The sequence below is a fragment of the Lepidochelys olivacea genome (genome assembly GCF_965140295.1).
Source record: "Lepidochelys olivacea isolate rLepOli2 genome assembly, chromosome: 8".
Classification (NCBI taxonomy): domain Eukaryota; kingdom Metazoa; phylum Chordata; order Testudines; family Cheloniidae; genus Lepidochelys; species Lepidochelys olivacea.
This window is the reverse complement of record NC_140418.1, coordinates 80,461,329-80,605,507: the sequence shown is the minus strand read 5'-3', so window position 1 is coordinate 80,605,507 and position 144,179 is coordinate 80,461,329. Positions and strand designations below refer to the sequence as shown.

General features: G+C 40.7%; 2 long non-coding RNA genes across 3 annotated transcripts; both read right to left on the bottom strand.

Annotated features, from left to right (window-relative positions):
• Positions 1-7,198: 7,198 nt before the first annotated feature.
• LOC311525306 lies at positions 7,199-22,731 on the bottom strand. Of its 2 annotated transcripts, XR_014712744.1 has the most exons (7): positions 22,634-22,731; positions 20,799-20,909; positions 18,930-19,108; positions 17,192-17,268; positions 8,884-8,977; positions 8,626-8,799; positions 7,199-7,810 (listed from the first exon to the last, which is right to left on the bottom strand). It is a non-coding gene; the product is annotated as an uncharacterized lncRNA (long non-coding RNA). The 2 variants fall into 2 exon arrangements; XR_014712745.1 differs by lacking the exons at positions 18,930-19,108; positions 22,634-22,731 and having other exon boundaries at positions 20,799-21,595.
• Positions 22,732-29,971: 7,240 nt separating this feature from the next.
• LOC311525307 lies at positions 29,972-96,311 on the bottom strand. Its single transcript, XR_014712746.1, has 3 exons — positions 96,179-96,311; positions 62,638-62,762; positions 29,972-30,144 (listed from the first exon to the last, which is right to left on the bottom strand). It is a non-coding gene; the product is annotated as an uncharacterized lncRNA (long non-coding RNA).
• Positions 96,312-144,179: the final 47,868 nt, after the last annotated feature.

The window sequence follows — 144,179 nt, the reverse complement described above, 5'->3', positions numbered from 1 at the left end:
TATTTAAAATTTAGATTTGGCACCTGTCAAAAAACAAAAAAACTACTATTGGATATTATAATGAAGCAGCTAATAATTGCTAAATTTCAACCAATTACGCAGAATGACAGACAATGCTTTCAAACTGGAACTTTATGTCAGGATCACAGAGCAAAAGCAAAAGCACTGCAACTTAACATTTTTGGCATGGTAGATTTTATTTTGATTAGCCATGCAAAATGGATTGTCCCAGATAACTTGTAAACACTGACAATATGATTTTTGCCCCTCAAAGTACTGTCAAAAACTTTCGCATGGGTCCCAGTAATACAAGTCTCAGTTACAGGCCCTGTTTGACAGACTAGGACACAGAAAGCTGTCAACCTAAGAGTAGACCAGAGATGATTGTTAAGGGGATTTGGTACTTTGTGTATTTTGCCTAATAGAGGATCCTGTGCTCAGCATTTCCTGAAGCAAGAGAAGACAGATGAAATCTCTGGGCACTTCATTGCTGCTGCCTCTCAAAGATTTCCTGTCAAAATGGGCCTATAAGGGGAGAAAGGTTTTCAATAACATTTTTTTTTTACCTGGCAGGATTACCACTCTTGCTATGAAAAGAATTTGAAGGGGCTGTCTGGGTAAAAAACACTGCTGCCAAACTACCACATCTAGTTGTGTTTAAAAATAAAAAGCGATGTGACTTACAACATCGTAGCGTATTCTATAAAACCAGTTTTGATTGACACTTTATCCATATTTTATATAGTGCTTTCCCTCCTCCCATCACATGGAGCAAGTGACCTTGCTATTAGTGTGTTTGCAACTTAAACAAGGAAAGCATATTTCTTGTCAGCTACATTAGGGATACATTTTCAACATAGAGTGTGCACTGCACACTCAACAGAAAGGGCACAATTTCTGAAACCCGAACCTTTTATGTCAGCCTTTCAGAGGGTGGCACCGATGCAAATTTCAGTTGCATAGGAATAAAGGTGACAATAAAGATGGTTGCCCTTTGCAGTAACAGTTCCAAACAAAAAAAAATGTTGTACATGACTGGAAATCTAAAATACACCTTGGAATTGAATCTTGGGCACAGGGCATGAGTGAATTGGCTGCATTAGAAAGAGCTGCACATATGAGAGCTGGAGCAAGGAAGTGAAGTTTAAGAATTATTTTAAAAATATTTATTTTTTTGCCTTGTCATTATTTTAAAAATGCCACTATTGAAAACTTATTAAGAATTGGGCCAACTGGCTTTGGGAAAAATAAGACAACTTCCCTACCTTTACTTGCTTTTGGAACTTGAAGCTTGAATCTAAGTAACTTAAGGGTTTTTAAATGTTTAATTAACTTGTTTTCATTACAGAATATATGGGGATAGTAAATTAAGGGACATAGTTGGCATCTTAATACTTGGAGGAAGTGTAAAAGAGATGAGATTTGAGCTGCATTTTAAAATGGGAGGGAAAATCTCGGATGTGGAAGGGAGGAAGCTTTTCCAGGTAGGTGGAGGAATGGAAGTTAAGGATTGACTTCCAGCTGAGGACAGTGTGGAATGAGGATTGAGCTAAAATACAATGCAGGAGAGAGGGTATGGTACTAGAAGCAGGGATTGAGACCAGGGAAGTTAAAAGATTGACAGTGAGTCTGTGGAGACCACTTTAAGACTGAGGCAAGAATTTTTTTAGTCACTCGCTATAGGAGACAATGAGAAAGCTGGGATGTCTTTCAGAATAGCAATGATGTGTTTGCATATACAAGCAACATTCTAAACGGGCTGAATTATGAATACAAGTGACTCTGAAAGACCATAGAAGAATCAAGAATGTGCAGCATGGACTAGCATTTTGGCATTGTTAAAAATCAAGGTTCAGTAGTAGTGGCCACTGGCTACACAGTTCACATGTGATAGAAGATAGACTTGCAAAGCAAAGCACTGTGAAATGCTACAGAGAGAGAGAGCCTGGGGTTGAGGATAGGCACAAAAGCAAAGGCAAAAAGGAGATCAGAGCTAAGACAGGAGATGAGTAAGCTAGAGACATGCTTGAGGGTCCTCCCTGCTACATCTGCAAGAAGATATGCATTAAGGCAATAAGTATACAAACAGTACATAACTTTAGAAAAAGAGCCTCTACTAAAACATTACAGAGGTAACAAGAAACCCCCCATAACAGTAGGTTTAAGTAGAACAAAATTCCTGGATACAGTAAAACAAAGAAAAGACTTACCATTTATTGCTTCTTCCAGCAAATACTCTGAAAAACATGGCTATTGCACAGGTTAGCAATAACTATTTCTCTATTTTAAAATGTAACCATGTAATTAAAACAACCAACCAACCAAAAAACTATGCAAGTCCATCATCTGGGTACTGCGGTTTAGGAGAAAACTTAGGATTCACACCTCTCAGGCTACAGCTGTTTCAGAGCCTGGGACGAGATCTACAGGCCCCATACTGAACCAGGGCTGGGAGTAAAGCAATACTGGGCTAGGCAGGCCTCGTCCTCAACAGGTGCAGGGCATGTTCCCAGAGGAGGAACAGTTTAAAAAGACAGAAAAAGGGGGGAAATGAACTGCATTGTGGCACCAGGAAGCAAGTCTGATGCAGAGTGTTGTGCTAGGAGTGGCAAAAGCTTTGTGAGGGCTGATCTAACAGGAGTGACTTGGATTCCCCTCCCCTTCTTTGGAAGTTGATAGCCCTAAGAGTGAATAGGACACTGAAGGATACATTCAGTCAACTACAGTGCAACAAAAAACCTGCAGCACCAAGACTCAATGCCCAGGTCAATTGACTTGGGCTTGGGCTGCAGGGCTAAAAATGGCAGTGTAGATGTTCAGGCTTGGGCTGGAGCACAGGCTTTGAGACCCTCTTCCCCTGCAGGGTCTCAGTGCCTGGGCTCCAGTCTGAGCCCAAACATCTGCACTGCAATTTTTAGCCCTGCAGCCTGAGCCCTGTGAGCCTCAGCCAGCTGACCCAGGCCACTTATGGCCATTCCAGAGGTCTCTTATTGCACTGTAGACATACCCTAAGAGAACAAGGAGAGTTTCATAAGCTCCTAACCATGCCCCAAACTGAGGAGCTCCAGACTGGCAGGAAGTGAGCAAGGGGAAAACCTTATTTGGGGTAGCTCAGTAACTGGGATGGACACTGATAAACCCCTAGGGCCCTGGTGGGAGTGGGTTTGCCCCTCCTTCTCCTCCTGTGTGGGAGCAATTAGAGCACACAGGGGAGACTGAGGCTGCAGCTGAGGCCCCCTCTGGGATGACTAGGCTGGCAGAACTAGTAAGGACACAACCTGGCCACTGGACCCTCCAACTAGAAGAATCCATTGCATGGAACTTTTCTTTAACACCACATCTGAACTTGTATATGCTTAGAGTATAAACATATTCACATAAGAAATATTTGCATATTAGTATTATAACATTTTTAAATAGCACATAAATAAGGGGAGACAGAGAGCTGCTAATACTTCAGCTGAGCAACCAGCTCTGCTCTTGCAGCTGATTTTCCTTCAAGCAAACCTTGTGTAGTTCACCTGCAAGGAGTCCCAGTTTCATGAACAAGAGGATGTTTCCCAGATTAGGAAGACAAGGAAGGAAGGCTGAGCCCCATAGAGCCAGGGGCCATTATTTGGTGGGGAATGATTTTAGAGAAGGCAGTGACAGGGGAAATATCCCAGATGTGCTCCCCTTCCATGTCATTCTGCTCCTTTATTGGCCCCCAGAGAAGTATTTTCTCTCAACAGAGAAACGTCTCTGGAAGATATACCACCAGCCTTTCTGGGATGAAACTTCATATGAGGTCAAGGACAAGGACTACCTGCTGGCAAACTACTGGAGGTTCCCCAGACAGTGATACTATTAAATTAATAGAGCTGGGTGTCTCTGAGATGCAGACAGCCTCACCTACCACTCTCTCCTTCTGCCTGACACCACGACATCGAGGCCTGGAATGAGAAGGGGAGACTTAGATCTGAAGCTCTTCAAGGCCTGAAGAAGTCAGCTCTGCTCTTGTGGCACTTTCTCTGACCAGCAACCCTCCTGTAATTTGTCACTGGAAAGTCTCAATCAGATAGAAAGTGGGGTTGTGGAAGTAGGGCATGAATAAATCGGAGAACAGGTTTCTTCTTGTAGGATATGAAGGGAGCAGAGCAGAAAAGACAAGAAAAAGGTGAGGAATTCCCCTCCCCAGTCTTCCTTTCTTCTCCAACCTCATATTGTGACTACTCAAAATTCACTAGCCAAACATTTTTGTTAAAAATGGAGTTAAGGCTCTGCTGCATTTCACTGTGTTTTACAAGCTAACAAATAAAACCAAAACCAATCTCCAGACCCACAGGACGGGGTGATTGGACCTATATTCTTCATGTATGTCAAAGCCAAAAAAAAAAAAGGGGGGGGAGTCAATGAAAAAAACACAACTGTTTTTACTTGACGACATGATTATATACAAAGTTATATGAAAATGCTAGCTCCACTGTGGCTCACTTTTAAAACCAACATTAAAAATCACCAAAACCAAAAAGACATTTTGTATTTCTTTCAAAAAATAATAGTCTTTAGGAAGTGGAGACACCAGCTTTTTGATTCAATCTACCTTTATCAAGACTGTATGTGAATTCCAACCAATTTTATACTTAATAAACATCCCCCTCTCTGGGACTGACATCATCCTGGGAGCTCTCACAATTAACACTCTCTCTAGTTGACAAAATTCTTCTTTCAGCAGCTATTAGCACCATCCCATTATCTTTAGTTAAACATATTCCCAGATAATCCTTTCTATTTTCTACATTTATACAATGAGATATAGCAATCACATAAAACCCATCATACTATCAAAGGTCAAAGTCCAAGTTAGCATGCATCTTTCCTCCTGAGGCCTAATCCCTAATTTTATTAGCCACAGAGAAAGGGGAAACTGTTACAGAGAAATGCAAGATGTCAGGTCACAAGTAACTCATGAATGCTATCCTCTGAATCTGTAAATATGTAATTTTCTTCTTTTTCAATAGTGACATTGTTGAAGATTATCTCCTGGAGGCTCATTAAAGTTGTACCCATTTAGACACTCAAAGGCCCATGCAGTTTTCATGGTAGTCTTCTGAATTAATGATCTTCCCAAATACAAATTATAAGCAGTGTCACCAGCTTGATATAAAAAATGGTTACTTACCTAGACATTAACTCTTATTTTTCAAGATGTATTGTGCACATATATATTGTACTGCAAGCATATGTACACTCAGTCCACTTGAGTCAGAGCGTATGCACCCAGAGCCCTTGAGTTAGAGATTTTTGCCAGCAATACCACTAGGCAGCACATGTGCTCCTGCTCTCCTCATATTCTCAGGTGAGGGCATAACAGGGACATGTCTGCTGCCTTTCCTTCACACCACTGAATGTAACATCCAAAGTAGCAGAGGAGATGGGAAGGTCATGGAACGTATATGTGTACAACAGATCTCAAAGAAGTTACTGTACAGGTAAGTGATTGTATACATATACATTCCACTGTAGGTGATTCAACAGCAGTTCCCTTACAGGTGGAGGGACTTTGGACCATCTGAACAGAGATTGCAACACCAACTTAACAAAGTTGGCATCACCACCACAGTTTTGACTAATGGTGTAATCAGTGGAAAAAGTATGCACAGGCAACCATATATCACTGCCTTGCAGATCCCAGCTACTAGAATGTTGCTTAGAAAAGCTGATGAAGTGGTCTGAGCCCAGGTGGAGAGAGCCATTATTCTCAGCAGAGGAGAGACTTTAACAAGATGGTAGCAGAGCTTAATGCTGTTGAAAATCCAATGTGAGATTTGCTAACAGGACATTGATTGGCCTTTAACTCTCTCAGCGTAGGCTACAAAAACATCTGGGAGAACTCCTGAAAGACCTGGTGTACTCCAGATAGAATGCATAAATGTCTGTTCTACAAACATCCAAGGTATGAGGAGTTTCTTCATCTTTAGGATGGGGTTTTGGGAAAAATGCTGGCAAATTAATAGTTTGGTTCAGATGGAAAGATTACACTACCTTACGCAAAAATTTATGTTATTTATACAAATACAAATAACAATAACAATTATAAATTTAAATAACAAGGTAATTAACAGTCCTGGGTGCCCAGAGAATGGTCACAGCAGGTTCTCTTGCACTAGCTCTGCCTGCACTCATAGAGAAGTGGCCATCCTCATCATGAGATCCTGACAGACTTTGAAATCCTCTGGTCAGTAGTGGAGGGGACTCTGGAGTGATGGCTTCATCTGGTGAAGATGAAGAAATATGAATAGGACATCTAAGTGTTCCTCAACTAATTCTCTCCCCTCTACAGAATCCAGCACCGTGAGTAGAGGGATGTTAGCAGGATCCTGAGTAGCGGTTTCTCCCCTGGAAGAGGAGACTTCCTCCTAGAGAGCGACCATGAACAAGGTCTCTCAGAGCACCCTAAGGTAATGGAGGGTATTGCACAGTCTGAGGACATGGGTGCACAGCAACACATATAATGGACACAGGAGCGGGGGGGGGTCTTCTACAAACTTGAGAAAAGGCCATACATGATAGCAGCAAAAAACAGGCTTGTGTCAGTTAAATAATCTCTTCATCAACTTTCTAAGAAGCACACAGAAATCTTAAAATAAGATTTTTTTAAAAGGATCTGTTCTGAACTGGGTGGATGATCAGCACCAAACTTAACAATGGCCTGTGAATTTCCAACTTGAAAGTATCCTCCTATTTCATTTTGGCTAAATCATTTTGTGACAAGTTCCCCTTGGGGTGGCACCTGGAACTGGGTTACCACTGAGCCCTCTGACCCACTAGACGGGACTCCCTCTCACACTGTGCTGCTGTGACAAGTTGTAGACCCACTCCCAGTCCTCCACTTCCTCCAGCATTCACACAGGTAAGGACACATCCAGCTGCAGTTACATGCAGGCTCTCTGACCAGCCACTGCATAAACCACAGCCAAAATAATCGCCATCTTCCCAGCCTAGGACCCTCGTCTGGAGTATGAACCCAAAATTATACCGTCTTGCGCTGCACTGGGAACTGTATAGCGTAAGCTCCTAGAGGTCGCCCCTTCCTCAATATGGAGTGGAAATGCAACAGCCCCCTGAGCTAAGATCCCCAAGCACTTCACTCCAAATTTACTGGTTTAGATTAAAACAAAGTTTATTAATTACAAAAAGACAGATTTTAAGTGATTATAAGAGATAGCAAAGAGATCAAAGCAGATCACCTAGTAAATAAACAAAAACACAAACTAAGCTTAAGATACTTGAAAGGTAGGATATGAATTAGCAAATTCTCACCCTGGCTGATGATACAAGCAGGTTTCAGATTCTTAAGGCACAAGCTACACTTGTTTTGCAGCTTGGGATCCCCACATTTTCATACATAGGCTAGAAAACCCTTTAGCCTGGGTCCAGAACTTCCCCCAGTTCAGTCTTTGTTCCTCAGGTGTTTTCAGGATTCCTCTTGTGTGGGGAGTGAAGAACAACAAATGATGTCACTCCCTGCCTTATACAGCTTTACCATATGGCGGAAACCCTTTGTCCCAAACTCAATTTGTGGAAAAATACAGACATCCCAGGATGGAGTCCAGAGTCATGTGGCCTGGTCACAGGCCCTTGCAAACTTTGCTGAGTCATAGCAGTCATTACTTACAGGCGGTCTGGAACGTTCACAGGAATGTTAAGTTCTTCCATGGTCTATTGTCTTTGCAGATGCGCTATCAGCACTGTCTGACTTCTTCATTGTTGTACCTGAAAGGCTAGTTGTGGGTGTCACAATTGAACTACAGATACATAGTCAATATGCCTAAATTTAGATACAAAAATGATACATGCATACAAATAGGATAATCATATTCAGCAAATCATAACTTTTCCAATGACACCACACGTGACCCGTCTCGTACAAAATGCATCATAATATCACTATGAAGAATATGGAGTGCAGTGTCACACATATGATCCCAGGTTGACAGAGACCACCATGACCTCTCTTTAAACTTTTATGATCTATGGAAGAGTTTCTCTCAGATTCTAAATATTGTTATAGAATGTCCACTACCATCACAGAAGAGGAAACAGATGGCCTTTATGTACAGCTTAAAGAAGTAGTCCCCAAACTGTGGGGCACGCACCCTAGTGGGGCATGGAGGAATGTTCAGAGGGGCACAACGGGGCCCGGGTCAGTCTCCACAGGGGGCAGGGAGGGCGCATCGCCCCACCCCACTCTGCCCACAGCTCAGCTCCAGCCCTGCCCCAGTTCTGGCTGCAGGTCTACCACCAGTCTCAGCCCTGCTCCTGGCCCCAGCTCCTGGCCCCACCCCCAGCTGCGGCCCCAGCCGCAGCCCTGGCCTCGGCCCCCTGCCCCTGCTCTGCTCCCAGCCTCAAATTCCTACCCTGACTCTGGCCCCGGTTCCACTCCCAGCCCCAGTTCCCAACCACAGCTCTCGGGGAAGCACGGACAGGGTCCATTATGAGTTGGGGGGGGGGTGGGGGGAAGCGCAACAGAAAAAGTTTTGGGACCACTGCCCTAAAGGGCCAACTCCTCAAGTCCAGATGAACTTCACTTTGCACAGGACCCAGCCTGGGGTGGGGAAGGAAAGAAAAGCAGTTGTACGTCACCTTTATGCCTTGGAGATATGTCACTGGGAGCAGGTTCAGCTTCTGGTGTAAGTTACAGCAGTTCTAACTTGCACTCTTGTTGCAATGGCCGCCAAGGGCTACTCAGGCAGCTGCTGATTGGTGAAGTATAGAGATGTTCCAGCCTTCCCCTCTTCACCCAGCCACAAAGCTATACTGTGGGAGAGAAGAAACAAGATGGGGACAATGCAGGCTGGATACCACCAGCCCTGTGCTACCTGGACATTCCCCTATACTCACATTTTGGCTAATCCAGTTTTGCAGCTTTGCACTGGCTGCCTGTCAAAAGCAGCTGTAGTGAGTGGCAGGTTCTGCCTAAAATGTTTTGTGCTGTCTGAACAGATAGTAGAAAGATCACATATTAATGTACATGATTTCAATGGGGCTGTATAAGTCAATACAGATACAGTACTGTGTGCACAGCTGACATTTGATTTTAAAGAAAAAAAACACTTTCTCTACTTACGGAATCACGCTTGGCAAACATCTTGTGATGTGGATTGCAGCAGAATGGGACCCAGGAAACTTTAGTTGTGCTCTTGACTCAGCCACTGACTGACTCCCTTTGTGACTATGGGCAAATCCCTTAACTTCTAAGTATTACTTTTATGGCTCTGTTTTTCTTACTTATTTGACTTGCCTGAGCATCACTGACATCAGCGAAGTGCTAGGAACAAAATTAGTGATTTTGTGATTCCAGAAACCAATCAGGACACTTTCAGAGTAAGGTCCTGCTCAATATGAGTAGGAGAGGCAGAGTGTGACTGTAGCAACTAAGCCTCTGAGCAAAAATTGATTTTTCTGAAACATAGTGGTGGGGTTGCACTGTTCATTTAGACCAAATCCTTAGTCACCCACTAACACCATCCATCTTCCTTTCCATCTTCAGACAGAATCATCTTTCTCCTTTGTGAATCTGTGAGCAACGCTTAAGTTTGAAATCACAACTCAGTATTCTGGACATGATTGTGTTGTCACAAATGCTGAACATTCCTGAAAATGATGTGGCTGGAGTAACAGACTGATTGTACATAAATAAAGCTTCTATTTGACGCCAATATCTTGGTCACCATAAATAATGGAACAGTTATAAAGAGAAAAAACAACATTAGTGGGTTCTCAGATACTACAACGAGGAGGACCATGTAAGTTCTTGGGTAGAGTGTGGCAATACCTCTTTAATACATTGCTAAATTCACACATTTAGCAAGGTTTTTATTTTAATAAAAATATATCAAAGGAGAGCCTGCCTGCCAGGTGGCTTTTTCTAGACTTGCAAATAGATAAAGTCCTGATATTAAGCAGTCATTTTCATTAGTCTTTAAATGTCCCCATAAACAATGAGATTATGGAAGAGAGAGGCAGCTAAAAAGATTGATGATGTAGAATTAGTCAAGTCTGCCATCTCAAGCCAGCATTGGCTGAGGATGCCGCTGCTGCCCTGTCAAATTCTTCAGTAATTGTAGATTCTCACATTCAGTACAACAGAACTGAGTTTTCTAGTTAATGGTCTAAAGCAACATTAAACGATTTGTATTTATTCAATCTTCCTGTGTGGTCACCTCCTCCCACACTGGAGAGTATAATTAGGAAAATGCTACATTGCATGTCTTGAATAGTGAATGTAGTTGATTGTTAATCATTATATTTACATAGTTTATATGAAAAATATTTAAATTCATGAACACTCTAACTTTTCTTTGCCATACCATTAAAACTTGAAAAGTGCCTCAACGTATAATACCATATCGGTAGCTTGTTGATTTTTTTTCTGTGAGAAAATTGTTGGACAACAAAATTCCAGGTGTAAAGAAACTTTTAGTTTAAAAAGAGGGATATTCTTTTTTGTGACCATTTTGCAGGGGGGATATAGATATACAGTTGTAAACTGACAGAGAAGTACATTCACATTAACAAATAAGCTGTAATATATTACAGAATATTGGAAAAATCTGTCTTATGGAGCCTATTTTGCAGAATGAATTGTGAAGTATATTTTATCTGTATTTTACACCAGTGTAATATTGATTTCCTACAAAAATACACTAGATAAAAGATTTATGTGATGCATAGGAAATCTCATTTGAGCAACAAACAGTAACTGCTCATATCTGCAGGAAGAACAATGGCAAAATCAGAAATGTTTCACATATTTTGATAATTAAAAAAACATTTGAGAACGTTGTTAATTTTTTAACAAAAATCAGGCACTCGAGAGCACCAAATGATTAATAATGTAAGAAGTAATTTGTCTTTGCTAATGAAGTCAGTGGTAAAAATTGTATCATGGCAATTTGTATGAGTGGATATTTCCAAATAGATTAACAAAAGACTGAAAGAGGAAAAAAAAATAGTGAAACAGAGTTTGAGATAATAGTTTTTAAGAAGTTTCTGGTAACAATGATTACTTTAAAAACAGCGGCCAAGATTTTCCAAAATGACTAGTGCTTTTGGGCAACTTGGTTCATGGGTGCCCAGTTAGAGACACCTTAAGGACTAATTTTCAGAAGGTAAGTACTCAGTATTTTCTGAAAATGAAGCCCCTTTAGAGGTCTCGGCTGAGTCTCTCAAAATTGAGGCACCCAAATCACTAATCACTTGACAAAACACTGACTAATAAGAGTAGCTTGATTCTGATGACAATGGTGCCTCTTAGGCATGTGAAATGGATGACTATGTAAAGTCAGCTTCAGAAACAGAAGCCTGTCTATCCTCGTCACTAGAAAATACATACACAATGCTGTCAGCCCCAAGCATTCACAAATCATGTGTCAGAAACCAAAACTCCTGAGATTTTCTTTAAAATAATGGGATTTTAAAAAATAACTTTTGGATCCTTTCCCCCCTGCCCTTTGGTTTCTGAGCATTTAGAGTTCACATACTCTACCTTTCCTCCACAACCATGAGGGCTAGAAACCTATTCATTTTTAAATGAAAGATGAAATTCTCACTTATTTATATGACTCATGAAGCTAGGGCTATCAAGGAGGAGAGGGGAGGGGAGAGGATGACCAAATGCTTTAAATCTTGAAACTTCATCAAGAGTTAGTTACACTACTGTTAAAACCTGGCCCATTTCCCACCTCTGGATCCAAGTCCTGTACCCCATGTCCTCCTGGGTCTGGGTAGTGACTGATCACTGTTCCTAGGTCTCAGTGTCTCTTTTGCAGTCCCAAGGTGTAGACCCCATGTCTGGCACCCTATTTGGGCAGTGGAACCCCTTGGAACCAATACCTCAGCCCTCCCAAGTCCCCAGTTGCTTGGATGTTTACCCCCAGGAGTATACCTGGCTGTGGAAGGGACAATCATAGGTTAGTAATGCCAGGAATATAGGTTTAGCAAAGGAATTTCTTAACTACAGAGACTCTTGTGGGGAGGGATAGCTCAATGTTTGAGCATTGGCCTGCTAAACCCAGGGTTGTGAGTTCAATACTCGAGGGGCCATTTAGGGATCTGGGGCAAAAATTGGGGATTGGTCCTGCTTTGAGCAGGGGGTTGGACTAGATGACCTCCTGAGATCCCTTTCAACCCTGATATTCTATGATTCTTACTCTTGAAAGCACTGAAGAGTTACAAAGCCTTGAAGAATAACAAACAGTCCTAACCACAACCTCCCTGATCTGAGCTCACCCACTCCTGTGAGTCCTGCGTTTGGTCAGAGTCCGTTAGTCAGGCAGCCTTTCCTGCTTTCTGGCTCTGGTTGTTTTCCGTCTAGTGTTGGTTGGTCCCATGACTCACAACCCCCTTCTTCCAACAAACAAAAATAACCTTCTCTCCTCTTTACTCAGCTAGAGAAATTACAGCTCTCCCAGCCCCGCACCGGGGATTTCAGCCACCTCCTCCCAGAGAGGTTTCTGTGTAGAGAGAGTCCATTCAAAGTCAATGGTCCTTGCCAGCTGCAAAACCATCCTTTTGTAGGAAAGAGTCATTCAACATTGATGGCTTGTGAGCTCTCTAGGATGTGCTGAACCCTCTACCATGAGCTCAGTATCCAGAATACACTGGCCCTGTCAGGGCTAGACTCGTTTGTTTCACTCACGGAACAAGAGTTAGCACACAAAACAGAAAAGCCAATACAAAATGAAGTTCACCATTTGACACAGACTGCAGTCACAACTGTAATGTTGCCAACACTTGTAAATTTATTGCAAGTCTCACAATTCTGCCCTCTTCTCCAGGAGCTCTTGTGAGGCTATAAGGCATGCCTGTCCTCATATGGACTTTGAAGCAGGTGTCTGGACTCATCTCCCTCCCACTTCCAGCAGCCATCTGCCCTCCCCTCCATGGCCCATATAAGTACTTGCTTCCCTAATCCCTTCCTCCCCTGAGTGCCCTTATCCCACCAGACCCCTTGAGTCCTGCCCCCTCCCACTGTCTCAGCCTTCGCTGCTCCTCAGCCCCAGATGGTACTTCCTACCAAGCCCGTCCCCAACCACTGGCTCAAGCCCTCCCTATTTCTGATTATTTACAGCTCCTACTTCCCAACCTGACCCCTTCCCTCTTCACCCATCCCTCCCAGTTACTTGGCCCCTTCCTTGCCCTCCCTCCCACTAACCCCACTCTCCATTCCTAGCCCTGGCAGGTATCGTATATCCTCCACCCCATCCCCACCTCCTCCCAGTAATCTGGATCTCCTCTCTCTCATTGTCTCAGTGTTCACCACTCCCCAGCCCCAGCAGCTATCCACCACCCAGTCACTTTTCTCACTGTGTTGCCTAAAAGGAACTGGATGCCCTGAGCTCTTCCTGCTCCTGGTGTCTACAGCCACTTGCTCTCCCCACCCCCAGAGCTTCTGCCCTCCCATCCCACAAACTCCCCACTGCCACAAACTGCTTCTTCCACCCTACTCACCCTCAGAGTCTTCTTGGGGGAATCTCATGGTCTTGATTCCCCCCACTACTCCACAAGCTTCTCGGGGTGACTGGCTGGCTTGCTCCCCCATCTTTCTTTGTGGGACTGACAAGAGGGCCCACTGTCCTCCCCAATCTGATGAGATGCCACTGTCAGTGATAGGGACCAGCCTTCAGTCTCCTTCCTCATGCAAGCAGAGATCAATTGGGGGGAATCCCTTCTCGCTCTGGGAGTGGGGAGATAAAAATGGTAATTCTTCCTCCGTCTTTCTCCCTGCCTTGTGGGATTGGGAGGTGTTGTGGTTCAAATACAAGACAGAACAAGGCTTTAAGCAAGCAAGCAGGCTGGTCTGCCAACGGCTGGTCTGCCTGTCAGCTTTTCCACCCTCTCCTTTATTTCTCTCTCTCCCCCCGTGCATTACATACTCTAACAGATAAAAGGAATACACTGGCTTTGTTTAACATTCTTATTTACCAATTTCTATCTACCGCATTCCTTGCTCTCGGGCCTTGAGCCCAGTCCTGGGAGGCTTCCCACGGTTCATGTCATCTGGGCGAGATTCCATGGTTCATGCCCTTGAGAGGAGCTGTGTGTGCACAGGTCCAGCACAACACTCCGGGTGTGCCCTGAATGTTGCCAAGTGCATGAACCTTGTATGAATCCTACAGGGAGGTATGGCTGAGCCCCACTGCCCCTTCCCACCTTACCCCACTGTCTGGGGGGGTATATGTAAATTGTTACAGGGAGACATTTCAATATACCCTCTCGGTAATACCCTCTGCCTCACAAGCAGTTGCATGGAGTAGCATTGTCCTGATTGCTCACCTGCAGCAGCAGCATCCTCTCAACCCCTCTGCCTGAAAATCTGCCCTTCCCCATGCCTTCCTCTCCTGCCATGGCTGCCCCTCCTTCTGCTGATCAGGAGTAAGGGAGAGCTAAGGTCTGACTCCTACATCTTCCTCTACATTCCCCAATCCTGACAAAGGGCTTCCTGCAGCAGAGCACTAGGATCTGGGGTAGTAGCAGGACCCACAAGAAGGTAAGGGGGTCTGAACTGATTATTGTGGGGGAGAGGGTGGCAGTAGCAACCGACTTGTGGGGCAAATGAAGTTTTGTGCAGTTCCATGTGTGATGTTCCTTCTCTGTGAGAAAGTCTCTAATGTCCCTCACACTGTCTCTCTCCCCCCCTTCACCCCGTGCAGTGGCAGCAAAGAACCATGGAGGGGAGATTAGTGACATTTTTACTTTATAAAGAAACCTCACACATGGAGCCATGGACACTCTGGCAGCTAGGGGAACAAGTGGTCACCAGGGCCTGGGGAGGGCAAGAGCTAGAAAGCAAGTCCTACAGGCACCTGCTCCAAATCTGCATAAAGGCAAGAGCCCTTCATTATTGCCAGAGCAACTGCAGCAGGGGCCAAAATCTTTTACTTGTAGTAAATATGCCAGATTGACAAGCACAGTATGGCCATAGACTCATTGGGAATAGGCTGGGGAAATAAAATATCGGAAAACAGACTGAGAACCATGATTTTTAAAGAGGGTCATTATTTTTTCAGGTCTGACTCACGAATTTTGAGCTCATCGGGCAGGCGATACTGCAACTACGTACTAAGACTAAGTATATTTTAAACAGACAGAAACCATAACAGATAATGAAGCATACATTTCCCAGCACGTACAGTATGTGATCATCCTCACAAAGGCCTGCCAAGTGCCAGGCATCTTACATGACACTCATACACAGATTCCTGCTGTCTCTCATTCCCTAAGCCCTGCTGTAATGTCACACATCCAGCAGGGCTGCAGGGAGGCAGAAAGCTTTGCCCTACAATTACTCATTCCCACCACTGGAGCAACTGTGACACTTGCTAAACAGCTGGCCAAGCTGTCTCTCCTCCTCCCATCGCGCTGCGCCTCTTCATGGATCAGGAAGGAGAAGCAGCCAGCATTGAGAAGTAGGGAAGGAGAAGGTAGTAGCTGTGACCAGTAGTGACACAATGTGAAGGCCTTCTAATGCTCCCCACTGCTGGCGAGCTCTCCCAGACTCATCACCCGATCCCACTACCACCTCACCCTTCCCCAAATCCATTAAAACCTTATGCTCCGTAATTATGCAGCTGCAGAATTTGCAGCTATACCCATGATGTATTGTGCTCCAGAATCTAAATTTTCATTACAAAAACCAAAAAAAAAAACCACACACAACATCCCCCCTCCCTCCCGTGCCCTATGATTGCAAAGATAACCTTGAACCAAGATAAACCAAGAGTAATGCCAGGTCTACACTAAAAAGTTAGGTCGACCCAGCTACATCACTCAGGGTTGTGAAAAATCCACACCCCTGAGAGATGTTGTTAAGATGACCTAACTCCTTGTGAAGACAGAGCTGTCAACCTAGCTACCTCCATTTGGGTTGGTGGATTAACTACAGCCATGGGAAAAACTGCAGCATTTCTAGTGATATAGCCTAATTGATGCAGTGTTGTCTTTTCTAACCATAGCTCTGAGAGGTGCTAACCGCTGCCAGTCAGCGAAATGACTTCTTAATTTTGAAAATTAATGACACTTCAGTGTCATTACTGGTATCTATTTCACTGCTGATCATTTTCACAGAAATGTCCAGTTAATCTGTTTATCCCACAATCCAGAAAAAATAACACAGGCGCTACAGTACTTTGTTATTACTCTTCTACTTAGTTCAATAACACCCTCCCTCCCCAGTTATTCATTTATCTTTGGCTGCTGCAGAATTTCTATGATGTTGCTGGAAAATTCCAGAGACTGTGCAACAAACAATTTTAGTCCATCTTGTTTGAATATAAAATTGAGCTTTGCACATAAAAAGCACTAAGGACACTGCAGTAGGAAAAACACTTATGTAAAAGTAGTACTTTAAGGATGTTTAATAAGTCCAACAAGATTATCTATTTAAGGCACAGTGTACTCAGAATAAAGTACAACTGCTGGGAGTGAAAGGGTGGATCACTCAACCGATTTTGGCTTTGTTTTAATGTCACCCAGTGGGAACTTTTACCATTAGTAAACAAAACTTTTCTGGAGTAATAATGGCAAAATTATTTCACATTCATTAAAAGGAATATCGGTCCTGATTCTGAGATTTTAAAATTAATTTTTAACAAACAGTAATGTTTTCACATTTAATTTAAAATTTGCAGTTATAGAAGTGAAAAACCCTATTGAAAGGTGCATAGTGTACAATCATGCCCCCCAAATGAAACTCATCGGTGATTCAGTATTTGAGACAGATCAGCCACTAAAATACAAGCAGCCCCTGGGTACTACTAAATTATCTACCAATTCAATACGTCAGCTGGCTGAGGAACACCAGTTCTGAACATGGGCACTTAGATCACGCATTGGGGCACTCAAATGGGTACTTAAGTGCGTAGTATGAGCAGTTACGCATCTGAGAACCCATATGAGTACACTCATGTACGGCACAGACATCCACTTTTGGAACATCTCCGCTATATACTTCTACTAAATGCTTCTTTCCGGAAAACTAAAGCATCTATTCCTGCGTTAGAGCGCCAAATGCCCCTTAATATCCTCCCAGTGGTCAGAGCAACCTACATTTTTCAAAAGTTGTTAATCCAATCTTTAGTTTTATGACTGCTACACACAACTATATGCTTTTTAAAGGGGTGGGATCCTTCAGAGATTGTAAACATACCTGTGAAGTACCTCAATCCATGGATGAGGTATATATTAAGATTCCTTTGGTGTTAAGCAGTAAAAAGCGTGGCAACCCTGTGCAATAGATAAAATATTATTAGTAAACTGCACTTCGGGAATTCTGCATGCAGTATATAGCATAGTTTTGTTAACTGACCCCTTTAAAGCTTTAAAAGCCAAAATTTTCAGCAATATTCTTGCAATGAGCTCATTAGAAGTAAAATGGCAGACTTGAAACCATTTCTAAGTTGATATGTTTTGCCCGTGATATCTCCCAGAAATAGAGAGTACATACTAATCCAGTGCCTCATGCAAAATCAATTATTTTTTAGTTCAGGATCCTCAGTCACTGAAACAGGATATTACTTTATGTCCTGAACAATACCTTGTTCTAGTTTCTAAGGAAACCAGTAGCAAAACTAAGTTTACAATGATGCATCCTGAAGAAATTGACTACAATGTCAGTCTCCGGGGTATCATTACAAAGTGCTATTTGCATTTAAATTTCTATAACCCTTAAGCAACTGAATTGTTTGTTTATAAGTACAGATATGATCTATCAGGTATCTGGGTGCTGTCCCCCCCACTCAAGTTAGCAATATATTGGCATTTAACAATTCCATATCTGAAATACCATTTTTATATTTTTATTTTATAATTTTGTTTCCATACACAGTGAGACTGCTATTCAAGCCTCGATGCATAACATGTGCTTCATTAATGAAAGTTGCTCATTTTGTTGCACACGTGGTAGCAACTAGGCTAAGTGATGTTGCTGTGTGTTACAAAGAACAAGATTCTACAAAAACAATATCTATTTTGCACGCAGGGCTTTGGGAGTCTTGGGCTAGGCAGTGTGGTTACATGCTCCTAGGGGAAGTCAAGGAAAACCCCAGATTTTTCTTGACAGACACTCGCCTCTTTTGTCAAAAAGAGGCAACAAATATTCTGATGAGTTACTGATGCTTTTATAGTTGAAAACTCTCCTGACAAACTACTCCACTGACCAAAAATGACAAGGCCCTGACATCCTGCTTCTGCCTTCAGAATATATAGAACTGTTGTAAAAGCTGTTCACATAGGATGCAATCATAAAAAACAAAGACTCAGGGGCTATTTTTCCCCCTAGTGAAATCAACCTCGATTTATCATCTAGCAGTAACCTCTTTCCAACTACTTTCCTTTTCACTGTTGTTTTAAGACTTTACACTTTTAAATTTGTAATTATTTTTTGCCAAAAAAATCTAAAAGCTCTAAATTTATTCTGTATTTAGTGAAATAGAACCTACCAAACAGGATTAAAAAGAAGCTTCTTCTAAACAAAATCACCTTTATGACTAAGTGGTCATACTCAGAAACACAGAACCCGAATAGAAGAGGCCAGATTTCTGCTCTGAATTGCAGTAAGGCAGTTGCAAATGCAGCCTTCCACAATAAAACAAATGTAATTAAGTAACGTTCTACCCATGGCAGGTACAGTCGTTGATTTAGATCAGAGTTTTTAGCAGAATATTATTTTAGCAAAGTAATTGTGAGCCAGTCTTTTTCCTTAAACATTTCTCCTTTATTCCACTCTGCTCACTCTTCCATACCAACTGTTAGGATATAGATATTTAGGCCTGTTGGTAAAGGCCAAACTCCAAGAATTTAGGTGTATTCTTACCACTTAGCTAGTTATAGAGGTATAAAAGAAAGAATCAAAATCACTGTCTGCCAGTGTAAGGGCCTTCTCTTACTGTGACAGTCTGAGGTCCTGTTCTTAGGCTAAGGCCTTTGGCTAAGCAGCAGAGGCAGACGTAGCTGCGAAGCAAACGGTCACATCCTCACCAGTCACACTGAAATAAGTTGCTCTTGGGCTGTTAGGAATACAATCCTGTCCTGATAATGCCTATCGCCTCCAGAGAAAGGGAAGTGCCTAGAAGATGTAAAAGGAAACTTAGTTTGATAGCACCCTGTCTGGCAAGAACTCACTTATCAATAGCTGGGATGTGAAATCCTCATTTCTGTGTTGTTCTATCACTGTAGTCCCCATTTCCCTATTGTTTGTCTGTATAATCTCTGTCTGGTTCTGTGATTGTTTCTGTCTGCTGTATAATTAATTTTGCTGGGTGTAAACTAATTGAGGTGGTGGGATATAAATTGGTTAAATAATCATGTTACAAAATGTTAGGATTGGTTAGTTAAATTTCAGGAAAATGATTGGTTACGGTATAGCTAAGCAGAACTCAAGTTTTACTATATAGTCTGCAGTCAATCAGGAAGTAAGGGGGGAATGGGAGTGGGGAAATTGGAATCATGTTTTGCTAAGGGGGGAAATGGGAACACAGGTAAGGCTCTGTGGTGTCAGAGCTGGGAAGGGGGACACTAAGGAAGGAAACTGGAAATATGCTTGCTGGAAGTTCACCCCACTAAACATCGAATTCACCTTTGGACTTTGGGTATTGTTGCTTCTCTGTTCATGCAAGAAGGACCAGGGAAGTAAGCGGGTGAAGGAATAAGCCCCTTAACATGTATGATAAATGCATTGCTTCTGCAAAGTACAAAATTATAAACCCGGGAGAGAGAAAGAATTCTTCTAAGTATCTGCAAACTCAAGTATACTGCCAGCTGATTCTCTGTAAGATTTCCTGTACTTTTCATCAATATGCCTTAAGCCTGACCGGGAAGATCCCCTTCAACTGATCGAAGCAAGTAATTAAGTCTCTGTGCTCATTACAACCTGTGCAATCTCATGAACAAAGAGTGCCCTTTGAGCCAAACAGCTTGGTGGTTTTATGACAAAAACTTTTGTAATGTAAGGTTAACAATTAGAGTCAGGCAGAATGTTCTTCTCATGGGGCTTGACACTCACTGAAGTGCTACAATCACCAAACTCATTTGAAAGAAGACTGGTTTAAAACCAGTTTCTGGGAGGCAGATGGCTTTTTGATTCACCAGCTTAGTCATCTAGCCTTTCTGTTTCCCCTTTCAACTCTCACTATGCTCAGACTCCACCCTTAGGATGTGCACCGGGAATATTTGCTGTTTGTCAGCATGCATATAATAAAACTTAAATTTAGGGCTGTATTTGGACAATAGGGGGCACATGTGCATATGCCAGTCTCAACCAGTCTAACAAACCCTGGGGTTAGTGGAATCTGAAGCTGGTTCTGGATTTTGTGGCTGGCCCATATCACTATAATGGGATGAAATGCTGGATCTGAACTCTCCAGACTTTGAGGTCCATGAGGGGTGGACGGAACATGGAAGGTGTAATGGTTTGAAATCCAAACGTTATAGCTTGTGCTTGTCTCTATATCCCACATGAGCAGCAGTCAGGTTGCCTAAAGATGCCCTGGCCTTATCTTACATTGTGCAAACGGTCAGATCACACACAAATCTGCTGGGTCCCTGAGTGTTAATGCCCCCCAGTGTTCCAGTCACAGAAAGCCAGCATGTAGCCTAGAGGAGGCCAGAATCAAGGTGGAAAACTTGTACCCATGCTGTATCTCTGCTTGCATGTTTTGCGGCATTGACTATACACCACTGGTAGCCAGAATCTGGCACTAAAATTGCATTGTAAGGGGAAAATGAAAGGTTTTTTTTTGTTTGTTTTTTAAACTTACCAAGACCTGAGCTCAGGCCCTGTGTGTTCCTCTTGCAAGAAGCATACCTCCTTCTGTGCTACTTCAGGTGTCAGTTAGGTCACAATCTCTCCTTGGGTAGCAGACTTAAGTCTTTGAAGGCAAATGAAAAAGGAACATATTTGAAGCAGTTTTATTTTAAACTTTTCTTTCTCAATTATTTTTGGCAGTGAAAGAATAGTATAGTAGGATGAAATAATCAATGGCTGTGTGGGGTAGGAATGTATGGTAGAACCAGGTTAATTGGACAGAGGCAGAAAATGGGGAGTTAGAGCAGAGGAAGCCAAAAGGAGCAGAAAGGCTGGTGATTGGGAAAATTGGAGAGGAATGAATGGCGTGCAAGAAGACCCAGTAAGGAGACTTGTTGACACATGTTGAACAAATACAACTATGCAGACAACCAGAGGGGCAGTGCAAAGTGCATCCGACAGATATGAAGCAGAAGTGTGGCTGGGGCACAGAGACAGGGAGCCAAACAGGAAAAGCAGTTAAAGAGTTAGCCATGATGACTAGTCCGTGTGATCAAAGGGTTTGAGTGCTCTTGGAGGGTTGAAAAGAAGGGTTACCTGCCAGTAATAACGGTCCTTTGAGAGCATTCCCACTGCATACTCACACTTGTGAGATGAAAAGGAGTACTTGTGGCACCTTAGAGACTAACCAATTTATTTGAGCATGAGCTTTCATGAGCTACAGCTCACTTCATTGGATGCATGCCGTGGAAACTGCAGCAGACTTTATTTATACACAGAGAATATGAAAAAATACCTCCTCCCACCCCACTGTCCTGCTGGTAATAGCTTATCTAAAGTGATCATCAGGTGGGCCATTTCCAGCACAAATCCAGGTTTTCTCACCCTCCACCCCCCCACACAAATTCACTCTCCTGCTGGTGATAGCCCATCCAAAGCTCATGCTCAAATAAATTGGTTAGTCTCTAAGGTGCCACAAGTACTCCTTTTCTTTTTGCGAATACAGACTAACATGGCTGTTACTCTGAAACTTGTGAGATGCACACCCTGGCACTGCTGAGCTTTGGAAATCTAGAAAAGTAATGTAGTCCCAACTGATATGAGAGGTTTCAGAGTAACAGCCGTGTTAGTCTGTATTCGCAAAAAGAAAAGGAGTACTTGTGGCACCTTAGAGACTAACCAATTTATTTGAGCATGAGCTTTCGTGAGCTACAGCTCACTTCATCACTGATATGAGTACCTCCTTATGGTTAGAAGTCCCCAATGGCTTCAATTCCGCTAAACCCATGTCCACCAAAGGACAGAATTCTGAGGCAGAGGGAACATTGGATGGGGATATCAGCACTTTTTCAGAATTACAATTGATTCTTTTTCAAAGTGGCCTGTGCATATTCCTATATGTGTGTGTCTAATCAGCGGTACAGCCCACAGGAAGGTGTGATGAGGAGTTAATGAACCAAGGACTGAAAAACAGCCCTTTTAAAATGAGCATCAGATCTAGATGCGAAGATGAGAGAGTAGTGCTCTATGTTCTGAGTAAAAGCTAATTTTAACACAGAGATCTATGGCAGGACAGCACCACCTCTAAAACAGCATGTCTACCATTAACTGCTTCACAGACCACTTGTGATGGTCTTGAGGGCTGTGACAACTTGTCTGCCATTATATTTTCTTTAGCTGCAAGGTGCATTATTCAGTGTGCCAAACAGTTGCTCTGAGCATCTCTGGTGGGAAGTGATTGCTCAGTGGAAGCACCCCTTGCTAACGGAAGAAGAACATTGCTCCTTTGCTGTCCATCAGCTTTATGTACCATTTTAAAAAAAATAAAACATTTTGGTTAACCTTTACCAACACAAAAAAGAAAGTTAAAGGTCTGCTTTGATTTTTGTCAGAAGACAGGTTTGTTCAGTCCATATTTATCCTCATTCAGCTGCTTTGGCAGCAGAGCCACATTTCTTCAACTGGAAAAAAAAAAGAAATAGAGTTAAATTAATATTGGATTTAAGGTCGGGTCACTCCTTGCAATATTAACACATATTCTAAGGGATTTACAAAGATTTGCTCTCGGCTAAAACACAAAACATAGGCAGAGAGCACATTTTGGGGGGCATGAAACTTGAAGCTAATCTGTTTGGTTTTGAGCTAAATATTCCTAAAATATAAATCAGGAGATTAAATATATTTTATTACACCACTGTAATTGGGATTAGTATACATTTGTATAACAACAAAACAAGCATTTAAAATTAATGTAGAGGAAAGCTGTAGGTAGGAGGGCTTTTTAAAAATACTGTAAGTATGTAGTAGATGCCTACTATAATGCTTGATTTTTAATATAGAGATTGTGTGTGTATTATAATTTTAAACAGTGATCTGTACAATTATTACATCTTAAAATCAATAAAGAATTAAAATTCAAATGCTTTTAAAAGACATTTTGCAAGTCATTAGTCTCTAATTTGAACCAGACACTTTGTCTTTAAAACAAACAAATTTAAGACTTAGGAGCAATTTCATTTAACTAAATAGTCATTCTACACAAGAGGCACATAATAAGCACCCAACAAACTAACATTTTTCAGTATGAGCTCTTTCTTCCAGTGCTTAAAAGGCATATTTTAATGTTAGAAATAAATTTGAACTTATAAATGAAAAGTTACCCTATAATAATAGTCAATCTATTATTATTTTGTTAGAAAGTTTTGCTGAATTTCACAAAATATTCAGATATATAGAAAGGACACATCCATAACGTCAAACAAACAAACAAACAACCCCACCAACCAAATGAAATATAAGAAATAAAAGAAAGATGTGGATACCCACAAAAAACATTTAAAAGAATGTTGAGTGTGTGAATAAAATCAAGAAAATTTGCAGTTAAGGGTGAAACGTGCCATATGTTCTCCAATGCTTGGGCATAAGGAGAGCACTCCTTTTACTTCTGTTTTAATGCCCCTCCTCCATGATGCCTAGAAATAAAGAACATATGGTATATTTTCCTTTACTGTAAATAATTGGGGTGGTGGTGGTGATTTGAAAGATGGATTACTATTTTGTAAGTGTTTAGTTTGCTGGGTCCAGCAGCTGACCTTATCAATTCATTGCATTACCTTGACAAAAGTATCAGACATGTAATGGTCTGATTCAATGTGCAGCTGAACGCCTCCTGAGAGGTGCTGAGCCCCCACAACTACTCGTGAGTTAAGTGGGAGTTGAGGCTCCTCTGTCTCACACAGGATGAAGCTTTATTTTAGGAACTAAAGGCCACATATTGCCCTGAATTGCCACATGAAATTCCCATTGACTTTGACTCGCACGTGTACAACTATCATTAAAGTATATAGGAGATACTGTTTGGCAGTTCTATACTCTCTAGGCACGTTGAGCTGATTTCATTTGCCTGCCAGGTCATAAGCAAAATAGAAACAGTAGCAAAGTCATATTGTCCTTAATACTGATATCTAATGGGTCAGGGTAGCATGGGCAGGTGTTATTTTGTAACTTTGGCATCTACTCAGGCCAGTCTACTGCAACACCTGGTATTACTGCCAGTCTAAAGGGCACAAATTTCATTACATCACAAAAAGCTACTTCAACTACTGAGCCTCAACATACAGTCAGGCTTAAGCTCCCTCTGCAACCAGTCATTTCAATTTTTCACTCTTTTATCTGTATGTGTTTTATATCTCGACAAAGTCTCATCTTTCCAGGCTACTGAGATAGGATAATTCTCTGTAACAAAGCCCAACAGAATGAAAAAGAGAACACTCCAGAAGACAATGGTTACTGCCACAGTGGTTGCACTGGGTTCGAATCTCATCCGGTAGGCAGATGCTGCTGGTAGTTCAGTGCCATAGACATAAATTGCCAGAATATACGAAGACAGTGAATAGGTGTTAGGAACTATGGCGATGGATGCTGTTATAAGACCCAAGGCGGAGACAAAGAACATGAATTAGAGAACTCTAAAGATGGGGGATGTGTTCAGGAATCCTCTAAAAGGCCGGATTTTTTTTTAAACAGAGAACTGTGTTGGTGGTCTATCAGAAACGTAATTGGCATCCTATATAGTCATGAAATACAATTATCCAAATTCTGAGGTGATGTAATGAGTTGTAAGGCAGTTATAGCTGCTTTAGTAGAAATGGGACAGTTGTTGCAGGAAAACAATTAACGGGAGGATATACTTAAAGGACAGTAGTGGAGGGAGGGGAAATAGACTAAATATGTTCAAAGTTGATATAGTGCCCAAAAGCATGCATGTGATTTTATACTTATATAAGATGACAATGAGATTTGGAAGGAGACAGAGAGATGATGAGGTGGAGAAATCCAGAACAGCAGCTCCATATGGCAGAAGCCAAAGAGATTGTTTTTAACACCAAAAGTGCAAAGATTGCATGAAGGAAAGAGGCATTGTATGATCAAAGCAAAAGAATCATAGGAAAGGGAAGGCTGAAGCAAGACTATGGAGAGTTTTAAAAACAAGACTGTTTTAAATAAATACAAAATGAAACCTCTGGATGCTCAACACAGCTGTCTTAATTGTATGTCACAACTGAGCCATCTCTAGGACATATCACCACTGGTGCTTAACTGAATAAAATGGAAAGAGAGCATACTAAAAAAAGAAGGAAAAAGAAGAAATATTCCACTGCACAGCGTAAAGGCCTCTTTCTATTTTTCACTCCTCTTTTTATCTCCTCCCCTTCTATTTCTGTAGCTGGTGTGATTCCTCTTCCTGTTTCTGCTGCAGGAATAATACCGAATTACTGCTTCTTTAGCAACAGCACTTCTTTAGAGTTTCCATTTATGGGTCTCCTTGCAATGGGTTGGTATTCAATACATCCATCTCCACTACAAAATTCAAGTTCAGAACTGCAAAACAAAATTGTTAAAAAGGTTTTTAAACTGCTCCCTAACAATGAGATAATCATTCAAGAGAACTGAGGTAATCATTACAAGCAAGCGATCCTTGCCAAAGACTGAATTAAATTAGTTCTGGAAAGACAACCATAGCGCTGAAGCCTGCATCCTGTTAAGAATATACAAAAGGAAAATGCCTCACACTTATTTTTGCATACGTTTTTCCACTGCCTAACTGGGCAGTAGGAGTGAGATAACTCATACCCAATTGTTCTTGCAAGCCACAAGTGTAAAGAGAGAAGGGAATTGTTAACAAGCTAATATTAGTCCAGTAACGTGTTTCGATAATTTTATTTCTATCAGTTGGATGGATGTCACAAATTCTCTTGTAGCAAATTTGCTCTTCTTTTTGCCACAAAGATTAGCCACAATCTGTGATGCTAGTACTTTGCTGGAACGAATAGTAGAGGAGCTTCACTGCTGTGTTATTATCTGGGATCTATTATGTTTTACATTTTTCAAAAATCTTTAAGCTAGATCTTTGACATTCAACTGCCTATAAAGACATACACCGCCCGATGAGAAGCTTTGATGTGCATTTTGAGGATTAAATAATCTAGATGGAAGGCAATGTGTTTCCAGCCAAGAAGAAAACTATGGAGGAAATTTTGCCTCCTGCTGTTTAGCACTGCTGGCAGTCAATACCTTTCAGCTTACCCTCTAAATTTGATTTCATACATATTTACAGACTCTTTTTCCTCTTACTACTAATTCTTTTGAGACCAAATTAAGAACAAAGATAGCAGGGACAGGCTTCATCAAACAAAAATGTAAATATGCTGCATCTCATTTGTGGATGAAGAAGCTTTATTTAAATATTTTCTCAAATAGAATATCCTTGCTGTGTCATTATTGCTTGCAACTGGAAAAGTAATAGCCCACAAGTCAGAACAACATATTGAGGCTTAAGTAAATTTATTCATTCTGATAATGTAATCTGGGGGGAGAGGTTAAACCAGAATTTTCTGCTTCTTCAGACAGGGAAAACATATTGATGATAATTCCATATCAGTTCATCAAGACAAACTTTATTATAATACATACAAATTAATGTACAACCATTACTTACTGTAGTTACTGTATTGTGAGATAGTTCAAGAGCAAAATTTCACCTACAGTAACATTTCTATAATTTAGAGGGGAAAGTTTTCTTGATTCATCTTTCACTTGCAATGCCATTCTTCCACTGCAGAAAAATAGGACTTACAATATTTTTGGCTCTGCTGCAGTAGAGCCTGTTGTTAATAATCAATAACCAAATAACTGATAACCAATAATTGATAAAAATGTTAACTGTAATTACATGTTTAGTGGCTCTCTTGAATCCCAATTACTTCACTAATAACAAGCCTCGGATAAGTTAGCTTTGTTTGGATATATCAATTTAACAGTTAGTAAAGACAGCACATACACAGAGAAGCATACAGTTACAACAGCTGCGGAAGACATCCCCTGTTGTTCACTGAGAGCCTGCCTCCAGTCTGCAAATCATCTCACTTCCCCTAGGTTTTAGGGGCAATTATAGGCTTGTTACACTTACTGTGTATCATTTTAGTCTTTTTCTATTTCCTCTTTTTGAATATACACTTCTTATTTTAGGCTGTTTCCAAGGTTCCCTGTTCCATTGCAACTGTCTCAACAACTGTTGGTTAGCCATATACCCTTTTTGGATAATTTCATTCTTTATACATCTTGCAGTTAGTACATTATGAAATAGATATCTTAAAACAGCCTACAATATAGGTTAAGGGTTACTGAGCAGTAAAATTCCATTCTTCATTAGACTTCTTTATCATAACTCCAAACTACCCAGGGAGTCTTGCTCCTAGGCAAACGTTAAAACCTTTCTTGGCCTACCTTAAGTGTCAACAGCAGTGGGTGCACAAATTACCAACAAATCTTATGCAGAGAACTTGTAAAGACAGAAGCATGAGCAGTCAGGCTAAGTGACCAGAATCAGAAGCCAGGAACCAGAGCCAGGGGTTAGAGCTGGAGGAGGACTTGGGAGTCACGCCAAGGTTCAAAGACAGAGCCTGAATCAGGAGATGAGTCAGCGGTCAAGCCAGAGCCAGAGTAAGGGTGGAGGAGCAGGGACCTGGAGCAAGGCCGAAAGCAGACGCCAGAAGCGGAGGATCTGGGATAAGAAGGGCAGGGACAAAAAGAGGCTGGGAGGCAGGAACCAGGAATAGGCAGGAAGACATGGCTCAGGAGTCAGGCAAGTCAAGTTTCAAAATAACAGACAGCCAGGGATCCACCCAATTGCTCAGACAACTTCCTGTGCCTCCTTGTGAATTACATAGTGAATCCAAGCCAAATGGTGGGGCTGGACATCTCTCCCAGTCAGTAGCTTCATGAACAGAGTCCTTGATGAGCTAGAACTCCTGGTAGCCTCCTTCTCTACAGGTTCTGGTGGGCTGCTGCACGGTGGCTGTGTTCTAAGCACTGGAGGAGGACCCATGGGACCAGGTTCAAGACCCATAATCCTTCACAGAGTTATGAAGACATAAATGAAGTTGAATACACAAAGAAGTAACTAAAGAAAACAGAACAACAGTGACTTCTTGTACATGCTATAAAACACAGAAGAAAATAATTTAAATGAAAAAGAAGAAAGTGGTAGGGGAAGATTTTTCTTCTAGTTTTTAAATGCAAAATTCAAAATCCAAAATCAGTACTGAAAATTATTTTTTTAAAACATTTATTGTGTTTCTCCAAAGTGACACTAAAGCACACAAGAAATGTCTTCTATTTTACTAAAACCCACGAATAGTAACTAACTAAAATTTCAGTTGGATGGACTTTGCATAGACAGATACTCATTATTTGAAATATATGGCAGCATGCAGGGAACAAGGATGAAATCCTGGCCCCACTGAAGTCAATGCAAGTTCTGCCAATTACTTCAGTGGAGTGAGTGTAACAATCTTGGAGTTCATTAAATAACAAACCAGTGAATGAGAAAGGAATAAAACTTGAATAAAACAAAGTGGAGAGCATCTCTCTGGTAAAATAGTTGCTCTCACTACGAGATCATACTGAACCTGACGATGAGGCACTCTTTAGGAAATATCATGACCTGTTTCAAGGGTTGGGTTACTTTCAGGGTTAACATAGCATTCAGATAAACAAGCAAGTCTCTCCAGTTAACCATACATGAAGAAAGGTGCCATTTACACTCCGTGGTAAACTCAAGGCAGAGCCTGCAAGGATGGAAGCAATGCAAGTAATACAAAAAAATGAGGAGCTAGCAGAATGGGTGAGCTCCCTAGTCGTTGTGGAGAAAAATAACAGCGAACTACACGGATGTTTAGATCCCAGAAACGTCAACAAGGCTATAAAAAGAGAACATTTCAAACTACCAACCAAAAATGAGATTATGGCTCAATTTACAAATGCTCAATATTTCAGTAAATTGGATGCATCCTCAGGTTTTGGGCAGCGAAAATTAACTAAAGAAAGCACAAAGCTATGCACTTCTAATACTCGATTTGGAAGATACAGATTCATATGCTTACTCTTTGGCATAGCTTCAGCATACATATGATCTATCAGCATATTAATGGTGTTGACACCTCAATGAATGACGTCACCATCTGGGGCTCAACAAAAAAGGAACACGATTGTAGACTTTGGGAAGTCCTGGATGCAACTAGAGCTGCAAACCTCAAACTAAAAGAGGGGAAAATGTCTTTAAGGGGTTAGAGAACTGACTTTTATTGGGGACATCATTTCCAGTGAAGGTGTAAAACCTAAGAGGAAGATTTCAGCCACTGAAATGATGCCATGTCCCCAGTCAAAGAAAGATGTCCAACAATTCCCGGGAATGGTTAATTATCTTGGAAAATGCATACCCAATCTATCTACCAAAGCAGCAGCTTTGAGAAAACTCCTACAGAATAAAAATTAATGGTATTAGGGTGCAGAACAGGAGGATTCATGGGAAGGTTTAAAACAACAACTGATACAAGAACCAGTGTTGAAATTCTATGTACCAGGAAGGCCTATTAAAATTTCAGCAGATGCTTCACAGTCTGGGTTAGGTGCAGAGATTTTACAGAAGCATGAGGATTGGATGCATATGCCACTGGTTCCCAACAAATGACTGACTGAGGCAGAAACCAGATACACACAGATCAAGAAGGAGAGATTCAATCAGTATATTTATGGACAGACAGTGGAAGTTAAAACAGACCACAAACCCCTGATAGTATTATTTAGCAAACCGCTAAATGACTGTACCTTAAGGATTCAAAGAATGATGATAAAGCTGCAAAAGTATGACTTGGTTATGACCTATACACCCAGTAAATTCATGTTCACTGCTGATGCACTTTCCAGAGAAGTGGCTCCCACGAAACCAGAGAAGACTTCAGAGACAGAGATGCAAGCCTATGTAGGTTCGATTGCAAATTCCCATAGCTAACAGGAAACTGTAACAAATAAGAGAGGAGAGGTTACCAGCACATCACACTCAAGTGAGTCTTTGCTGCTCATTTTCCTCAAATAACTTTCTCCAGGCAGGTTAGCAAGTCTCTGAGACAGTCTTTCAGGATGTTTAATCTCCTACTCTGATCTTCTCAGTATCAGCCTTTCTTTAGAGTCTAAGTTGTTCTCTTGTTCCTTGACAGTGAGGATTTCACCCCTAGTGTTTTAAATATGCTGAGTTCCCTTCATCTTCTTTAGCAGACATCCTTTTCTGCCCAGCTTCCATTCAATGAGAAACAATGGACATTGTTTTCTGTAACTGAATGCTCTGAGATTTCTTCCTTAGTTATCACTTTGGCAAAAAGAAAAGGAGTACTTGTGGCACCTTAGAGACTAACCAATTTATTTGAGCATAAGCTTTGGCAAAGACTACTAATTGTTTATATAGTCATATACACTATCCTAACATACCTCTGAATGTATATTAATAATAGTACAAATGTTGTTATAAACAAACACTACAAGCTTTACAACTCAATGACTCAACATTTCAAAATGTATGATAAAGAACATATTTTCAAACGACGAGTTTTTAATAAAGTTCAAGTACATAACAGTGATATACAAAAATATATTATCGTTGGAAAGATTTACTGAATGCTTGTCTTGCATGGTGCAGTTAAATCAGCAAGTCTGGCCTCTATGCTCCTTTCTATTTTATCTAGAAGATCGAATATGACAGACCAGAGGGACATGGAAGGAGAGGAACAGAAATTCTGTGGTATATTCCCTCCTCCCAGGACCCTGTGGAAAACTCTATCTGAGCTCTAGGATCAAGGCACTGCACACGTTTGGGATTGATGCTAGAGCTAGAATGCTGTGGAGCAGCTTTACTGCATGCTTCCCTGCATAGCTTACATGCTTACATGCTTTCCCTGCTTACATGCTTCCCTGCATAGCTGATCAGATACTAGCTCAGATTCTCTAGACCTGATGAGGAGCACTCAGCACAAGTTCAGTGGAACTTTAAGCTGCCTTTGCATCTCCTTGATCCTGGGGCTAACTAGTCAACCACCAGCATAGATTAGATACCAGGAGCTGTTGCATAGCAGTATATGAGTCAGATTCAAGAACACCCCAGCCCCACCCCTGTGCCAGCAGCCGGAAAGGTGTGCTACTAAGCCACTATACCAACATTATGCAACCTGACAATCCCCTATGCAGGGGAAATCCTTCAGTGGCTGGATCAACTGGCTTTAGAATACAAAACAGGCACTATGCAATGGAGAACTGAAGCCACTCTGTCTGCACTAGTGTTAACAATGCAACAAGCAATATTAACTTCTACTGGACTTTCCACAAAAAAGAGATCCACTTCCTGGACACTACGGTGTTAATAAGCAATGGCCGCATAAACACCACCCTATACCGGAAACCTACTGACCGCTATTCCTACCTACATGCCTCCAGCTTTCATCCAGACCACACCACACGATCCATTGTCTACAGCCAAGCTCTACGATACAACTGCATTTGCTCCAAACCCTCAGACAGAGACAAACACCTACAAGATCTCTATCAAGCATTCTTACAACTACAATACCCACCTGCTGAAGTGAAGAAACAGATTGACAGAGCCAGAAGAGTATCCAGAAGTCACCTACTACAGGACAGGCCCAACAAAGATAATAACAGAACGCCACTAGCCATCACCTCCAGCCCCCAACTAAAATCTCTCCAATGCATCATCAAGGATCTACAACCTATCCTGAAGGACGGACCCATCACTCTCACAGATCTTGAGAGACAGGCCAGTCCTTGCTTACAGACAACCCCCCCAACCTGCAGCAAACACTCACCAGCAACCACACACCACACAACAGAACCACTAACCCAGGAACCTATCCTTGCAACAAAGCCCGTTGCCAACTGTGTCCACATATCTATTCAGGGGACACCATCATAGGGCCTAATCACATCAGCCACACTATCAGAGGCTCATTCACCTGCACATCTACCAATGTGATATATGCCATCATGTGCCAGCAATGCCTCTCTGCCACATACATTGGTCAGACTGGACAGTCTCTACGTAAAAGAATAAATGGACACAAATCCGACATCAAGAATTATAACATTCAAAAACCAGTTGGAGAACACTTCAATCTCTCTGGTCACTCGATTACAGACCTAAAAGTGGCAATTCTTCAACAAAAAGACTTCAAAAACAGACTCCAATGAGAGACTGCTGAATTGGAATTAATTTGCAAACTGGATACAATTAACTTAGGCTTGAACAGAGACTGGGAGTGGATGGGTCATTACACAAAGTAAAATTATTTCCCCATGTTTATCCCCCCCCCCACTCCCCACTGTTCCTCAGACGTTCTTGTCAACTGCTGGAAGTGGCCCACCTTGATTATCACTACAAAAGGTTCCTCCCACCCCCGCTCCACTCTCCTGCTGGTAATAGCTCACCTTACCTGATCACTCTCGTTACAGTGTGTATGGGAACACCCATTGTTTCATGCCCCCTGCGGATATAAAATCTCCCCACTGTATTTTCCACTGAATGCATCCGATGAAGTGAGCTGCAGCTCACAAAAGCTTATGCTCAAATAAATTGGTTAGTTTCTAAGGTGCCACAAGTACTCCTTTTCTTTTTGCGAATACAGACTAACAAGGCTGCTACTCTGAAACCTGGACTTTCCACAGTTGCTATCGTGCAGATACAGGAGGATGCAACTAAAGGCACATGGCTTCTGGTGGAACCATACTGCTGGGAACAGGGAGCACCTGTGGCTGGACAACAACATAGAGGGTCTAGGATCAGAATCCCTCACAGATCTCTCAGCTCCACAAATTTCAGTGCCCTAACCTCCAGCTTCCTCTACATTCCCTAAACCTCTTCCTTCAAAGGGAGCATACAAAAATAGCTCAGTGACCTGTGTCTTGCAAAGAGTTTCCTGGGCTCTTTGTCCTCTCCTGCAGGTTTTCCTTCATAGAAAATTACAATGTGGCCACCTACTTTGAATCATTTTTTTTTTCATGAAGTTGATCTTTGGCAGTTTTTTCATGAAATTCAGCGATTTGGAAAGTGTCTATATTGACTAGCACAATATTAAGCGGAGATGTGTTTTGTTTTATACCCCTTGTTGGTTTCTTCTATGCAAGCTGAGATAAAATTTACTTGAAAGTAGAGGAAATTTGTTAAACAAATTTTCTTCTTGGCAACATCCCATGTAAAGAGGGAAGACAAAAATTAATTTCTTTATAAATGCTCTCTGCATTGCAGAGCAGTGTCTACGAAGAGTTGTGACAAGTTTAGCATTTATGTTGGATAGTGAGGGAACTAAATAAGAACTGAGTTTTCCAAATTTTCTCTTCAATCTCTTACTTCATAAATCAATAAAATGCATGATGTTTTATTAATGAATATAAACATGTTACCAACACAATAAACAAAGGGCCCTGTCCTACTGCCCTTACTCCTGTGAATAGGATCATTCATTTCAGTGGGACTACTCACATGAGTAAATGCTTCAGGTTCAGACCGAAACATTCTTACAAACATTCACAGCTCAAATGTATGCCCCCTCAGACAATTCACTGGCAGCGGCTTGGTTCTACTCTAGGCAAAGCCTTCACTCACACTGCCTTAACTGACTTCTCTATCACTTCAGGAAAACTTCAATGCCCAATTTCAGCATTGCCCTGCACCTTGTGTAGTCATGTGTACAAGTGCAAGGAGAGTGAAAAATGATAGCAAGTCAGAATGTTAGCCATCACGACCCTGGGTTTCCTACTACTCAGTCTCAGACCTTTACTGTACCACCAGGCTTCTCACATGGACATTTTACCTCAGGGCACCCTTCCCTCTGCTCCCTTGTTAGAAGGAGCCCATTTCCAGGAGCAGGGTCTCCTAATAGGTATGGAGGCTTTCTCTGACCTCCACTGCAGAAGTCACCATTTACCACAGCTCCACTCCAGACTGAATTAACAAACTTGGAATTTATTATTTACAGTTAACAGCTATGAATGAACAGTAGTACTGATCATCTAGCAGTGTCCACTGTACCTTTCAAGTCCTGGAAAGTATTATTTCATACCCCAGTTCAGGCTTTCTTTCCATAAGCTATGGAGTCCAATGTTCTCCCACTCCAGTCTCACCACCACCCTCCCAGCACCTGGACCTCTACCATTCCTGATGAAACAGTCTCTGCAAACACCTTTCTCGGCAACTTCAATAAGCCTGGACCTCCAGCTGAAAAGTCACCACACGCACTCTCCTCCAGCAGCTCTTTTGAACAAGCATTCCGGGGTCGCTCCTAGCAACCCAGTGGACCCTCACAGAGTCCTTTAGTTTCAAACCACTATCTCATTTCCACTCACATATTTTACCTCCCACATACCTCTGCCTAAGATAATATAAATGCAGTACATATGTTCTCCAGCATAGCGTTTTACATCAACTTGGTACTCACTTTATACTGGTACAAAGTACCGGACAAGCTAGTGAATTGTGGCCTAGAATGTGAATCTTCTGAGTTTTCCTTGCAACTGCATAATGTTCCAATATATGATGCTCTGGCACATGCCTACTGAATCTCATAAGAACACAAATATTAGGAGGACATACATCAGGAAATCTTCACAATTTTCCTGGAAGACTGAGAATATAACTTGGCCACTACATCTGAAAATAGATCATCTTACACACACACACACGCACACTCATTTCCATCTCTCTTCGAAGGTTTATGGTGCACAGCTAACAGGATGAGTTTAAAAAGGGAGAAAGAAAGATGACGTTTTAATAATGAGAAAAGAAGATAGAAAGATTTAAGGCTGACCTTAAGAAGAATATATTTCACGCTAAAAGTTTTTTTTTTTTAAAAGGTCTGTCTTCACCATTTCTGCAGGTGAAATGTGTTCATGATAATAAGCAGTTTCCTGGAATTTTAATGTCTAATTTATGATGAAAAAAGACGTTTTTCTCATCTGCAGAATGTATTCAAAAGAGATGGTTAGCAAATGCCTTCTGTAATGATTGTATAAATGTGAATTACACAAATGAATGTTTCCATAGTCTCAAAAGGTCCCACCATTGTAATTAAAAGGTGAGTTAACTTTCACTTTTATTTTGTTATTCTTATCTTCTGGGGCTAATTTAGGATATTTGAGACACAATAATATTCATTTATTTCTCTGAGCCAGGTTGTATGTTATTTTAAAACTAACATCTATGGTGTCCTTGCTTTTAAATGTAGATTTAGCCTCTCACTCTAGATAAAGTTTGGTGGAACATCTGTGTTGGAAAGTATGAAAAATTATCACATTTTCTGTGTGAACCAGGCACAGTGCTCATATTATATTGTCTCATAGAGAGAATTAAAGTGACGGTGATGTCTGAGGAACTGGATGGCTCAAGGGAATGGTAATGTGACACAGAGAGTTTCATTTGATGAAAACCAGCATGAACTCAACTCATGCTGATAATGACCAAAAGTCATTATCATTTGATGGCTGTCCAATAACTTATAAAAGTTATAAATAAGTTAATGGTCCAGTCCAGTTCTTAGCAAAGTGTCCAAATTAGAAGTGAGCAAATAACGCAAAAATGCTTCTGCACATATAAATTCATATTGCTAAATGATTACGCTCAACCTTCTTTTGTATGCACTTTCTTTTTAATAGTGTCACAAACAAGTTCATTGGGAGGTATGTTTGTGAATTTGAAACAAATACTGGTATATATTTATGAAAAATTAGTCTCAAATACAAATGACTGCATTGGAGACCTAATCCTTACAATTACATTAATCCAGTCAAAGAACAGAAATGTGAGAAAGGATCTACATGTTCAATAAAAATTAACAAATACAGCTTGAAATTTGAATATCAAATAGTCACAAATGAACTACTCATGATCAAGTTATAGCCCAATAATTACTCTCAGAAATTATTTGGGAAAACAAATTCCAATTACAAATTCAAGAGAGTAATAGACTGTTCATGGAAGAGTCACAAACAAAAAGAGAGGCCAAATTCTCCTAATAAATAATAAAGCATTTACTTTGCATATGAAGTGGAGGGTATACAGACCTGGTGGACATTGGAAAGGGGTTGAGACCTTAGCAGGGAGGAGTCTGGCTGGCAGTTAGGGGCATTCTGGGCATCTGGACAGGGGTATGCAGATTTCATGAGTTGGTGTATTCGGGAATACGAAACTCTAGTATTGGCATTTAGGGAGTGCTTGTCCTTGGCAGTGGGTGTATCAGGGAGTATAGATGAATGACCAGGGGAGAAGGGAGATATGGTGGATAGGGTATTTGAGATGGTGGGTAGTATAACACTTTAGCAGTGCTAAGAAGCTACAAAGCTCTTGGAAGGGCCATTTGGGTGCAGGGTGCTATCTATTTATAGAGGTATTTGTAATGGCACCCATACCACAAGGCCTACGCATCTCTGTGGTATCTGAGCAACTGTTGCCGGGAAAGCGTCAAGAGGTGCAGGGGGTGTTGGCATTTGGCCTGGGGTTGGGGTATTTGGTGGGTGCACATCTGATATGGGCTCAGGATCTGATGAGTGGGGGCATCTAATGGATGAAGGGCTCTGGGGGAAACATTTCAATGAAATTTTTGAAGCCAATGTAGAAATAACAGTGTAAAACTGGTATAAAAGTGAAAGGAGAATCAGACCCTCTCATCTGAATGGACTTTGTTGGGGTCCAGACACATTGGTTGAACAGTGTAGGTAAGATTGCACAGTCATTTATAAACAGATTTCAGTTTCCAGGGCTGTCAACCCACCACCTTTACACAGAATCAAATTCCATTTGCATTATTTCAGTAACAATAGTAATAGATTATTGCTGATGATCTCAGGCTTTAAAAAGGAGAGACTGTTCAAATAGAAATGAATGAAAGTTCATTGTTTTAACCTGATCCTGTGTTCTTGTTTGTCCGCATGTTCCATTTACAACGGGATTCTGTATGTGCCTCATATATGCAGACAGCAGTGAAGTACCAGGTAAAAATGAACTTGTCTACAACAATTACAGCCCAGTGACTAACTTCATGGCTATGCACAGGTCCTGTCAATGTCTATAGACCATTGGTGCAAGGGTGCTGGAACAATGTTTATAATGGGGGTGCTGAGAGCCATTGAACCACACTGTAAACCCTGTTTCAGAGTAGCAGCCGTGTTAGTCTTTATTCGCAAAAAGAAAAGGAGTACTTGTGGCACCTTAGAGACTAACAAATTTATTTGAGCATAAGCTTTTGTGAGCTACAGCTCACTTCATCGGATGCATTCAGTGGAAAATACAGTGAGAAGATTTATGTACTTTGAGAAGATGAAACAATGGGTGTTACCATACACACTGTAACAAGAGTGATCACTTAAGGTGAGCTATTACCAGCAGGAGAGCGGGGGGGAAAACCTTTTGTAGTGATAATCAAGGTGGACCATTTCCAGCAGTTGACAAGAACATCTGAGGAACATGAAATGAGCTGTAGCTCATGAAAGCTTATGCTCAAATAAATTTGTTAGTCTCTAAGGTGCCACAAGTACTCCTTTTCTTTTTAATGTAAACCCTGTATATGATGGAAACCAGTTCAAGCCAGGGGACCAGCACCTATGCACTGGTATATTGAACAGTAAAGTCTGATTCTCCTCATTTACACTGGTTTTAAATCAGAGGAGTTCCATTGACTTCAATGGTGTTACTCCTGATTTACCTGAATGTAAGAAGAATCCAATCTAGTAGAAAGAAAAGGAGTACTTGTGGCACCTTAGAGACTAACCAATTTATTTGAGCATGAGCTTTCGTGCTCACGAAAGCTCATGCTCAAATAAATTAGTTAGTCTCTAAGGTGCCACAAGTACTCCTTTTCTTTTTGCGAATACAGACTAACACGGCTGTTACTCTGAAACCAATCTAGTAGAGTTTCCCATGACAGTGACCACAAGCATATTTTGTTGTTAAATTTAATGACAGTCACAACGCTTCCAATCTGCAATATGTATTGTTCACTATGTATAATATCATGCCATGGGGAAAAATGATGCTTAAGGCAGAATGGTTATACCACTGTAGCCTTGAGCTAAAATGACATCATGAATAAACAGTGCATGAAATAATAGCAGCAATCAAGATCGCTATATTAAAAAAAAAACGAACAGAATGAGAGCAAACAATTAAAGCCCCAAATTTAAACAAAAACCAACCAACAAAAAATTAAGAAATTAACAAAGAGAAAATGGAAATATAAAAATAATTAAAGTCATGCATTGTGGTGGATGCAGTGATTTCCTCTCTATTGAGCTGATTGGCGACCAGTGGGAGGTAGGAGGGAGAGAGTGTCCTCAAAGCTGCAGCCCAAAGCAGCCTCAGACTCTCTTATCTGCCTCCTCTGCTACTTCCTCCCCCTCCTCTCTAGAGCTTGACAGAGGAGTGGCTGAAGGCACAGTTGTCACCCCATGTTGGAAGTTGGGGGAGGGCAGATATAACTAGGGTGACCAGATAGAAAGTGTTCCGATTTTTCACACTTGTTTTTTTCGGGTGAGGGGGATAATAGTTGCCTATGTAAGACACAGCTCCTAATGTTGGGACGTCTGGTCACCCTAGTTGTAACCTGCTCCCCTATGAGTACACTCTTACCGAGAATAGCTATAAAAACTACAGAAGAATGCAAACGGAGTTTACACCCATGCTGGAAATGCCATAATGCTGATGAATTTTATATTGAAACCAACCAGGTCGGGGGGTCAGTGCTAACGAGGCCAATTCAATTAGCACTGACATCCCACTTGGAAGGCAACTCCCATTTTTTCATGTGCTGTAATATATATACTGCTAACCGTATTTTTCACTGCATGCATCTGATGAAGTGGGCTCTAGCCCATGAAAGCTTATGCCCGAATAAACGTGTTTGTCTCTAAGGTGCTACAAGGACTCCCCGTTGTTTATGATTAAATCAGAATTTCAGCTTCTTTTTTAAAAAAGGTGTTTCTAGCCCTCACACATGAAAACAAAACCTTGAAAAGATGACAAGAGTATAACGTATGCTTGCCCAAGTTTGCAGAAAACAGAAACCATAACTCCAAGAAGTGAAGTCACTGGTGTCTTGGTGTCACAACAAACTAATCCTGTCTGGAACCTGACCCTCTTCTTCCAGTTTCATTCATCAAATTAAATTTTTTATTAAAGCTAATGTTAAAAAAAATTACCCAGATGTACAGACACTCTTTTCTCAGCCTAAGTACGATATAGAGTTCCATTCATCAAATTATACCACAATCTGAACAATTATATAAAGTGAGCCAAGAAGATGGACGCTCACATTACTAACGAAAGTGTCACTATTTTTAATTTAGCTCCCATATTTTCTAGCCAGTAGCAAAACTACTAATGGACAAAACATCAAATTCAGCCCTTTAACTTATTAAAATGAAATATTCGGCAACCACATGAAACAGACATGTGCCCTCTGGTGCGTGTTTAGAACGTCTTACAATATTCTAAATCAGACACAAGTGTTTCAATGGATTTGTACTAGGTATAATTTCTTTCTCCATTTAGCTTTTCCTTTCTGGTGGCAAAGGTTGTTGTACAATGCTATGGTGTAGTTATAGTTATCAAATAGACAAAAACTATTCAATTTCCATAGAAGATACAGGATCTTCAGAATATAAGGGAAATACTAGTTGGTGCGACTTTTATCTCCATTTCACATTCCTTTGCTTTCAGATTGGTGTGCCTGATTTGTGTGTTAAATGGTTTCCAAGTTTTCCATCTAAAAGCAGTTAAGAAACAAAATATTTACATTCTTACAACTTGCACTTCCTGCATAGCTAGATATAATACAGATGCAAAGTCACTGTTCTGCAAGAGCCTTCTACAAATCAGTAATAAAATAATTAAATTAGTGAGCTGTGTTTAGATCAGAGATTCTTGGCTGCCAGCTCCTAAGAACTCTGGGAATTCAGAACCACAGAAGGATCATTTGGAGTCCATTTGGCAGAAATGTCAGAAACTTGCTGCTCCTGGGAACATCCTTTCCCAATAACATTTATAGCTCTAGATGGAAGTGAAAAGCACCATATGTTAAGAGTTTCCTGCAAAGCTTCCTGGTAAGAAAGGAAATAAATTCAACTTGTCACATCTGCTTGTGGGCCAGTCAAGTAGGATTTCATCACAGCCGTAAGTGGTTTACAAAATTGTCCTGTTATCAATTGAAGGGGATTTTACTTTTGGGGGGACGTGGGGGTTCAATACAAATGTTCACATAATCTCAGTCATTAAATGATTTATTCTTTAGTGGGCTTCAATAACGCATTATTATTTGTCTATAAACTAAATTTACTCATAGTTTTTCAGCTAAAAGTCATAGTTCAGTTGGTGAGCCAATTTGCACGGTTCAGCTGCACAAGAGGCTAAGAGTCTCTATTCTACCCTCAAATTTTGACCCAAGAATCTGTACATAGTACATAATTTACATTTAAAACTGCACTTAATTAGACAAAACTTAAATTTCTACCATCCTAAAAATCCTGCATCTGGGGCAACGTAGTTACATGAGTTTAACTGAAGTAACACTTCCGCAGAACTGGGCCTCATGGAGGAAAAAGTTGCATACTAAGATTTTTGAGTTTGCAGTTGCTCAAGTAATCATTCTTCTCTTTGCAGACAAAGCAGAATTTTGTAAAAGTAACTACAAATGACAACAGTATAGTGCTGCAGAACTGTTTGTGAAATTCACAGTGTTGCAATCTGGTTGTGAAATTGTTTCAAAGTAAAACTCCAGAGGCTACATACACATTTTTGGCATCTGGTCCTGCTCCCACTGAAGTTAATGGAAGTTTTGCCATTGACTAGAGAAAGGGCAGGATTGGGCCCAAACGGTGCAATTATTTGCCAAAATAATCAAGTTACAGGAAATTGCAACTCGAAAGGTAGACTTTTTTTCAAAATTCCAGATGCGTACATGCAGCTGATCTAATCTACACACATTGGGCCATATACTGCCCTGTGTTTGCATGCACAGCTTCCATTGATGTAAATGGGAATCCGAAGCTGCTCAGGGGCAGTACAAGACAAGTCCCTTAGAGCCCATTCATTCCACTCTATCACCAAACACTAAGCTCAGAAGAGAGTAGAAGTAACACATCATATTACATTCAATATTCATGTAATTATTGAAGTACACTGTATGTACTACATTTACAAACTGTCCATAATAATTTAATTTTGTCTCTTCAATTTATAATATGTTAATTAGGCATGAAATTAAATGCTTTTTAACATACAACTGATTATGCCATAATGTATCCAACAAGGGTTGATTACTGAATAATAAATCCTAATTTGCATAAATATTTTATATCTTTATAAAAATCCATATGCTGTAACAAAAGAAAACATAGGAGAAAGGCCGTAGTTTAGCAAAAACTCTATATGCACCCATTTACATTAACAGGGGTTCATCCACCCCAGGGAAGGCAGTCTGTGTTTGCAGTGTCACCTTCTCCAAGAAACTCTGCCAGGACAGTTTTAAATTTTAACCCGGGCTTCAAAAAGCTCCCTTAAGAGAGTATGTTATTCAGTGCCTCTCCCAGGAACTCTGGCTCACCCTTGGCTGGCTGACGCTGCCCACTTTGGGTATTACTATGCTGCTGCTGGGAGCATGCCTCCCAACCAGGTAGACAGAGAAGTGCTAGCCAAGCTGGAGCTGGCATGCCAAAAGTGGCAGTCTAGCAATTGCTGCACCAGTTAGCCACCCGAATTCAGACCCAGTGGGGTCAGGCGGACTTGTACTCAGGCAGCTACCCCAGGCCACTGCCCTGTCGCAGCATCCGCACCACTATTTTTAGCACATTAGCCTGAGCAGAGCTAGTGCATTTCTGCCTACCCAGGCTAGGAGGCATGCTCCCATTTGCTGTGTAGACATACCCTTTGTAGCCTGCCAGTCAGCTCCAGCCTCCTCACGAAGCTGCGTTTATGGGTTGCTTGTCCTCGAGGGACTTCATACCACCAGGAACACAGACCCATCAATAAAGGGCCTTATCCAGTACACACGGAAGACAATGGAGAAACTCTCATTGACCTCAGTGGACTTTGGATCAGTCTCACAATTTCCAGGAACTCTCTTACTTGTACAGTGAAGGACACACCTAGAATTGTCTGGACACTGGGCTCCATCCTACTCCCTCTGAGTTCAGGGGGAGTTTTAACTTTGCGTTCAGTGGGAGCAGGCCCACTATGTGTAACTGAGGCAGTGTATCTACCTTGGGTAACTTTGTGTTTTTTTCCTTGGACTATTTGGATCGTCAGAGACAGGAAGGAGTAACATATCATTCACCCCCCGAAATGCAGCCAAAATAAGTGAACACATTTCCCCCCACGTCAGGATATATTTTTATTCTGGTTTATATAAAGAAGAAAGAAGGGATTCATGTGTAATCAGATGGGCCAAGATGCACATTCCCCTTTTCAGAAAAAAAAATCTGGATTTAATGCCAGCCTCGACGTGATCAATATAAACAAATTTCTGTGATAAAGAGGGAAAACTTTAGTATAATGAGAAAACCTGAGCAGCAGCAAATCACAACTAGTTCATTTTCTATGTCTGCTGAACACTCACCCAGCTAACCAGCAGTGAGTGCCAAGAAGAAATATTCCTCATAGGAAACAGGCCTGCAATAAAACATAGTTAAGGCTCAGTCCTTAAGTTGCTGAGTGCCTCCTGCCAGATACTCAGCACCGCACAGGAGCCAGTGGGAGTTGTGGTTGCTCAGCCCTTTTCAGGATCAGATCCTTGGATATTAATGTTATTTATGTTTGAAAAGTTTGTTTTCTTGCCCAGAAAGACTGTGATGAATTTGATCTTAAGTAAGTTTTCAGAAAGACCTCACCATCAATGGGAGGACACAGCGTAAACCTCAGTATTTAAGAAAAGCTTTGACATGAGGAATACCCTGACTGTTAAATTCATGTATAGGGGGTTACTACAAGGAATTTTAACTAGAGAACTTTTTTTGCAGGGTATATGATAATTCACCCACAGAACATCTAATTGGATCCTTCTCTTAGTGGAGTCTTCCCTCCATGGATGAGAAGGAGTAGCAGGAAGAGAGACCATCCTATCTTGTTTTAAAAGTCCTATTACGCAGTACATCAAGAAACAAAAAGAAGGCAATTGAGAAAGAGGAAGAAGAGCAGGAAGATGTAAGAATAAGGAAGAAGAAAATATGAGGAAAACAATGCCTTTATCTCCTTTACTGTTGCTTTATTTCCTGTTTCTAGGGCATCCTCAAATCCCATATCTCAGAATGTGCAGAATGCCGCATTCTCACAGGTACAAAATGGGGATAACAAACAAACACTTGCCTCTTACACAGTGCTATTCTTCCATATAGCTCAAAATGCGTTAGAGGTATCATTCCCCCCACGACCACCCCATTTTACAGTTGGAGAAACTGAGGCACAGACGGGTGAACTGACTTACAGCACTCATCAGGTCGATGGCAAAGCCAGGAATAAAACACTGGTCACTTGATTGCCAGTCCTGTGCCCTATCCACTGGACCATACTGGATCCCTAAAGTACACTTGTTTTAACCCTTCCCTCTTCAAACACCTTTACTAGCCATCCAGTTCTTTCAGTGTTGAGTTCAAAATTGCTCTCCCCTCCTTTTTTTTTATTTAAAAATTAATCTCATTCATAGATCTTGTTTCTATCCCATTGTCTTACTCCCTTTGCCTAGCCATAGTGTCCCTTTATCAGGGGGTAATCGGAGGAAAAAAATGGATACCATTCTCCTCGCGAGCCTTACTTGCCCTGTCCACAGTATCAGCATTTGTCCATTCACCATATCCACTTTGTGAAGGTCTTAACATATTCTTAGTTAGATAAGGCATGTTATGAAATATATGTAGGCTGACACATCAGGAGTATTACACTGAAACTTTTTATTATAAAACATTTTTAAAATAGCCACAGCGGAAAGCTAATTATTCACTGAAACAAACAATGAAAAATTGGTACTGAGTTGGTATTTCTTCTCTCCAATATCAGATTGCTACTATATGTAAAGTACAATAAAACACTCAAATTAAAGCTTCCCTGTGTGGTATCAAATTACTAAATTTTCAGAATTTGCATAACTTATTTATCACTTTCATGCTCTAGTTAAAACTCTGTGTCCCTGCTGGGGCATAGGAGTCTTCTTGATCTATTTCCTATAAAAGCAAAGGGGGTTTCTTCAGTTGCAGTGATATTCTAGAACAAAACCATAAGCTAAATATCAGAAAAACATGTCAGACCATTGAGGGTGGGTCTTTGCCTCTCAGAATTGAGTATTTTCAGACCAATCCTGCACCCACTGAGGTCAATAGGAAAACACCTACATTTTATTATTATTGTTTATTTACATCATGCTGAAGGTGCATTAGGCACCCTTTAGATAATGCATAAAAGGACAAAGTCACTGCCCCAAGAAACTTGCAAATGAATAGGCCAGTGCTGCATCCCCTTACTACCAAGTGGACTTCAGTAGAACTAGTCATGGCAGTAAGCACCACACAGAGTAGTAAGTAAACAGACTCCTCATAGACCACTTAGAAAATCAAACAGATGAAGGATGGGATAGTAAAGGGTTTTAGCATAGGAGCAATACCACTAAACTGATGTTTGGTAAGCATCTTGTTATAGTTCCACAATTTTATTTTTAAATTTTATGTTTAAATCCAACCACATCTCCACCTAGACTGAGTGTGAGAGTTAAAAGCAAAGGCAGTTTATATGATTAGGACAACAGGATAGAGAAGATGAAAGAACATCCCCCCACCACCACCCCAATACACAAATTCCAGTAACTTTCTTGGTAATTTTCCATTTAACACTGTTTATCTGCTATGTAATCAACAGATCCTTGGCAATATACAAAGGTGAGACCTTTGGCTGAAGTTAATGATTCTCTTTTGAACTGAATTCTGGAGGAGATGTCATTACAGTTACATATTCCTGGAGACTCTGGTATAACAATCAAAGAGTTCTCAAAGTATAGGGATCAATGAAGAATCGTTTGTCAGCCAATTCTTCATGAGAAACAGGAGTGTGGGGCTCAGCAGAACAGCATGAGAGCAAGCTATGGTCTGAGGAAATCAGAACTTGGTCATGATCTTTCTAAGGTAATAATATTTTGTCTGTATTATTTATTTTCTCTCCTATAAAAGAGAATGCTTCTAGTGTGTACCTATTTGTCAGATTGTAATTCAGTGTTTTAAAATTTCATTAGTCTGTCTCCACTTTAAATGGTACCCTTGTAATTAAACCTACTGATACCACAAGTGACAGATCTCATCATTTTGAGAGTTCAGTCCCTTCCTTTTCCAGAGAGGCTTTATCAAGTTGCTTGCCTGCACTGCAAAGACAAAGGGTACATAGCCACTTCCTGCTGGACTCAAGGAAGGGAGTTAGAATGGCAGGGTGCCTGAGCAAAGCCTGCAGGTCGGAGTCTGGGAAGTGGGAAAGAGACTCCACAAAGACAAATGGATTTTAATGTCAGTCTTCTTTTGTGGAATGCTCTTTATTGTTTTTCCCCCCTACTCTGCCACAATCTTCCTCTCCTTTTCTTCTCCCAATGAACTCTATCTGCTTGCCTGTCCCTGGTCACATTCACTCCCACAATGACATCTCCCAATCTCTCCCCTTGTGTCTGTCTGCTTTACTTTCTGCAGTGCTTTTCTTCTCATGTCACACTGTCACATAAGGCCTGACCCAGTCAATCATTTCCTCCTCCTCACCAACAGATGGTGGCAGAGACCTCCCTCCCCTATGGAGTTCTCAAGCAGATGTAAGGAGCTCTTCTCCCTATTCACCAACAGGTGTCAATAGTGAGCTCCCTACTCTTTGGGGCCTTTTTTGGGGTCTCATCCTCTCTCTCTCGTTAAGCCTCCCATTTTTCTGTCTCTCTCCCCCCTCTTCTTCTTTCCCCCTTTCTCCTGTTCCTGGATGATTTTCAATATTTCCCCTTCTCAACCCCCAAACTGTTCTTTGGAAGATGCCTCCTCATGCCTTCTCCTCATGTTCCCTGTTGGTCCCCCCATCCTGCTTCTTCCTTAGTTGTTTCCTCCATTCCTTCCTCATCTCCTCCAATTGTTCCCCGCCTGCTTCCTACTCCTAATCCCGATTTCCCCTTTCCCCCCTGTGCTGTTCCTCCTGTCAGCACACAAAGCTTTCCATCCACCTGAGCAGAGCAGTTGAAACTGTATTTAACAAGCTTCTCTGCAGCAGGATAACACAAGCACATTAGGGCACTTTGTTAATGTAATCCCCACCTTCTCTGTTTTGCTCCTTTTCCTCTTTCTGATGTTCCCTTCTGCTTGGCTTCAAGCAGGAGTAGAGGGTATAGTCGGGGAGGGCCAGAGCAGGCAGGGGGGTGAGAATGCATTGAACAAACTGTTCAGAAGTGCAGTGCTACTGTGCCTCAGAGCAGCTGGTTAATTACCCCTACCTGCTCTCCACACAGTTGCCACTATTGTTACAAGAGCCTTCTCCTCTGACGCTCCAGCTGTCTGGAACAGCATCCCTCTCTCTCTCTCTACTTCATTGACTCTCTTCATCTCTTTTCAGAGCTCAGCTGGAAAGTTATCCCTCCCTAGCCTGTACCTCTCTGCTGTTATTTAACTCTGTAACTCTATTATTTAAAGTAAAGTTGTCGTGGCCTTGGGATAGAGTATGTATGAAAGACATTGTCAAACTGCTTTGTATTGGAGGGATGGTGGGACAAGAAAGAAAGACATTAAAAGGACCCCTGCTGGATGACTCTAAACTAATGCTGTGTTCACTGACCCGAAGGAAGTACCATGGGCACTGGAACAGGGGGGCACAGGGGGCCAAGGCCCTCACGCTTTTTGAAAGTGGACTAGCCTGTCATATCCACTTTTTGTCACAGGTCCCAAACCTGCCCCTCCTCTTCCCCGAGGCCCCACCCCCAGGCCAGGCCAGTACACCAGCAGCTGGAGCCCAGCTGGGGAGCCACATACTCTGCACCTGCCCAGGATGGGGCGGCTTGAGAGCAGCCCCTGGCCCTTGTCCACGCCCCCCGAGCTCCCTGGCCAGGGCAAATGTGAGTATCCACAGCTCCCCACAGCTTCCTGGGCAGCTCTTACCATGGCTGGGCTGCGGCTTTGAGGCCCGGCCCCCTGGCCGGAGCCAGGTCGGGGTAAGAGCTGCACGGGCAGCTGTGGGGCGCCATGGACCCTCCACCTGACTTGGGCTGGGGACCCTGGGGGCAGGGACACGGGCCAGGGGTTGCTCTTGGGCCCCCCAACCCCACACAGGTAGAGGGGCCCTGGTTCCTTGGCCCAGCTGTCTTCTGGCTTGGCTGGGGGTGAAGTCTCTGGGGGAAGAGGAGGGGCAGGTCTGGGGGCTCTGCCCTTCCCCCCCCCAACTTTTGGGAAGGCTCCGCCACCCCTGGAAAGTACCCATCCTTGTTTTTTAACCCTTAGCATATTGGCCAATCCTAAAATGTTAATCAGCATAAGGACTGGCCAGTTCCTGGGAGTTACTAGCGCAGCTGTGGACTTGGTCAGAGGAGGGCAGGTTTCTCACTCTGGGAAGCAAGGCCAGGATAATTTGCTCTTGTGTAAACTGGCTTGGTTTCTTCCTGGCCAGAAACATACCCTTCCCATTCTCTCACCTTCTGACCAGCCACAACTTGGTTCCTCTCAGGCCACTAACTTGCGCAGGGTAGGGATACCATGGGGAGAATAGAACATGGGTATAGAGAACTCTAACAAGGAGCCCTGAGCTCAGTGCTCAGATGAGGAGGCAAAGTATGCTAGTAATCAGTACCAAGTCTCAAAGAGAGGGAAGGTAAAGGGAGGAATTAGGTGCAGAGTGCAAGGTCAGGCCACTGCAGAGGAGTGAGTGAGAAGAGAAGAGAGGCAGGAGCCAAGCTAATTTTGCTCCCGTCCTCAAACATAAATCCTAAAGATTTATATAATTTCCCTCAGGGTTAATGACAGAAAGGCTATTTGTAACTCTGCACTTCTACCTTGCCATCGTTGTCCCTTCAGAGGTTCCATGCTGTATGAATAGATTCTTTCTGAGACAGAGTTTTCTGCTTGTGATTCATAATAATAGTCCACTGCATATACATAGCACCATTCATCCAAGAATCTCAAAGCTCTTTCCAACCAATAATGAATCCCAAAGCACCCTGTTAGGTAAGCAACTATTATTATTGCCATTTCACAGATAGTTAGCCTCAACCAAAGAGAGTATGTGACTTGTACAAGGCCTCATAGAAAGTCAGCAGCAAAGCTGGCAATACAGCTGTGCATCCTGCTTTCCAGTTTTGTGCTCTGATCAGATCGCCATTCAACCCTTCCCCCAAGAGGCCATGCCTCCTAGAAGAGCAAACACCAGTGCATTAGCGGACAACAAAAAAATGAGAGGACAGTAGTTTTATGAAGGTCCAAATATATAAAAGGGAAGGGAGACAAGGTGAAGAGGCAGTTCCCTAGTATAAAACTTGATACAAGTCACTGGCAGAGGTGTGCCTGTTCTGGGTCATATCACCATTGTAAAAATAAATTTCATGTAGTCCCTTCACTAAGGGCTTGTCTACATGGGAAAGTTTGACCAGTTATACTTCTATAGTTTTACTGCTAGAGTTAACTCTACATAGTTGTACAGTGTAGACCCTTCATATACAAGAATGGCTTTTTTCAGTTTAGTTTAAACCTCTTTCCAAAGTGACAAATTAAAGCCCCCTCCCGGCCCTAAAAAAGGCACTCTTATTCTGGAATAAGAGCACCGACATAGGGAATTACACCAGTATAACTGTATCAGTTTACATTCACACCTTATTTTATACCAGTATAACTTCCCCTAGTTTACAAACCCCGAATTACCTGTAATCTCAGGCTGCTAAAATACTACAGTAGTGGGCATGAAATGGATAGAACAGAATAGACCCCAGCACCAAAGAATAGAAGAAGGCTGCTCCAACCAAATCCTCTTCCCCCTCCCACTCACTGAATTTTGGGATCAGTATTTTAACAAGATGATCTGGGCACTTTTTCCAGCTCCAGATTATTTACTAAGTGTATATAATACTATAAATGTGGCATTGGGCTTTACACAATGAGTAAAGATCTGTTCTGTGCCCTAAGCAGGTTACAGTCCGGATAATCATAAAACTACCAAAGGCAGGATCTAAAACTAGATTAACAAAGTGCATTTGTCAATTCGGTAGTGTTCATCCTGCTGTTGTTCTCTTTGAGGGGGAGAGGACTGGGACTTTATTTTATTTTTAAATGATCAATTAAAGGAAAGTTGTCAGGCCACAAGAATTGTTCTAATTACTGAGTTTTCACTGTATTAAATACTCTAAGTTAAATCAACTAACGATGAGCAAACTGCTGCTACTTCCCCACCCCCCAACTTCTTTCTTTCTAAGAGCCCTTCACAGAATTAGCAGTTAGGTGCTAATTGCAAATGATTAAGTGCTCACCAGTCTTACACTTCTTGTTTTAATATTAATAAGATGGATTAGCATAGAACATGGCTTGTATTAATATTATAAATGGAAGTCTGCATGGATCACTGCCTACTATTTTGTATTACAAAAAGCATGGAGCAAAAGAAGAAAACAATTTAAATACAAAAAGTGTATTATTAGAATACCACATATTTCTGTTGGCAAGAAAGAAGTAAAGGTACTGAGGAAAATAAAGTTAAACACTATTAATTTGTACAAACTACATATACATTTTTCAATAACCAGAAGGTGAAAAGTTTATCTTTTTATAATAGTTATCTCATCAGTCTCTATAAATAAACAGAATAGGTTAAGCATAAATCAGGTTTAAATTATTCCACACCGCACAGACACATGCATAGAGACACCTCATCCTGCTTTGCTATAAAGAAGTAAGTTGGCTATTCTTGAATTTTTTCACGTATCTGAACTCCCGTCACAGGACCACTAGTAACCCATTCAACATCCTAATTGTTCTCCCCTGTCTTCAAGATGACAAGCTATTTCTAAATGGGCTTTTCTTATTATTATGAATCACCTCTCCTTCCTCCACTGCTGTTCCTCCTCCTCCTCGGATGCCATGGAAGATTAAAGCCCATTTTTCATGCATTGTTGTGTTAGCATCCACAACATTTGACTAGCTCAACCCTGCCACAGTGACTCAGGCAGAAGGTGATTGCATTTCACTGTAGAAGATTAATTTCATTTTAACACAGATGTGATTTAACTGGTTGAAAATGTAAAAATAAATTGTTTTTATTTATAGTAAACAGGAACAATTATATGTAGATACCTGATCTGTGGAATTTTCACTCACATAGATATTGTTGAATTTCCCTGGCAAATCTTTAAAATATATATATATATAAAAATAAATGAATTTTTGGGAAGTTTGCAGAGTCACTGGCACGAATACATACTGCAATGTTAATTACTGGAATAGTATGTAAAATATCATGTTCAAAGTGCAAAATCAGTGACAGTGCCCGTCTGTGAGTTTCCAAGTGGCTGGGGAAAAAAACCTCCTATTTGAAAAGTATCTTTACTTAGTGAAACTGAAAAGGGGAGGTGACAAAATGAAAATTTAGTCTATAGTACCATGTGGCCTTATTCCTTTTTTAAAAAAAAAACAAAACAAAAAAAACAAAAAAACCCACCACACTTGTGTTCTACTTCCAAATCACTTGGAAGGAAAAAATATACAAGTATCTTTTTAAAAAAGGGTCACAAAAACTATAATTAGATATTTAAAATCAAAACCATGTTGTCTGGTTCATAACTTAGTTTTGTGCCCTGATCCTGCAAAGCATTTAAGTAGATGAATATCATCATCCACCTGGCTAGACCTATTGACCTAAACAAGGCTACCGGTATGACTGGAAGTACTCACACACTTACAGGTCTGCAGGATCAGCCCCCCTGCTATTTCTCTTTTTTTTTTACAGCTTTTTTTCTTGAGGTTGAAGGTAAGAGGAGGATTGGGGAAGTCAGGGAAATTATTTTATAATATTCCTAATAAAAGGTTTAAGGATCAACTAAAATACAAGTCTAGCAGAAGCAAGCCTCAATTGCAAGATTAGCAAATTTACCAGAAGCAGATTTCAGAGGGGTAGCCGTGTTAGTCCGTATCCTCATTGTTTTAACAGAAGCAGAGTGATGGTCACAAACATAGCAGCAATTAAGAAGGGGTCAGTTACCAAACTCTGCCCACAGATATGCATGTGCAACTGTTGCTGAAATCAATGGAAGTTGAGCACAAATATCAGAGGAAAGAATTGGCCCAATAGTTTAGCTATCACCAACACAAAGGCACAGTGCTGCTAAAAGGAGGTATGGCTGCAGACACAACAGCATCCACACCAAGGACAGATGCAGTAAGATCTTTTGCTCTTACCCAGGCAAACTAGCCTCTGGCTCTTGGCTCCATCTTACAGAGCACCATAACCATCTCTTACCTTCTCTTAGTAGGCCACTGTGGCTGCTAATGATGTTATTACTAATTTCAGCAGTAATGCCACATTGGGATCTGCTAGCATATACCCCCACATCTATGCTGAATCCCATTAACTTCAATGTGACTCAGCAAAGGTTCAGGGGGTCTGTGCTAACAGGTCCTGATGCAGCATCAGGACATTATTTAGTAGAGAAATGAGAGTTAATTGCAGAATCACGTTATCCATCAGCTGTATGTTGCCCTAGGTAACTGACACATTGCTAGCCTGTAGCTAGTGACTAATTTGGGCAGCTTTGTTTGTTTGAGTCCTCTCAGTTTATTTTTCTGCTTCACATCACTTGTTTATTTTGATTTGAAAAAAATGTTTTGTGGAAATGAGTAGGCAGCAGGTATCTCCCAGCTGATAAACTGCAGCTTCAGGTCTGGTTAGTAGATATTTGGTTTTACAGAGAACTGCCTTTTTTAAGGAAACAAAAAAAAGTACTTTTTTGGTGAAAATGTTCACAGACTATCTCTAGTTTTACATGAGATGAGGGAAGATTTGTCCTCTGAATTATTTGTGTGACTGTTCTATTTTGATTTGCTTAGATGTCATTATATAAAAGAAGAAAATCCTAGCTCAGTGATCTCTTTTTCTCTAACTAGGTACTTATACAGCTTCCATCTCCATAAGCTACAAGTGTCTCTAAGTATTTATGGATTTATCTTCACAACAGCCTTGTGCAACAGGGAAGTATTATCATCTCCATCTGACAGATGGGGAACTGAAGCAGAGTGGTTAAGTGAGTTATCTAGGAACACCCAGCAATCTGTGGCAGACCCAGGAGTTTAACTTGGTTCCCTTGAGTCCCACTGCCATAACCCTCCTCCCTGGAAGTCAATAAACTCCTAATTTTCATCTTCTCAAAGGATAACAGAAATGAGGTGGGGAGTATAGATATTCAGATCTCATATGCACATCAGTGCAACCCCCGATTGGCTGCAGTTGAGCTCAGTGAAAACAATTCACCTCTCCAAAAGTGAGTAGTTTTCTTCTGGATCTCGAATACTATAATAATAATTAATAATGCTTAGCTCTTATACAAGGCTATACAAGAGGGGTCTTGAGGAAAAAAATATGTGAGCATGTAACATTAATTTTGGCATTTCCCAAATTTTGGGTGCTTGACCTTAATAATGTTCTTTTAACATTTGGTGTGTGCGTCTGAGTGATGGTATTGGAGTTATGTCAATTTCCCCCTGTTAGAATAGGAAATAAAATGATAAGTTTAGCAACAAATTTAAGTGGAGACTACTACACACTGAGTACCTGTGTAGATGAATACCAAGATTTAGCATTCCTTGGAGTCAACATGGACATTGCTGGTCTTGGATCAATGAATCTGGAGAGTCACCTCAAGAGAACTTTATATCTGATTATTATATAGCTTGACGACTATTTATAACACAGTGTGGCAAAGCACAACAGCAGGTTCTTGTCTCAAGAGAGAATGTCTTATATCACAAAGGAGGTAGGCAGAAGATCCAGCTGCCACCTTCTTGGATGCTATGGCTCAGTCTCATAAAAGATGCAGCCACAATTTCCAGGTTTCTTGCATTTATGTCCCATGTTGCACTAAAGTAATTAGGGAAGCAAACGATTATATTTCTCCTTTGGCTGTCATCTTCTTCCTTAGTCCCCAGGAAAGATTATTAGTCTCCTGATTTTCCTAAGCTTGTTATGAGGAATGGGTGCATTTGCTATTATGTGGATTCAGCAGATGGTTGTATTCAATGGTCCTAATATTTAGATCACTGAATCCAAATGTTACCTAATCCCATTAACAACTGTTACACCTTCTCTCCATCTCAATACAATGTGTCAGGAGCCTTCCCTCCAGTGCCCTCTTTCCCCAAAGGGGTCTGCTTTTTACTTTTACTAGCTTTCTGGGTGAGAAGTGACAGCCTCAGGCTCTACAGAGGGAAATTAATTGGCAGGCCTCATATCTTCTATCTTAGATGTATGGGTCCAAGAAGTAAAACCACTACATCCCAGGCTCTGTGAAAGTATTTTCAAGGTATAGGATGTTTGCCTAGCTCAATCCTGCTGTCTGGCTGAGAAACACAGCTACCCTTTAGAGTAGGTCAATGTTTCAACAAATATATTATGGGAGTCCTCCATTCCTAGCGATTATGCAACAATGACTGGATGAAGAAATAGGGCACCATGCTTGATACTATGGTTCACCCTTGTGCAGCATTGGTGCTTTGTCATTTCTTCTGCAATTTTTTGCATTAATAAATACTGTCTTCCTCTCTGCTAATTCTTTTTCTCTCCTGCTATAGTATAGCAGGATAGTCTAAAATCCCACTTCCACATAATCAATCCCCTTTTCCTATACCCAAGTGAACTAGTAGTGTTTCAGGTAATACTACCTTTATGTGTTACATGTTAATTTCATGCATTTCATTACATTTTGCAAAATGGTACAGTTTACCAAATTTTACATGCAGATTGTAATGCTACATTTTCCTTTAAAAAGAAAAGAAAATGGGTAAGTTTTTTGGTGCAAAAATTGCAAACAGGAAAGAGATGTTTGGGCTTGCCTCTGATCATCTTATAATTACAAAATTACTCTGCTCTTATCTGTACTGACTTTTTAACTAAACAGATGGAGAAGTTGGGTAAAATAGTATCCACAATACTCAATTCCTACAAATGTGTACAGGCTTGATCCTACAAGGTGCTCAGACCCCAATCCAGCAAAGCACATAAGCACAAGCTTAGTTTAAGTGCACAAGTAATCTAATTAAAGTCAATGGAACTACTCTGGTGCCTAAGGTTAAATACATATTTATGTTCTTTGCTGATGGGGGTCAGCTTACTCTGCACCTTGCAGGATCAAATCATAACTGAGCATCATATTTATGGGGTGTGCAATGAGGGTCTCAATGTTATTTCCAGTGTGAATGCTTTTGGTTTCCAATCCATAAATTCTTTTTCTTAACCACATGTACAATTATTCAGTCACCTTTCATTTCCTCACATCAGGGCTGTATCCTGTACAGTTTCAAAAGGGGACAGAGAGTGCTGAAAAATGGGGCAGGCTGCTATATTAGATACATATGCACATCAAAAATACACAAGAATGTGGGGACGGGTAAGAAAGAAAATAAAAAAAAACATGTTCTTACAATCCCAGGACAAGAGTTGCTCTCTCCCAAAGACAATGTACCATACATGTGTTATTTATATGCCACCATTTTAACAAGTCGTCAGTGAAAAACATCTTGTTACCATAGTAACTGGCACATTGCATGCTATCTCTGAGACTACTACATTACCAAACGAGGCTCACACCAATGAGTCATATTTCAACAAAGGTGAAAGAACCGTGTGCACACTCGTCTGTGTATTCAATGTTTCTGTTATTTTTAAGCTTGAAAAGGAAAACTGTGCTACTGTTCATTGATTTGTTGCTCTGGCAGAGATGTCCATATCATCTCATCACAGTGGCACTTTACTTGGTTACTTCTCATAGGGTGTCATTTTATTGGGGCTATCCCGCTCCCAATTGTTAGAGAAGGAAAAGACTCTTTAGGACATTCCATCTCTGTGCCAATTCAGAATTGGTTCTTCTGGTATATATTCTAGAATACTGTCCAATTTACTTCACCTCTCTCCACCAATTATGGCAATTCCACTGCTTCCTTTGAGAGACAATTCTCACAGCTTAATACAGGTCACTCTCAGTGATGTTTAGCCTAAATGATTACTGCCTCCATTTCATTCCATTGGTCCATGATGAGCATCCCAGAAACTGGTGATGAACATGCAGTAGATGTCTAGATTGATAATCACTAACTCCCACTGTGTACAGTCCTAAACATTTCCTCTCCAACCTTGGTATTTATGGCTGCCAATTAATATTTGAAGAGTATGTTCTTTCTTATTCAGAACTTGGTAAAGAAAAATAAATAAACAAACAGAACAAAAAGGGAGACTGAAATTTTGCATTGGGAATGGCCACAATGAAACATACTATATCATGAACTTGAGGAACTGGTAGATGAAAAAAGAGCATGACAAGATGATGCTGTACCTTGCAATGGTAGATATGTTGCGTATGCTCACCTCAGTGAGAGTATCAAGAGAGTGCAGCCGAGGCCCTGTGTATAATGCAATTATGCCGCCTAATAAATGACTGCAAATTCCCCATTCACAAATGAGTAATGTTGCAACAAAACCAAAGCTTCCACTAAAAAGAAATGAAGATACTCTCAGTTCACATCTTGAAGGTTAAGAAATGCAGTGATGCCTGTCTGAGTCTGCAGACAGCACATACCAACAGCTTTGAGAGCAATGAGCCACCCCATTCATTTTAGTGGGGGTATTAATGCTGAAGTCTAGCTATGAACATTTAAATGTCAGCACTGTTAGCTACACTGCTGATCAAATTAGCAGAAACATCCAACTGCCATGCTTATATCAGTACATTATAGTTGGAGATAGTGGTAGATACTGGGGCAGGTAGTTACTGTAAACATTTGTGGGGTTAGAGAATGAGGATTATAAAATCCTATTGCCCCAAATTGAAAGACACCTTCTGTCCAGTGCAAAATGAGAAAGGAAAGAGATACATCCACTCCTCAGTACAAAAACCCTTAACTGCCTCCAAGCTGCTAAAAACCAAACCCACCTCCTGCGACTCCCTGGTATCAAAAGCCCTGATGTCATCTAACCATTTGTCAAAACTTCCAGCTTCTCCTTTCAACTTCTACATTGTAATTATGCCCTAATATGGACAAAACCATGCAGCATTTTGAGAATTTGAGGGCAGAGTAAAATCAAATGAGTTTATTATCCAATTTAAATAGAGAACAGCGGGGTTACTATAGTGACTTCACTGGGGCATAGGGCCATTGTTGGAGAACCGCTGGAGAGTAAGTACCACATTCATCCCAGGTCTTGGCTTCAGAATTTATGTCTAATGAGTAACACAGAACATTGAGCCTTGAACAGTAGCATCCTGCATCCTTAGTGATGGGAAGGGAACTTACTAAACCAACCTTTTAATTGACTAGAAACTCTGGAAACCCCTAAAGCCACTTACACACACTACACAGCTTACTGCTTCTGCCTCCCCGCTAAGAATCATGAGCATTCATGCAGTATTTTCCTCTTACTCATGAAATTGGCATTGAAAAAAACAATGGATTTCTCACACCAGACGGAAATGAGATCAGCCTCACGACAGATACCAGGAACCTTAGATTCCCACCCTCAGCAACTTACCTCAGCCCTGACATGATGTTCCTGTTTATAATATCAAGTATAAGCACTAACAGTGGGAGTCAGCATATCTGCATAGTCTAGGGCATGCTGTTGTTCACATAAAGTTTTCTCTTATCTAGGTTGGAGAGAACCTCCTGTTAATTGTCCCAGCATGTCATTTGACGGTCTGTTATTCAATCAAAATATATAGGCCTTGACAGAATAGCTTAATGTCACAAAGTTAATGTGCCCCAGGCCATATAACATATTTTTATTACTAAGTTTCAGACAGAGGAAAGAACTGTGAAAAAGTAAAAAGCAAAATGTTTACAACTTGCCAAGTTTGAAAAAAGGCAAGGCTGAGATAATTGGGTCAGACCAGTACAGATGATGAACTGGTTCTAACCTAAACCAGTGCCCCAAACTCACACAGAACTGAAACACAACCTTTGACATTTTTAAAAGTTTAGATATTTTAGAAGTATTTTAAAGTGTTGTATTCCTCTGAACTTCCCAGGTTAGGCTGCCAGTTTTATGCTTTTTTGTTAATGCCACGTTACTGCCAATTTACCTCTTTATTGCTTCATGTTCTTTCTTTGGTCCTTTTTTTGTAGGTCTTACCATGAATCTTCCCTTTCGCTTAGCTATTGAAAAAAATTAAATGAGTTGCTCTTCTGAAGAAATAATTTTGCAAGCACCAGTGACATGTTCCATTGACACTTAACACCCTAAAACTGCCTTGGTGTGCCACACCAAGGACCCAATCCTGCTTCCTTTGAAGTCAACAGAAAAACTCTCAAGGATTCCTGAAGGATACGGATCGGGCCCTTTGTATTAATGGATCTGGCAATTTGGGGAAACGAATAGGTCAGAAAGAATTGGACACCAATTACTTTGGTTTTGGTTTCTTTACATTTTCAAATTGCTCTACCAGGTGCAGGAGCAAAGTGGTAAGAGATGGCAAGTGAGAGACCAACATTTTCTATAGCTTAACCTGCTCCTGAAAGAGTCCTTTCTACACAGAATGCACAAAGTGGATGGGGAGGAGATTGCATTTTGTTGTTGTTTGTTTTGGAAGGTTTCCAATAACCTCTAGCAAATTATCTGGAGAATGCTGCGGAGCTTTACCCCCATTCTCAATTTTAACATGCTAAAAAGTGCCTAATCCCATAAAGCCTGTGAGCAGTTCTGCTAATTTCAGTTCTTAAAGTAAAGCCTGTGGTTAACTGTTTGCCAGATCAGGGTGTAAATATGAATTTTTGTAACTAACTTTAGGCACCCAAATTTTAAAATGTTGTCCTTCGTTCATTTTACGAGAGGTGCGTGTATGGGGGTCGGGGGGTACCTTCAACTTGCCAAAACTTGCGGAAACAGCATTGGGTAAATTATGTGCACAACAACACTTATTTATACTTCAACCATTCTATGGTGTTGCCCAGGTTTTAACCCTATTTTTCCCGGTGTCAATCACAATTGTGTCTGTTTCAGACAAAAAGTAAGGAAGAAAGGCTAAACACGAAAGTGATTTTCCTAGCAAAGACAGACATGTGAAAGCTTTCAGTGCTTCCTTCTCTACTTCTGTGCGTTGTTAATGGTTTGAATAGCGTGGGTAGTGGAAACAGATGCTATCAGATCTACATTTTTGGCGGAGGATAAAGCAGCAAAGGCTAACATATTCATGCTGTTTGCAAACTGACATGTACCAAAGTTCATCTTTACAACATACACATGGGCAGGGCAGAAAATGTCCAGCTCTTGGTGATATTAAATGATACAGTTAATGTCTCCATGTACTTTTTTATTTTTGAGAAGAAAAAATATTACTTAATCTTTTCAGTTCTCTGCTTGATATAGGATACACACCTAGGTAGCTGTTTGGGTTTTTTGCTCCCAGAAAAGCTAAATTGGGCTTACCAAGTGCTTTGGGATCCTCAGAGAGAAGGTACTTTATAAGTGTAAATTTCTTTTATTGTTACTATACAACATTCACTATATCCAGAGGGCCTTCTAGGATATACTGCAATAAAAGACCTAGAGCACGGCCACAGCTGGCCCGGGTCAGCTGACTGGGGCTCACAGGGCTTGGGCTGTGGGGCTAAAAATTGCAGTACAGACATCTAGGCTTGGGACCTGGGTTCTGAAACCCTATGAAACAGAAGGGCCACAGAGCCCAGACTCCAGCAGGAACTCTACACTGAGATTTTTAGTCCCACAACATGTACCCCCAAGCCTGAGTCAGCTGACCTGGGCTCTGAGACTCAGTGTTGTGGGTTTTCTATTGCAGTGTAGATGTACCCCATAGCCCAGTCCCACAGACCTGGGTTTAGTGTGCAGTATAGATATGCCCTTCCAGGCTGAGGTGCAGTGTAAAGCTCCTGGACTGCAATGCAGAGACTGAGCCATAGCATATAATGCATTATAGCCAAGGGCCTCAGAATGCTTTGCCAACACTCACTGCAAACACCCTGTGTGGTAGGTAAAAACCATAAATATTTTACAGATGGTTGCTCTAAGCTACAGAGATATTAAACTGCATTCAAAATGTTCTATGAAGGGAGAGTGGGGATACTTGATCAAAATGGGATATAATAAACACTGTTCGCCTCCCCCCGTTATCTCTGCAGGCAGATCCTGGCTCCAGTGCAGAGCCTCACTTCAATGGAACTCCATTGGTGACTATGGAAAATTGTCTCTGGATTGTAAAAATCTACTTGAAAAAAATCCACAACTGAATAGGCACTGGTTATACTTGACCACACCATGCCTTTGCTCTGTACTGCAGAGGCAGCTGGAATACAAACCCTGTTCCTAGAATTGTGCTGTCATTACTGATGGCATCATCGATGAGATTAATAAACAAGTCAAAGCAATGCTGGCTTGTGATCTGTGAAAAACATGGAAAAAAATCAGTATTTACCTTTTCTGGGGGAAAGGAGAACGCTGAGAGGGGGATGTTATTTTGCATCTGCTAAGAAGGTATGACCCATAACAGACAGTTAAAAGCAAAAATAAAAGTGAGCAAGAAATACTTGAGAGCATTTCTTTGACAGTATTGCAAGAACATGATGATCTCTGTGATAGCTGTGTTTAAAAACAAACAAAAAAACCCACCCCAAACCAGAGGTGATGCATAACGGGAGCATGTGGGGGGAGTCGAGTGCCCCTCTAGATTGGCCTGCCCGGGGCAGGGAGAGAGAAGGGCACCATTCTCTCTGGCAGCTGGACAGGAAGCGGGATGGAGCTGCTTCTGCCAGAGAGAGCCTGGCTGGGAGGCAGCAGTGGCCTGCTCCCTGCCCAGGCTTGGCAACCGAGGACAAAAATAAAATCGTCCCTTTTTATGAAAAATTCCTGATTTCTTATGTGCTCATAATATAACATTTCATACTGCACCTGTGAGAACAGGAGTTCAAGATTTTTAAAGGTTTCAGAGGAGCAGCCGTGTTAGTCTGTGTTCGCAGAAAGAACAGGAGGACTTGTGGCACCTGAGAGACGAACCAATTTATCTGAGCATGAGCTTTCCTGAGCTTCATGCATCCGATGAAGGGAGCTGTAGCTCACGAAAGCTCATGCTCAAATAAATTGGTTCGTCTCAAAGGTGCCACTAGTACTGTTGTTCTTTTTAAGATTTTTAAAATAATTGCACATACCTTGTAGTCAAACCTGCCTGGAGCCAGACTAACATTCAAAGGTACAGCGAGCACTAGTGGGGAACTCTGAGGGCTTATTTACTTGGTTGGGTAATGCGCTCTGTGGCCATATGATCTGTAAAGTGCACAAACATGTTACACATAAATTGCTCTGTTTAGATCCTGCTGGTGTGCACTAACGGTTCTCTAATGCACTTTAACATAGCGCTGTTTCAAACAGCGCTACAATAAAGCACACCAACAAGATCCATATGGAGCAATTAATAAGCGACATATTATGCACTCCCACAGAGAGCACTATCCCACCATATAAACAAGCCCCGACTCTCAATTGCATACGTTTTAGTATTAAAATGTCTAGAACAAAAGTTTCCCCCATTTTCATTCATGGTACAATTTCCATTCAGAAGAGCCTGGGGATTTTTACAGAGACTTTATATGATCCAAAGAGATTTAAATTTTGAGACTCTTCGCAAGAAAATGCATCCAGATTCTGTTAAATTTTTAAATGTATTTTAACACAATAAATTATCAGCATTCAATATTCTATTTTCTTTTAAAATCTTCACTGAATTGCCAGGAAAATAAAGCTATATACTACTGGGTGCTCAGTTAAAATTACCTAAATCTCAGAATGACCATTAAAGTAATATATCGTATCTCCTTATTTTCCTTAGGGTGAATAATAATGGTCCAATAGTGAGGGAGAGTTGTGGAGTCTGTGAGCACTATGGTACTGTTAATTAGTGAGCTGGTTTTGACAGGCAGTTACTATGGCAGTTACATGGCTGAAGTTGCTCTATTTTGCTTTTTCAAAGAAAGTTGTTTTGGTAAGAGGAGTGTCTAAAAAAGGTACAGCCAGGCTGGAAAAGATGGGGAAATATAAGAAGATCATTTTTTCTTAGGATTACATGTACCATAGCTAATGCTGCTTATTCCATCTGTATGCTTGAGGCAATAAGCCCTACCAGTAAACCTTTCACCTCTCACATTTTCTATTCAAAGACTGTCAAGACAGATGGCAGTAAATGCCATCTTTATTGAATCGTGATCCTTAGTACTTTACCAGAAATAAGCAAGTATTAATCAAAGTACAAAGGTTTGCAAAAGGTAGAGCTGTGAAAGCTTTGGGAGAAAACAGCATAGTGGGCATAATTTTTAACAAAAATTAAAATACAGGGGATCAGAAAGCTCACCCGACTTTGTACAGGGCATTCCCAGCTTCTTGGCTTACTTTCAGAACATTCTGCCTCGTGTGCTCTGGCCATGTCCAGGCCTTTAGATGGCTGCTTTCCTTGGTGAAGGCACTTTAAAAAAATGGAGACTAAACTACTACTTCTCAAAAATGGATCGTTTGGGACCCTTGTGGATTTTTATCTTTCTTGACCCTCGTTGTGTTCTCACTGGCTCACTGTCATCCAAATTTTCTGCATCTGCTGTTCCTCATCAAAGCATAGTCCTGCTTTCTTAAATGCACGGTGGAGATGGTACACCAATACAAACTTTTCCTCATGTATTCAGCATAGTGCTAGAATGAGTGCATCCAGTTTGAACCTTGCCTGGCTGAAATCATGAACTGGTATATTGTTTGTTGAGCCTACAGAGTACAGTCTAGAGTTTTAATCCCTTAGCTTGGTAAAGCTCTAGAAATCAGCAGAAGCTTAACAATATTTACTGTTTAACAATTATCTATTGAATCACTCTGTGCCTTATATTTAAGTTACCTAAACTCACCCTTTCTCCAATTTAAATGTGTTTATAATGTGGCAGTAATACAGCTAAAAAGCAAAGAGGAATTTGTGATGTATCCACAGATTTGTGTGCCAACCCCCAGAATACACTGCTACATCACAGTTAGCCCAAAGCACACTGACAGTAGAGCCCTAGGTGCAGAGTGAAAGGCCTGGCTAGGTCTGTGTGTGAGGGAGATTTGTGGATGACTTTCTCCACTATTAACTTACACCACATAAAGAATGCGGCTTAAATACTAATAGACAGGTAATTTGTTCATACACCCTTACCTAGACTCCAAAGAAGGCAATCAACTTTGAGGAAGAAGCTGAAATTTAAAAATTCTGTTTGGTTACCTTGAAGCCAAAAAACTGTGTGCATATACTGCAGATGAAAGCAGTTTCTTCAGTGAAATCCCACTAGGTGTTTTTCCGATGAGCAGTTCTCATTTCACAAGTGCATTCTACCACGCAGGCGAGACCTGCCAGGAGGAACAGCATGTTTGGAACATAAATGTTGTTTAATTAATATTGCTTACAAATATCCATTTTATTAACATCTTTATGGCCAGCCCCAGGCTTTGCAAAACAGTGTGGCAGAAAAGTGGTTAAATAAAAGTTTTCACTAGCTAGGTGTAGTCTCTGCTGTGAAAACTTCCCCCAAAAAACAAAGCACAGACAATTTATCATTAGTCATAAAATATATTAAGAAACCCCAGAGCGAGGACTTCCCCAGCATCCTAAACTTGGCTCCTTTTTGCAAGGCACTGCAAATAAAGCCCATAACAACAGGATTCATAATATGGGAATAATTATTTACATTATAGTACTGCTCTGGGGTGAAACACTCTCTTTGCAGAGAATCAACACAAGGTTTACACAACACTTCAGTGCACAGGACCCCAGATAAATAATTTTAAACATACTTGGTCTATCTCCTAATTATGGTCTATTACCTTAAACATCTTCCTTTCCCTCACTTTAAAACTATTACTGTGCTGATATTCCTCTTCTTCCCCATCTGGCGCCTAATATCACTTTTGCACAGGCTGGTACTAACAGTTGGTCTGTCTACCTAGAAATGTATATTGTTTCCATCACAGATTCTCAGCACTAGGCTTGCATTCTTTGTTGTTACTCCTGGCTTCTCCCTGTCCCCACTTCCCCCCACCTTTCTTTGTGACACTTGCCTAGCATACTGGCATGTATAGGAATTGTGGCTTGGTTCAGCAAAGTACTTAAGCACATGCTTAAGTTCCACTGAAATCAGTGGGTAAGTGCCTGACTGAAATGAGGCCTAAAGAAATAAATGGCATGTACCCTAAAATCACTTACTTTACATTTTGTTGCCAAATGCACAGACCAAAATAGCCCTGATGCAGCTAACCTGCTCTAAAAGATAATATATATTTTGATTTGTCTTCTCTCTAACATGTATTATATGAAGTACTTGACATACGGAATTGGATACATGGAACAGAACAGTGTTAGGCTATTGGCTTTAAAAACAATGCATATTTAACTGATCAGTCAAAGTGGCATTGTTATACTTTTGTGTATACATAATATATAGGTAAACTTATTGTACAATGCAGATATGTGGATTAACTTTAAGAGGCACAAATACAGACCTGTCATACAAATCAGATTGTGTCCTATAAAAATAAAGTTGCACCTATTTATGCCAAATGTGAATTTGATCCAGAAGATAAAAGTCCTTGCAAAATTTAGCACTTACAATTCAGAGGTGCAGTAGCTGCTTATTGAAGGTTTAGTCTTTCCCAGAACATGTCTGATGTAGAGTAAATACTACATATGCATGCAGCTAGGTGCATTGTTTGTTTGTGTCCCATTTTGTGTGTGTCCCACTATGCATATCAAAAGTGTAACTGAGTTCAGAATTTGACCCCTCACCTGGACATTAGATAGCTCCCTCAGGTATTCCCATTTTTAATTGTAGCATTGCATGATGGGACAAAGAAGAAAAAAGCAATCAGGGCATCAACAAGGTGGTTTGGGATTGCACTTTCTCCCCTCTCCCCGTTTAACTCCTGGGTTCTTTATTATTCATTATATAGTAGAAGAGCTCTGATGCACAATAATGTAAATACAATATTTACAGTACACTGAAAAATCTCTTATGGTTACCACCATCTGTGTCTTTTTGGACAGAAGAGAATTTCTAGATTTCTGAAATAAAGCCCTAAATCCATTATATTGTTCCTATTGAAAAGTAAAGGCTGATTGCTAAGAACAACTGTAACAGTGTTTTAGTGAATGACAAGTCCCCCCCGCCCTCCCCCACATTAGTCATTAGTGGTCAGAAAAAAAATGAGCTCTCCCAATATATTTCTCCATGTATATTCTAAACAATTTTCTTGCTATTTGACCCATATAATTTTTGAAAATATGCTGAGCACTGGCAAGTTTGACAAAGGTTCAGTAACACAGACTGCTCTCTAGCTCCGTGTCTGATACAGTCCTAGATTCAAATAGTTGGTAATTTACATCCAAAGATGTAAAATAAACAAGGCATGAGGCATTCATGTTAGAAGTGCTACTCCTGCAAAACGATGAATAACTTATTCACCAGCATCAACAGTAATTTCATCTAGATTGCAGTCATTGCGTTGTAGGCACTGAAAGGATATTAAATAAAATATGACTGCTGCCTTTGTTATAAGCCATACCTCTCACTCTTTGAAATGGAAAACAATGGTACAAAAATAAAAGTAAAGATGGAACAAAATGATCAAAATTAGCTTTGCCATTCTAGGAGATACACAAAACTGTTTAGGAGTCCATTAAAATGCTTTAAATAAAAAGTATTCTTAGTTTTGGGAAATAGAAGTAGACAGCATTACTCTTTAGAAGGAATGAATTACATTTCTCTTGCAAAACGTTAGCTCACACGGAGTGAAATACACTAGACATGAGTCTCATGCTGGAGATTCATAAACATTGCTTACATCAGATCAGTTTCAAAATACATTTAAGACTCTAAATTAAAAGTCAAAGGGGGGGGGAAGTAGAGAAAAGGATAAAGATTGGACATGTAATATCTTACTAACCCATAGTTCCATTTGGTGTTAATGCATATATGAGTTTGGTGCTTATACAGGGAACTTCAAATAACATTGGAGTATTATTAGATTGATAACCACCTCAGATACCAGCAGGTCGCTCATAAATACTTAAACATATGCAGATTAGCTGGGAGAAGATAGTCTTCATTTGTGGTCCTAGGTCATACTAATGTGATTTTTTCTTTCAAACAGAACTAAATAGATGTGTCAGAAGGAGTAAAATTCTTAATGGAAGAGAACACAAATAGTTTCTAACCTGCTGCTAAGGTTAGAAATGTCACGGATTGTTGTCATTATCATGGAAAGGAGGGTTCGTCATCATTTCAAATGCATTTCCATATCCACAGGTAGTCAGATAAGTGACCATTACCACACGTACCAAAAGGACAAACAGATGGGATACAGATCATTCATTTTTGCCTGTCTTTTATGCTTCAACTGTTTTCAAAGTAGTTTGCAGTCTTGTATTCACATTATGATGGGAGTGGTTCTTTGAAAAGGAAAACATTTATGCACCGCAGGTGAAGAATTGTGTCTCTTTGTAATAAATGAAGAGAGAAATGTCACTTTCTCTAAATTTAGAGAACTTAATTGAGAAACTCTTGGGTCTTCAAGCCAGTGCCTAAAAAAGTCTGGACTCCTTAATGAAGAGAATTCAGTCTTGGGAAGGATTCAAGAGCATAATGAGTGGGTAGTTGATTGTAAAACCTTTGATGATAATATTTATCTCAATATTATTTTTTTAAAATTAAGCTGACAAATAGAAGGAACTAAAATATCAGAAATCATCAGAGATGGTGATATGAGTTAGTGTAATATATTTCTTTATATTTATAAAAATGTCAGATTGTATCACAGCATCAGTCATGGTCCCTGACATGATCAAGGCAACCTGACCTGATGCATCTTCTGAAATATTTGAAAGAAATTCCATAGCTTTGAGTAAATCACAGCTTTTGAAAACTTGTTGAAAGCCTTTGAAAATGTTGGTCCGTTTTTTAGCCACACTTTGTTCAAAACATTTTGCAGGTACTTAGTGGAATGTGTATGTACAATCCCTTCCTAGACTATGGGGAAATTATATTTGAAAGTACTCTAAAGCTTAGCTGAATCATTTGTTTCATTGCTTCTCTAGTTAAAAATGTGCAGAGCTGTGAAGTCTGTGTTTTGTACAGGATAGACAGATGTCTAGAACTGTTCCTGTTAGTGGAAAGGCAAATCATTCTCTGGGAAAACAGACAACTGAGTTCCGTGTAGTTTGATTTCCACGTGTTGACTCACAAGAGTAACTGCAATACACAGTTGTGAATTTTTGGGTGAGGGTGGCACAGGAATGGGAGAGGTCCCAATCCTGCAAAAACATAGACATGTTTAACTTTATGCACTGTGAGCACTCAGTGGGACTGTTCTCCATATGTAAAGTTAAGCACATGTATATGTCTTTACAGGCTTGGGGGCTAGGTTTGTGTTATATTTCAGTCATTTTAATATGTATAAATTTGCTCAAGATAGTAAAAATGAAAAAACTTGTCATCCCCGGCTAAGACTAATATTATACGCCGACTGCTTTCATTCCAATAATAGTCCTAATTAGGAATGATAGTTTTCATATCATTTAAAAACTGGTCACCTGGGATATTCATCATGTTGTAGAAGGCCAGTGCAAGAATTTCTGGACTGTATTACTATTTATCTAGGTTTTTAAGGTCACCCATCAGCATCAGATCCACATGGAAACAGCACGTGAAAGGTATGTGGTCGAGGAATCACACAGAGATGCTTCTGATGGATGTGTACTGTTTGCGTGGAAGGCAGTAATGGAGCAGGCAGGGAAAGATTCACTTTTACACCGGTTAACTAGCCCAAACACAAAGAAGAAGTGGCTTTAAGGAGCTACTGTTGCAGGGCACTGCCCCAGGAAAAGTTTCTATTTAGATCTCCAAAATTAGAAGTTGGCTTTTGCCGTGAAGTATACGTATTTCCTTAGTTTGTTTGAGTGACTATTTATATTAACGTCCTCATAGAGTCTACCACAAAAGTTAGATACTACATCATATGCGTGTATATGCTGCTAATCAGACACTTCACAGAATGTACATGTCACTGAAAATCCATGTATGTGAGATCATTTTACACGGATTCTGTAGACACATTACATTTTTTAAAATAAGCTAGTCTTGACATGGAAACTTTTTCCTGACTGTTGCTTTCAGTGGTACTTAAGTTGCAACTGGGCTGCTTATCATGTCCGAATCCGAATCCTTATTAGTATACAGTAGTGTAGTTAAATTGGAAGCATTATTATAGCTTTTGTGGTAGGCAGTGCCACGGTTAGGCATTACAAACCCCTGTTTTCATTTATTATCTGGTGAAGGGAATAAAATATTCTTTTTGGTTGTCACTTTCAATACTTAGTTTCAGCAAACAGGTGCTTTTGTTTTAATTTGGGGGAAATTTCCTCTCTATTTGAGTAATAGAAAAGCAAAAAAATATACTGTTCCAGCTTCCCTTCAATGCATCATCCTCCCTTATTCTTGCTTTCTCTTTTAATGTTGTGTATATGTGTATATATTTCACTAATTACACAAATATACAGAGAAGAATGAGTTTATGCAACAGACAAAGAACCTAGCAAGGTAGAGGGGTAAAAAAAATGAAAGTTTTAAGGGGACAAGAGTACAACAAGAACTACATTATTATGCCAAGGAATTTGTTTAATCCCCACAAATGGAGAAACTACTTTAAAATTCAAGGTTTGATATAGAATCTTGACAGACTCGCCTCTGTAGCCACCTGTATAGTGCCTCTATACAAGAAGAAAATATTGCTATCCTATTTTCTTTGCTTAAACTCTTCTGTTTCACCCATTGCATAAAGAGGTTGAAAGCTCTGCTAAAACATTATAATGGCCTCTAATGTACTGTCCTTTTCTGTTTTCCCTATCACCAAGTTTATTTAATAAAAAGTGATTGTATGTTATTCATGCAAAACACATCTCTGTTGCATGGCATTGCTTTTTGTTATTTTCATTTAATAGCTTTAAATTGGGATTTAAGTTAAATGGCTCTCCACCTTGACCCCCATTTTGTTGTGATCTGTAGGTGACAGAGGCTGTGTCAGAGTTGCGTCCAGGGCATTATGCTAATGACTCCAGGGTTTACCATAGTAAACAAAATTGTGCTTTAATGTAGGTATGCTGATTATGCATTACTGTTCTTTAACTATTCACAGTAAGGAGTTTTGTGATAATCAATGTTTTCTAAGTGCAGAGGCAGCATAGCTGGTATGAGACAGCTTAAAATTTTCCATGCAATGTTCATTACCCCTTTTCATGTGTTTAAAATATATATATATATATTTTGTATACTTAACACAGAAGTAGAACAAATGGCTAAAATGATTGAAAATCTAAATCTCAAGACTCTGAAATCGCTGCTTTTTTCCTAAATAGTGCAATTCAATGTAGATATACTTAAAAATAAGTATCACAATGGAAAGCATTGCCATTTGCAACCATACAGACTGAATTAGAATGCTAAAATCTGCTAAAGCCATTTCTATTCTACTCAAGGCCTGCTTGGTGCTATTGTTCCAGCTCCTTAAACAGAAATCAAAGACCTTGCTTTAACATAGTGGTTTGTGGAGCTAGAATCACTCCTCATAAAAATAAAAATTGTTGTTTAGAGCTTTAGCTTTCCTTTGGAAAAAAATCATCATCTCTAGCACCAATTTACAATTACTTCACAATTCCAGTTGCTGCACCTACGCAAACAGGATTGTAGCCTATCCTCTTTCCCTTTTCACCCTGTTAGTTTGTTTCATTCTCTTGGTGCATTTGTCTTAAACAAAACTATAAGATCTTTGGTGGCAGAGACTGGTACTTAGTATATATCTATACAGTGCTTAGCGCAATGGAGTCCTGATCAGGTTGGGAACTCTTTGTTATTACAAATAAATAAGAATGATAATAGGAGGTTAGATCATTACACTAATGAAAAAAGTGTATTATTTTACACTGCAGCAAAAAATATCTATAATGAGGCCAAATACATTACCGAACATGCATTCTACAAAGCAACAGTTTAAAATCATGATCAATACAGGTTTCAGAGTAGCAGCCGTGCTAGTCTGTATCCGCAAAAAGAAAAGGAGTACTTGTGGCAACTTAGAGACGAACAAATACAGTTACTTTCTACAAACTGGCATCAGTAGGATGTTTTTAAACTGCAGACAATTATTTTGAAATGTGCTTAGGGTCAAGCAAATGACTTTTAAAATGGCATCTTGCTAGTGCACATACTTTCCTGGGTCTTCGAGTCCTTATCTGTTTAATTTACCAACAAAAGCAAGTTTTTTTCCCCCTTGTGTCAGCACTGCAGAGGTGGTATAGCCATGGAAGAAGAGCAGGCTCTTCTGTCTTCTGCACCACCAATAATATTGCCAGTTACATTCAATTTCCAACGCCTTTCTATTGAAATGCAAACCAGAGAGACTTCTCAGCTAGATTGGAATTATGTTGATCTTTCAGAACTGGCAACCAGAAAAAAATACCTTGTTTTCACTCTTGAATTGAGAAATAAAATATTGAGGTAGTTGATCAAAAACAAGAAAGAAAAATGAAATGTAGTTATTACATTTGCTCTTATGACTAACCAAACTAGAAGCCTCTTGCCCTTCACAGAAGTCCTTGGCTTTTCCAGATAAACAGCCATTGGGAAGATTTGTTTATACAATTCCTCTTAATTTTCCATTTTGCTGATATGCCAAAAAAAAAAATCACAATGGAGAACACGGCTGTTTGCAGCCAATGTGTTCCACCCTCTCTGTGTTCTTCTCCTGGTGAGTGTTAGCGCGTGTAATATTCAGCACAATATATGGGAAATCCATTCATCTGCAGAAAGCCATCGTATTTGGAGGAGGTGAGATGATGTTCCATTTTTGCACTGTGAGATTATACTAAAGCTGGATGAAAAACAAAAAATTATTTTACATTTGCTAATTTTGAATGTTTTCAATGCAATGATCTTAAAATGGGGTCACTTTTTCCCCTCAAAAATTGTGCATGATTTTTCTAAATAAATAAATAAAGGCACTACGTTTTTGTTGAAAGACAAAATTTAACCAATATTGACAATTCGTCACAAAAGGATAATTTAATAAAAAGCCATTTTTGATTGAAAACACATTTAAATAAAAAATTTCTAATAGCTCTGAATCATGCCTAGCCTTAAGAATTGCAAAAAAAAGCTTTAAATTAAGAAATTAATATGAAGTGAACTACACCTTGCAAAATTAGGGGGTTTTGAGTGTTGACTTGTTTTATAGTCATTTGGAAGATCCTATCTCATATTTTACCTTTGATATAACATTGTATGTATTCCTATCATTTTAACAGATATTCACTGTAGAGATCTGACCACAATGAATTCATGAGGAGGGCAAATGCACCATGTTTCTGTACTACTGGATCATCACCAGCATCCTTTATCAATCCAGAACGGGGAAAAGGCTTACTTCAGATGTTCCTAATTTTTTCTGTGCTGCTGTCATCCAGGTAGTCCCAAGAAACATTCTTATCTAATCCATTTAGTCATCTCTCTTCTTCTATGCTATTTCCCTCTTCTTGTTTACCATTGTTTTACAGTGTCCTGGGTTTTCTTGCCACATTCTGCTCACTGTCCTTTTTATTTTTGATGGTTTTCACCATGTCCAGAGCTTTCACTTTTTTTCATATCTAACTCTTTCAGTTCATGTGTCATTTTATTCCCAGCATACACACTTCAAAGGTCCTTTGGGCCATTTTTAACCTTTTTTCAGCTTTCACAGCAAGGACCCAAATATCAATCTACATGAGTTTCTCTATGTGCCATTAAAATGAAATACTACTATATTAACTTTCTTTATCTGAATGAACTAGTTTTACAAATTACTTTTCCATAGGAATGTTCTGTTTTGATTTTTCTTCCCTTTCCCCAACTCCCACCAAACCGTGATAAGAACTAAGACCTGAACTTTTCCAAAATTCAGGGTGCTTGCATCTAGATATTGTGTTTTAAAGTTGCAGTGTAGAGCAACTTTAATCCAGATAGAAAAATGTCTAAAAACATTACTTTTTGCACAAAGGTGAACAGTTACTGGTTAGTAAAGATGAAATTCATCTCCAAAACTACGAAACTATGTGGAAGTGTTTATGAAAAACGCTTTGGATTTTTTTTTTTTCACCTCTCATTTTTCAGAAAAAGAAGGCACTTGTATAAATAGATGGCAAACATGACAATGTTAGATGCAATGATTCAGACAAAGGTGACAGGGTAGCTGGAAATACCTATTTCAGAAACATAATATACCCACGGTGATTGAGTTATAAAAGAGTCATTTTTAAGTGTTTTATTAAAATCACTGCAAATACCATGTATAACAATTTACTGTAGTTTGCAAATAAGACACAAAGCTGCTTGTTTTATAAATAAGGTTCATCTATAGTAAATAGCGTGGTGCAATGCATTGTCTCTAATCAAATTTGGGACAGATGAGTTCTTGTAGATTTAGTTTATTTCGTTAATTTACAACAGTTTAGTGCGTATAGTAGATGGTCAATTGATATTATTTGTGACAACACGAAATAAAATAAGCAAAGGAAAATAAGGTATGTGATGTATTACCAAGATAAATCACAGCACAGAATGTGGGGAGATGAAAGCCTTCAGCTGCAACACTTAACACACTTCATTTGATTCCCATTCGTCAGTTTCAGTGCCATTGGCTCAAAAAGAATGCAAAGGTGACGGGACACAAAAATATGATTTACAGTACTTGAAAAGAGTCATACTAGAATAAATCAAAATTCTAGTGTTTTTCAGGCAATGGTTTATTCAGAATATAGGGCTTTTATAATAATATATTGCTAGTATAAAAATATCATACCCCAAATGCAGCTATAAAGAAACACTGTCAGGCCATACCGCATAACTTTTTGTTGTTGTTTGGTAGAATGTTGCATTAATTTCATCCACATTTTCAGATGTGACTAGTGATTTTGGGTGCAAATATGCAAACTAGATACCATTAACTTGGGTTTGAATAGAGACTGGGAATGGCTGGGTCATTACACCTATTGAATCTATTTCCCTATATTAAGTATCCTCACACCTTCTTGTCAACTGTCTAAATGGGCCATCTTGATTATCACTACAAAAGTTTTTTTTCTCCTGCTGATAATAGCTCATCTTAATTAATTAGCCTCTTACAGTTTGTATGGCAATTTCCACCTTCTCTGTATGTGTGTATATATCTTCTTACTATATGTTCCATTCTATTTATCCGATGAAGTGGGCTGTAGCCCACGAAAGCTTATGCTCTAATGAATTTGTTAGTCTCTAAGGTGCCACAAGTACTCCTGTTCTTTTTGCATATCACTTAGGTTAGGTTTCAGAGTAACAGCCGTGTTAGTCTGTATTCGCAAAAAGAAAAGGAGTACTTGTGGCACTAACTTAGGTTAGTAATCCTTCAGCAATATTATAGGTGGCTGTCTCTTTATTATAACATCATAAAATAAAGTGTTGGGTTTTTGCTTTCAATAACCTGAGCAATTTCTATGAGGTTAAATAATGCAAGACTGGTTTGAATGTTTAGTTTTCCTTCGTTCTTAGAAGAGCCACACTGCAATGAATTTTGACCACTTACTGCTGTGTCTCCCAAGAGACCGTTCTGTACTTTTATTAACAAGCTGAAAAGTGACAGCATGGTGAATCTTTGATAGTAAAATAACCCCCCCCTATTTTATACATAAAACGTCTTCCCAAGAAGATGCTTGTTTTTCTAGTAGTTGTTCCACAGATGCTTCTTACATTATTGAAACTTAAATTGTAATACTTTTTGCAAGTAGGGATGAAATATTAACAAATGTAGCCTACTAGAACTGTATGAAGTTAAGATTATACATTTCAAGTGTTTAAATAGGTATTTGCCTGAGAGCAGCAATCTCTACGGAAAACAAGTTTAGAAAGAAAACACCGGTTGAATTTTCATTCCGTTACCACTGGAATGGGCATTCTTCTTCTTTCCTTTTTTTCTTGTAAATGACTGAATACATCCAAATTTTGGTTGTTTATTTACAGCAGCTTCTCCTACTTACTCTGTGTGATATAAAAGTGAATAGCATCTTAAGTAATACCATACTTTTTACTCTAAAGTAGAATCCACAAATTTAAGCAGTTTTAGGTAAGATAAACTATAAATTTTATAAAATAAAGCCAGTAAGCTTGGAATGACTTTCTGAGCTTTTTTGTATGAGAGGTACTCTGGATCATTTAAGATTCTGGGCTATAATGCAAGCTTCAAGAAATTTTCTTCCCCTATTCTTTAATAATCTGCAACAAACAATTTCTTCCTGATTCACACTCCAAGATGTTCAGGTTTACAGAGGTCTTTATAATCTAGTTAGCTTCCTAGAACCTCTTTCTGAAGCAGATATCGGAACTCCTTCTCTACTTCTTCCAGTCAGGTGATTTTTCATGCATCTTTATCTGCCCTAGATTGTATATTTGGGGCTGATCCTCCTACGAATATAGTGCTTCACCCCTTGCCTGGTTGTTACAACATTTTGGCAATGAGGATGGATCTTCTGCCTCTGAACCCTCCTGAACCCTTTCTGCAAAGCCCAGGTGAGCCTCCAATTGCTTTTACTGCCTAGATCCATATGTTTGAGACTTATCTGCTTGCAATCAGTGCTACAGAGATTTCTGAAGTAAGAAAGCATTCTCTGCTAATCCACTGCTTGGAGCAGAAGGGCAGTGTATATTTTACACTTTTCCCTTTGCAGATGATAAATATGAGACTGCACTCACTGCATTAAAGAACTTTTTTTGTACCAAAAGTGAATGTAGTAACTAATCACTACAGATTTTGCCAGTGTGAGCAGAAAACAGGGAAGACTATAATGCAGTATATTGCTTCCCTGAGGAGTCTGATTGTAACTTGTGATTTTGGGAATATGGCAGATGAGATGATTAGAGACTAGCTCATTGAGAAAACAACCATGTTTCGGGTAAGAGAACGCTTACTTCTAGAACCACAACTTGCGCTAGAAAAAGCAATAACCATTGCTACTCAGATTGAGTCAGCTACAGCGGAAGCCAAAATAATGAGCATGCATACAGGAGGCACAGTCCAGGCTGTGACTCCTTTGCAGAAAAGTTCACTATCACTGCAATGATTCCAAGAGGAAAACTAATGAAAAACCACCGAATCAGCATATTCAAAATACAGCAAAAGCATGCTTTCGCTGTGGATCGCCACAACATCTTGCAAGTTACACAGGATGTTTGGCAAAAGTAGCTCAGTGCAATCATTTCAAAAAGATTGGGCATTTTGCTAAATTATGTCACAGCAGCCAGTTCAATCAACAGGTGCATGCAGTTACAATACCAGATGTTACTGTGCTGAGCGTGGACAAAATCACTACTGCACATATTCCAGAACGAATAAAGTGCACTGTAAATGTTTCCGCCATATCCTCAGGCAAATCACACTCTATTCAGCTAATATTGGACACTGGCTCAGCAGTATCTACACTACCTGATTCCATCTATTTGCATTACTTTAAAGATGTGCCTCTTACTGAACCCAAACTTCACTTGGTGTGCTATTTGAAAAACCATATTCCAGTACATGGCTACCTGCCAGCAATAGTTACTTTTGGTGATTGCTGTGTAACTGCAGAGTTCTACATTGTCCACAAAGGCACTCCTATCCTTGGCAGAGATTTATTGGCTGCTTTAAATCTCAGGGTAGATAATGGATGACTTGATCTTCCTCAGCAAAGCACTCTTGCGGTACACACACCAGTTTCAGCTGGGACCCAACACCAGGTTGAGGAGAAACTCAGCTGTGCTTATGGGTTTCTGCATAAAGTTAAAATGAGGAATAATGTAATGCCTGTACGACAGAAGTTACGGCATTTACCATTTTCAGTCAGGGAAGCTGTTTCAGAGGAACTTAGAAAACTTGTTCAAAAGGACATTATTGAGGAGATTGACTCCTCGGAATGGGTTTCACCTATAGTAGTGATGCAGAAGAAGGGTGGAGGCATTTGCCTTTGTGTGGACTTAAGGGAGCGAAATAAAGCTGTTGTGATTGACAGCCATCCTCTTCCTCACATAGAAGAAGTATTTGCAGAACTCCGTGGAGCAAAGATGTTTTCTACTCTTGATTTTCAGAGCTCATACTACCAGGTTATGTTGCATGAAGATAGCAGAGACCTCACAGCATTTATTACACATGAGGGACTATTTCGTTTTAAACATGTTCCATACGGTCTCACATCTGCCCCAAGTGTCTTCCAAAAAAAGATGTCATTGATTCTGAAGAATCAACATGGAGTTCAGTGCTATCTGGATGATATTATCATGTTTGGAAATACTTCTGAGGAGCATGACAATAACCTGCAATCCGTACTAAACTGCCTCAGCAAAACAGGCCTCCAGCTCAGTAGGTCCAAATGCAAATTTAGACAAACTGAACTATCCTTTCTGGGGCATAAAATTTCACAGGCTGAACTAAAACCTGATCCAGATCATATCCTGGCAATTTCAAATGTTCCTCCTCCAACAGATTTGCAAACCTTACGTTCCTTCTTGGGTCTTACCTCCTGGTATGCAAAATTCATTTCCAGTTATGCTTCTGTCATTGAACCGTTATGAGAATTAGTACGGAGAAGTTCAACCTTGGTGTGGATAACGGATGCACAAGCTAGTTTCGAAACGGTGAAAGACTTGATTGTACATAGTCCAGTAATTGCACTATTCAGTCCTGCATTGCCCACAATTGTAACTACTGATGCTTCTGATTATGGACTTAGGGCTGTCCTCACACAACTTCATGAGGACACAGAGAGGACTGTTGCATTTACTTCAAGGACACTAAGTAATGCTGAGAGAAAATATTCTACAGTCAAAAAAGAAGCACTTACTTGTGTCTGGGCTACTGAAAAATGGAGAACTTACTTGTGGGGCTGTATGTTCAAGTTGCTCACAGACTACAACCCTTTGACAACACTGCTCACCAAGAAAGGACTGGGAAGAACAGAATATCATATTGCTAGATGGTCTGAAAGACTACTCTCTTTCAATTATGAACTGGAATATAAGCCTGGAAACCAAAATGTGGTAGCTGATTGCCTTTCTCACCTGCCTTTGCCTTCACCAGATGGTCCACTGGAGGATGAGGATGTAGTAGTTGCGCTTATTACAAGCACTCTTACTGCAGTTACAAGAGAACAATTTCAAGCTGCCTTTTCAGCGTGTCCAATTCAACAAAACTACAGGAAGTCCTGACAAAGAGATGGCCCAGTAACCCTAAAAACCTTCACCCAGTTTTGCTGCCTTATTTTAGAGTTCGGGATTAACTTTCTTTGCTTGATGGCTGTGTGCTACGAGGTACACACTGGCTACTTGTGCTACTTGTACAAAACTCATACACCTGGCACACGATACTCATCAAGGAATTGTCAGAACCAAACAACGACTACGGGATCTGTATTGGTGGCCAGGGATGGACTCTTAAACTGAAGCACTCATAAAATCCTGTGTCACTTGCCAAATGCATGATAAGACAGCAGTGACATGGTCTCAAGTTGCAGTGGGGGAGGTTTAGGTTGGATATTAGGAAAAACTTTTTCATTAGGAGGGTGGTGAAACACTGGAATGCGTTACCTAGGGAGGTGGTGGAATCTCCTTCCTTAGAAGTTTTTAAGGTCAGGCTTGACAAAGCCCTGGCTGGGATGATTTAGTTGGGGATTGGTCCTGCTTTGAGCAGGGGGTTGGACTAGATGACCTCCTGAGGTCCCTTCCAACCCTGATATTCTACGATTCTATGACATGTACCCCTCCATTACAGCCTGTTCCTCTTCCTGAATCTGCATGGGAAAAAGTGGTGATTGACATTGTAGGACCCTTTGATACTGCTCCAAGTGACTGCTGTTATGCCATCACTTTAATAGACTATTTCAGTAAATGGCCTGAGGTAGCATTTACATCGCAAATCTCTTCTGCTACAGTAATTAAGTTCCTCTCTTCAGTTTTTAGCAGGGAAGGTAACCCCAAAGAACTGGTTTCAGATAATAGTGGTCAATTTACTTCCCTGGAGTTTGAAGCTTTTCCAGCAGAGAGGAACATTTTATACAGAAGGTCATCCCTATATTACCCTCAAGCCAATGGGGAAATCGAACTGTTTAACTGAAGTTTGAAAGAGAGTTTGCAAATGGCTAAACTGGAAGGGCGATTGTGGATAACCCTTACTACTGATTTCTTACAAGCATACCAGGGTACACGACATGCCACAACGCAAAGATCACCCACAGAGTTACTGCATGGGAAACAGATGAATACTAAACTGAACATTGCTGGATTGTTACAGGCACGACCTGATGCCCCAACCGAGGATGATGTGAGAAAAACAGTTGAACAGAACCAAGCAAAGTATAAGGGTTTCACAGACAAGTGGCGGGGTGCTAAGGAACCAAAGTTTGAGTGTGGTTCCTTCATTAGAATACGAAAACCTGGAATTTTACAAAAAGGGGACCATAAATTCACAGCTCCTCCTAAAATCATAGAGAAGAAGGGACCTTACACCTATCAACTTTCTGATGGGCGAGTATGGAATGTTTCCTATCTTGCACCTGCCTATGCACCAAGAGGAGATTATGCCAACACCCAGTCTGCATTGGATGACTTCACTGAGGTATCAACACAACAAGACATTGCACTGGAACCGGAGCTTGAGAGACGGCCTGTCAGACCCAGACGACCACCTGTCTGGACTAGAGACTATGTTATGTAGTATCTACAGTGTTTTCAGTGTAATATTTCTGCCAACAGTATAGTGTCTCGTTTCATATTTGTTCCTGTGGTTAGAACAACAATGTTTATTTTAATTGAGAGAGTTTCTTAAGAGGAGGGAATGTGGTGTTTAGATGCCGCTTGTAATTATTAGAAGTGGGAGCACTGGCTGTTGGGAGACTGAAAGGACAGGAAACAGGAAGGGGGGCAGGGAGTTGAGGAGGCTGAGTGAGAGCTACCGAGGGCGCAGCAGCAGCTTGGTAAAGAAGCTTCCACTTTAAAAATAAAGTCCTGTTGAAGTTTGTTAGTACCTTGCCTGGTTGTTACAACACTGTGCTGGACTAGAAGCAGTGTTCAGACTATCCTCAGAAGATATTCTTAGAACCTAAGGCAAGGATTTGTAACTTGCCTGCTCTCTGAATGCTGAAAATGAGGGAGGGAGCAAGCAGCATGCTCCTGAAGACATCATGAGTGGAGGATGACAGGATGCAGGCCACCGGAATGCGTCATCTCCCCACATCACCTAACGAAGAAGATGAATGGACAATGGGTAAGGAGCGAAGAAGTACAATGGGTAAGGAGTGAAGAAACATTCCAATTTCATTACAAATCCAGAAAGCTTCAATGGGGAGATTTGGAGGTTTCAGGTTCTTTGGGTTCAAGCAAAAACAGTCCATGAATTTAGGCTCATGCAGCCCATGGAAACCTAAATCAGTGAGTTTCACAAAACACCAGTATTCAACATTTCTAAAGAAAGATGCTGGCAATTCCACTGGTAAAGTCGGAAATAACAGAGAAGGCACAGAAATAGCAAGGATGATCATTCCATTCCTTATGCAAAAGGAAACAAGGAATAAACCATCAAGTTAAGTTTCTTTGTACAATAGCAATGAAGATTTCAAACAGGATGACAAACCCCAAAGTAGAGCTCGGCTAATTCATGACTAATACCTTAGTCAACAATAGTCAGCTTTTTCTGTTCCTGAATTGCCCACTTGCAAATCAAGATTGTATCTATTTTATTCATTATTAATCTCTGCACACCTCTTGGCACATAGCTTACTCACAAGCAGCTCACTGCAAGCCTTCAATACTTGAAATTCAAGCCATAGGACTGGTCGCCTATGTCACATGGTATCATCCTGTTTCTTATCTGGATGAACAAAAGTCTTAATCAGGTTTCTGTTGCAAATGATTATTGAAAGCAAGTTACAGATTTGATGGTTTCTGTGGCTCTCTAATATTCACTTAAAATTTGGCATTTTTACAAAAATTCTTGCCTGTAAACTCATTCTCTGAAATATTTGCGCAAAGCTAACACAAACGGGGCAAAGGCAAACACAGCAAAGGAAAAGTAATTTAAAAATCTGAACGAATGTTGTCAGGTAATACATTGTACTAGTTGCCCAGCTGTGGAAAGAGAAAAATCAATGAAATAAGGGTGGGAAGGAGACACAATTTAAGGAGAAATTTACTCAATACTCAAGAATGGGTAAATGGAGGGAGAAGGAAAAGGGGTGACAACCTTTGATAAATGAACGACAGTAAGAAAATATTTGTTGAATCTAATCACCATTTGGGTTTAGATTGTAGGAGTTAAAAAACAAGCACCATAGTAAAATAGAGAGATCATGGGAAACTGTTACTGACCTCAAGGGATGGAGAAGAAAGCAGATCAGGAAGTGCTTACACAGATAAGGGAGGTATGTAAAATGGTTAGTCCATTGCTCAACAGTTTTCAATTACTCCATAGATTGGAACAATAGTTGGATTACAAAAAAAAAAAAAAAAAGCATGCATTTTCTTAGAGATGGTACAGAGCCAGTAGATTTCAAGGCCATTCTGGAGTTAGTCCTCACACTTAAACCAAATAAAATGAATGAAATGGGTAAACATCTAGAGTTTAGTGTTTAGTGTGAAATACACATGGGATGCAAAGGGAGAACTTTAAGCATATTAAGATTTTAAGTGGCAGATATATGGACCATCTTTGCTGCGAATAAATAACTGTCTTAAAATAATCCATAGAAGAAAAGTGCAAGTTTACTTAAAGAATCAGCTAAAATGGGCACAGAATAGATTAATTCTAACTAAATTACAAGGGTCCGCTTCTGCCTTCAGTTTCACCTGATGTGCAGTACCATGACATTTTGCTTAAATATAATGAGAAACACATACTGTTTTGTCATCCAAAACAACAAGATGTATTTTAGGGCTTTTGATAACATTTAAATTATGCTAGTGGTCATCTTATGAGTAGAAGTTAAGATGAGTAGAAATTATCAGTAAATATTGAAAGTTTGAAACTCATCTAAGGCCCCAATTCTTTAAAGATGTATGTGCTTAACTTTATGCACTGTTTGTTAGTTCCACTGAATTCAGAGAGACTACTCAGTGCATAATGCTAAGCACATGCATAAGAATTATATCCTAAAACAGCAAGTTACCAAGGTGAGAGAGAAGGACAAAGGTGAGCTGCACTTGAGTTAGGGCTCCTACCAAATTCAAAAGGTAGGCAGAAGCCCTTGTCTCAGCTTTGGATTTAAGCAACTAGCAAATTCATGGTAGTGCTATCTTAGCTGTGCACTCATGTTGATGCATTCCTCCTTAAGGGTGCCCATAATATGTTAGCAACCCACCCCCCAAAACCCAACAACCATGAATGCTCAGAACCGTTTTTTCAAAAGCTCCTAAATTGGGCAAATCTATTTCACAGGCCAATCATTTTTCCTGATATTCCATCTGGTGTTTGGCTGCACTTTACTGGATAAACCAAGTCATCTAGTGATACTGAGTAGTCTGGGGTAAGAACCTCAATTCTTTTAGTCTAAGGAAAACTGCACACACAACCTTGTGATCAGTGCACAATTTACTTAGAATAACTTCTGAATTCAAACTGTTTACCTCCATTACAACAATGTATTCTGAGACAAAGTCAAACTAAGAGAAAGAGGCAACCAAAAGAGGAGAAAGCAAGAACTATTATATTAACTCTCTCTCTGGCTGGTACTCTAGTTCTTCTTTCTGAATCCCAAGGTACTCTCCATCCTTGTTTTGGTAAAATGAAGTGATAAATGGTCCCCTTCAGGGTCACAAAAATGGCATTCACAGTTATTTGAATTTTAAAATTTTAGGCTTATAATTTATAAGAACTAGGGGATAAGGGCTCTGTCATACCCTGCCCCTAGTCCTGCAAAGCACATGCTTAAAATTAAGCATGTAAATATTCCCACTGAAGTAAAAGGGACTATTCATACCCTTACATTTAAGCACATGCCTAAGTGCTTTGCTGGATTGGGTACAAAGCGCTCAGCACCTTACAGAATCAATCCCAAGCCACTTCCCAGAAGTCTATGCTTGCATGTTTGGCATAGATGTAACTGCAAACACAATGGCAGATGTCACTGCACCAGAGCCATACAGGTAGGGATTATTTCCACCTTTTATGGTGCAATGCCTCTGGATATGCAGCCCAAAATTGCATTGGCCTTATTTGCTGCCATTGCACATTGAACATTTATATCTGGTTTTCTGATCATTGTAGCCCCAGGTCTTTTTCAGCACTGCATCTTTCTGGGTCTCTCAAAATACTCCCTCTGCTCCCCCCTCCAAATGTACTGCTTGCTTTTTTCCAAGTTGAAACTCAATTTATTTTCTGAGCAGCATTCTGCTCTCTCTAGGACCCTTTGCATTATTTCTTTGTCTTTACTGGTATTTGCGAACGCCTTTCACATTAGTATCCTCTACAAATTTCTTTAAGAAGCTATTTATTCCCTCATCCATCTCCATCAGTGAAGATTTTGAGTAAGACCAGATCTGCAACTTTTCAATGGCTGGTACTACAGAATTAAAGTAGAGCCACAGTGCAAATGTTGAGATCAGTAAGAACATACAGACAATTTAAAGTTGTTTTTAGTGGATGTCAGAAATGACTTTTAGAAAACAACCATAGTAAGTGTGTCTGGGCCTTTGAACCCCATGGAAGAATATTATTCTCATGTACCTGGCTTGCATTTGAAGAAAGAAAAGTCAGAATTCACTTCAGTTGTAGATGGATTATATTTATATCCTTTGTCCTTGGCTGAGAAAAAGTTCATTCCCTCACACTTTTAAATAAATTTGCTCTTAATTGTACCCTGGCAAAAGCCCCTTTTAGTGGCTGTTGTACAGCTGTACATTTTATGCATAAAAAGAGCATAACACTGGTCAAGATACACTTCTGACACACTATGCCGGAAATGAGGGACATACAAAATACTGTACACGCATAAAAAGATTAGACCCAAGTGACAACAGAAACCCCATTTACATAAGCAAAGAGATGTAATCAAAGGATAAAGCATATTTTAAAAGCCAAAAGGCTGAACTCGAAGATTAGGCAGATTCAACAGGAAAAGAAACTGAAATAATAGTAAAAACAGAAGTTAAAAAATAAAAATCTATTAAATGCCACATAGTATCCAGCCATAGTTAATCCACTTTTCCATACAATATATTAGGTACTGGGGTGGTGGTGGTGATGATACAGGGGTGGCAGTCCTTTTAAGAGTAAGAGATATAAACACATGATGAAATATTTGTGTTTCATCTGTCTTAAACTTGAAGCGATCAAAGGTTTACTTAAATAAGTCAAATTTCTGAAGAAGGAATGGGGATATTTTTTTTAAGTGTGTAATGTCAGAATTATAAAAATGGTCTTAAAAATCAAGGCCAGACAAATATCCAAATGTGCTAAAGAAAGTGAGGACAGAAACTAAGGAATTAGCAGGCATATTCACAAGTTCATTTAGTTCAGAAGAGACCTCTGGGGACTGAAGAGTGGCTAACACAACCAAGTTATTTTAAAAGTGCCTAGAGACAAAACAGGAAACCTTAGACCAGTTAGCTTGATATAATGTGTGGAGAAAGTCCTAGAATATCAAATGGGGAAACACAGCTTGATTCAGGATTGACGGTATGAGAGAGGAGGGGGATAAGAGCTCCGGGCTCGCTAACTTGAAGGAATTTTTGAGAAGATTTCTGCCAGAGTAGCCAACAATAGACAGCACATACATGAAACAGAATGTACAACATTTTTCAGTGAGGGCTAACCCTGTCACTAATGACACACTTATCACAGCCGCTGTGCAAAAGAACTGGGTAGTGTTTAGAGATGGTCAAAACTTTCCTAATATTTTTTTCCATTGAAAAGTGGCCTTTTTTTGCACATGAAAAGTTTCATGAAAAATTGCCCACATTGTCAAAATTTTTCATTTTCTGTGGAAAAATGGTGACATTTTCATCAACATTTGTCTTAGAAACATTGTTGAAAATGTTATGGGCATTTTTCATTTACCAAAATCCTTCCGTAAATACAACATTTTTGTAACATTTTTGATAAAATATTCTGCAAACAATAACAAACTGAGTATATTTGGAACCTCAAATAAAAATAAATGTAATATTATTAGGAAACTAATTTTCACTGTTTGCCCAGTTCTAGTGGCAATCTCTGATATGCCACATTGCATAGGTGATTCACCAGGCAGAAGGAGCAGTACTGAAAGTGTGCTTTGACCCACATATTAGGCAGCAGCCAGCAGAAGTGTGGAAAGACTGGTAACAGATGTGGACCTATCCACCACTAAGTCAACATTTCAAATAAGTTGTTGTTACCATATAGTTAAGCTTCGCAAAATTCAACTTTTAATACAAGTTTGATTGAAAAATATCAGCACTGATTGGTAAGCATTTGTTTTGGTTTTTATCAATTTTAAATGTTTGCAGTTCCATGAAATTATGGTGGGGTCAACATCACATGTCAAAATATACCAGGTAAATATCCTTAAATCAATAAATCAACTCTAAAGTTCTCAAGCAGCGTTTTTCTTATTTTGCCTATCTATACATTTCAGTTATTATCAATGGAAATATTTTGTCAGTTTGTATGTGTATGCTGAAAGCAACATTTACTGACATTTACCAATAAAAGTCTAATCCTTCCAAGCCTGCGTATTTTGCAGCCACTAATTTTAAATTCCACTCTTAGTTTCATGAATAAATGCTCTCTTAATGTTGGAAAAAGTTGCACCCATGTAATTAACTAAGCAGAACTTGGCTCTCAGTTATGTTGTATTACATGGGGCAAAAAAGTCCAAATATTGATCGGTGCAGATGCCAAAAGACTGTTTTATGTTAACACTGAAATAGGATCTTGCTGTGAAGGGTGCAGGAGGACTATTGACAGGTGGTGAGTGCATGAGAGCATTTTGGTAGCTGAGATGGGGTGTCAGATTGGGGTGCTTGCCATTTCAAGTACGGAAGGCATTTGGATATCTGGTCAGCTGGGTACACAGAAGTTTATTGCAGTCCAACGTGCAAGCTAATAATATAGAGCTACTGTCTTTGACTTTAGGAGGCTGGAACCAACTGCCTAGACAAGCCATTTTCAAGTCCAACCACCACATAAGATCACATGCCAGAAGTATGTCTGCATTACTGGCATGTAGACAGGCAGAGTGCAAGTGTTCTTTGTTTGTTTAATTGTGGTATCTATTACCTTACCAGCTAGGGCAGCTATATTTTTAAAATTAATCTCACATACAGTGAAAACTATCCTCAGATCTGATCATTCTACCAAAATTAACCTGACTAGGCAATGCTGAGTGGGAAACAAATTAGTAATGGCCAAACAAAATATACCACCGATGAGGGTCACCTACTGGTGATCTAAAATGGAGTAAGTTCCAAAAGTGAGAGTTCCCCACTGCCGAATTCCTGCCACCTTCCTGTAAAGATCAGTTGGGAAAACACGCCGCCGTCATGTCTGAACAAGGACTAAAAGGCTACCTAACAGGTAAATGTGTCGCAAGCCATCCAGGTCATCAAAGTTTGCAACTAACAATAAAAATTAAAAAAAAAAAACCAACTGTTTAAGGGCTTGTTACACTTGAAACACTTCAATGGCACAGCTGCAACTGTGCTGCTGTAGCACGTCAACTTAGACACTCACTCTAGCAACGGGAGAGGTTCGCCCATTGGGGTAGTTAACCCACATCCCCAAGAGGCAGTAGCGAGGTCACCGGAAGAATTTTTCCATTGACCTAGCACTGTCTACACCGGCGGGTTAGGTCGGCTTAACCATACCACTCGGGGGTATGGATTTTTCATACCCATGAGCGATGTAACTGGGTTGACTTAACTTTTGAATGCAGACCTGGCCTCAGTGTCCAGTAAGTGGGGCACAGCCAGGTGAATTTGTTACCACAGATGGCAAACATGATTTTTACCACACTACAAGCCAATAGAACTTAAGTGGTGGCTGCATATTCCCCACTGGCAACCAGCTGGCCATCCCCTGGGCTCAAAACCACCCCAGCAGCACAATAAATGATGGCTTAATGTTCGTGTCACTAGCATACAGAATGGAGCAGAAGAAAGGAAGGATTTCAACACCTTCTAAATGTGCCTTTCATACAGTAGCTGATATTTGAATGGAAACCAGAGACTTTTCAGTCTGGTGAAGGCATGAAGAAAGGCACGAAGTGCAAGTGTCATCACCTTCTCCCCACACATCAACAGTGATTCTGCATGCACAATAGTGAGTGCCACGTAATGCTCTGAAACACTTTTTTTTGGCAGCCAGCTATTTTCAGATTCATCGTTCACATTTGCTTTAAGCTCTTAGAAGTGTCGACATGTTCTCCTCAACACTCCATATAATAACTGATCTCTAAGAAAGTGACAGTTTTCCCACAGAGCTTTTATTATTATAAGATAAAACAAACCAGTTTTGTCTGCTAATTGTATCATCCTAAAGCCATTTAATTAATGATTTTTATGCTGGACCATTCTACTTCTCCTTTCTTAGTTCTGTGTATTTGTCTGCAGAAAATCAGACCTTTTGAATACACTTTTTTGACTGTACAGCCATACCACCCTGTAAGCAACATTAATCATATGTCTAATATGAAACATGGAACATCTCTTGGCCCACCTCCCCCACTGTTATGGTTTCATTTGATGAAAAAAATTAAGATAACTGAAGTCACATGTAATTGGTCATGGTGACTAATACCAGACATTTTTATCTGGAACATTAGTTACACATGATTACGTTTGATTACCTGTTATTTTGGTCTGGTATATTTGATTGTGCAACGTTGAGCTCTTCCTGGTAAGTGTATAAACTTCTTCCTCACTTTGCTTTACTTTAATTTGTCCACAAATGCACCATTTAGGATATAAGCCACAACAGAGTGTTTGTTCCTGACAGGGTGGTTTCAGAGTGGCAAAGGCTGGCAAATGCCAAAATCCTCACGGCCTCCATAACCAGTGAAGAGTTTTAAGGAATTTGTATTGAGGTGCCTACTATTGCTCGTCCCCCAGCTCCATCCTTCCCTCTCAGTGCAAACGCTGATTGGATCTTCAGTCCATATCAGACCAGGCAGCCATCTGCAGTTGAGAAACTTCAGACTGAATAACTGGAATCAGCCACCCATTCTTTCCAGATATAGTGAGAGGCACCAGTCCTCAAAGAGCTAGCTAAGTGAAAACAACACAGGAGTTTCTAGGCTAATTTGCTTTTGCAGCTTGATGTGCCAAAGCAAGAAAGAAGTAAATCAAACAGTTTTCAAACAGCGAAGCAACACTCTGCTTTTTCAGACTGCCAGATCTCACAAATGCCTTGTCCGATTCACTCCCCTCACCACCCAGGCTTTAAAAATAAACAAACACAATTCTCCTCTGGCAGAGGAGAATGCATGAGCAATTTCAGATGGCTTGGCTGAGTGGTGATGATGTTAGAGCCTGGAATCAAAATCAGGTTTATAACAGAAAGCTACTCACAAGCTTCAATATGGAGTCAACTGTCTCATATTATACATTGTGAGGAATCAGCAGAGCAGCCACTGGTCAGCAGAGGGCAGTAGGATGAGTTAAATGCTCTTCTCTCTCTGGCACTGGAGGGGCTCATGTGTCAGTAGGAAGGGGAGTATTTGGGGAGTTGCAGCAGCTACTGGAAGGAGCCATCCAGTAGTCACTATGTTGGCACAGAACAGTGTGGAGTAGCCCCCATCAAGACATACCTCAGTACTGACCCCCAGCTAGAGGACCTGCAGGAGATCTTATTACCTCTAGTGGAGGACTGGACTGAGGGGTGGCACTCAAGTCTCTCTTTAGACTGCCCCCTAAGGGCCAAGCTGGGGATTACTCTATTATTAACTGGAACTGTTAAAGCTAGTGAGACTAAGGATTTGCTATATGGAGACTTAGGGCACAGAAAACTGGTGTGTAAATCTACAGCACACTACCCTACTATGCACTAAACTGTCATGCGGACAAAACCTAAGGAGTAGGCAATCTCTTCTTCCAGGCCTAGTAAATCATCTTTTCATTTAAGACATATTCCAGAGTGCTTATTGGGGGCAGGAGAAGCCAGAACTTACAGGGCCCAGCAGCTGAATGCTTGCTCTTGGTTTGTGATACATGTGGGTACTCCCAAGATCTCTCTGAGAAACAAGGCTATTGTATCCCAGTACTCCACTGACCCTACCGGGGAGAATAATTACATACACACTCCCACAGAGATTCATTTATTTGTTGCACATATTGCAATGTGAAACTTGTTTAAAAAAATTCCTTTCACTTGATGATGCCAATTTGTTTTGTTTCCCAAATGTTGCTTATACCACTGTCATCTCCACTGCCAGAGGCATTTATGTATAACCCGTCTGCTGCTGCATTCATTTGGAAATGGAAACCTGTCTTTGGTTTTGCAGGAGGGCCCTTTTTGGGATTTGTTTCAGAAGGTTGTTTGTTTTTCCTGTTTGTAATTGAATGAGGCTTTGTCATTTGTCAGTGTCTGCCTTTTCCACAATATTTTGCTGATTTCTAGTATGTGTCTTGTTCACAGTGGTGGTGCAGAATGACAAACAAAGTCTCTCTGCTTTATACTAAGGTTATTTTCTCAAGGAGGGCTGTGATTTTGTATAAATCATAATTGTTCCTGTAATTGTGCAGCCTCCTGAGGGGCCCCTTTGATGTGCCCGAGGATTCTAGTCTGGGTGGGATGCGGAGAAGTAGATGTGGAGGAGAGACACCCTCCAGGGGAGAAGCATGCTGGGCTTGTACAGTTATGAAAAGAGAAGCGGGGGTTATTGTGCCTGTTAATGCTCAGCCTTGCTAGCTGAGTAAAAAGAAAGGTGTGCCCTGTCAGAGGGGCCACGCTGTAACGGTGGCACTTATTATGTGATTTTCAGAAGTGCTCTGCACCCACAGCGAATAAAACCATCAACTGTGACCACTCAGCAGAGCTGTGCAAACCTCATTGGGTTTAGTCTGCTGAGGGGTTGTGAAAAACATTTTTCATTTGGTCAGGGTGTTTTTGCCCCTGCCTCTAGGGGCACAACCTGCTTGTTCCTAAAGAGGAGGTCCTGTGCTCTTCCCCTGCTGCCCTCCCCATACCCAGCCCTGAGCTCTCTCATGCTGACTCTGCACCCAGACCCTGCCCTCTCTCCCTGGGACCCAGCTCCACACACAGACCCTTCCTGCTACCTCACACCCAGCCCTGAGCTCTTATCCAGAAAGGCAGCTTCCCCACCAAGGGCCAGGCAGTTCTGGGAGCCCCAGACCCATCCTCCTTCTGCATCTCCAGTTCCCCAGGTATCTCCATAAGCTGGGATCCAATCCTCACACCGGACTGGGGCTCCTCCCTGGGGAGTGCCTGGTTCCCTTGGGCACTGGAAGGACTGCAAAAGGTAGTGTTACAACCCAGTGCACTGAGTTGCAGCACCATTCAAATTTGTCCCCGTGAGGGGCCAAGCATTGAGAGAGGGCCTGCCCCCCCCCCTGTCCTTTGTTGCACCCTTGCCTGCCTCCCCTGTCCTTTGTTTGAATTTCAGGTTTGAACAACCCCCAAAATGCTCTGTGAAATTTGGCTGAAACTTTGGAGTTTCGCCTGATTTCAGCTGGAAGCCATTCAAAGCAGTTTCACATGACTTCCACCAAGGCTGCAGCTCAACTTACAGTGCCCAGGAGAGTACGTACAAGTAAGACCCCTTTATACTTTTAACTCCCTCAGCCTACTCTTACATTTGTCTTTCCCACTCCATTTTGTTATACCTTTAATTTTTCCTCTTGCCTTGCTAGGAGACCCAAACACCACCTACTGGTCCTCCTGACTAGGGCAATAGGAGGAAGAATAATGTACATAATGCACTCTGCCTCTGTCCTATGGCATAGTACAGTCACACATGGTGACACTGGGAGTCCTAGACCCCCTCCCAAACTCAAGGCTGAAAATCCAACTTCTGTCTAGAGCTATTTGAAAAATACGAAAACAGATTTACCAAAAAAGTTGACACTCTGTAGCATTTGAAACAGACCTATTTTTAGAGCTGAGCTGAATTTTTTTCCCCCATGGAAATTTTTAACAAATACCAAAAAATCAACTCATTACTGTCAACATTTTCAGCAGCATTTTTTGAGTTTTCAGCTGAACAGTTTTGGTTTTAGAATGAAATATTTCCACAAAAATCTGAAATGTTTCATGGAAAGTAAGCTCCCTTCTGAAACTCCAGCAAACTCTCTTACCGTCCTTCCACTGAACACTTTGCAAAGGAAAGGGCAGGGGAAGTCGGCGTTAGCCATCGCAATTCTATTGATAAATAATGACCTTACTCAAACATGGAGGTGTGCACAGACATCTTAATCCATAGTCCATCAATTTTAGAGTCCTTAAGTAAGAAGAAAATTATTGTGGATTGTGCTGTGAAGCCACACGTCACACCAAATATTCTCGGTACAGGATAGAACACTTTCCATTACAGATCATAATAGGACAGAATTATTTTGCAAATTCTTGCTCTCTAAATACCACAGTGTCCAGAGCTACAAGACCAGGCAACTATCTCATTCCAGAAAGCAGGATTGTATCATCCCCATCTTCCATCACCTTCACTGGCAGCTTCTTGCCAGTCTCTAAATTTAATTCAAGATTACCCTCCTGGTTTACAAAATGACCACAGAGTCTCTTCACCATTTGGTGTCCTGACTAAATCCCACTACCAGTAACTCTATTTTGTTTATCTAAATTCTTCCATACATTTTCAGTTAGCAAGGCTGGCCTGGAAGGAGGAAACAGACCAGCCAGTATTTTTCCAGCAGCCTATAAATTACATAGTGTGTAGGGGAGGCGGTTGGGAGACTTTAAAAACCTTTCAGGTGGGTCCAGGAATTCTCCCATGGCAGAGTTTTATGAAAGTACACAGCTATTGGTGCAGTCTGGAGTACTCCAAGGCAAAAAGTGCATGTGCTCTCTATGAACAAAAGGTATCCCTGTATCCAGAGAATGGGGATGAATTCCAATAGAAGCCAGGAAATCCCCCACAATATCATAACAGTTTATACCGTACACACAGTAACATACAACACTTATTTACGTGTATTTGATTGTAACATTCAGTTTTCTATTAAGTGTAACTTTCTCAGAAGCAGGAAAAAATCCACAGGAGACTCTTTCCCTTTTCTCATCCTTCACTCCTAATTTTTCCTTCCCTTGTTTGTCTAGTCTTTTCAATAACTTTACTTCTTCCTGTTTCTTCTACCCACCCTCCATTCTTTCCTAGTGTTGTGCTTTCTTTCTCCAGCTCTACATTCTCTCTCAATATCCCCTTGTTTATTTTCCTGTCATCTTTACGGCCCCAACAATTCAGAGATTTTAAGGCCAGAGGGTCTTCTCTTCTACCTCGTTCTGATCTACCTCTCAGGGCTCCCCATGACCAATTCTCTCCAATCACAAGCTCCACATCTGGAGTCAACCACAACCTGGTATAGGATCCCTGGGTTGGGGCCTGGAGTAGTGGACAGGCCCGGGCTCCCCCCACCACACACACTTTGTCCCCACTGACCACTGAGGGAAGTGGCCAGTACATGGACTGCCGTCTGCCACTGAGACAAGTGGCTAGAATCTGGACTGCAGATTGCCACTGAGGTAAGTGGTTGGACTGAGGATTGTCAGTCGCTCAGAAGGCACAGCCGGAGTGGGCCACAGCCGGACGGCTGTGTCCAGAAGAGGACGACACGGTCCAGGAAGCTACGCAGGTCCTGGATGCGGAGACACGAGTGACGACGGGTGAGATGCCACATGAGGAGGGTGCACTGTCAATCCTGAGCTAATTCCCAGGACAGCCAGCAGCTGGCAGCACAGTGGTGACTAACCCCATCACACCTGGATACACACACACCAATAATCTTTCTCCCCTTTCTTCACAGTCTATCAAATCTTCTGCTCCCCACCTGCATCCCTTCTGCCTCTTTGCCAGCTGTCACAATTCTTTCACAAGTCTCATGATATTTGGTATTTTTCTTGAAGTTGCAGCTCCTGGAGTCATGGGATTACATCAGAATCTCAGCTTTTTAAAAATAAATTAAGTAAGTAAATTTCCAGGCCTCTTGGTGTAGAGAAAAGCTTGAAAATGTGAAGGCAAATGAAAAGAAAACAGAATTGACCATTTTTAAACTTTATAAATTAGTCCCCCTCCAAATCATGAATTGTGAAAGTTTGGGGTTGATGACATTGCTCATCTCACAAACACAAAATTCTACTGTCATCACCCCCTCCCAAATACCTTATCGGGTGTTGTATCACTGCCATACATAGCAGCAGCTGCCGGCTGACAGCCTCCCTCCTGCCAGCAGGCCAGAGGAAGTCCTCATAGTGCCCGCATTCCCTACCAAGAGTACTGTCTCCAGGAAAGGATGAATGCTGCTGCCTTTTTGGCTGCACAGAGGGCTCTCTCGCCAAGCTTCTCCTCTGCACCCCTAGCTCCACACTGAGATATACAGCAAGGGTAGGAAGGAAGGGAATCTGAGTTGGGGAAGAGTCTGCCTGGCTGCCAGCAGCTATGGGGAGAGCAGCCTGCCAGTGCTGGGAAGACGGGACAGACAGCAGGTTTGCTCCAGGGGGTGCACTGAGAGTTAAAGGCTTAGGGCTTGTCTTCACTACTGAAGGCTACTTCACTACTTCACTTCACTGGTGAAGATGCGCTATGTTGACGGGAGCTCACTCTCCCGTTGATGTAATTGCTTCACCTCAACAAAAGGCATAACCTATGTCAGAGGGAGAGCATCTCCCACCACCTAGCACAGTGTAGGTACTACTTTAAGTCGATGTAACTTACATCACTCGGGGGGATGTTTTTTCACACCCCGGAGAGATGTAATTTACATTAATTTTAGCAGTAGTACAGACAAGCCCTTAGAGGTGCCAGCCCTGCAGGCAGTCAGGAGGAGCATTGATATGTTATCCACAGGCTTCACCTGCTCTAATCATACAGCAGGCTCAGCCCATAGACAGTGGATCACTGCTCCAACTCTACATCAGCCTAGGCAGTAGGACAGCCTGCCAAGCAAATGACTGCTAGTTCAGCAGCACAATTGGGAGGTATTCTTTCTTTGTAGGAGCAACATGTACTGTGAAGTTTGTTATATATCCTTCACATAGTGTATTCTGCCTCTACATTAACGCTGAATCATTTATTTTGCAAATAACATACATAATGTTCTGTTGCATCCCAAAAGATACTCAAGTGCTTTAGAAATAGATATATCTTAAAGCGCTGTGTAGCGCAGCTATGCCAAATGAGACAGCTGTTATGTCCTCTTCCATAGGTGGCTGAACCGATCCCTGTATGTACACAAATACATAGCAAAGGCATGCAACGGTTTAGGACAGGAAGCGAAAAAGGATGTGTGTGTGTGTGTGTGTGTGTTATTGCTGTTATACAGTGTAATACAACCAGTTCGCGTGAACCGGTTGTTAAATTTTGAAGCAGTTTTAGAACCGGTTGTTAACCCGCTTCCCTGCAGGGGGCGCTGAGGCTTTGATGGGCTCCGGCCAGGCAGTGATGTAATTCCTCCTCCGGCCACTGGGGGCGCTGCGCTGCGGGAGCCGTGTGGGCTGCTGCCTGGCCCTGGGCACAAGCCCTGTTGCTGATCCCCTGGCCCTGGGGCTCCCGCTGCTGCCTGGTGGGTCCCCGGCTGCTCTGCTAGGCCTGGGCTGCGTCCTGCTGCTCTCCCCGTGAGTACCAACCACCCTGCCCGCAGCCAGCCCCTGCCTCCAGCCACCCCCTGCCGCACCCCGTGCCCGCAGCCAGCCCCTGTCTCCAGCCATCCCCTGCTCTGCCTCCAGCCACCCCCGTACCCGCAGCCAGCCCCTGCCGCACCCTTGCCCGCAGCCAGCCCCTGTCTCCAGCCACCCCCGCACCCTCTGCCCTGCCCGCACCAGCGCCTGCCGCACCCCCTGCACTTCCCTCAGTCAGCCCCTGTCTCCAGCCACCCCTGCAGTCCCTGCCGTGCCTGCAACCAGCTCCTACCTCCAGTCAGCCCCTGCCCTGTCTCCAGCCAGCCCCACACCTCCTTGCCTCCAGCCAACCCCGCACCCTCCTGTCTCCAGCCAGCTCCACACCCCCTGCCCTGCCCTCAGCCAGTCCTGCACCCCCTGCCTCCAGCTAGCCCGGCCCCACGTCCCTGTCTGAAGCTGGCCCCACGTCCACTGGTGCCCTGCAGTTCCCAGGGCAGTAACCCTGCACACCTGCTTCAATGAGGGGGGCATGGAGCAGCTGGGCCCCACACATGTGCACACCCTAGGGTGACCAGACAGCAAGTGTGAAAAATCAGGACAGGGGGTGGGGTGGGGTGGGGGGGTAATAGGAGCCTATATAAGAAAAAGACCCCAATATCAGGACTGTCCCTATAAAATCAGGACATCTGGTCACCCTAGCACACCCCCAGGGAGTGGCGAGGACCCACACATGTGAAATGGAGCTCATTTCTAGTTCAGGCCCATCTTTTTAAAAAAGAACTTTAGGCAGGGTTAACATACATCCGTATTTTCCCGGACAGGTCAGGCTTTTGGTTCGTAAATCGCCGTCCGGGAGGAATTTTTAAATTTTAAAAATTCCTCCTGGGAAAATACAGGCGTATGGTAACCCTGTTGGTACAAAAAATACATACTGGGGCACATCTCTTAAATCAGAACTTTTTATAGGGAACTGGTTGTTAAGATTTTGGCAGCTCATCACTGAATACAACAGTTGTACTTGCTCCACTGAGTACATTTTCAACAATTAATAAATTACGTCTATTGTAAATGGCAGTAAAATTCACCAGGGATATCACTAGCCCTTAGTTTGCCTTCTTCCCCCGCTGATGATAACACATTCAAGTTCTATAACTATTTTCATACTGAGTCTATAAGCATTTCCCAAACAAAAAGCAATTAACATTTTACAGCCTACAGTTATGTCTATGTCGAAATGGGAAAAGTAGGTTTTTGTTTTTGACTGAAAATTACTGTGAAAAAAAGGCAAAAACTCAAGAAGATAATTCCAAGCAAGGAACATAAGACAATAATAACAGTAATAATCTTCTTTCATTTATAACACCTTTCACCTTGAAGGATCCTAAAGCTCTTTCCAAAATATATATTCAGGAGTCACTTCACCAATCACTGAATAGGAGCTGTCTCTAGGATTGAATACAACTATCTACTAGGGAAGAAAGGGGTTGTCAGTTTCTTCCATAACCATCTTCATGCTTTCTCCTGTCTTCTCTCATATGTGGAATACCCTTTGTGAGCTCCATTGCCAGGCCACTATTCTCACCTCATTTAAATTCTCTCTTTAAGAGCCACCTCTTCCACAATGCCACCATCGTGTTGCAGACTGGTTTCCAGTGGGCAACCACATAATCTTAGCACTTTCCTAATTCTGGCATGTCTGAAATGTGGCCCAATCCTCCAAGAGGGGCAGCACAAACAGATTTGTGCACCTGTGTGAAGCCCCACCGGGGGTTGCCTGCATGGAACAGATTTCAGGACCGGGGCCCTAATATGTAAGCTATACAAGACCAGGGGGAATGTATCTGTGCTGTGAGGCACCTAGTACATTCCAGTACTACTTTGGAACTCCAGTCAAGAATAAGGGCCCCATTGTGCTAGGTACTACAGCCAACAAAGAATACAGCCCCTCATAGGAAAATATATTACGTAATATTTGGAACAGGATTTTTTTAAATATATTTCTTCTTCTCTTCAGAAAGCCTTTGCAATAGCACAAACCATCCAGGGCACTTACCTGGATTTTTCTAAAGCTCCCAAACCCTTCCAGATAGTCACCATTATATTTTGTTTACCCCACAATTAGAAACTCATCTTTTGCTCTATTTCAGCTGTGCAGCCTACTCTCTGCAGTGCTAGGTTAGGTATGCTAACCCTGCAGCCACACAATCCCATACCAGTAGTCAAGTAGATCTCAACACTGCCCCTAACTACAAAACAATGAAAAAGAAAGGGTTTGAAGAAAGTGTGACATACATTATGTCTCATCTTCTGCCCTGTTAGCTCCGCCACAAAAAAGGGTTGAGTGAAGGCTTCAGGGGCATCCCAAGAAATGGAAGAATCCATTAGCGCACCCTTTCCAAAACACAACAGCCCCTTGAAAGCTGAAATTAGCAACCTAAAATCATTCTTGCAAGCTAATTGTAACCTCACTGGGAAATACTACTGTGATGAATGCAAGACAGACAAACTGGTAGATCACGGTCACACACTGTTGGAAAGACAGGCTTGTATCAATATGACAATTTCATTACATTTCATAGGGCCCCCCATGATGCAGAGTCTAAAATCAATAGAATCATTAACCAAAATAGCCACAATATAGGAAAGAGAATGAAGTGATCAACAGCTGCCCATAAAATTTTGTCAGGAGGATATTCAGATGGGAAATTGTCACATTACGGAATAGAAATTCAGGGAAAGGGACAAAATCTCTGTGCTCAGCAGAACTTCTTTAATAATATTCTTGCCCACAGCTCCATAAATAATCTATTCTCTGGTTTTAAATTTAGGGATTAGGAAACAGAGAGGAATGAGAGTCCTTTCGAAATTCTTCAAGTAGGTATTCAGCTGTAAACCTGTTTTGGGGTTTTGCTTACCTTAGAACAGAACCCACAATGCTCCCGATGGAATGGGAGCATTGTAAAGTAGCTTCGTAAAGTAGCAGGTTGACTGGCAATGAAACTGTCCCAATTTCCTTTTCTTTCCAGCAGAGGGTTTTCACTGCTTTCCTCATGATTGCACATAAATTACTGCTTCCTTCAAAATCAAGCTATCTAAAAAAAAAACCACACTACCAGTTTATGCATTTCCTTTTCTTTCACCCGCTGTGCTTTTTTCTGGGCCAAGTTTCATCTCCAAATGTGCTCTCTATGCTACTGCTTTTCCCAGAGATTTCTCAAGCTACATTCTCTAGGTTGCCCAGAACCAGTTTTTCCTCTTCTGACCCTGGATTCCTGTCTATACCATCCCCCTAACACCCTGTGCTACAGGCTCCAGCCTTAGTTTACTACAGTTTGTAGGCTCCATGATCATCAGCCCAGCAAAAATATGAATCCCCGCTTGTTATAACAGCTCAGGAAAACCTTTATCCTTTTATTAGGGTGGAACAGATAAAAAGAACAGGAGTATGAATACAACTCCCTTTGATTCCTGTGGAAGGTATGCACACACATAGCAGAATCTACGAGCCCAAGGTCCTTGATGAATTAAGACTAGCTGAAAACCAGCTGCAGTGTGTCCCATTCCATAGCAAAGCCTGATTTGATTTAATCTTGCTGTAGCTGTAGAACTCTGCTGTCAGCATACCCACTATGTATAAATCAGCATCATCAACTGGAGGGAAAGCAGAATGAGCCATCACCAACAGCAGCCCTGTTACAGTGGAATACGTGTATCTCCTCTTTACTGTTGAGACACATGCCATAGGGGGATGAAACCTATGGGCCAGATTCTGATCACATTTACAGTGACGCAATTAAAATTTAGCCTCAGCAGTGTAATTTGTTACCCATCCCTCGAACTTATGAACTTAAGATGGTGAGATTCAAGGTATAAAGAACCCTCATAATAAAAGCATGCCCTAAAAGTAACAAATGTGGGGTTCCAATATAGAAAAATCAATAAGAGTTACAATAAACTCGACGATGCATTTGGGAAAATAGACCCTTCATTCCCTACAGCAACTAACTGCCCTAAGATACCTGGCATGTCTCTAGTTAAAACAAACCAGAAATGCAAATAATAATTAGAACTAATTTGATGAATTCCACCTCTTCTTTCTGTTTGCAACCTACCACCATTCTCTTAAATTCCTGGAAATTCTCTCAATTTCCTGGTGCAAGTGCTAGAGGAGCCAACTAGGGGGGGAGCTTTTCTTGAACTGCTGCTCACAAACCGGGAAGAATTAGTGGGGGAAGCAAAAGTGGATGGGGATTTGGGAGGCAGTGACCATGAGTTGGTTGAGTTCAGGATCCTGACACAGGGAAGAAAGGTAAGCAGCAGGATACGGACCCTGGACTTCAGGAAAGCAGACTTCGACCCCCTCAGAGAGTGGATGGGTAGGATCCCCTGGGGGACTAACATGAAGGGGAAAGGAGTCCAAGAGAGCTGGCTGTATTTCAAGGAATCCCTGTTGAGGTTACAGGGACAAACCATCCCGATGTGTCGAAAGAATAGTAAATATGGCAGGCGACCAGCTTGGCTTAATGGTGAAATCCTAGCGGATCTTAAACATAAAAAAGAAGCTTACAAGAAGTGGAAGGTTGGACATATAACCAGGGAAGAGTATAAAAATATTGCTCGGGCATGTAGGAATGAAATCAGGAGGGCCAAATCGCACCTGGAGCTGCAGCTAGCAAGAGATGTCAAGAGTAACAAGAAGGGTTTCTTCAGGTATGTTGGCAACAAGAAGAAAGCCAAGGAAAGCGTGGGCCCCTTACTGAATGAGGGAGGCAACCTAGCGACAGAGGATGTGGAAAAAGCTAATGTACTCAATGCTTTTTTTGCCTCTGTCTTCACTAACAAGGTCAGCTCCCAGACTGCTGCGCTGGGCATCACAGCATGGGGAGTAGATGGCCAGCCCTCTGTGGAGAAAGAGGTGGTTAGGGACTATTTAGAAAAGCTGGATGTGCACAAGTCCATGGGGCCGGACGAGTTGCATCCGAGAGTGCTAAAGGAATTGGCGGCTGTGATTGCAGAGCCATTGGCCATTATCTTTGAAAACTCATGGCGAACGGGGGAAGTTCCAGATGACTGGAAAAAGGCTAATGTAGTGCCAATCTTTAAAAAAGGGAAGAAGGAGGATCCTGGGAACTACAGGCCAGTCAGTCTCACCTCAGTCCCCGGAAAAATCATGGAGCAGGTCCTCAAAGAATCAATCCTGAAGCACTTACATGAGAGGAAAGTGATCAGGAACGGTCAGCATGGATTCACCAGGGGAAGGTCATGGCTGACTAATCTAATCGCCTTCTAGGATGAGATAACTGGTTCTGTGGATGAAGGGAAAGCAGTGGATGTATTGTTTCTTGACTTTAGCAAAGCTTTTGACACGGTCTCCCACAGTATTCTTGTCAGCAAGTTAAAGAAGTATGGGCTGGATGAATGCACTATAAGGTGGGTAGAAAGTTGGCTAGATTGTCGGGCTCAACGGGTAGTGATCAATGTCTAGTTGGCAGCCGGTGTCAAGTGGAGTGCCCCAGGGGTCGGTCCTGGGGCCGGTTTAGTTCAATATCTTCATAAATGATCTGGAGGATGGTGTGGATTGCACTCTCAGCAAATTTGTGGATGATACTAAACTAGGAGGAGTGGTAGATACGCTGGAGGGCAGGGATAGGATACAGAGGGACCTAGACAAATTGGAGGATTGGGCCAAAAGAAATCTGATGAGGTTCAATAAGGATAAGTGCAGGGTCCTGCACTTAGGACGGAAGAACCCAATTCACCGCTACAGACTAGGGACCGAATGGCTAGGCAGCAGTTCTGCGGAAAAGGACCTAGGGGTGACAGTGGACGAGAAGCTGGATATGAGTCAGCAGTGTGCCCTTGTTGCCAAGAAGGCCAATGGCATTTTGGGATGTATAAGTAGGGGCATAGCGAGCAGATCGAGGGACGTGATCATCCCCCTCTATTCGGCATTGGTGAGGCCTCATCTGGAGTACTGTGTCCAGTTTTGGGCCCCACACTACAAGAAGGATGTGGAGAAATTGGAGAGAGTCCAGCGAAGGGCAACAAAAATGATTAGGGGTCTGGAACACATGACTTATGAGGAGAGGCTGAGGGAACTGGGATTGTTTAGTCTGCAGAAGAGAAGAATGAGGGGGGATTTGATAGCTGCTTTCAACTACCTGAGAGGTGGTTCCAGAGAGGATGGTTCTAGACTATTCTCAGTGGTAGAAGAGGACAGGACAAGGAGTAATGGTCTCAAGTTGCAGTGGGGGAGGTTTAGGTTGGATATTAGGAAAAACTTTTTCACTAGGAGGGTGGTGAAACACTGGAATGCGTTACCTACGGAGGTGGTAGAATCTCCTTCCATAGAAGTTTTTAAGGTCCGGCTTGACAAAGCCCTGGCTGGGATGATTTAATTGGGGATTGGTCCTGCTTTGAGCAGGGGGTTGGACTAGATGACCTCCTGAGGTCCCTTCCAACCCTGATATTCTATGATTCTAAATTTATCATTATTCAAAATTATTGCATAGAATATTTTCTACATTGATTTACTGAGTATCTTGCTATGCAACATTTGATTGTGTTTCCTAGTTGTGATTGGTCACAAAAGTCACATGGTATCAATTCGCTTTTAATCTTATTTTGGTATGAATGCTCCTTAAAAGCAAGTTTATAATGAGAGTATTGGGGGAATATGAGTATTCAAACTTAAAATGGCCTTTATGTGAACATTTGCTCCAGCAAACCTTGAATATATGGAGAGCACACACAAGGTAGAGGAGAATGTAGCTGAAGTGAACTCACTAAAAACTTTGACCATATATTCGTGGGAAAATTTGCCAAATATTTTGCCATCTCTAATAATAATGGGATCAGTCATTGCCTCCTGAACAAAATGCGCTGGAAGGGGACAAGAGGAGGGAATACCAGCAAGGATCTCCTCCTCAATCGTTCCATTCAGGAGAGCAGGGTGCCCCCACTCCCCGAAAAAATGGCTGCAGTCCTCTCAATCAAATCTGCAGATGGATCCTGGAAGACCAATGAGAGGCCAAGGCTACCCACATGGCCTTACCACCAGTCCTTGATCTCCAGCAATCCCCCACCTGCTACCTGGCAGCACAGCTCCGCTAGATACATACTCAGAGGGCTTTTGCAGCTGACAATTGTCAGCTTAAATGAGGATCCAAATCTTAGAGGCAATTTGGCAAATTGGCATGAAAATCCAATAAAAATCTCCTACTTGATTTTTACTGGGAGATATGATGCATGTTTTGCCATCTTCCACCCTCTCCTCCTCTATCTTATTCACTCCATACCCCTTCCATGCTCATGAGCTCTTAGGTCTTGAGAGAGCTGGACGTTCTACCGCAGAGGCAATGCTGCATCTTTTCACATGGAAGGGGGTAAAGCAAGATGCAGATGGGAAGATCCATGTGTGGCTCTGGGAAGTATGACTTGGCTTAATTACTAAATATTAATAATGGCAATGGGATCCAACACCTGAGACCCCCAGAACTTCAGTGGGTACTGGCTTAGATGCAATGTGTCAATACTTCATTAATGGAAAGTGTCATATGAATTCACCCACTTATTAAATATGTGCCTTGATCTAATATTCCACTAAAGCATCAAAAAGCTATTAAACTGTTACATATCATGTTTATATTTGTGAATATTTAGTAACATCCTGAGAGATTTAGAAAAACAGCAATTAGTTCCTAGATCGTTTTTACTCAGAATAAAAATACCTAACATTTCTCACTGAACACTTTTCCTTGCCCAGATACTATTATTTTAGTGTCAACTATCATTTGTAAGGGAAAGAAATGGACTCAAATACACATATTCTTCCTGACTCCTCACATCTTAAAGCTTTCTGCAATTCATTTCCTCATTTTCAGCTGCTGAGATTCAGAGCAGACATGGTACGATCATATGTTTTTTCAAGTGAAGCTGATGAAAACCTGAAAACTTTCCAACTACAGGACATTCTGTTTTCTCAAGGAAAAAAGAACCTCAACCAACCATAATGACATATTTTTCATTTCTAAAGATGACACAATAGGCTAAAGCATTTGGAGAAAATCAGTTGTCAGGCACAAGGAAAGCCTTGAATACTCATGTCCTCTTCCCTCCAGTTTTGTTTATTTGACATGCCAGACATATCACACCAAAAGATTTCTGGATTTTTGAAATGAAGATCCACTTAATAACCTTTCTGCCCCCCATAACCTTACAAAAGAGAGAAAGACATCCATCCAAAGTGGTATTCAGGTCCTTGGGGCCTAGTGGATAGTTTACTAGTGTGAGACTCAGGAGGCCTGAACTCTAGTCCCAGCTGTGCCAGTGGAACTGCTCAGTGATCTTGGGCAAGTCACGTCTCATGTCACCTCTCGGTGCCTCAGTTTCCCCATCTGTAAAATGGGGATACTGATCCTGAACTCCTTTGTAAAGTACCCTGAAAATTACAGATGAAAAGTGCTATATGAGACCTAGGTAATAATATTATTATTTCTAGTATTACAAATCCTGTAGTTGGCGGGGGAGGGCAGGGAAGCATTAGGTACAATATATTCCTATGTCTTCTTTCACTGTGGACAGATTTTTTTTGGAAAATTTTCTAACCAGCTGAAAAACTTCTCTTCCGCTCTCTGGCTCCGTGACTATTTAAAGAAGTTTATATCTGAAGTGGAAGCATCATTGGGCCAGAGGGATAGCTCAGTGGTTTGAGCTTTGGCCTGCTAAACCCAGGGTTGTGAGTTCAATCCTTGAAGGGGCCACTTAGGGATATGGGGCAAAAATTGGGGATTGGTCCTGTTTTGAGCAGGGGGTTGGACTAGATGACCTCCTGATATTCTATGATTCAGAGAGAGCAAGAGAGTGACTCTGTAGTCTAGAGGTTGGAGTAGCACTCACATGGGAGGTGGGAGATCCGTCTCTCTCCATTTCCCCTGTTGAAGCTCTTCCACCATGGCCTCCCTCTGGCCTGGACTTAAGTGCCTATCACCTGAGAAGGGTGAGGCTTAGGGCACACCCACTTTCCACAGTGACTAGAGTGAAATCCCTGCAAGCTGCATGGACACTTTTCAAAGACACCATAATAGAGGCTCAACTTAAATGTATACCCCAAATTAAAAAAAAACACAGTAAAAGAACTAAAAAAAGAGCCACCATGGCTTAACAACCATGTAAAAGAAGCAGTGAGAGATAAAAAGGCATCTTTTAAAAAGTGGAAGTCAAATCCTAGTGAGGTAAATAGAAAGCATAAACACTGACAAATTAAATGTAAAAATGTAATAAGAAAAGCCAAAAAGGAGTTTGAAGAATAGGTAGCCAAAAACTCAAAAGGTAATAACAAAATGTTTTTTAAGTACATCAGAAGGAGGAAGCCTGCTAAACAACCAGTGGGGCCCCTGGACGATCGAGATACAAAAGGAGCTCTTAAAGACGATAAAGTCATTGCAGAGAAACTATATGAATTCTTTGCTTCAGTCTTCACGGCTGAGGATGTTGGGGAGATTCCCAAACCTGAACCATCTTTTGTAGGTGACAAATCTGAGGAATTGTTACAGATTGAAGTGTCACTAGAGGAGGTTTTGGAATTAATTGAGAAACTTAACAGTAACAAGTCACCAGGACTAGATGGCATTCACCCAAGAGTTCTGAAAGAACTCAAATGTGAAATTGAGGAACTATTAACTATGGTTTGTAACCTGTTCTTTAAATCAGCTACTGTACCCAATGACTGGAAGATATCTAATGTAACGCCAATATTTAAGAAGGGCTCTAGAGGTGATCCTGGCAATTACAGACCGGTAAGTCTAACATCAGTACCGGGCAAATTAGTTGAAACAATAGTAAAGAATAAAATTGTCAGACACATAGAAGAACATAAATTGTTCCACAAAAGTCAACATGGTTTCTGTAAAGGGAGATCATGTCTTACTAAGCTATTAGAGTTATTTGAGGGGGTCAACAAACATGTGGACATAGTGTACTTAGATTTCCAGAAAGCCTTTGACAAGGTCCCTCACCAAAAGCTCTTATATAAATTAAGTTATCATGGGATAAGAGGGAAGATCCTTTCCTTGATTGAGAACTAGTTAAAAGACAGGGAACAAAGGGTAGGAATAAATGGTAAATTTTCAGAATGGAGAGGGGTAACTAGTGGTGTTCCCCAAGGGTCAGTCCTAGGACCAATCCTATTCAACTTATTCAAAAATGATCTGGAGAAAGGGGGAAACAGTGAGGTGGTAAAGTTTGCAGATGATACTAAACTGCTCAAGATAGCTAAGAGCAAAGCAGACTGTGAAGAACTTTGAAAAGATCTCACAAAACTAAGTGATTGGGCAACAAAATGACAAATGAAGTTTAATGTGGATAAATGTAAAGTAATGCACACTGGAAAAAATAACCCCAATTATACATACAATATGATGGGGGGTAATTTAGCTACAACTAATGAGGAGAAAGATCTTGGAGTCATCATGGATAGTTGTCTGAAGACGTCCACACAGTGTGCAGCGGCAGTCAAAAAAGCAAACAGGATGTTAGGAATCATTTAAAAAGGAATAGAGAATAAGACAGAGAATATCTTATTGCCCTTATATAAATCTACGGTATGCCCACATCTTGAATACTGTGTATAGATGTGGTCCCCTCATCTCAAAAAAGATATACTAGCATTAGAAAAGGTTCAGAAAAGGGCAACTAAAATGATTAGGGGTTTGGAACCGGTCCCATATGAGGAGAGATTAAAGAGGCTAGGACTTTTCAGCTTGGAAAAGAGGAGATTAAGGGGGGATATGATAGAGGTATATAAAATCATGAGTGGTATGGAGAAAGTGAATAAGGAAAAGTTATTTACTTGTTCCCATAATATAAGAACTAGGGGCCACCAAATGAAATTAATGGGTAGCAGGTTTAAAACAAATAAAAGGAAGTTCTTCTTCACTCAGCGCACAGTCAACCTGTGGAACTCCTTGCCTGAGGAGGTTGTGAAGGCTAGGTCTATAACAGGGTTTAAAAGAGACCTGGATAAATTCATGGAGGTTAAGTCCATGAATGGCTATTAGCCAGGATGGGTAAGGAATGGTGTCCCTAGCCTCTGTTTGTCAGAGGGTGGAGATGGATGGCAGTAGAGAAATCACTTGATCATTACGGTTCATGTTAGGTTCACTCCCTCTGGGGCACTTGGCATTGGCCACTGTCAGTGGACAGGATACTGGGCTGGATGGACCTTTGGTCTGACCCAGTGTGGCCATTCTTATGTCCTCAGCATTTTCTATTGGCTAGTTTAGGCAGCTCCCCACTCAGCATACTGAGTTTTGTTAATCCCACTTTTAGGCACCCATCTCTCCCCATGCATTGTATACGGAGCCTAACTCCGGGCTGTGAATTCCACTAGGGGGCAGGGCACCTAGAAGTTCGGCACTGCAACACTCAGCATTGCAGCACCGAAGTCCCCTTCTTTAATTGAGCCCCTTGTCTCGCGTGATTACTGACCACCGCAACAGTGTTCAATTCATGTAATTTAAAAAGAGGGTGGGAGTGGGGTAAAGTCTGTAGGGGTCTAGGTTATCCTGTCTGTGGTCCCAATCCTTTATCAGGATTTACAATCACAGATGCCTTTACCTGGGAGGGGTACCACTGTGTTCAATGGGATGCTGATTGCACTAGTGAATTCTGATGTAGGGCCTACATTTTCCCCACAACATTATGGTGCCCGAGCCCAAATGATTTTTGTGAAGAAGCTGCCATCTTGTACAATGATGGCCCACCAAAGGCAAAAAAATTAACTTTTCAATGGGAACTTTTATGAGGCCCAGAAGTAAGGGCATGTCTATACATACAGGGCTGCAGCAGTGCAGCTGTACCAATGCAATTGTACTGCAGCAGCGTGTCTGGTGAAGACGCTCTGTGCTGATGGGAGAGAGTTCTCACATCTGCATAATAAAACCACCTCCGCGAACAGCAGAAGTTATGTTGGCAGGAGAAGCTTTCCCGCTGACATAGTGCTGTGCGCATGAGCATGTCTTTTGGTGTAACTTATGTTGCTTGGGGCTAGTTTATTCACAACCCTGACTGACATAAGTTATGTCAAATAGTCTGCAGTCACCTCTGGCAGGGATTGTTTAGCCAAATGCATGAGAGGCGGAAAAATCACCTCAAACCTCTATGCTGTTTTATGGTGGAATTGAGCAGGTGTCACTGAGAATGCCATCTAGCTCATCAGCAGTTCAGAACTACATTGTGTTGGCCACGAGAGAGTTTGTTCCATTTTTGCATTAATACCCACCCTCCCAGCAAATATAATACATGGCTGACATCTCAGTATGTGTGCCATGTTCAACATAACTGATACCAGAACCTAATGCATATAAGCCAAAGAGGCATGAATTCATCGTAAAGTCAAAGCTCTGAAAACCTCTAGACAAACAATCTAATATTTAAGGATTACAATGTGCCGTGTTTCACAGAATAACTTAAATTGTAAAAGCAACTTGTAATATGTAACCGATATTCCCAACTAATGTAGACATTTTAAAGTCTGAAACATCCAAAATGTGTTGGGGGCACAACCCAATAAATTCTACCAAAGCAAACAATTAACTTTCTTGGATCTCTAAGACTCGCTGTAGTGCCAACGTCTTTTTTCTCCCTAAAACTGAGCTTCAATTTGGCACCCAATTACAATTAAAAGTAAATATTACAAATAAAATATTTTATTTTCCAGTGTAGATATTCCAGAAAACAAGTGTGTATGGAAGGTAAGGAACTTCAGTAGAAATCCTGCCCCACATGGCAACCAAACAGCTGTTTATCATTGGCCTAATTATCACGTTAATGAGATACTAATTTCTATATTCATAAAGTATGCATGAGCAAACATGAGCATATGCAAAACAGAGCTTAATGACAAACTTAATAAATAAAATAACAAGGTATTGGTAAATAAACATTAATGGTCTTTAAAGCTAAGGTTCAAGTTATGTTTTATGGGAATCTTGCACATACAAGACATAACTCTAGTGAGAGAGACTGGGCTGTGTGTATATCAACAGCATCAGTCATTTTTGGCTCAGTGTGTGTATTTATGGAAAGGAGTGTGTATAACATACCCAACACCTATCTTGTGTAAAATTTCAGGCTAAGGTTACATCAGCTTGCCCATCACAAAACCCGATGCCGCTGATGCTAGGAGAATCATCTCTGGAACTCCATTTACTGCCTTCCTTGTCTGCATAGGAGCTGCTAGGGATATGCACTGCTTAGCTGTCTCTTGTTGGCTAGAGCAGATGCATTAGTAACACGATCGGCTAATTTCCTCAGATAAATAGGAGAGAATGAAAAATGGAACACCCTGAAAACAAAGACCCCAAAAGCTCATGATCATTTTAAACTCTAAAAAGGTTCAACATGGCAACAAAGCAAATGATAAACTGAAACTCATAAAGGTTTAGGCTTTTTTCTACTCACATTTGTTTTAAACATAAGATATGACAAACTGACACTGAACACAACATTAGAAATCCTGGCCTGTCAATGTAGAAGTCTGGCAACAGCTGGCAACCATATGCCTGGAAATATCCTGGCATTTTAGCAATACGAATTGGGTTGGCTTGCTTTTATTTATGTTTTTAAAGAAAAAATTAGCAGATACACTACTGCTTTTTGATTCTGCAAATCTAACTGCAACACCGACAGGCCCCGGTTGTCAGTGGGCAGGATCAAACCGGGGACCTATGGAGCTTAGTGCATGAGCCTCTACTGCTTGAGCTAAAAACCAACTGTCTGTTAGCTAAGGCTGTAGCGCAGACTCATTTAACTCTCTCTTTAAGTTGTCTTGGTGCCACTAGATAAGAAAAGAACACCACACCCAGGAGATGTGTGGGTTACATAATGACCATTGTGAAGGACATACATTTTAATGTAAGGATAGAGCTAAGGAATTTGGATTACCTGTTGTGACGGGTTCCCCCAGGGTGCCACTTGGAACTGGGGTACCACTGAGCCTGCCTAACCCACTAGCCTGGGCTCCCTTTCACACTGTGGTGCGGTGATAAGTTACAAGCTCTCCAAACTTGCTCTTTCACCAGCATGCACACAGATAGGGACACACCCAGCTGCAGCTTCACACACAGATCCTGAGATCAGTTCTGCTTGGGAAGGCTCAGCTAAGGCACCTCCCAGTAGCTAAGGCATGCACCCCTCTCTGGAGTGTAAACCCCAAATTATACCGTCTTGTGCTGCACAGGGAACTGTACGTGTAAGCTTGTAAAATTCACCCCCTTCCTCAATATGGAGAGAGATATGCAACAGCTTTCTGCCCCGAATTATAATTTTCACACACTGGTTTTAGACAAAACAAAAACAAGCTTATTAACTACAAAAGATAGATTTTAAGTGATTATAAGTGATAGCAAACAGATCAAAGTAGACTACCTTCGTAAATAAACAAAACAGCAAACTGAGCTTAACACACTAGGTAGGTAGGATATGAATTAGCAAATTCTCATCCTGAGTGATAAACAGGTGGCAGATTCTTAAGGCACAAGTTGCCTTGGTTTTCCCAGGTTTTAATACATAGGCTAAAAATCCCTCTAGCCTGGGACCATCACTAGCCACAGTTCAGTCTTTGCCCCTCAGGTATTTCCAGATGTGTTGTTGTAGGGAGAGTGAGGTACCATTATGATGTCATTGTCCCCCTTTTATATCTTCTTCCCACTTGCTGGAAAGCTCTTTTGTGTGACCTGGGTCAAAGAGTTCCCATTGTGTAGAGCTATCTCTGAGAGGTATATATTGTACACAGTTTCTGGGGTAATCCTTGTGCTTGTGTGCATTTCCTCAATAAGCCATTAACATTGGTTGGCCTTTTTATTGTTACCTGAAAAGCTGCTTGTGGGTGTTTTTCAACTGACAGCATGTTTCAGTAACACATACACAGCCAAACTTCATAACTTCACATACAATTCAACAAGATATTAATGTCTAGGAGATCAAGACTTTTAGAATGATACCTCACAAGGCATACTTTGTACAAAACATATCCTAATTACAAGACAGTGGTGAATACTGGGGTGTCAGGGTGTCATACCTCTATCCCCATTCCACTTCTGATGGACTAAACCAGCTCATATATAGATTTATAAACTTATTTTTATATAATAAAGAAAGCAAATATAAAGCTAAATAAGCATATTGCTGAGCTAAATAAAACTAAAACAATAAATGATGAAATCAAAATCACAATTAAAACAGAATCAATTAATCAAGAGGTTCAAGTTATCCAACCAATAACTCCATTACATGTAATTAAATAAAATGATGAGATTGACACAAAGATTGACATTGTAATCCTACAATGGGAGAATTTAAATAGGAAATGGTTTTGGAGTATTTTTAGGCTCTTGCCATGCAAAATAATTCAAGGCAGGCTATAAGCATATCTTTGGTTCAGTTTAAGGAAGTACATTCATTAGAATACATATTGGCAGCTTTACATTAATACTTCCTCCTTAAATTCTACTGTTATGTGCTGCAACTTCATTATTCTTACTCTTCTTCCCCCTTCTGACAATAACACAGAAGTCCTTTTACAGACATAATACATAAGAGGTTATTAGAACATACAGTAGTAGCTTTACAGAACATTACTTTTTAACCCTGTAGGACCCATTGGCTAATTTGGTGGCATCTTGGTTTTAGTACTAGGACAGAAAACAATTGAAGGTACTTTCCTATAAATATGTGCACATCCATTCACACAAACACACACTGATGGAGCACTGGACAATCAAGGCTTCTTCCAAGCTAAATGAAAAGAATAAAAGAAGTGTTCTTACTGTTGCTTCTTTGTTTAACTCACAGATCATCAGCAAATGGAATCAAGTAATGGAACAAGTGGTTGGAGCTCATAACGTAGTTTAACATATTCAGGATCTCTCTGTCAGCAACAGTGGGGTAGGTTGTCATTGCTGATGACTCAAATCTTCCACCTGTTCAGGGAAGGGAGAGGCATGGGGCTTCAGGTGTTGTTCTGGCCTTGAGAGAGAGCGAGTGAGAGAACTTTCTTCTGCATGATCTTAACTTTTATAGAGTAAGCTTTCCTTTTACTTCACCTCACAGACCATCTCTGTGACTGTGGGACAAATTTGGTGCATCCAAGTATTCTGGACAGAGTCACTGTGGCCCAACGATCTTTCAGTGGGCAGTCTTTCTGGATTCATATTGTTGTGGAAAGTCCAAATACCAATGTCCATGGCCTTCCAAGATCAACTGAATTGACCACAACAGATGCTCTCAAGATGTGTAGACTACATGCTGGAAAGAACAGTTCCATCTCTCACCTTTAGTTACAGGCATGAGATATGCACTCAGCAAGAATTGTCCCTTTAGGAAAAAACCTAATTGTTTCATCAGCAACATGCATCCACGCTCTCATGACAATTACCTCACTGTTCTCAGCAGTTCTTAAAATATTCTGGATTTTATTGACAAAGAACTGGGGAACTGATACGGATGGGCTCATAACTTGTCTAGTAAATGCTAACCAAAGCATAAGCTGCTTTTACAAGTTTATAAAAATGTCATTGAGAATTAAACAATTAAAGTTTAATCTAGGCTCAATTTACATAGTTCCTATTTAGCTCACACTGTACTATTCATGAATTGACAAGTACTTAACTATATACTGGATCTTCTGCAAGCAGTGTGGTTAGTCATATCTTTATTATGGAGTGCCAGTAGTCGCTTCATAGTTAGGGCTGAAGCTTGCTCTGCATAATAAGCGTGATTTTCAAATGACCTCTCATCCTGAGAATTCTCCCCAAAGCAACCAATCTTTTTGAAATTTTACATGGCCACATCTCTTCCCAGGGTACATTACAGCCTGGAAAAAATCTGAGAAAGGGTCACATCCTGCCTTTCTGATTCATCTGCATTTCAGAGTCAGAGCTTTCTCAGACTAGAAGTCAAAGGGTTGTTTTTTTTTCCCTTCAATACCATGAATTATTTTAATGCAGATTAATTCTGTGGTGCAAATTCTGACTCAGATCAAATATATTTAGAATCTAAGATTCTGATCTTGCAATGATTTATGCACATGTTTAACTTAACTTTACACATCTCAATAGTCCCATAATGGATAGAGATATTTCTTCATGATCTACTTTACATTTGCATACGTGTCTTTTATGGGGAAGCTTATTCAGACAACTAATTACATGATAACCAGCACATCAGCAGCTCTGTCTCCATGCTACTTTTAGGTAATAATGTAATCCCTGCCCACATACTGCCAGCCTGATGCTACTACCAGCTTTTGCTAAGGCATCTTCCTACAAAAGCGTGGAGTCCAATTTTTGGCAACATATTCTGAAGTACATCCAGATCACTGAATGATAATAGTGGACTAGAAGCAATGCTATCACCATTACAGATGGCTCTCAGAAGATCATTGCTTACTGCTGTATATTGAGACTTCAGAGAGAAGAAAAAATAGCGTTATACAAAATAACTGTCAAAGCTTAATCACCCAGCCTACCGAAATCTACCCTCTTCATGGGAGCTAGCCTCTCTCATGCTCAGCTGCCTCCACCAAATATCCACAAGTCCTCCCTTATCCGCAATGCTGTAGTATAGGAAACTGCCATCTCCACCCTCCTCAGAACTCACCTTTCCACACCATCACTGAAACAATGATTCCTCTACTGATTCACTAGACAGTACGTATTAAAAGGTAGCCTGAAAAACACATCCTGCCTCTATCCCACTGCTTTTGTCTGCATATAGTCTATAGACCGCTATCCTGCAAGCTGCTCCATGGGGACAGACCCCTGCAACCACGCTATGCCCCACTGACCTGAATGGAGCTCTGTGAAGGGACAATACTCCACAGGCATGGAGCAGCTTGCAGGATTGGGCGCTTAGATTGTAACCCCTCCAGGACAGGGATCATTCTATTTGTAAGGTGTCTATGATGCATGCACCTGCTAAATAAAGGATAAGAAATAATAAAAATAAATAATGCAGAGAAAAATAGCTCAATACTCAGCCTCCCCACATGGAACCATAAAAGAGGAGCAGCCTCTTCTCTCCCCTTTGTAGCATGAGACTTCTCTCTTGTTTTATCCTCTGCTCCCACCTCCCCTCACAGCACAAAGTTAAGCTACATCAGTCTATTTCTTGGAATCATATTTAATAGACATTTTGAAATTAGGCCTAATCCAGAGACTCAGTATAGCAGCAACTTCCTTTCTCCTCTCCCTGGCCCATGTATCTGTTGCCTTTTGGTGGCTGTTTAACTGTGACATATTAACTGTTCTCTTTCCTGTCTGCTTGCAGTCTCTTTTGTCCATCTGTTAAATACAGCAGTAGATTTTCATAGCCTCCTGTATGTGCAATAGGTTTCTCTGTTGCCTTCTCACTGGGTGGTAATCTTATTTCACCAACATTACAATAATTTTATAGTCATACTGGTAAATCCCCTATTTAATATCTTGATGTTTGAGAACAGAAAACCCCACACTACTAAAATGTTCTGATAAAAGTCTTAAAATCTTCCCAACATGTGACTATAACTATTAGCCATTGTTAACTGAACAATTTCCCCCTCATTTGTAGGTCCAAGTTCACTGCCAGACTGAATCAAGCTGCATAACTGCAATTGTTTAATTTTCAAAAAATTCAGACAGAAATGGCCACAGAAATAGGAAGAATGTGAGTTCCAAATTGAACTAGAAAGCATAATGACATGAACAGGTTATCTAAGTGCTTGTGTTGGGAAAACACCTGAAAATTCTGCATTAAGCAGGAGGAGAATGAGATAAGCAGGCAAAGTGATCCAGCAGGCTCAAATGGCTGTGGTCTGCAGGATTGCAGGTATTCCCTCCTCCAGCACAGGAAGTTTGGAAGAAGTTTTACAAGATTGGATTCCAGAAAGGCATCAAGATGCTTTGAGAAAAAAAAATCATCTATAAAATGTGTGACTGATTGGAAATTGAATGAAGAAAAACTTTCTGAGAGTGCAATTTCCCACCTTTGATTTATTATTAAAGTTTATTGGACTCAGTGGGAACCCTTGGAATTGTAGTAGGAAGGTATCGTGTCACATATAGGAGACACCTGCTGGTGGTGCCCACAAATATCAATTTATTGTGCCTGCTGTTTTGACATTATGCCAAAATCTCAGAGGATCCAATTAACCCAAATGACGCACTCAAAACTCCCAGAGAAGCCAATGGAACTGTGGGAGAGCTACACCTTTGATAGTCAGGCCGCTTTTATTTAGGTACCTAAACATGAATTTAGAAGCTGAACTTGAAGCATCCAGATTTGAAAATTTGGGGCTTGGTTCTTTCACTAGCTGATGACAAGGGATGATCACAGGGTTGGGACAGAATTACAAATCATACTTGTTATAATGTTTACTTTGATTTTTGCTTCCTTTAAATTTGTGTTAGATTAAAGTGGCATGATGTAAATTACGCAAATGTGAGAAAATCTGAGATCCATCAATAGGGCAGGTGAAATAAGTTACAAATAATTTGGCAAGTTGATAATTGTGTCAAATAACATGTGTAAATAGTTTCCACTGTCTGACCTGCTCTATAGATGGGCATCTCACATGCACCAAATACATTGTTCTCAGTTAGTTTCCTGTCAATAACTTACACAGAGATAACTGTTTACATTATTCAACCAACGCCATTCATCAGCATACCTGAATAGTTGAGGTTGCATTGTACATTTTGTAAAGCCAATCTTTTTTTGTTTGTTCATGTATGTGTTAAATTGACCAGCCTCAAAGCTCCACAGTGATCCTTTGATCTTCAAAAGCTCATTGTCCAAACATTTGCAGGCAGATGCATGTGAACTTCATGGCTGCTGGAATTTGAATAAATAATCTTCAGGGAAACAAACCTCTCTGTGGCTCTGAGAATGAAACATGCTCTTTTAGTTGTTAACAGAGGAGATAAATAATCAAGATACCTGAAGTACACATGGACAAAGCACTGTTGTCTACCCACATGCTGCTTCTACAACAGTAGGGATATGCAGGAGGTCTGACACCTGAACGCATGGAGCTTTATATTTATATTTTGGCAATAGTTTTGAATGTCCAGTGGTTCCTTCCTTATCCAATCCTCCCGAGTAAGAAGTGGGGTTTTCCAATCCCCACAGGTAAGTGGTCAGGGTTGGCTGGGGCATAGTTCCCTCATAAAAGAATATGGATGGCGACAGGACAGAAAGGTTCCTCTCCCATATCTGAGGCAGGGCAGACTTTTGTTTTCAAGGGGAGAAGTGGCTCTTCTTCCTTATGGAGGCTAAACAAGGGGATGGAGGGAGGGCACTTGTTTCAGAGGCCAGGAGGGAAAGGATGTGCAGGACCAGGAGGTCAAGAAAAGATGGTGCTAGAGGCTCTGCCTTTTCTTTCTCCTGCCCACTCTCTCCCCATCCTTTACTCCGGAGACACCCTGGTGATGAGCATGGTACACCTGGCTAGATGAGAGAGATCTGTGTTTAGGATACCGGAGACAGCAAATCAAGGCTAGCCAATTTACTCTGGTCTGCCTGCATTGCTATAAAATTTGACCGTCATTTTTCTGAGGGGGTTTCTCTTACTCTATTGTGCCTGCTTGTTGTCACATTTGCCAATAAGGTCAGATTTTTTTTTTAATAATAATTTATTGAGTCTGACATTTCGGGCTTGGTCAGTTTTTTCCTGCTAAAGAAACAAGCTCACAAAACAAATCTGCCATTTGTCATGGGGTGTACACACGTCTCTAAACAATAATAGGACACGACTGGCAAAATGACAGCAGAGGTAGCACAGGCTGAAACTGCCTGCAGAGAGGTAATGATGCAACCGCTCGCTAAAACGGAGAAATGTCAGAAAGGAGTACAGTCTGTTCAAATGGACTTAAAAAATAAGCCTACAATGCAGAAGAGAGCTGAGCACCCTCAGAGAGAGATAGGTGAAAGGAAGATGATTGATACCAGTATTTGTTATTCTTGATGGGACCTAGTCCATTCAATTACATTACAGCTTCCAAACTGTGGCTAGAGGCATGTGGTTGGACACAATCATCTGAAGCATTATTATATCCAGCAATCGTCTGGATCTTTGTAAAATAGCAGCAGTAATTATTGCACCATGTGCTGCCCAAACGTATAAATGAAAGGCAGGCAATCTGAAGTTTATTATAGCAAAATTGCTGCATCTATTTAAAAAAAAAATTTACTGTCCAAATTCCTCTCCGGCTATTATAATAAAAGCATCTGTTCTGCTACTCAGAGCAGTATTCCCTTGAAATGAATGGGGATTTAAGAAAGAACAGAAAGGATGATCATGCTTTCCATTGAGGCGGAGGGTTTGTTTTTATATTTATGATATGTTAATATAAGGAAGAGAAACCCAAGCTGAAAACTTTTTTTTTGTTCTAGATGGCAAGATTGTATAATTACATAGCTCAGTATTCTCATCATCTCTCACTAATCTAAGCAATTTTATGAATATATTTATATCTGCAAAGTAATAAAAACAATGGGAAAACATTTTCCTCTCTGATCCCCATCTGGGCAGTTATTATGGTCCTGACCTAACCCCCACTAAAGTCCTTTTCAATGAGGGCCAGATTAAGGCAAAGGCACAATAAACCCCAACTCCTACAGTCATGCAGAGACCTCATGATCTCTCTCCCCCGCCCCCAGACAAACATGATCTAAGAGTTACTGATGCAGTGACATCTGCCTCAGTCTGCATACAGACACCAGAACAGCGGTCACTGGATCCAGGAAGTTAACTGCCAGGCCCTATATCCATCGCCAGAGCCAACCAAGCCTCCTGCATTGGGGAAGCCGCCGCTGCTGCTGCTTGGGAAAGGTAAATGGGGGGCTCACCACGCTATTCCCACCCTATCACTATTGGGGAAGGGAAGGAGACCCTGTCACTAGTCCAGCATCTGCTGGGATTGTGGCCATGGGGTGCCCTGTGTGAGGTGGCCCTAGGGGCACCCAATTGCTTTAGTCTAACCCTGTTTCTATTGACTATGGTAATTGGATTGGGGCCTATATTCACAGAGGTTCCAGGTTGTCAATGAGAGATCTGATGATGGGTTTTGCACTCATTCCAGCATGCAATGGTACATCTTGGTTTGTGCAGGTAGGGATGTACACACAATCCTGATTTCACATGAAGTTTTGCTTGAGTGGAGGCTGCAGATTTAGATGGGCTCATTATGATATTTAGGCAAGCAGCTTTTTCTGTAATGATCAAAAAGTAAGACGGTTAATGTGACAAGCAAATGTAGCTGGCCAACTTTCTAGTTCTACCTGCTAATTTTATAGTGATAATTTCTCCCTGATGTCCTTTAACCTTTTACTGTTGAAGGCTGGGGAAATCAGCTGAGGACTGCCTCACTAATATGTTCACCAGGAGTTTGTCATTCAAGGCTTGCAAAAGTGATTGGTTTCTGATCATTTTTAAAAACGACACAAAAATTAGTGTGTGTTCAAACTTGAAACATGATGAGCAACAAAAGTTACTTGGGAGGATCTCTTTGAAAACTGACGGGTTGGCTTGCCAGAATGACGCTTAGTTGAGGTTAACAGTTGAAAAGAAAGCGGACCACATTTTCTGCTGGAGTAAATGAACACAGTATTACCAACCTCAGTGGAGTTTCATCCATTTCAATGGGGAGAGATTTGGGCCCAATATGTTGGTTTTGTTTTCTTTAAAGGAAAGCTCCTGATATGTGTATATCAACCAAAGAATGAGGTAATTAAAGTGCAAAGGGAGATTTTTGACACTCTAGGCCTGATTCACTAACACATTATTTTAGTTTTAGGTAAGTAGCTAAAGCTGGAGTGATTCAGTGATCATTCAGGTCCTCAGTTTTAAATCTGTGGGGATGCACCCATTTACCCAAATGATGAATTTGATTCTTTGTCCTCAAACATCCTTAAGCAAACATGTCTAAGAGGCTGACAAGATTAACTTACATTTTATGGAACATGTGACTGAGCACACAAAGCTGGGGGAAAGAGAAAAAAACCTGTGGGCTATGTTAGGAGAACAGGACCATTTTGCTTCATAAGAAGCCCAACTTTGTAACAAAATTTGGTACCAATCTTGTATTGCTTTTTTAGCACATAGGTGTTAGACAATTAAAGATAATGTACAGAATGAGAATGTGTTTGCCAATAAAAGTCATACAGATTTATACACGATATTGGGATTGGGTTTGGCGACTGGTTGACACAACCAGAAAGGACACAAGTTCTCTGGCTTCTCAACAGAGAAAGGGCAAGTAGTCTATAAATTACTCGAGTACAAAGTCCTGGGCATGGAGAAAGCTGTGTGCTTCCTCTCCCAAAGAGTGTCATAGGAGGACTGCAAGCATCACTGAGGTCTTAGAGAGAGCCAAACAGCCTAAGAGAAAAAAGCATTATTACAGCCAATAAACAGCAACCGGATGTGAATTGGAGCAAAGGGAGTAACCATCTCTGAAATGGGTATGTAAGGGTATAGCTACCTAAACACTTACTGTGGACCCGGCTAATGTGCATGGAAAGTTCCCCATTCTGCAGTTACTTACTGCAGTAGTACACAGTAGTGCAAGTAAGTCGAATTTATTTCTTACAGGTATGCTGCACATAGGTGACTCATGGGAGGGACACAAAGGGGGGCACCAGTTAAAGGGGGGGCACATAACCTCACCATGTGACCCCCCCAAGGTGATTCCTCCCTTCCCCATCCCCATCCCAGGGTCCCTGCGCTCTCCCCGTCTGCTCCCCATCCCATGTTACCTAGCGGGGCTTTCTATCTACCTCCCACTGCGCCAGATAGACTTCTGAACTGCAGAGCTCTCCGGAACTGCAGCAGCAAAAGGAGCAGAACATGGGGCCGCTGGGCGGCGCCATGCCGGCAGCTCCTCCAGCGGGGATGTACTGTCCCTCCCCAGCCCCACTCCCAGCTCTTCCTCGCAGCTGTCTCTCCTGTCTGGGGTCTGTACAGCCCCACTGGAGGAAAGGACTGGGGACAGTACAGCCAGGCTGGAGGAGCTGCCAGCGTGGGACCACCCAGTGGCCCAACGTTTTGCTCCTGTGTCTTTCCGGTACGGCATACCAGCAATAAATATCTTAATGGTATGGCATACCGGACCTCCCTACCTGCACCACTGGTAGTACATCTGTGTGGACTAGAAAACTTTCAGTGTGCAGCAGCAGGGTCCACATGGACAGCTAGTGCACGAGTGCTGTAAATTTATACCACTGCTTGTTGTGCAGTAAGTGTTTGGGTAGATGTGCCCTAAATTCATCAGTACGGTACCCTTACTATAAAACACCAAGACTCCCATTCTTTCTCTGTTTGTCCCATTTATTTTAATGTTTGAATTATTTTTTTTTTCGTTTTCACAAGTATTAGACAATTTTATATCCACATGACAAACATTAGGCAAATAGTGACAGTAAATGATCTGATTTACATTTTTATAAATTCAGAGTAAACAAAGTAGATTCACATTTCAGCATTTGACACAAACAGAGAGCCCTAAAGAGACAAGAAAAAGGGAGACATCCCAAGCAAAATCTGAAAGCTGCTTGACTAAATATATAATTTGTCTCATTAGTTTCAATCATTACTTGGTGGAACTGGACCAAATCCATTTTAATAGAGTATAAAAAGCTATATGTAGATATTATATATTCTACTTTTTGCAGAGTAAGAGTGCAGATACTCCAGCTTTCCACCCGTGTAACAGAACAGAAGTTAGATTTGGCTTGTATAGAACCTATGATCCATGATACCTTCCTCATAAGACATTTTTCATTTAGAAAAGAAGGATGGTCTTGTGGTTACAGCACTGGACAGGGACTCAGGAAACTTGGATTCTAGTCCTGATTCTTCCACAGACTTCCTGTGTGATCTTCGACTAGTCCCTTCACATCTCTGTGTGCCTGCTCCCCATTTTTGCAATGGGTGTAATAATAGTTCCTTTCTCACACCCTTTGACCGTCTTGCCTATTGTGAGCTCATCAGGGCAGGGACTATCTCTTACTATGGTCCTGATCCCACAAACATGCACACACTTAACTGAGTAATCCTTTTGACTTCAGTGTAATTATGCTTAAGTGCTTTACTGTTTGGGGCCTGGGTATATGATCAGCACGTAGCACAATATAGCCTCATTCTTACTACTGTGATCTAAATAATGAATAAAAATAATTGATGTCTATCAATGTATTTCATACACCTTATCTATGCCACTACTTTTTCCTTATTAAACACATACTCGTACATGTGATGTTCATACATTAAAACAGTCACTGTGTCTGAGTGAACAATTAGGCTCTGACCCTACGACTTACGCCTGTGCTTAACTTTATTACAATGAGCAGTTCCACTGCTTTCAGTGAGATTACTCTCAGCAGTAAAGTTAAGTACATGTATATCTTTTGCAGGAGCAGGGTCTTAATAAATAAAAGTAGCAATAGTAAAAAGCCTTTGTGATACGTTGTTACCCCGGGGTGCAGTCTGGGAACCATGGGAACCCCTGCGTCCCTCTAACCACCAAGCTGGGCTGGCCCTTTTCTAACACTGTTTGGTTGGAGACATAACCAGCCTCACCAGGCCCTGTTATCACCCAACGCAAGAGCTACCTAAGCGCTTACCTAAGCCACTCAAAGACAAACAGCCAATTTCACAGCTCCCCAGGCTGCACCCCCCACTGGAGTATAAACCCTAAATTATACCATCTCGCACTGCACAGAGATCTGTACAATGTAAGTTCATTAATGAAGTTCACCTTCCCCTTGATGTGGGAAGGATATGCAACAAGCCTGTGTTAACCAAGCTGAGATTTTTCCCCAGACACTTCTCTCAAAGGCACACTGGCTTAGATAAAGCAAAAAATAAGTTTATTAACTATAGAAAGATAGATTTTACATGATTATAAGGGATAGATGGATCAAAGCAGATTACCTAGTAAATAAATAAAAATGCAAACTAAGCCTAACATACTAGATAAATTGCTAATTCATATCCACCCTGACTGATGAAATAAGCAGTCCACTAGGTTGACATACACAGGCTAGAAATCCTTTTAGCTGGGAACCAGCACTTTCCCCAGTTCACTCTTTGTTCCTCAGGTGTTTCCAGAAGTGTTCTTGCGTGGGGAGTGAGGCCACTAGATGATGTCACACCCCACCTTATATAGCTTTACCACATGGTGGGAACCCTTTGTCCCAAAACTCAGTTCTCAATCGAGTTTATGGAAAAGTCCAGGCACCACAATGGAGTTCAGTATCATGTGGTCTGGTCACATGCCCTTGCTCAGTCATAGCAGCATGAAACATTTACAGGAAGGCTAAGCTCATCCATAGTCCATTGTCTTTGCTGATGCGCCATCAGCACTGTTTAGCTTCTTCATTGTTGAAGAAAGGCTGAAAGGCTAGCTGTGGGTGTTTCCAGAGTAAACACATTTGAAATACAGATACCTAGTCAATGTTGATAACTTCGGATACAAAAATGATACATGCATACAACTAGGATAATCATATTAAGCAAATCATAACGTTTCCATAGACATCTAAGACATATCTTGTATAAAATGCATCATAATGTCATAATTATAATCAACCATATAATTATGAAGAATATGGGGTGCAGCATCACAGCCATTTTTTATAATGGTACAATTATCTTGTCACAGATTTGTCTTACCCCACACCTCTGTTCCTAACAGAGCAAATGTGATCATGATCATAGTAATACAGCACAGTCAATATTGTGTCAGAAAGTAATCAGACCACTTCAAGTAAAGAGATTCATGTTCTTATGACATATAATTGTGTAATCACTATGACACATGCTTGGTTTTATTAAGTGTTCAAGATTACTGTTTGGGAAAGAACACATTTTGGGATAACTACCTCACTGCCTCTCTCAGCAAAGAGCATGGAATTTGCAGGAGGAAGAGCTTTTTAGACTGTAAGGAAAAGGAACTCTTTTGGATTGTAGAAATTAGTGTTGAGCACTAATTTCTTATTTGTTTTGAACAAAGCAACTAGGCCCCATTAGAAACTTCTTGACCCAGAACATCCATTACCTTGATTGACTTTTCCCCTTTTTAGTGTAGTAGTCTCAGATTGTATAATTATAAACCCTGACATGGATATGGACTGTACTTGGCACACATTTCATAACATTTGAAGTACAAAAACATTATTTCCTCATTCCAGTCCTGCCTAGCTTCTGACACCTGCATTTATCAATACTACTACCAGCTTTATCATTATTGCTTTAGGTACTGGCCTTAATACTCCATTAGCCATGCCCCTGCACACCAGTCCTGTTTTTTTACCACTTTCCCATGTACATATTAACTCACATCAGATACTTTTTGATGCTTCACTTCCTTTCTGTGCCTCATAAAACAAAATCAGTCAATGACAGTCTGAGGACACCGGGAATTAACTTAGCAACAGAATTTTTCAGCTCCTTTTTAATGCTTCTGGGTCAGAATCACCATCAGCAAGCAGACTCGGGTTGAGCCTCCAAGAATACATCCAACCAAAATTGGCAACCCATAGGCAGACAGAAATGTGATATCAAAGTCCACTCATACTCCTGTTTTTGTTTCCCCTTCACTGATACTTGAGCTGCTGACAGAAATCAACAATGTTGATCTGTAGAGGGCAAAATATTTGATGGGATGCTATGAGGCCAGATGTATAAAACCTAAAACAAATAGAAAATGTTTCCTTGATTATTATTTTTTTATTGTAATGGGGAAAGTTTCTTTTTAACAAAATCTTTCCCCTGGAGAATTTGGAAACCAAACATTGCAGCATTTGCTAGTTGATGGGACCTTGAAACTAAATTAGAGCTGACTTTAAACCAAAGATAAACTGACTGGACTATTTTCATCATTGAAGCTGAGATATGCAAAAAAACCCAAAACAAATACCCATATATCATAAATCATGGAAAGTAAGGTTGGTTTATAAAAAGTTGTCTTATGATAATATACAGTGTTGTTTCTAGCACACACAAGGAATTAAAAAAATATTTTTAATCTAACAGTGTCTCTTCAAATCTACATCTGAAGTATAATTTATTTTGGTCAGCTCTTTTTAAAATAATCTTTTGCTCTGTTGTTGTCCATCATAATTTGTCTATGCTGACCCTGAGATAGCTGAAGTTTTGGAGTTATTTAATGAAAATGCCTCCAAGCGTTTAATATTTCCAAGCTGTTAATACTCCAAACTGATTCTGTCCCAGACCAAACAAATATACATTTTGTCTTGAAAAAGGGCAATCAGTCTCCTTTTAAACTGTTTTTAAAAGTTTTGGAGGAGGAGAAAGATAAGACTAAAGAATCAAAGCAACATTTTTAATGTATCATTCTAACTAATTTGGCTTCTAAAGTCAGTCACTGCACTTTCTCAGCTTGAACTTCTTCTTTGACTCAATAATAAATGTCAAAAGGTTCTGAAATGTAAAGTTGCCACCGGATAGGCTGCTGACAAAGTACAAAAGTACCTATCAAACTGGCTAGCTCCCATTCAGATACAATTTAAGTGTGATTTTTCTAAAATCCCTCTGCACCAGAGGCATATGGACAGTCTGAGTTTCTGAATGTACTTAAAAAAAACCCAGGAACTAATTCGCAATTAGGAATCACAATTGATAATTTTTGCTTGTTTTTAAAAACCAATGAATGGAGATTCTTTCCTGCAAAGGAATAGCAATTAGAATATCAACTAAGAATGGGCCCAATCCTGCAAACTCCTATACACTCATGTGGCTACAGTTATTCATGTGCAATGTAAGATCAGATCCTTTATCAGCACTCACTCCCCTAGATTCTCCAGGTGTTACTACTGGACAGAATAATGAATGTTCTTGGAACAAGCCCAACACTCTCTTGATACAAAATCCCTCTCCTAGGAATATTCTGGAATTGCATCTTCTTTTCCAAATGCCATGCTTAAGAAAGCATTTCTTGGAATTATTGTTGCTAAGAGATCTAGGCCCCAGTCCTGCAAGATGCTCCATATGAGTGGAACCCTGTTCCCATGCAAAGCTCTATTGCAGGATTGGGGCCCTATTTTATATATTGTCATCTGTAAAAGCACAATCTTGCAAGCTTTCCACATTCTGATTTCCCAGTGAAGTTAGTGGGAACATATTACTGGCAGGATTGGGCCCTTCATATTCTAAAGAGCCCATCTGTTCGTGATTTGACTTTAAAAATATTTACACATTTTAAAAGGTAGCACGTGTTGAAAACAACCAGATGATTTTGGGACGACATGCAAAACAATTTTGAGAAGCCCCCTGCGAATCTTTAAGTAGGAAAATTTTCTACAGCATCTTAATCAATTCCTCCTACGTTTTCCATGATTTGATGTTTTTAGAGAATTTTGATCTAGTCTTAATTCCCGTAGCTTTACCATCTGCCTAGCATTTTTATGAAAGGTAATTTTATCCCCTCTGCCAACCTGATTAATATTGTAATGGGACTCGGATTTATTACTTTCCATGATTCCAGACAATATTTTGTTCTCCCTGAGTTTTCAGCTGGCAGCAGCAATTTGGTAATTTTATCAATTGAAAGCAGAGAGTCTGTTCATTAGTAAAAGGCCCTAATCTACTGGTTCTAACTGGTGGTTCAAAATCAACATGCACTTTTCTCTGCACCCCAACTGAAAACCTCTTTCACAGAAAGAAAAAAACAAAGAGCTAGACGTAGGACATTTCTGTCTGACCTAAAACTCTAGCAGATGTCCAAGGACAAAGATTTTTTTAGGTCTCTCTCCCACTTTTTCTAGTTCCTCAGTGTATGTAAACAACTCCCAGTAAATCAGTCCCCTTAAAGTATGGGAATTGTAGAGTTTTGATTGATACAATATTTTCTCTTCATAACAGAGATTGAGTGTTGGTCTATGCTAGCAATTTATGTTGGTGTAACTATGTCGCTCGGAGTGTGGAAAATATTCTTCCCTGTGCGGTGTAGTTATACCGCCCTAACCCTCAGTGTAGACAGCGCTCTGTTGATTGGAGGGTTTCTCCCATTGACATAGCTACTGCCTCTTGCGGAGGTGGATGAACTACACCGATGGGGAAGCTCTGAAGTGTAGACAAGCCCTGTAGGTCCACATAAGCTCTTATGTTAGTGAACTGAGAGTTAAAAATTTGTCTTTAAATTTTTATGCTTTATAATTAATATAGTACAATAATAAATACCTGGTATTCTAAAAGCCCAGACATCTTCCTGCTTTTGGAAAGCCTCAAGTCTTTGTCAGGAAATCCCCTCTAGCCATATGTATGAGGGAGCTGATCATCTTGTCAATTAGGACTTGACTGAGAACCCATTGAAGTCAATGGAAGTGATTCCATTAGATTCAATAGACCCAGGATCAGGTCCTTAATAGACACTGTAGCAGGGAGCTACAATGCCTTGAATTTTCCATTAGGTAATTTGGAAGACCCAATCAATTTTTTTCCCAGTGAGTCAGCTAAATCCTTGACCCTGTCTTCCAGCACACCACTAATACCTACTGAGGAACTGACTAAACCACGTGGACAATCTCAGCTGTCTCAACATTTTCATTTGACATTTAATTTTTATCAATTGACATATACAGCCAAATTTAAGTCAATGGAAGTACGATAGGGATAAGTCTGCCCCTAAATTTTATTCTGTCTTTCTTTATGGTTACCTCTAGTGCCAGAGCTCTTTAGCCTTTCATAGGAAATCTCGAGAACCTATGGAAATCACAGTGTACTTCCTATCATATGTGACCACAGAGATCTTTTTTGTGCAGCTCCACAATCTCCCATAGGGGACACTGCTGAGCAAAGCTCTAAGAAAGGACTTTGCAGTAAGAGTCAGTTTTGGTTGTCAGTCTGATTGTATTCTGTTTCCGCCATTCTCCAGGGTCACTTATGTGGGCATTGTGGGGTCTGAGAAATAAAATGATAGGTCCATCTACAGGCTATTCACTGGGGATAAAGATTCTTTTTCTAGCAGTTCCATCACTTGTATATCCGAACCGCTTTTCTCTAACAGGTACTGGTTAATTATTTCTATTTCTTTTACCTTCATTTTTGACATCTCCAGTGTTGCCTTTTCTCTGTATATTTTCTTCATCTGAATTCTGGTGGCATTGGGGCATACTGTATTTGAACTGAAAGGCTAACGCTGTACCATATGTCCTTGCCTATCCTTGATGGGGTAAGCCATTCTGATAGCTTTGTTTTTTATTTTATTTATTAACAGAGCCATTCTTTTACAACAGAAATCTTATGAAACTTGTTTTACAACTTAAAGTTAAACTTATATACAAATACACAATTCCTTGGCCCAAGGAAGTCCCTAAAGCTGTATTGATGAGACCGGCTATTAGTCACTTTCTTTAACTTTGTGATGTTGATCACATACTGTTGTTGATGCTTTTCTACTCTTCCTATTTTCCTTATTTTAAGGACAGTTGTTGAAGGAGTTGTTGCCTTCCTTAATATTCAAAGAAAGTTCTCAAATTATCATGTCTGGTGGAGGGTTATATCCCTCTTGCAGAAAACTCCAAAAAGTCCCACCACATTTGTAAGTAATCTTTTTTCCTTTTCCTCTGTAAAACTCTGACTTGATGAATTAATTCTTCTAGTACCAGAATTTATGGCTTTTATAAGCAGCAGCATTGTCAAGACAATTTAATAAAAATACAAAGGGGTTATCTGACAGCTGACACATCGTTATCTCCCTTATGGCTTTCCAAAATGTCTTAACTTGAGCCATATCTACCATGTACCAAGTATGGAGAAATCTTCTCATTTCAGTACATTTTTCCTGCATTTGCCTGTCCCTGTACTGTAAATGTGTTTAACTTTAAGGGGAGTGAGGTATAATTTATAAAGAATTTTAATATAATTTTATTTTATTGAGATATGGGACTACTACTCCATACATTCTCTCATACCTCAGTTTTGGTGTCTATGCTTGCATCAATTTCCCCTCCTTTCATGAAGATAGCTATTTACTCTAAGAAACAGTTAGAGATTACTTTTCATAGAATGGAGAGTAAGCCTTTTTGTTTCATGGATAAAGTGAGTAGTTTTTCAAATTCTATTTATTTTCTGCTTAGGTTTGCCTTTTTGTGGGGGGTGGTTTGAAAAATGTCTCAATTGTAGGTACAGACATTCTGCAATTTTGATGTCTTTTGCAAGTTGTTTTATTTCATCAAGTGATCTAAATGTATTGTTTCTAAATGCTTGATAAATTTTGATATACTTGTAAGTTCCCACATCTCAAAGCTTCCCAGGCTTTTACTGGGGTTAAATTCTCTAAGGGTGTTAGAGGTAATGGGAATGGACTTAGCTTGCTGAATAAATTATCCCAAATGTCTAGTTGTTGCTTTCATAAAAGAGTGATTATATACTGATTTTGGTCTATAAGATTTCTTTTCCAGGGGATCATGTGGCTGAAATCACTTCCAAGGATTTTGCATTCCTGACTCAGATGCCTTGATCTGGAACCTGTGTGTAGGTAAGCTGTCTGTACTGAAAAGGTGGAGAGCTTAGAAATAGTAGCATGGTTATAGCTTGCTTCCTTTGGTTAGCTTCTCAAATGACGAAAGTGCTTTTATCACAATCTCTAGATTTCATGGAGCAAGCTGAGTGACATTAAAATCCTCAGTGCAAACTCTGCCTCTCCTTGACTTCCATAGAATTATTCCAGCTACTGTTCTACCTGAGAATAGAATTTGGGTCACAAGTATACAGTATAAGCATACACTAACTAGTTTACTTTGGATACATTATCTTAAATCAGCTGGGTAACAGCCAGGATTAATTCTCTTTATATGCTCTGCTGGTCAGTGATAGTGGAGGAAGAACGTTTGAAATGGTGGACCTAGTTTCCAGCACAGCAGGGCCAAATTTGCAATGTACAACTTTTTAAAAATAAGGCCTTATGAATGCAAAGCTGTGGCATGTGCAGAGCATTTGGACTCATATTAATATTAACTCCAGTGATCCTAAACTTCAGTTGAGCCTTATCTATCCAAAGGGCTGTTAGCCCAGGAAGGAAAATATGATGTTGCTCTACATCTACATTTCATGGTTGTGGCAAACTGCTTTGAACATTTCATACAGATGATGAACTGGAGGGAAGCTGAGAAGATGGCTAATGAATTGACCTAATCATGATTTTTTTACATATGAAACTAGCTAGTTAACAACAGCCATCATCTAATTCAGGTCAAGGTGAATTCTCTAGTTGCATAATTTCCATGTGCTTTCTTATAACAGATTTGGTATAACCTGATATTGAATTGCCATAAGATATTGTGGCTTTGCACAATGTTCACTCAGCTTTTCCTGAATTAGAGTTGTATTGTGCACATTTATCTTGATTTTCAAACTTTGGTGCCAAAAGTTAGGCACCTAAATACTTATTTAGGACCCTAAAAAAATTGTCCTGATTTTCAGGGATAATTAGCAAAAAGAAAAGGAGTACTTGTGGCACCTTAGAGACTAACCAATTTATTTGAGCATAAGCTTTCGTGAGCTGTAGCTTATGCTCAAATAAATTGGTTAGTCTCTAAGGTGCCACAAGTACTCCTTTTCTTTTTGCGAATACAGACTAACACGGCTGTTACTCTGAAACCAGGGATAATTAGAACTCACAGAAGTCAGTGAGAGCTTGCAGAGGGGCACAGCAGTTCTGAAACTTTGGCCAATTTTATTTAATTAATTTTAGCAACCTAAATTTCAGAATTTCTGGTCTTAATTTTTTAAATGCCCTCTGGACATAGTTCTCATTAAGAACTGATATAGAAAATTGCCAGTTTAAACACACTGCTCAGAATTCTTAACAGGGATACGTCTGTATTTGGAAAGTGAAAAATAAACCATGATAACCTATTAGTACCAATCCTTAAGATCTCAATCTGTATTAATTTATGGAAAAAATCTCACGTATACAGTATAGGACACGTCACAATGAGGATTTCCCTCCACTTACCTCTTATAATGTTCTAAATAATGCAAAATTGGAGAGGCTGCTGCCCAACTCCAGCCAACTGGCAACTTTTGAATATAGAATGTCCGCCCAGATGACTGAGCAATGTGCCTATCTCACGTGGGCATCACAACCCTATTAGATTTCTTTTTTCTTCACTGTCAGTGGATTCTTGTACAGATCATGACTGATTCAGGCTCTCCATGCCTGTAATAGAACATGCCTTGTTACTCCTACAGTCAGGTGAGTTAAATGAAAGAATAAGTGGTGGAATCAGCTACACACATTCAAAATGTTGATGTTCAGATCAGATTATAGGATTACCATTTGACCGTTTTATATCAGACAAAACCCATTTGTTAACAGTGACACACTGGCCGTGAGTACAAGAGAGAATAATACTTTGCACTTGTTGCACACATTTTATCCTAAGCTGTCAAAATCAGGTTACAAACATTAATTAAGCCTCACAAACATAAGAGATATCCCCTTTTACAGATGGGGAAACTGAAGCACAAAGAAGGTAACTGATTTGCCGCCCAGGATCTCACATAAAATCTTTGGCCAAGCTGGGTTATAGAATACAGATCTCTGGAGCACCAGTCAAGTGCCCTAACCAGAAGATGGTCCTTCCTAATTCACATGTCTTCATTAGTACTGTTAGATTAGTGAGGCATGGAGGAAAGAGAATAAACTGAGAAAGGAAGAAGGGGAGGCCATAGTCAAAATATTACTGAGGCAATTTGGAGTGCATGTTAATTTAAATTCCTATTCACATAGCTCACAACATTTTCATAAATGAGTTTTCAAGAAGTAGAAAACCACAATGCTTGTTGGAAACTATTTTCCCTCCCTGCTTAGCTGGCTGTCAAAATATTACCAGTCTGAAAGTAGAGATTTAAAATCTTTAATTTTTTATATATATATTTTTAGTTACAGTAGAAAACAGAATTTTATAGATGACACGGGTACATGGCAACAGAAAGACAACGTTCCTTCTCAAAGAACCACGTTTCTGTGATTTCTAGGAATTTTGAAAACACAGAAAACAAAGCTGAATCTCAATTAAAGCCTGCTGACGGGGAAATGGTATCCTGTATCACTGACATCTGGACTAGTGCTAGTGCATGTAATATGTATCTGTCGCTGTCAGCTTACTGGGTTATATGTAATTCTGAATCATTAGTCACGTCTTCTTCAGCAAGTTCAGAGATCTGCAAAAACGGAGCAGTGGTAGTAAAAGTACCTTTGGAGGACTAGCTCAATGACATGCCCTGATCCTGGAAGATAATCATATGCCATTAATTTAATGGATGCCATAAATGTCATGATAGATAAGTCCCATGTCAACAAATAGGGTGTGGGCATCGTTGCCCTAGACAATCAGGTTAGCATAGCAAACGATGCCTTTATAAATATCTCCTGCACACATATTTAATCTTGTGCTTAATACCCCCGAGAAGAAGGAAAAGATGTCCAACATCATTTCAAAAGGGAGGAAAAATCTGTTTCTATTTTCATAGCCTTGTAAAAGAAAGAGAACTTCTGAAAAAAAAAAAACATCCAAGAAGAATGCTACATGCCCCCAAACAAACTTATTCAAGATGTAGTTAGCAGCTAAAACCCTGCATATTACATAGACTGGTTAAACAGAGGCAGCCTCTACATATGCTCTTATTTGAATATGATATTGATTGATCACTTCTACAAATGGAGTGGCCTGTAATGAAAAGTCTTGTGAATGTGCTAAGACCATTTTAACAGGTCACTAGAGACCAAAGTGTGGAAGTAGCATATCTATGCCAAGATCTACATGCAGTCCATCTACCACTATGAAAAACTAAGGGTTTCAGACATTTTTTCTGTTGATACTAGAGTTTCCACTGACAATTGATCGGGTGTTTCAGGATCAAAGGAATGTGTTTAGTCACTTGCCTGTTGTGAGAGGTCCTCCCCTTGGGATGCCACCTGGGACAGGGGTACGACTGAGCCCACCTGACTCATAAAGTCTGGGTTCCCTTCACCTTGTATTGCTGTGCAGCCTGCCAAGCCCTCCCTCAAGCTTCAGACTGCCCTTTACCAGCACACATACAGGTAGGAACACACCCAGCTACAGCATCACACAGATGCTGAGATCAGCTCCGCATGGGAAGGCTCAGCTAAGGAACTGCCTAGGTACTCAAGTGCACATCCCGCTTTGGAGGGTAAACCCAAAAATATACCATCTTGCGCTGTACAGATCTGTACAGCGTAAGCTCATGAAATTCGTGGAGAGGAATATACACAGCTTTCTGCCCCAAGTTATGATTTCCACACACTGGTTTTAGACAAAACAAAACAAGTTTATTAATGCAAAAGACAGATTTTAAGTGATTATAAGAGACAGCAAACAGATCACAGCAGATTACCTAGCAAATAAAACACACACGCAATCTAAGCTTAATTTACTAAAGAAATTGGATATGTGTAGCAAATTCTCACCCTAAATGTTGTTTTAGGAAGATTGCAGAGATTCTTGAAGGCAAGCTGTACTTGCTTGAAGCTTAAAACTCCAGTTATTCCTAAAACTCCAGTTAATTCCTCCAGTTATTCCTGGGTTCAGCCCTTCTCCCTTAGTTCAGTCTTTTTCTTTCTCAGGTGTTTCCAGCAGTCTTCTTTCTTAGCGGGGAGTCAGTGAAGAATGAACCATGATGTTCACAGTTTCATTATCATTTTGATAAAGGATGGTAACTATATTTTATGCTTGGGTCTTATAATATTGTAAAACTGATCCCGTGAATGGAGATAAATATTTTACCAGCTCATTAACATGGATACAGAATTCTTGATTAAAAAAAAATCTACATATTTAATTGGAGAGAAACTAATTTGGTTAATTACAGTCATCTTATTTTGATAATTTATGGGGACAGGAACAGTATGGAAATTAATACTGTCCAAAAAACAGTATTAACTCCAACATACATTTTCAAACTATTGTGAAGGACCTATTCTGCACAGAACACCTGCTCCCCAGCTCTGGTCTGCTCCCGCACGTCAATCCTCACTCTCCCCTTGAATTCCAAGATCTATGAATCTGAGTGGGCACTGAAGAGCTTCTATACGCCTGAGGGAAGGGACTGGGCCTAGTGTTTCAGTGAAGACTAGTGTTGAAATTCTGCCCCCAATAAAGTCAATGGCAAAATTCCCATTGATTTCAATTGGGCCATGACATCACCTTTGTGATCTCTGACCTCTGAAGTTTAAGATTTTGTTCATAATTTGGAAGAGTTAGGTATTAGGATTGCCTCAAATCCTTAAAACCTTGTACTCCCAATCATCAACTATCTCTCACACACTCTGTTTTTGGGTAGCATAGGACTAGATGTGAGTTAAAATGTAAGTCATAACTAGCTACAGTATGTCCCTTGGTAAGAAAATGCAATCACAAATACAGTCACTCAGTTATTAGCATTTTCTGATAATATCTGCATTTGAAAATGCAAACAGTAGAGTGAAAGTATACAATGCAAATATACCATCAGCCTAGGCACAGAGTCATGTTTGGCTCACCATTTTCCTTCTTATACATACAGAAAAGTGGGCAATGAGAATTCATTCACAGATCCTGCCTTTACTCTTCCGGCTCCAGTATCAGCTAATATTTAGGACACAATTAATTCCAGCATTCTTAACAATGACTGAAACACCAACAAAGTCATCCTGGTATCAGTACAAAAAAGGTGGCTCAAATCAAATATGATGGATGAAGTGTAATAGCAAAAGCCCACAGTCTGGCCTGCTTTTACCCCAAACAGCCCACATGCTCAGTACAGCATTACATATTAACTTGGCACAGCTGATGGCTATATGCAACTGCCCCATTTGCTGTAATAAACCCTATTGCCCAGTCAGTCATTTGAACTGAAAGAACATGCCTTATTCACTGCTAGCATTTCAAAGGCCTGGATTACCTGAGCACACTGTTGGTTGAAGATCTTTTTCTACCGTGGTCTGAATTACAGCAACAAAAGACGTGACTAATTGATTGATAAAGAAAACAACTCCCCCTTTCTTACGAGCACCTTCTAATAAATAGCCACTGGATGCCTATTCACAGCATGCATTCAGAGGGCCTGTCCTCTTGGCATCACATTAAAAAAGAACCCAGAAAACAAATGTTAATGCCTGCCTAAATACACAGCCAGTGTCAGTCTCTTAGTTTCATCCCATAATATGGTGTGGATTAGATGTCAAATTCAATAAGTTTTCACTAATGTCCCATGAATGGAGCATAACCCAGGAAAAGGCTCTTTTCCACAGATGTGGTATTCAAGCCAGATCCTTAATTAAGAAATGCTTTAGTAATAGCCAATTAGAACAAAGTAAACAGCTCAACTGTGTGTTCCCATTCAGCCAGAAGGAGTCATTCATTGTGAGCCTTCAAGAGATAACAGGACTATTGACATGCTTGTGGATAGCAGCTAATATTATGCTGTCACTCTATACGCCTTACATATTTGTCATCACTGGATGTAAATATTTATGGCTGTGATAACAAACCACTTACCTCATTTGGCTATTTTGAAATACTAGTGGAATTCAGGGATCACTGTATAAGAGTGTTATGTTTCTCCTCAGGGCAATGTTGTATGAAGGCTGCAATGTTTTCAGAAGCTGCAAATAAAAAGGTACAACCTTCCTCCCCTGCTATAGTCCACATCTTACAAACTATGGTGAAAATAACCTCAAATGAGTCTCACTTTCTGAAGTACAGTATACAGTACAGTGGTGAACTTGACTAAGCTTTTTACACATTGCATAAAATTAAAAACATCAGAGCCTTACCTGCTTCTGAAACCTGTCACCTGCTTCAAGATACTAAATCCTGTGGCAGTTGATGAACAACACTTTAATAGCACCTGCCCACAGTTAAAGTTTAAGCTAGTTTCTAATTATAAGCCAAGTTGTCACACATGTTCTCATTAATTTCACCAAAATCAAACACATATCTGACAATTTGCATGCAGTGGTGTATCCCAGGTATGACTTTTCCGGAAAGTTTGAGACAAATCACTGAGGAGACTAGGGGTTCAAATATTGATCTGTTTTTTAAAAAAAATCCTATTGTTTATTTGGCTTGCCATATCTCCAAAAGGACTTTACCTACAAAACACCAGGCATGATTTAACCTGCTGCACTCTATGAAAAATGCCTATTTAGAAGGTTCATTTTGCAATTTCTTACACATGAAACAAGATTGTTATGCCTATGGCAACTGTGTATTTACAAGCAAATAAATGTAAATTTACTTTTTAAAAAAAATCTTTCAATTTAGAATAAATAATGTGGCCTTGAGGTGCTCACTGCCTTTGGCTATTTGGGTGCCATTTCCTGGGCATTTGCTTACTATAAAATCTATTAGAATGTTTAGGGTTCTATAATGTTTTCTCAAAGTGCAATTCTATTCCAAAAAGCGGCTCTTTGAAAATTGCATCGGCAGGTTTCATGTTGATTGCCTTTCAAGTATGGTTTGTTTTCTGACTACAAGCCCTGAAAACATAGCCTGGTTTCAAAAGTCAAGTATTCCCCCAGTTTTACTGAAACAACCTTCCTGTAGGAACTGGGACTGCACAGGTGTAACCAATTGGAACTTAGTAAACAATTCCTTGGCAACACACTAGAAAGAAGAAAATGAAGCTTATCTCTTGTCTTACCTCTGCAGGGCTGGCAAGAATAAAAATATAGGGTTTTTTAAAGTAAGAAGTTATTTTTCTCATCATTAAAATAAGTAGATGTAACTGATTTCACATAGATCTGTTGCACAAGAATGCATCACACATAAATAGTAACTAAGTGATAGAATTCTTTCAATTTTAACCCCCAGTTCACAATGTTTGTAGCCGGGGAGTAGGTTAGCTATATATGGCATTAATTTAAGAAAGAATCCCTAAAGAGTTCCCCCTTTGTTCTCATGAAGAAATCTGGTGAATTAACAATCTAGATCAGTGATACTCAGACTGAGGCCCACATCCCGCAACCGGCTCTTTACTGTGTCTCCTGGGCTCTTTGCAGCACACAATATTAAAGCAGTTTGTGGTTTAGTTATTAACCAATTAAGGTATTAACCAGTGGTAGTTGATAAAATAATAATACTTGGTCAGTCATTTTGCTGTGAGAATTTATATATATATACACATACATACACACACATATACACTAATACACTGTCATACTGTTTAAATATGAGTATATAGTACTATAGTGAATGAAATAATGAATTTGCACTACTGTGGCTCTTTTTGGGTAATGCTGATCAGTAATTTAGCTACTGAACCACTGAGGTTTGAGTATCACTGACGTAGATATTTCAGATGTGAGCTATAGAAAATTTAGTATGATTGGAAAGGACTCCAGGGTCATCTACCCTGCATCAGTAAAGATTGCCATCTTTGCTAAGGTTTGGGTCATTTTTTAAAACGTTAATGAATCAGTTCATTCCCCTGAATTACTTCATCTAGACTATTAAAGGTAAAATTCTGCCCCTCTTTTCTGCAGTTGTGAAGAACCACAGAAATCTGTTGCTAAGCTGCTTGAAGGGCATGGGGAAGGAGAGGATTTTGGGAACTGGGTAGGGGACCCAGACATCCTGCATGCCATGGAGCTTAGCTCGACAGAGGATCCCTCCAAAACACCAGTCAAATGGTATGGTGAGAGGAACAGAGGTGGGTGCAGTAGATCTGCCACTATGCCGATTAGCCTCCCATTGCTGCAGGTAATCTCAGATGCCAGCCCAAAACTGGGAGATAAGGAAGGGATTTTTTCCTGCCTCAAAAGACCACCCCAACCCAAGCAGGTCTATTTGGGTTTGATATGGGCATGATAGAAGGAGAAAGGGCTTCACTCTAAGGGTTTTATCAGAGCATCCTTGTAGAGACAATTACTAGGGGCATAATCAAATTCTCCTTATATAAAAAGAGCTTAAAAATCTGTAAGTGGGTTGGGACAATAGAGGACTGACTCAGTGAGCTATTTTGCTTGGAGTAGGAAAGAGAAGAATTGAACTGGATTTACAATGTACACATCACTCTAAACATGTCCTTGGTAGATATATATTATCTGTCTTTAATGATCCACTTATTATTGAACAAAGCTAAAGTATTCTAGCTACATGTGTAGTAAACATTTCTTTGCTCAACAAACAGATTTGACTCTTTCTATCCCAGAGAAATACAACAGATTCCTCATTATATACAGAACTGCAGACCTTCAGTTCAAAGAGCTCTCTTTTGGTTCCCTTCTTTCTGGTGAGGAAAACTGAGTTCTGTTGTGAACTGAAGAACCACAAGACACTCTCCTGGAAATCCCAAACATAATGCTTACATTTTATTAAATGTAGAAGTGAGATCCCACTTACTGAAATAGCAATCTAGCTAATTTCCAGACAACTTTTCTTAATAATAGTCTAGTTTCCTCTCTGCACAGCTCTGTCTCCAGAATAAATAAAAAAGGTTGATGCTAGAATATGGGTTGCAACTGTAAATAATTTATTTATTTCTTCTCAGCTACTTCCGCCCAAAATGGACATGGCAGATATACAGGAACCAAATGCATCCTTCACGTGAACCCACAGAATAAATTGATTGACATCTAGACATTGGTCTAGGTTGACTCATGTAAACACACACCTAGAACTAACCATTCATTGGGTGAAATGCTTTATGTAAAGCAAATATCTAACAAATTCTAATCCCTATATTGCATTTTTATATCGCCACAATGGAATTTTCTTTTTAAAACTGCATTGAAATCAAGATTGGGTACATCAGAAGACCACCTACAAACTCAATGCTCATGTTTTCACAACACAATAACTAATTTTAAGCCACTTAGGTATTTGCTGTTCCTTGAATCCTGTCAGTGCTTAGACCACACAACCGTTCACAGGGTGAACCCTGGATGTGAGGCACCAGGAGGGAGAGAGAGAGTCTGGCCCTGTATATCTATGTTCTCTGCTTTATGAAGATGTCACAACCACGCAGAAGCTTCACCTGCTCACTGAAAAGGTGAAGTAATATTTGTTCGCGCTGAAATTCAGAGCTGATTTAGCTTGCACAGACCTCCAGCATCAGCAAGGAGTGGAGGAATGCCCCCAAAACAGCAGCTCTCCCCAGCGAGAGCTATTTAAAAGCATAAGGAAAGAGCAAGGCAAAAACATTAAGAGAATCTGAGGTTCATATTAAATATCAGTAGTTTATGGGTAAAAATGTTTACAGGAAAGTTGGAGTTAGCACAGAGACAAGAAATTCAGAGTTAAGTCTAAACTTAAAACAGATCCCACGCTTTGAATATATGTACTCTCAACCCTTGCTTCACCTTAGCACTGTCTTTTTGGCTGGGATTGACATGAGATTAAGAAGTTTATACGAAACCTAGCACATAATGCATTTTCCAGAAGTTCAGCACAAGAGCAGCCAGAAAGAATTTTCCAGCATTATTGCTTGCATAATTGCAATTGCAGATTTCAGCCAATCCTCAGGAGCATGAGAAAAGGTAGATTGAAAGAATATGTAGTTTCCCATAGAGGCAGTGTTCTCTATAGTCCCGCTCTCATTCTACCCACCAAAATATATTTCTACTGAACTCAAATTATACTGGGTCCATTTTTATTTTGTATGTACTGGGCCAGTTCTTCAGGTAGTGTCATTGCCTCATTGACTTCAATGGTGCTATGCCAATCCACACCAGCTGAGCATCTTGCTCTAGGCATCAGTTTTAGGACCCTTGTTTTTTTTTCTGATATTATTTGTCTAAAGGATGCCCTACATTCCTTTATTTTTGTGAATTTAGGTAATTTTGCCAGCCAGTTTTCTCTTTGGCTAGTGATTCAGTACCCTCTTCAGTCCTTGCCCCCACCCTGGCATTAACTCCACCTGTGCTGGCACAGAACGAACTTGTAACCGTGCAACAAATACTTAGTAGTGCATTTATAAACACCAAAGCACAAATTCCTTCTGGGAAAGAAAGTATAAAGAATATGAATCTCTTACAGAATCCCCATTTAAATGGATTGCAGTCTCATTGTTCCATTACAGGACTAATGGCTGCTACAGTATCAAAGGCATCACACTGAAATTAATCAGAAAGAAACAAAAAGAAACAGTACACCCAATACAGAATATTTGCACGGCGGAATATTTTTATTTTAATCCTTGAAACTATTTAACTCTTTAGCCTGCAGAAGAGAAGAATGAGGGGGGATTTGATAGCTGTTTTCAACTACCTGAAAGGGGGTTCCAAAGAGGATGGCTCTAGACTGTTCTCAATGGTAGCAGATGACAGAACGAGGAGTAATGGTCTCAAGTTGCAGTGGGGGAGGTTTAGATTGGATATTAGGAAAAACTTTTTCACTAAGAGGGTGGTGAAACACTGGAATGCGTTACCTAGGGAGGTGGTAGAATCTCCTTCCTTAGAGGTTTTTAAGGTCAGGCTTGACAAAGCCCTGGCTGGGATGATTTAACTGGGAATTGGTCCTGCTTTGAGCAGGGGGTTGGACTAGATGACCTTCTGGGGTCCCTTCCAACCCTGATATTCTATGATTCTATGATTCTATTTCCTTTTTAAAATCTTCACTATCAAATAAATTCGCGGTATGATCAAATATATCCATGTGACAAAGTTTCTTCTGGTAATGCATACCTCTAATGGTTTCTGGTAACCTCCAGGTCAAGACAAGTTTCCTGACCAAGTATGTCTCAGAACTGAGAGTAATTCAGAAGAGAAAAGTACATATATTTCCCTCTTCAGGTTTTGTTTCAAGATGGCTACCTCTGAGTATTTGCACACCTTGGCTTTGTTTTCCCTGTCTTCAGCTATGTGAGGCTAAGATTCACTACTTTCTGTTCCTTTATTAACTGTGCTGTCAAAGGCTCATGGTCCCAGTATCACTTCTTCAAGTATGCAGCTCTTACTTCAACACCAAGTTGGTTCAAGATCAGTTCCACTTTTTGCCAATATTATTCAAAGACTCTGGATGTGCATCTGATCTTTTTTTAAAAGCCTCTATATATTTAGTGTCATTGAGATAATACAAGCCTGACATAAGCAGGTGAAAATCTACTGCCTTCAATGGAGTTATGCCTACAATCACAGCTGAATTTGGACCCTCGTTTTTCAAAGGAGAGCCAGTTCTTATGTTTGCTGTAAAAGCCATATTTATTCCATTACCTTTCCCAAACGATGTGCACACTTTTATTGGAAAGTCCTTTTTGTATGCTTATAGTGATAATATACTTGAGATTGCAGCATAAAACAATTTCAGCAAAAATAGTTGGGCGAATAATTCTTCATGAATAATTTAGCCAATTAATTGCTTCCTTTTTCAATCGGCAAACAGATCATAAATGTAACAAAAATATTCATTGTTCTAAATTATTCACCAAATAACATCTGCAAATAATCTGTGTTCTGTGTATGGTACACGAGACCACTTCATTCTGAATATTCAATATTAAAAACTGAGCTATGTTGGGTACTTGTGATTGCACCCAAGGGTCACATCAAATGTTTCTGTTCCCCAGTTCAAAGAGTGTAATTCTCAAAATCTGGCTTGCAGCAGAAATGTGCATATTCATAACCACAATCCACTCTCCTGCTGGTAATAGCTTATCTAAAGTGATCACTCTCCTTACAATGTGTATGATAATCAAGTTGGGCCATTTCCAGCACAAATCCAGGTTTTCTCACCTTTTTCCCCTTGTTTTTTCCTACCATCCCCCAGACATTCTGGTTAAACTTGGATTTATGCTGGAAATGGCCCACCTTGATTATCATATACATTGTAAGGAGAGTGGTCAGTTTGGATGAGCTATTACCAGCAGGAGAGTGAGTTTGTGTGTGTGTTGGGGAGGGGGGGGGGGGATGAGAAAACCTGGATTTGTGCTGGAAATGGCCCACCTTGATTATCATGCACATTGTAGGGAGAGTGATCACTTTAGATAAGCTATTACCAGCAGGAGAGTGGGGTGGGAGGAGGTATTGTTTCATAGTCACTGTGTATATAATGTCTTCTGCAGTTTCCACAGTATGCATCCGATGAAGTGAGCTGTAGCTCACGAAAGCTTATGCTCAAATAAATTGGTTAGTCTCTAAGGTGCCACAAGTACTCCTTTTCTTTTTGCAAATACAGACTAACACGGCTGTTACTCTGAAATCTATAACTACAATGTTAACTTTCCACAAAGATTCCCTAGTTTTCCCCTTAAAATTGGCTGTTTCCGCAAACCTCCCTGGTTGTAAACTTCTTTACTGATGACTGGATCCAGCTCCATTGCAGTCAGCTGAGTCTTTCCATTGACTTCCATGGTGATCACGCCTTTTAATTCTTTGAGATCTTTGCCTGTCACAGAGACCGCTCTCTTCTCAATCATTTGCTTGCCCTTATCATTCATCGCCATTCTCACCATGCTGTGACTGCAGCACTAGATATGCAAAGGCCCGGCATCTTTTTTCAGTATCTTTAGTCTGTAAGGTGCTACAAGGTCTCCTTGTTTTTGAACTTTTCTCACAGTGTTGAGAAATACACCACTGACTTAATAAAATAATTGACAGCATTTCAAGGGTCAAAATAGTCCCTCTCATCTACCAAGAGAGGACACCCCAAGTTCTTTGAAACAGTAAATAAACCTTAAGCCTTTAAGTGTTCAAAGGAAACATTGGCTTGCCCCAGGAAAGCATTTTTTTCTGATACAGCCTCTAAATGCCTGTTCCCTGGCAAGTTCATCCTTCTTCTCGAGCAAGACCTGGATATATGCTGTGAAAGAGCAAGCCCTTTTTCCCCTATGCCCTCCTTGGAGAATACATCTTCTTTCTAGCCATACTAACCTTTGACATTGTCTAGAGCATAACAATTTTCTCTCCTTAAAAGCTTTCTGGAGAACTTCTTCCTCTAAAGCAGAGAATTACTCTTATTGCACCATCGAAAATGAGTGTCATCTTTCTCACACTGCTTCTCAAACCCACTGTCCTCCCCACCTCTCGAATCTTAGGGTGTTAGATTTTGTTAAATTTTAGATTAAAAGAAATTAAAGACGATTGTATGAGGTTAGCGGCATTTTAAGGTTTAAACCATTGTTATTGCTACAGCTCTCTCCCTACAGGGGCACTGTCATGCATCCATCACACTGTCACATATCCACTCAGTGTACAATTGACAGGGAACAAGACGGAAATAGTCCATCAATCTAATGTCACTGCTGTAATAAAAGTGTACAGAAAACCTATAAATACTGGTTAGACCTGCAGTAACAGCTCCACTGTGCTGATTGGTGTAAATGTTCTATGGAGTTACAAGGAGGAGTGTGTCATATGGAAAAACTGCCATTTTGCAAGTACTAAATCTTGCCGTTCACAGCCTATCAAAACTGAAAAGACAGTGACGAAAACACACACAGACTATAAAAATATTTTTGCAGTTCATATACCCAAAGAGCAGACATTGTATGCATGGGACTGTATCTATCTAGTGTTAAAAAAGAAAGTTGTTGCACACAAAATATACCAAGATAAATGTCCAGTTACTGAAGATGCGAAGTGCCCAGGTAAATAGTGAAAGTAGTTCATGGAAGGTGAATCCACTATCCTTGGCAACAAGTACAGACTTTTGTATGTATTCCTCCTGTGCACCATCTTATACACAGATAGCACTTAGTAAAAACTAAAGCAACTGGAAGCAGGAAAACAAAGTATGAGCATAGAATTCTATTAAAAGAACGCAAGGCTATCAAGGCTCTGGAGTACGGTAAAGAAAGGACTTCAAGATTCCAGAATAAGGAACATGAAACATGCAAATCTGTGTTTATAGTTCAGAGCACACAAAGGAAGTGCAAATTCATTAAATTGGAATGTGTGCAGCATGTAGCGTTTACAGATGAGATGCATGCAGAAAATAAAGGCACAAGCATGTTACACATTAGTGTTTATTTCCATAATGGCAAGAAAAAATACGAACACAAGTTCAACACAGGATGTCGTTAAATCAATAGATGATATCAACAAGCAGGAGCAACAGACAAGGACTGAATCTGAAGGTGAAGGAAAATAAATAGATGCCCAGGGAGGCTAAACTTTATCTATGAATAATGAATGGGGAAATAATCCATCCAGTATCTCATATTCACAAATTGCCCTTTCTAAAGTTATATACAGATTAAGTCAGGTTATAAGAATTTTAAATACTGTAATAGAAAGTCTGATTCATAGCCCAGTCAGGCAAAAGGGGAGTCTCTTATTCATGATTTCAGTTGAGTTTGGGATAGGCCCATATCAGCCTATTCCATCACATGAAGGGAACAGTCAGTATGTTGTCTCATTTGCCTGAGTGAAAATTAAAGAATAAATTTGCCAAACACCTTGACAGATTACATAATTTTACTGTTAGACTTCAACTGAAACTTTTAAAAAATTGTTTATTTGTTATTTAGTTTTAGTGTTTGGCCTTTCGGTCTTTAATTCACCACAAAAAATGGGGTTTATACTGCAGTTTAACTTCCTTTGTTTAGGCCAACATTGCCCATAGTCCTCTCTCACTGCCCACTTAGAGAATTTTCAAAAATCAGTGGAGAAATAGTTTTGTTTATGAAATCATAATCAGATGTTTGTGGTGACCCAGCAGAGGAGTGTTGACAGATGTGCCTCAGCCCTTTGTGTCGCACGATAATGGTTTGTTAGCAAATTTTGTTTTCGTGAGGTCACGGATCTTTCCAGCATCAAACAAGAATGAGTAATTTGGGTAATGAGGAGCAGCAGGAAAGGCAATCTGAGAGCATGGGAGGAAAAAAAAAATTAGGGTGGTTTTTTTTTTTTGATTCAGTACCATTTAACTGTTTTAGGAAACCAGTTTCTTTGCCTCCTGATTTTTAAATAACAAAGATCAACATTATCATTCTTATGCAGCCACTGGGACTGTGCTGGTCACGGGGTGTGCTGTACAGCTGATGCTTGAGAAATGCTGCAACATGGAAACTGGGATAACCTTTGCTACATTGCTCCAAGTGGAACAGTGCTACTTTTCTGATAAACACAAAGGGGAAGCCACCAACCTGAACAGCCACTGGGCAGATGCAGGAGTCCTTGAACATCCCAACAAGCCCAGAGGCCAAGAGAAGATATTGTTGTGTGTTTGGTTGCGATAGTAATAGAATCTTGTTGTTGCTCTGGCAACTGAGTTAGATTATTAAGGGATAGCCCAGCCAGTTTTGGCTCGTTGTTGGTTAGTTCAGTGTGTGGCAATAAATGACTGCTTTTCAAGATCTACAGCTCTCTGCGTCTCGAGTGATTTCTTCCTAAAACTGCTGCCCCCAAGGATACAACAACTTGACGATGAGGATGGGATCCCTGTGCTGCCCCAGCAACAGCAGGTAGAAGTCAAAGTTAAAAAAAAGCACAAAACAAAATAAAATAAAACCTTCTTGCTGTTGGAAGGGGGTGCTGACTGGCTTGTTTGCACTGATGGTGCAAACTGAAACTAAAACTAGGGCTACACTTACAGCGCCACTGGAATCTTTCGAGGAAACTACAGTGCAATGGCACGTACATACTGAGCGTTTTGAGCTTTTTGTTATTGCAAATGACGTTGCAGAAGAGAAGACAGTGCCAATATTCTTAAGTGTTGTAGGAGCTAAGACCTACTCCCTGCTACGTAGTTTACTACATCCTGTTAAGCCAGAGACCAAATCTTACAGTGACATTGTGGAAATCCTGGGGTCCCATTTTTCTCCAAAACCACTGGTAATTGCTGAAAGATATAGGTTCTACAAAAGAGACCAAAAAGATGACAAAACAATTGTACAATTTGTAGCAACTTTGAAAAAGCTTGCGGAACACTGTGAATTTAAGGAGATGTTAAATGACGCCCTACATGACAGGTTAGTGTGTGGCCTGCACAGTGAAGCTATACAAAAGCACCTATTGACAGAAGCTGAGCTTACATTACAGAAGGCGGTTGATATTGCAGTCTCCATGGAACTGGCTACAAAGGAGGCGCAATACATTGGTGCATCCCCTAGGGTGCATAAGGTGTCACAAGAACCTACCCACAAACCTGCGGGGAGTCAGAAACGTTACCACTGTGGTAAGCTGGGTCACCATGCATCAGAATGCTGGTGTAAGGACCTGGTGTTTCAACACTGTGGCAAAAAGGGATACATTGAGTGTGCCTGTAAACAAAAGAAAAAGAGGCCTTTGGTCTGCCAGACCAAAAAGGAAAATCTGCATATCCTAGAGCAGACCCAGGATGATCAAGGTGACACCTCATCAGAAGCAGAAGTGCCACTCCACATTTTGTCTTTGGCAGTGGGCTCACATGAATACTGGGTAACCCTGTTGTTGGATGGCAAACCTGTATGCATGGAGCTGGACACTGATGCAGCCATCTTGCTGGTCTCAGAGACTGTGTATAAAGAAAAGCTACAGCATCTTCTGCTTAAGGCAATAAAAACTGTTCTAAAGACATACATGGGAGAAGCTGTGCCCATGTTGGGCACTACTGATGTTAAGGAGGAACTCAATGGACAGGTCTTGGCTGAGAAAGATTCAGCTGAACTTGGCAGAAGTGCACCAAATGACTAAAGGCGAAACCGGTCTGACCGCTGTACTAAGGAAACATGCTGCTGTTTTTGGAGAGGATCTGGGAAGTATGAAGGGAATCTCCATGATGTTGAACATTAAATCTGACAGTCAACCAAAATATCTGAAAGCTAGAACTGTGCCATATGCCCTCAGGCCAAAGGTTGAAGTGGACCTGGAGTGCCTGGTCACAAATGGAGTCCTAATACCAGTTACCCATAGCCCATGGGCAACTCTAATCATTCCAATAGTGAAGAAAAATGGCTCCCTCCAGATCTGCAGAGATTTTAAAGTCATGGTCAACCCGGTGTTGTGTGCAGAGCAATACCCACTTCCCCACATCAATGACTTCTTCGCGGGACTGGCTGGGGGACAAAAGTTCAGTAAGATTTATCTGAGTCAAGCGTATTTACAGATGCACGTCGATGAAAAGTCCCAAGAGCTGTTGAGTATTGTGATGCATAAAGGGCTTTATCGATACTGTTGTCTACCCTTTGGAATAATGTCTGCTTCTGCCTTGTTCCAGAGGATTATGGACCAGATCTTGTGTGGCTTGCCAGGAGTCCAGTGCTATCTGGATGACATCCTGATCACTGGAAGGAATGAGGAGGATCCCCTAAGGAATTTAGAGGCTACCCTACAAAGACTGGAAGACTATTGCCTATGAGTCTGCAAAGACAAGTGTGAATTCTTCCAGCCCTCTGTTGAAAATTTGGGACACATCATTGATGCTACGGGTCTTTGTAAGACCCCTGCAAAAGTTAAAGCTATTGTGGAGGCTCCACCTCCTCAAAATGTTAGCCTGCTTTGCGCATTTCTAGGACTATTGAACTACTATGGGAAGTTCATCTCGCAGTTAGCCACACTGTTAAAACCACTTCATGAAATCCTGGGGCAGAATGCCTGGAGGTGGACTGAAGCCTGTGACGTTGCATTTAAGAAAGCTAAGGGTGCATTGCTAAATTCAGGAGTTCTGATACATTTTGATCCATCCTTACCTCTACAGCTGGCCTCCGATGCCTCCCCTTATGGAGTGGGAATGGTCATGTCACATGTTATGTCTATGCTTTTGCTTCCCGCACCCTAAGCAAAGCAGAATCTAACTATGCCCAAATCAAATGTGAGGCACTGGGAATCGTTTTCGGACTTTGGAAGTTTCATTAGTACCTGTTCTGAAGGAAGTTTACACTTCTCACAGACCATCGATCTCTGACTTCAATTTTTGGACCACACACAAGCATTCCTCCATTAGCTGCTAGTCATATGCAACGATTGGTATTGTTGCTTTCCGCACACACAT